The 133,209-nt window shown below is 41.2% G+C and overlaps 1 protein-coding gene across 1 annotated transcript; it reads left to right on the plus strand.

Moving 5' to 3' along the window:
• The first annotated feature begins 12,642 nt into the window (after window positions 1–12,642).
• Window positions 12,643–116,860, plus strand: RPS6KA2 (ribosomal protein S6 kinase A2). The gene is made up of 20 exons (XM_086743461.1): window positions 12,643–12,727; window positions 16,973–17,054; window positions 41,841–41,921; window positions 42,775–42,854; window positions 45,337–45,443; window positions 54,472–54,509; window positions 55,658–55,800; window positions 61,185–61,255; window positions 62,090–62,178; window positions 70,833–70,897; window positions 80,254–80,356; window positions 85,025–85,155; window positions 86,993–87,118; window positions 102,427–102,516; window positions 103,986–104,144; window positions 105,351–105,512; window positions 109,858–109,934; window positions 112,349–112,466; window positions 113,637–113,774; window positions 114,168–116,860. The coding sequence occupies exons 2-20, from the start codon at window positions 17,024–17,026 to the stop codon at window positions 114,291–114,293; spliced, it is 1,935 nt and encodes a 644-aa protein (XP_086599587.1). The 5' UTR covers window positions 12,643–12,727; window positions 16,973–17,023; the 3' UTR covers window positions 114,294–116,860.
• Window positions 116,861–133,209: the final 16,349 nt, after the last annotated feature.

The raw sequence follows: 133,209 nt of genomic DNA on the forward strand, positions 1-133,209 counted from the left end.
TGTAATCACTTGTGAGCAAATCTCTCCTTATGATCGGAGAGTAGATATGGGTTGGTCTTCTCTCTCCACCTTGTCCGTGTACAGTGTGCAGCAAAGGGGGACTGCAGAGTCCACTTACCCTTTGAGATTGGGTCGCCTTAGTGGGCTAGGAGACTGTCCCACATATCTGCCAAGGCTGGCAGGCCGAATAGATCAGGAACCTGGGTTTGCTGCTTACAACACAGAACCACTGAGCTTCATAGCAAATCTCTTTTTGTCATTATTTCACCCTGAAAATGTGCCGTATGTTGTCAGGAAAGTGTGTATGAGTCTAGGCCAATAATAATTTTCAGTAAAGCCATTTGGGTCATCCTTTATTTAAAAAAAAAAAAAAACCCTCTACATGCTAAGATCCCATGTGGATTTATTATAACAGTTTTCAGCCAGAAAAGGAAAATTTTGAAATAGCCATAGGTCAATGAAAAATACCTGCCAGGAACTTGGTAATCTCAGTTTGACCTTCTGCATGTTTGCATATGCATTAAAAAAAAAATACTTATAGAATGGAGGCTAGAGCAGTGAATTTGCTCTAAAACTTGTATCCTCAGTACTTTAAAACCCTAGAGGCTTCTGCACAGAAATGGATTAAACAAAAAGAGCTCCTTTCCGCTGCCTTCGTCATCATGTACCTTTGTTTTCAATAGGGCTTTTGTGAGTAAAGCAGCTGAAGATGAGAACCAAGAGCGCTTTATGTAAACATCCCTTTACATGGCTGTGACAGAGTGAAAAAGCTGCTGGGCAGCCGAAAGCCACGTCCCGCAGTCTGCAGGCGCGTAGTGATGAGCATTGCGGTTGGGCTGGTTTAAGTTGGCTTGGCAGTCTCTTAACTGATGTCAGGGGACCTAACGGGCCAAATACTGCAAGAATTGTGCTAAAGAGAAAAACGCATTATAAATTAGGAGACTGAAGAAATTGATGTTTTCTTGTATTTGTTGAAGCTTCCCTGAGTGTGAAAGTTTGGCATGATGTCTGACACAGCGTTGTGGTTTTGCTTCCAGTTTCATGTCCAAGGGGAGCCTTGATTTCTCTGAAATCTTGGTGGCAGATCATGGCAGCAGTAAGGCAGGGTAAAAGCTTCCCTGCAGAAGGATGTTGCAGTAGTTGGTGCAAGTATGCATCAGGCCAGAAAGATGAAACAATGAGAGCATCTCACATTGTCTGGTGGAGACTGTAGAAAATGCTTAGTGAAAAGGTGGGTCAAAGGCTGCCCTGGAAATATATAGTTGTTTTATAAATAATAATTGAAATTTTTAATATTTGTCTGGTGATATTTAGGAATTTGGCATTACAATGTTATATACAAATCTTTTTATTTTTACAGCTGTGACGCTGTCATGATAACCTCATCAAGACCCCAATCAGCTGAGAACTATCAAACTCACTACACATGCACTCTTGATATACAAAAACACATTATACATTGGAAATCTCTGCAAAAGGGCAAGCCTGGTGCAGCAGTTTGACCTCTTTGAAATGAGACAGAGTCTTCCAAACAGTGCTGCAAAGGTGTTCCTTTGCATCCAGATGGATTTCTGCATTATGTTTATTCTCATTCCTAAAATACACATCTTTTCAGTGCAGTGTATATACATAATATATGCTGCTGGTTAGTGCTGTATAACATTGTAATTGTAAACAATTTTAACCTTCACAGAAAAGAGAATGTGTAAAATCAGTTAGCAGCTCATTCCTTGGAGATCCATCATGTGAATCTTTGAGGGACATGAACTAAACTGGAGGCTTTTTAGTAGTACACAAAACCACAAAATGTAATGGGCCTTTTTCTGGGCCAGATGTCTAGTAGGCGAGTGAAAAGTCTGTTTAGACAGGTACTTGTGCATGGTAACAGTCCTTAGGCACTGAAATACGTACTTCTGCAAATAATGACCTGGGTCTCAGCCATGGACGTAATAAAAAGTACACAGCTGAAGAGATAAATATGCAGTTCTAGTATCCCTTGTTAAATATTTGTCTGTGAAACTGGAGCCCAGCATGAGATGAGGTATTGTCATGTACTTCGTGTAAGTTATTTTTTTATTTTATCTGTGCTTTTTTTTTTTTGTCTAAGTTAGAGAACTAAAGCCAGAGTCTACATAAATAAGCAGAGCCTAGATCCACAGCATTCATTCGTGTTTTGGCAGCCCACCTGAGTTACTGGGTAGGGGACCCCCAGGGCCCGGAGCTAGCTGTGCAGCAAAGCCTGGTCCCCATTGTACTCTCGCCCTTTCTTCTGGGAGTGGTTCTGAGCATACCAGGGCTGCTTACCCACTTCCCCATCGGATCGCTCCAGTATGTACGAGTATGTCTGCACTCTTTCTCTTCAACCCAGGTAGGCTGCTAGGCATTTAAATGGGATTAAGCAGCTGTATAAAAGGGACAAAAGTTGCGTTTCAAGTTGTTTCATATTACAGTTATGATAGTTTGCAAAGTCAATACAAATTTCTCCCAGTCTTCTCTCGATTTACTTCTCTGTTGGCATAGGCACAAACCACAGTTGCTCTTGTCCTGTAAGTCCACTGTCCTTTTTGATACCCCCTTTTCTCTCTGCCCTCCACATCTTATTCCTCTGTCCATGTTGTTGCTAAATCTTGTCATATTTTCTCTGTAGACTTTCCCTTTTGTCATCTTCTCTCTGCCAGATTCAGCTTCATCACCCTCTTTCCTTCAGTGCCTTCACTGACGCTCCAAGCAGTGAACAGTAGCATTAGAACTAATTTGTATTTGCCTTGATTCCATAATGAAGTCACATTGGTCTTTTTCCCTGTTAATACTCTGCCTGTAAAATGCCACTGGGATAATGAACCTCACTGCAACACGTTTTTTCCTAACATAACAGCAACAATGTTCTAGTTGGTGAAGTACAGGCTGGTTGAACCCTCAGCTGATGCTTAATTTAATTAATAGAAGGATGCAAAATCTGCTAGCAGGCTAGTATTCCTCTTGGAGAGAAAATGATAGTTACCAAGCCCTACAAATGATTTTTAAACAGTAGACTGGTAAACTGACTAATCCAACACTTCAGTAATGTGATTGTCTCTTATTACAGCCTTCTGTCCACTCAGCCCCACAGTTTGAGGTGAAATCTGGCATTTTTTCCTTAAATATGCATATTAAAGATTATTCAGTTCTTTAAAATCACCATGCAAATACACCAGGACTTTGTTACACTGTTTTCTACTTGCTGTGCTGTGGTGCCATTTACACTGCTATGGTGAGCAGTGTTTTATTTGGATCACTTGAGTAACGATGAGGAAATGGTTGCAAATACGTTTTGCTTAAGCAGTTTATCTTCCTAGTGCAGCTGGGGTTTTTAGTTCACATTCAAATGCACTAGTAAAACATCAGGCACTTTTTTTTTCTAGTTTATGAAGCAGCTGAGTACAGCAATAAGGGAACTGGAGCCCTTCAGTAAGTGTATTTCTTGAACAGTATCCTGAACAGACAGACTTTTTTGTCTGCCTTCCTTCTTATCTGAGCCTAATATCATAGCATCTGAGCATTTCATAGTCTTTCCAGTGCCCTTATACTCCAGTAACCCGTGTAAAAAGGAAGACGGCCTCGCTTGCATTTTACAGATGGAAAGCTGGGACACAGAGGCATATGGGGGCTGTCTGCACCCTATAACAGAAGCGCATGAGTGACAGGTTGCCATCGCATTGGGACTGTAGTAAGAACTTCCCCATGAGGGCTAGCATGCTGCAGCAACTGCCAGGCAGCTCTGGTGAGCAGGCTGCAGCGGTGGGAGGTCTTGGCACCGCTGGGAAGGGTCTCCAGCAGGAGCCACCCAAGCCCCTCACAGAGAGCTTGCGAGCAGTTTAGACCAGAGTGCACAGGGTATGTTATTGACCCACGAGCAGGACTTGAGCTATAGTGGAGGGTGAAAAATAAAATGCAGTGATGTATATTGTCCCCTGCTGTTGCAGGTAGTCTTCATAACTCTGTTTAGTGGCAACATAGCATCATCCTAAGGAAACAGGAATATTTATCCTTCTAAGAGTAACAAAAGTTTCTTCTAGGCACTGGATCAAGACTTACTTGCAGTTATTTCCTTGGTGAATGAGCAGCAGATATTATTCTTTTGCCGGTTCACCAACAGAAACAATCAGTAGTTGAACCTTACAGCTCTTCTGAGATGTAAAGGCCAAAGGCACACCTGTAAACCATGCAAAGTAGGATGCTGATGAAAACGTCCCTGCTCTTATATATTGTAGATCTAGAGCAATACAGTGGAGTTCTTCCTCCTTTAATGGTGTGACTAATTTTGAGACTGTTTCTGTTAAAGTTCGCAAATGTATTTGAGTATTTGTAGAGTGCTGCTGTTTGAATAAGGCTGGCCAACTGTTTGTATTTTCTCATAACCAAATAGTTTGCTTTTGTTATGCTTTTTTTAACCCTTTGCTTCAGTAGGGGGTTTTAGGAGCTCTTTCTACTCACCACTCCACATAAACCTTTGCAGTTTGCACCAGAATTAACACAAAAATTAGATTACTCTGGCTAATGATTTCAGTCTAGAGTTGGAAGTTAGATCAAGAATTGGCATCTCTGTTCACTTCATCTGTATCTGTACTTTGAAACGGGAAGATGGTTCTCTTCATGCATCTTCACAGTTGTGGTGGTGTATGTATTTGTCCTAGTCAGGAACTGAGTCTGTAAAGACGCTACAATTATCAGATAAAGAGCACCAGTCTTCAAGATCAAGATGCCTCAATCTGAGCTAAAGGAGAATCCGGTTATAGGCCACCTGAATTATGTATTACTGGATGCATTTCAGATGGTTTGTCTATCTGTTACTGCAGTATGAGACAATTTCATATTTTTTTCTGTGTTAATTCTCACAGTACTCCCATAAGATCACAAAAAGCAGCTATCCCTATTTTTCAGGTGGGAGAGGAAGTAGAAATAATGCCTAATTAACCAAAGCTGCAAAATCCTGATACCTAGATTACTCCTGACACCTTAGAGTATTTTTTTAAAATGCCTGAATGTTTCAAGTGTCGAAGTTCTTTTGAAAAACATTTAATTTCAATAGAAGTTCTGTTAAAATTTCCAGGGCATGTATCTGCAGATGTGTCTCTTGTAATGCCATTAAAAATCTGACCACCATACTATTCTATTTAAAATGTTTTTCAAAATTTTACAGTAAACATGAATTCATCTCATGCAACTGCAGAAGCCCCCAGCCAGCCCAGCAAGTGATCTTAGTCATTCTTCATAGTCAGCAGAGAGAAATGTGCACTTTAGGATGTGACTTCATCTGATCTCTTTTAATCATGAAGTGCCTGCTTCTCTCTATTGACTATAAAGTAAGGCTAGACAACTAATTCAAAATATTGTTTCCTGTACTATAGATTTATTTAACTGAGTCCAACCCTAAGTGATTCATCAAAGATACACAGGAAATCTGGTAGCACAAAAGATTGAACACAAATCTCCCGAATACTCAAACTTCCAGCTTCACCCAGGACTTCACCAATTTATCCAGCAGGTTGTATTCACTGTTTTTGCCCCTTGTGATTCCTCTCTTCACATTTAGTTTATTTTATTTCAGCTGAACCTCATCTGTAGAGACATGCATTAGGGAGAAGAAATACTAAAATGCAGGAAAAAAGTTAGAACTGGAGAAGGGTGCTAAAGAGAGCATAAAAGGTAAAAAAACGTCTGCTGGAATTAACAGGAACTGATAGTGTTGCACTCCACAGAAATTGCTCTCAGAATTTTGTTTTCCACTAGATTTTGACCTGCCTGGTGGGATTCCGTATGGAAGATAACACTTGCTATTCACGTTTGTGAAAGGTCTGGGAAAGAAATAGCAACTTCTCTAAAAGTTATTTTGTATTATTGTTGTGCTTTAGCCCCAGTCAACAGTCTCATACTACACAGCCGCCCGCTCTCCCTCCCGAGGGAATGGGGGAGAGAATCGGGAAGAAAAGAAAACTCGTTAGTTGAGATAAAGACAGTTTACTAGGATAGCAAAGGAAGAGATAATAACACATATAAATCTTGATAATAATATAATATATAGGTTTAACAAAATATACAAAACAAATGATGCACAACTTGCCACCCAAATGACCCACCAGTACAGCCCATCTTGAGCAGCTATCATGGAACGAGACTAAAAAGGGACCCTGGAGACATCCCGAGCAGTGAGAGGGAAAAAAAAAAAAGAGAGCAAGCCCACTGGCTAACTCCTGCTTATATACTGAGCATGACATTTATGGCATGGAATACTTCCTTTGGCCAATTTGGGTCAACTGTACTGGCTATACCTCTCCCAGCTTCTTGCATCCGCACATTAGCAAAACCTGGGAAGCTGAAAAAAATCCTTGGTTACTTTAGCAACAACTAATAATGCTAGTGTATGATCAACATTCTTTGTATAGCAAATCCCGTACTAAATCCAAAACACAGCAGCTACTGGGAAGAAAATTAGCTCCATTCTAGCAGAAACCAGGACAATTATTTAACCCTATATGACCTTTTGAGAGGGTAGATAACCTTATGCTTGAAGGCCAAATGCAGACCTGGCACAAGGTCCAGTGAATTCACTGTGAGTTCCACATACTTCTCTAAGGGCTCAACAAGTCCAGTCTACTGTTGCTAAAGCAAATGTTAATTTGATTGTAGAGGACAAAACAACCAGACCCATTTATGGTATTATTGTTCAGTTACATCTATCCAGACCACAACAGAAGCCAGAACTTGGATTACAAACCATTTAAAATGTAAGATTTGTTTTTCAAATTTTACTCCAGCTGCTGGAGACCGGCTTTGGAAGAGGCCAATGAAAATGCTCCTATACTTTTTTTTTATTTTTGAATGTGGATACTTTGTCCTCAAAGAACTGAACACAGGCCAGCAACTCATTTCCTGTACTAGGCAGCATTTGAATACCCTATTATGTCTTGTCAAAAATTACTCTCCTGTGGGTTGAACCAGATTAGAAACTGTGAAACAGAGGTGGAAACCTGGCCTCATCTTCTTCAGGACATATCCTGACCTAACTATTCCCATATCATAGTTTTAAACATGCTTTCCTTATGAACTGTATTATTTTGGAATGTTGTGCTGCCTGTGGTACTTGAAAATTAAATAGTTGTGATTTGGGTTTATATTAGGTGGTAACCTGCCAAGTGATAAGACTGGTAATGAAACAGAGTCTGTATCTTGAGCATATGCTATAGATGAATGATGATTCTCTCAAACAGCAATTCTCTTTAGAGTCTACATTGTTATTTCCTCTTGCTGCACTTTAATTTATTTCTTCCTTGACCTCAATTCCTAAAGTATGAAAGCCCAATGTATCTGAAGACTGGAGAACTTGCACATCAAAACTGCACTTATGTTTATTGGAAAATGAAGTTAACCCTTCCTTACAGCCATACCTGCATGGCAGCCTTGATCTTGTGCTAGTGGGGAGATGGCCAGGAAAGGAATAAAAGTAGGAATCCTGTCCTACTGATTTTGCAAAACAATAATCATCTTACATCAGCACCATAACTTTTTTCCATGTAATACAGTTGCACAAAATTGTCCATCACTAAAACTCTGGAATTACACCCTCTCTAGATGTTTTGGACTGTTTCAGGAAGTCTAGGTGAGGAAGTTTTACGTGTTGTTGAAATATATAGAGCATAATTAAGATGGTCTCTGGATTTGAGGATTACCTTTGCTCTTCTTCAGAAACCTGTTGGGGAGAAGCCAGACAAAGCTCCAAAAGAGGTTAAACCTCTCTGTTTCCTAGGAAGTATGTTTGCTAAGAGGCTGTGGAGCCAAAGAGAAAAGGCCTGCCAGGAAGGCCTGCCCTTTTGCGTGACTTTCTACCCTATTCCTAGGTCTGTACCCCTATGCTTCCCAGTCCTACTCAGATGTGTGACAGTGAGTTGGGAAGTATTGTTGCAGTTGGAAGAGTTTCCTGTGGTTGCTCTCTGGCAGCCACTGAGTGTTAGTGCATCTCTTTCTCCAAGATCTGCATGAGGAAATGTTGGAATTGAGCTGAGATCAGTGCTACAGGGAGCAGCTGCCTCCGGGAAGCACCAAAACAGATGTGTCTGTGCCATCCACAGCCACAGGGCAAGAACAGAGGCTCTCTCCTCCTATATCCCAAAAGAAAGGAGATAAAAATGATCCTTCCATTCAAATACTGGGTTACTTGCTTGTCCAAAACTTCTGCCAATTTGAGGGGCTTTGGAGGAATCTGCTAACTGAATAATGCAATGTAGAATCAGGTCCTGAATAGATCTTTCTTGTACTAGCACAGAGAAGCACTCTCCGTTCCTCTTTCATTGTGTATTCCAGTTCATTGCCCTCCCGCTCCTAGTCTGTGCTGCTCTACCATGTGCTTTCCTCAAGCTGCCAAGAACATCCATCTCAATTTTGTCACAAGATGATGCTTTTTGTGCAAACATAAATATTTAGAGACGTTTACAAAAGATCAAGCTCCATCAAGTCAAGCATTCCTGCTAATGCAGTGTCGGGACAAGTCAGCAGGGAGCAAGAGCCTGGGCTGTTGTGCACAGCTGTTGCAAGACGAAACTGTGGAACATTCATTTTTGACTCCACCAGTTTCACTGATCAAAACCATTTTGGAGGTTTGCTTGTATTTTTTGTTTCCAGAGTTAAGTCCTTTCCATCAAAGCAGCTTCTTCAGTGTGCACAGAAGTCCAGGGCTCATCCGTATTGTGGGTCTCTTGCTTCAGTTTTATTGTTGTCATACAAATTCCTAGTGCAGATTTGCTGCACTTACTGTAACAGTGAAAAAAGTCCCGGTTAGAGATGTCCCTAAGTTGCAATTCAGAGCAAAAATAGCTGGGAGATCTGCCCACAATGCTTGTGCTCTTATAGTTTGGTTTTCACTCCGATCATCAGTACCTGAGAAAAATTGTGCCATGTTCCATCTTAGTTTTATACAGAGAGACTTCAAAAGACGTAAATGATAGGGGAAAATCCCAAATAAGTAGGAATATTAAAAGGGAACCATAAAACTTGTTCTGTTGTCTTTTCTGATAAGGTAAAACAAACCAAAAAAAAAACAAAAACCAAAAAGCAAACAGAAGTCATTCCAGAATTCATGCAGCACAATAAGTAATAAGAATCTAGAAATTTGTGCCAGGGAAATGGCTGCATGTGTGCCAACACATTGGTGTACATTTACTTTAAGGGGCTGTGTCCATCTTCAGTCTCAGTTACTGACAGTTGGGCTTCTCGCTCCAGTGGGAAGTGGATTTGTCATACCAGCTAAAATACTATCCATCTCTTGGACAGCCCACAAGTAAGGCCACTGTAGTGACTGTCAGTGAAAAAAAAAGAGCTGTCTGGCATCCTTTTCTTCAATGCTGCTTTGCTGCCCCTTTCTTGTGAGGAAACCACAGGAAATACACAGGAAATCCTACCTTCCTGGAAAAATATCCTGCTTCCTCCTAAAGACCCATGGAGCAGGCAGCTCAGCATGACTGTGGGTATTTCTGAACTAGGCAAATCGAAAGAGAAGACTCTTTCATAGGAAGTGGCTTAAGCCTCATTGTTTGAGATGCTGAGAACCACAGTGGACAAAAACCAGCTAGCCTGATCAAGTGCCAGTGATATTTTGGGCAGCAGCATTGGACTAGATGACCTACAGAAGCCCCTTCTAATCAACGTTTTTATATTCCTATGAAGTCATATAATGTAACAGATTTTTTTCCATCTCTTAAATCTGTGCTTCACTGATAACCACTGCTAGGTCTTGTGTTTGATCCTATTCTTTTTAAATAATCTTTCCTAAGAGTTTAATTAAAGATGCAGGTTCTCTGGGAACACTAAAATTTTTAAAGTATTCTTCCAGCAAGCTGAATTATCATTACTTTAATAGTTCCAGTATATTCCTGTAACTGAACACATTTCATGAACCTAAAGAGCTTATATTAAATTTAATAATGTGATGAGAAATGTGCTTAAGGTTGTAGGCCTGTGACTTTGATGACTAATATGAATGGACAAATTGAAACTCACTCATCATTTAAACTTGCAAATGTAGCTGAAGTGACTCCATGGTTCGCGTTGAAATATAATCTGACTGAAATATAAAAAGGGGTTTACTGTTTGCTATAGATCCCATACACAGTTTTTGAGATCAAGGTGTCAGCTCAAAGGATAAGTATATCTGAGGAAGATATCTGGTGTACATAAAAGTGGGGATAGATACCTTGTTGCAGAGCTTTGTCTGTCGAATACATTTCAAAATTCAGATCCACATACTGCTTCACCTGGTTGCAGTGGATGGTCCTTGCTGTGCTGTGCTTCTGTGCAAAACAGAGATGGGCAAAATCGTGATATGGTGACTACGTGCCTTCAAGCTGGCCTGACTTGAGAAAACATCATGCTCTTTTTTCATCATATGATAGTTGTCAGGTCTCCACACACAGAGACTGGCCTGCAAAAGCCAGTCCTCCCAAAATCTACCTGTGCTCAACGGAGAGCAAACTGCCAAGCATGAGAGGTCTGGTGTAGAGGTCATTCAGGAGCCTGGCTCTACAGCTGAACAAGATGGGTGGTGAGCACTGCAGCCCAGATACTTTACCTAAGCTGTGGTGTAGCAGGGTGGGCTAAGCTCAAAATAATGTTCTTAGCAGTGTGCAAGTGTCTCAGCTGCAGGCAGTTAACCTGAAGATGCACGTCCCTCAGTATGAAAGCTCATCACTTCAGAACTTGGTGGAGCCTTTGGTAACGGCATGTAGGTAATTCCTGGCTTCCTTAGGAAACAGCTAATACAGGGTATCAAATTTGTATCAGTGAACTATTGTTTCTCTCATCTAGAAAAAAAAATTGAAAAAATTAATATTTTTAGTATTGGAAAGATGCACTATTTCCTACACCAATTAAAGCCAGAAAAATGAGAGGAGAGATCCTGTCAGTTACGTACCTAGAAAACTTTAAATGTGAAAACTGGTCATTGGTTTCAAGCATTTCCTTTCAGGCAAAACTTAAACTAGAGGAATTACGATCAGAAAAACGAGTTGCTGTCAGATGGTTATTTTCCATTATTCTGGTAGCATGCACAAAGTAGAGGAAGCTTTCCAATCCAAGAAGAGGATGTGGTCCCTGTTCCAAAGCACATAAGCATAAAGAGGTAGGGTAGGGAAGAGGAGGGATGAAGCTACAGTACAGAGAGCATTCCAGGTAATGCTAGCCATGCATCAGGTGAATTGCAGCTGGTGGAAAGTGATAACAATTTTTCTAGAGGAGAAGGGAATCAAATTTATTCTTGTTTAGTAAATGAATGTGTTTTGGCCAAATGCTTTTGTGAACGCATTTTCATTTTAGGATGTTATTTCTATTTTCTCCATGTTATTTTTTAAGAATGGGAAACAAATGTTATATTTCTAGTTTTTATCAAGATTTTTTGGGGGGAGAAAGGGACAATTGCAGGAAAATTGCATGTAAAAATAATATTTATGAGATTCTAATTATTTCTGCTGTGTGCAGAAATATTCAAACCTATTCCTAAATTAGTAATTCCCTTTGACCTGGGAGATGAAACAAAAATGTTTTGTATTCAAAATCCATATTTTAGTTGTAGAGAAGTTAGAACAAATAGTTTCAATAGGAAAAAAAAAGCTCAAATGTAGGTATACAAAACGTGACAGAAGTAAAAAAGCATGTAAATATTATCTGTCCTCACCACTGTGTCCTTGAAGAACAGGTCCTTTCTTCCAGGTTTCTTTTTGGCTCAATGACTTTCTGGGTTGCTGTAAACTCTATGTAGTCCCTCTGGGTCCCACATGACCCAGTTGCTCTCTTTTTAGAAGAACATGCCATAGTAACATAAACCAAACAACTAAAACAAATGCCATATGATATGTTGCAGCTTGTGAGATAAGAAGTCCTAGTTCAACTGGTGTCTTTGAGGAATGTGCATCTATTGACAGTGGAAACATTTTAACAAAAGAACCTGGAAAACCCAAAGCATTTAAAGCTAATTCCTGCAAGCAAGAAAGTGTGTGTCATTCTTCCTCCCACCACCACTCCATTTTCCCATCTAAATTATTAATATGTTTTCTATTTAGAAGATTACTGGTAGTAATTTTCCATTCTTTGAGGTAAATAGGGTAGACCTGCTTTTAGCAATGCCTTTTCTGTATTGCCTACTCATAAGAAGAATTATTGCTTCAGACTAAGGGAGCTTTTTAAGATGGATTTACACAATGCTTTGAGGGAGAATGAGAAAGTGCGTGGAAAGAAGGGTGCTGGAGCCTCTATAGTACAGATTTGAGTATATGCCACTCTGTTAGCAAGGTCTGTGACAGGCACACCAAGCTCTACAGTGTACTTCTGTGTTTCAGCTTGCAGATTCTGTCTTACTTGGCCATACCTTGAGGCTCAATAAACAGAAGCAGCAAGCCTGGATGTCCTGGCATTACCCTCCCTAGCCAGTAACAGACATGTGGAATACTTGGACAAGCATCTGTGTCTATTTTCAAAATTTCATAAATGATTGTAGCATAATAGAAGATGAGATTATCATAAACAATATGTTTCCTTAGGATAACAGCTCTGATTTGGGGATTTTGGTTTTTTGTTGTTTCCTTTGCAGGAAGAAGGTATCGTGAAGGAAATAGACATCAGTCATCATGTGAAGGAAGGTTTTGAAAAAGCAGATCCTTCTCAGTTTGAGCTGCTGAAAGTATTAGGACAAGGTTCATATGGAAAGGTAATTTTTAATGCCATCTAATCACCTAGAGCAACATTGAAAATGTCATGTCCTTTCTCTGAGTTCATTTACACTGGTAGCATTGTCTGTATAGAAATTATATTGTAAAGGTAGATAAGCAAACCCAAACCCCTTTTATTTTCATTTTAATAACACTTTTGTCCTTTAGCTGGATTCTTGTATGCAAAATAGTTCAGGAAATAGTGTTTATCGCTCTGGACCTAGACTAATAAGCACAAGTAAGCATTAATGAGCATCACTATTTGTGAAATTAGACCCCTACCCCCTCTTTCTCTCCTGCGCACCAGGGAGATGAGTGTGCCGCTGCTGCTTAGTTGGGGGATGTAAACAGGAACATTCAAAGGCTTAAAAAGTTAGCTGCCCAATTCCCACCAAGGGCAAATGTGATCTCAAGCACATTTCAAAGTCCCAGGCTGGTCTTTAGCTCACGCTCAGGCTCATACGCTTTGCTGAGAGGATCCTGGAGTCAAACACCAGTGCTGAAGAGAGGAATTGTTGTGGCAAGAGCATGGAGGAAAAAAAAAGCTACCTATATGACCACAAGATAATTTGTGGAGAAACAACATTTTTATCTTAAGTCCAAGGCTTTTTTTAATCCCAAAGACATTTTTTCTTAAATAGGATGTGTCAGTCAGAAATGAGAATAGGAAGGAAAGATGGAAAGAAAAGAGGAGTCATCAATTCATGTGTAAACTCTTTCCATGGTTTAAATAAATAAGACTTTGAAACTATGAAGACTGTGGAACAGTTAGCCTAATTTAAACTAGTCATGGAAGTCATTATTATTTTAAGTGTATTATTTTGTGGAGTTTTAAAAAAGTATTTCCAAGTCTTCAGTTCAATGCTGGATCGTTCTGGCTAACTTGAGGAGCTGACTTATACCTAAAAGTTGCTGAGGTACCCAGCACAAAGCTGAGTGCCCTGACGATGAATCAGAGTCTTTAGTTTTATTCCTGAAAGAAGCTATGTTGAGAGTATTTATCAACTTCCTAACTATTCTAGAATTATGTCGATAAACAGGTCTGTTAGAAGTGTCCTGAGAGATATCAGGAAAATTAGCATTCACTACCAAGTTTTGATCTAGATAATTTCTTGAGAGCACAGTAAGGATATTTGAGTTTTAAATATTAAAGAAATTGGAAAAATCAAACAACTCAAAGTTAGATTTACTGTATGACTCAATAGAAGAAGGAGAAGAACCAGAGAAGAAAATCTCTTTTGCACAAGTAATGGAGGCAGAATGACCAGTTTTCAGATTCAGGCAGTAAACAGTTTAGAAATGGTTCACTGACTATCTTAGATTGTACTGATGTATTTTCTTATTAACTGTCTGAGTTTATCTTCTAGCTGTAGACATTTTATAAGCAAAATGTCTCATCTCTGCTACCACTTCCCAAAAGGAGATCTGATTTCTGGGACATACTACACCCAATTCACTGAGGGATCAGAGTGTGAGTGCAGACATCATACCTCTTTGGAACTGTGTGTGATTACCAATCACTTGCCATGTTATATGCGAAACAGGCCAGTAAACTCCCCAGAGTAACAAAGACACAGGGGAGGGAAGTCTTCTATGTGTTTCTTATGCAGTCCCCAACCACCTAAATACATAAATTTTCATCACTTTGGTATTTGAGCTAATGGTTCAAATCCATAAGTCTCTGGGGATGCAAACCAGTTGGTTTTCAAATTGTTCACCTGAGACTTAAATAATTTCATGCAGGATTAGAGAAGATGCCTTTGGTGTTGGAGTGCTCTCCACACTCTTTAAAGTCGCAGCACTTGCTTAGCTTTCTAGGTTGGGATTTGGGTGATAGACCCATTGCTCCAGCTAAGGGAGTTTTGCTAGTTCAGGTATTAATAACCTGAGGGTATTTGCATGCATATCAACCTAAAAAATTTAAAAGTCATGCTCAGCCACATGCCTGTAATATTCTGGCAAACTGGTATGGTAGAGATAATAGAACCAGTCAAGTAAGCACTCCAGGACCACTTAGTGATTTCAAGAACAATGTAACTTTACCTTTAAGAATAATCAGGAGGACAACATCATTTTGCAATACACTGCATTTTCATTTGTTCTGTTTCCTTTTTGGTTTGGTGATTATTTTGATGTCCTCTGAAACAGCACATGGTGTTCTTGACTCATCTGTTTTGGAGGGAATGCAGACAAGTGCCCTATCCCATGCTGCAGGGAACAGCTGACTAGTGACTAGTAACATAAACTGATATTTTTGCTTATTACAGTAATACAGGTGCTACAAGCTTTGCAAGATTCCATGGCAGATAAGATATTTCTAGAACTGCAGCCTAGTATTTCTGCAGATGTTTTCATAACATGCTGTGCTGTTCTACGTGTGGTACAGCTTAAAATAATTATCTTAAGCGTTTGGGGTTTTGTTTTTTTGGATAAAGATTCCATAACCATTTTTACAGAATAATAACACAGCTGAAAATCTAGTGTCTGGGCAAGCTTGCTTTTGACATTCTCCCCCCTTTCAATGTGATGCAAAAATTACATCTTTTACTTGAGCTGGAGAGAAAAATATCCCAACATTTCTCTGTCTAGAGAACTTCTAAATGAATTGACTTCCTGTTAATGCTGGAGCAGCTGAGCTTAATTTATCATGAATGTTAATGAAAAACACTTCAGAAAGTCTTACGTGTTCCCGTTGCATCCAGATTTCATCATTTGTTCCTATGGTTGTGAGCACCAGAGGTACTTGTGTGTTCATTGAATTAGGAAACAGGAGATGGGCACAAGCTCCACTAGCCAGGGCAACTGGGCTGAGGAACTGTGCATATCTCACATGCACAGGAAACATGTTGAGGAGGGAAGTTTCACCAAAAAAAGTATCAGATCATACTGTAGAAGTGTTGTAGCTGTGATGCTACAACATGCTTGGTTCCATCCATGCTTGGATGTAAAAGCCCCGGTTAAGGATTCAGAGAGAATTTACCCTTTCTTTTTTTATTCCTCAGCTTCTCTGCCTGGTTGGTAGTTGTTTTTCTCACTCCGCACAAGCCTTTCCTTAAAGAGCATTAAAGAAAATCATAATCTGTTTACACTTTTTTTTTTTCAGGAGGAAGAGTCTTTTAACTTGCAAATAATGTGCTAGAAACAGACTTCCTCCTTTCTTTTTTTGGCTTTTTATATTTTGGGTGGAGACAGTTAACAAAGCTGTGTGGTTCCTGAATAGGCAATTAATAAAATAATTGCCACCAATTTTTGTAATCCAACTATACATTCATTTGTTACATTATTTCACCTAGCCTTTGTTAATTTATTTGTTTATAAGTATAACCTATGTATGTGGGCTTTCTGCATTTAGCTTTACTTCTGCTTCTGTCCAGTAACACAAGTGCTGAAATTTAAAAAAAAAAAAAAAAGAGACACTGTTGTCTGGTATTTCTGACCTCAGCAGACAGAGTCCTGGGAATCAGCTAAAAGATTTGTTTATTTTATTTTCAATTATTAAAACACTGAAAGTCTTATCTTATAAAGAGCAAGCTAGATTACGGATTCCTTTGCTCATTACCTGTCCAGTACTCAGATGCACTCAGAGGCAGAGAAGAAATAATGGCATGGAGTAAAATTAAAAAAAATATTTTAGCTACAATTTTGTTTGATTTCAATTACAAATGTACACTGTCAGAAGATGTAGCATAGGAGACTGTAATAGGGAAAATGGTCTGTGTTATAATAAACTATTTGTTAATCAAAATAGTCCTACTTTTTGTTAAGTAGGCGCAAACAGATTTTCAGCTGTATGGACTTTTTGCTTCAGCTACATCTTAAGCAAGTCACCATTCATGACTTACAGTATAAAATAGACCAAGCTGTTTTTTCTCCATAATTTTTTTGTAATAATTTTAAGATACTGCACATTCTTAAGCACAACTTAGACATAACTTTTTTTCATGTAAAGCTGGTCAGAATATTGAAGACGTGTGCACACAGATTCTGACTATTTGCCCATCTTTAATCGAATGTATAAGGGCAATTAATAATGTTGAACATACTTTCTTTGTGAGGCGGTAAAGGCTTAAAACTGAAGATTTCCAGAGCTAGCTCAACCATTTGCACGTGAAATACAGATTAATTACTTTCACCTAATTTTCATTTGCTTTCCTGAACTGTAGTATCTATTTCTCTATCAAATGCAGCAAGGCTTATAACTAGAAGTTCAGTACTCATCTACACAAGATATCTGCTTTTTACAGGTATTTCTAGTGAGGAAGATCAAAGGATCTGATGCGGGTCAGCTTTATGCCATGAAGGTACTTAAGAAGGCAACTCTGAAAGGTAAGGATTGGGACAGTGGATGCAGTTTCTACTTTTGTGCTACTTCATCATTTACTTTTCTTGCCATTTTTTTGCATTGTTGCTGTCTTATAGTATATAAGAATGCACAAACATGTCTGCTACCCTCCAAAATTTAGCCTTGCTGCAGTGAATGTTCTAAAAAAAACATACAAAAAAAAATGTTACCTGTACAGGGATTGGGAGCTTTCCAGCTGCATGTTTTCTTCACCTTCTTGGCGTTATCTGTAGGATTTCTGTTGGGCATATTATTTTTTATCATAGTGGCAGTATCTTTCTATTGTTGAAGTAAACTGAAGTAAGTATTTTTAAATAAGGGTATTGCTCAAGTAAAACATGGCTCCTTCTGGGCAGAAAGGCCTTCTGGCTGGTGCTTCTCACTGTACACCTGAAAATTCATGGGAGGAGTGTATTTTCAAGTGTGAGGAGTCATTCTGAGGTTGTTGAGATCATGCTGTTTCCTAGCTCATGACCGCTCAGGGCATGGTCTGTAGCAGGCTGGAGTCGAGTGACTGTAGTTTAAAGCTGGTCATCCTCTTCTGGGGCCATGGGCTGCTACAGCCTCACTCAGACCACAAAGAAATTTCTAGTAAAGCACAGAACTGAAAAGCAAACAGAGTTAAGTTTGGTTTCAGCTGAAGTCCTTACTATTTGTTTCTCCATAGACTTAGGAAGACCCAGTCATCATCTTGTTTTCTAGACCTAGCTCTCTACTCTGTTTTTCCCCTCAAAATCCTGACACTTTTATCAGATAAGGTGGAGAGCATTCATTTGGCCCAGAGCAGCTATTTCACTCTTTCTTGAGCAATGTGGATTTGCACCATGCAGTATAGTGCCTAAATTTCTAACCTAATGTGAAGAGAGATCATTTTGAGATAGTTCTGATGACTTAAAAATCCAAATTGCTTTAGCATGCCTCAATTTGGGGAGCAAAAAAGAAGAATGAAGCTGCCAGTAATTGCAAGGTAGAGTTACAGCAGGTGGTAGTAAGCAGACACAACACCTCTTCTGAGCACTGGTCAAAATGGAGAAGTGGCAAACCAGGTGTTTACACACTCCTTTCCCCTAAGAAGGCCTTTTCAAAGAAATGTTAGTCTGATGTGATGCTGGTGTGCTGATCTTTTTGTCTGGAATGTAGATGGGAAAATTTGTTCTGGTAGGACAGCATGGTGTAAATAACGACTTAAATAATACTGTACGTAATGCTTAAAAAGTGAAAGGTCAGGCCTGTGTACATGATATGTATAATAGAGTGGTTCTCTGACTTCTCAACCAAGAGCAGGACCATGAAGTGCCCAAACTGAGCTGAATTCAGCTCTCGGAGCCTTCCCCACTGGGGAAAGCCATCTCTTGCCGGACATGGTGTCTGAGGAAGGAGTGTATGACTGGTCTCGCGTCAACGCATACCAGAGGCTTGTTTCTGGTTTTTTTTTGACAACCCAGAACTTTTCAGTTAAGGTGAAAATTGGGTATTCTCTCTTTTTCTGTATAACTCTGAGGTGTGTTGAGCAGAAAGAGCTTTGGAGAGGGGGAGGGTTTCTTCTGCATCCCCAGACACGATTGTTATTACTTAATATTCAATAGCTAAATGTGTGATATTAGATTTCTGGGGAAAAAAAAAAAACAACCCTGTATTACGGCAGTATCTTAGGAAATCTCAAAATTTAGATGGTGATTTCAAACTACCCAAAGCATTCCATCAAATTTCTGTTTTGTCAAGAGCAGGCACCTCTATGCTTGCAGTTCCTTGGTTCGTTATAGTACAGAACCACTGCTTTGCTCCTCCCTTGCACATTACAGCAGGCTATTTACTGTTTTCTCAAGCGTGGGTTACAAGGTACAAAAGTTGAGGCTGTTTTGTGGTTCTGCTGGATTGCATTTCTCCCCCATTCAGGCTACTTACCCCTCTGACTGGTAGCTCCGAATTTCCCATTAATCTCAAGGTAACCAGCACATCGGTAGGAACTAATGTGTCTGTACTATTTTCTACAAATAAATTAAACTTGACAGCTACTTAACTTGAAGTACAAAAATGAAGGTGAAACCCTATTGGCACAGGGTAAGTGAGAAGAGCAACAATGAGGATTCCTGTCAGTGAGCTTCCATGTAACTTTTGGTACAGGGATAATATTTCTGACAGCTTAATTTCATCTTGTAAGTGAGAGTGCTGGATTGTTGCTGTCTACCTATACTCAAAAAGTCTGGAAGTCACTCCAACGTGAAGTATTTATTACTGTGTCAAGTAATGGGAGCAAAGCCGTAAGTACTTGTTAGGACCACATTCAATATTTACTGACAAAAGGCATCCTACAAGAAAAAATTCTGAATTATTTTGCTTCCTATCCTGTACTGCACAGTACAGCATGGAGCACGAAAGTCAAAGCTCTTGGTTCCAGTGCCATAGACATGGCCACACAGCCCTAAATATCATAGCAGTTATTTTCTTTAGCGAAACAAATTTGCAAAACACATAAAATGGAGAAATAAGAAAGAAAAGAAAAGAGGAGAGGGTAGCAAAACTGTTCTTTTCTTTTAAGGGTTAGTCTGAAGAATTAAAACCTGGATAAATAAGAATATGAGGAAGTTAAATGATGGGTTAAAAATAGCTTTGTATCTTGCTCTGAAGAGCAACCATAATGCGTCCTGCTGAAAGGTTTCCTATCCCAGGAGCCTGATTCTGGCTGTGGCTGGCTGGTAATGTGTAGGATGAAGCAGAAAGATGAAACAGTGCTTCCTCTGGTGAGTTTGCTGTCTCCTGTCTCTTTCCCTTGTTAGCATGACCCCAACTTCAGCAACAGGAAAGGGTGGTATAAGAATGGTACTGAAAGCAGTAGCAGCACTCTTCAAGCATTTACAGCTCAAAAAGTTGTTTGATACAAAAGAGGCTTTGTAGATCAATTGCATTTGTAGATTTAAGCTTGAAAAGGATCTGCTGAACAGCAGAACCACTCCTGCTGAGAAGGGAGAATTAGACTCCAAAGTATTCTGGTTTAGATTGTAGAACTTTGCAGCGATACATGCTGTACACACAAACATTTGTGAAAATGAAATAAATCTTTACTTCATGGAGGTTTATATTAAATGTAGAGTATATCTGAATAAGGACCTGCATGGATCCGTGAAAGCAAGAATGCCACTGCTCCTCTCATTTGTGAATGAGAGCATCACAGACAGGTTTCTTTCCTTCATGCCTCATTTCCTTTTGCAGGAGCTTGTGGGTATCTGATTTTTAAAGCAGAGAACTTCCTGAAGAAACTAGAGAAGCATTTCATTCTAATTATCAATTTTAGGAAAACTTTGTCTAAAACGTTTGAGAGTATGATGTCTGTTAGGTGCCAGATGGCAAATACATCAGATTCAAGGCTGCATGTATGTGTAACTCTAACTCCTCTGACTTTGAAACACTGTTTATTAAATGACAATACTCTAATACCTGCCATTGCAAATACAAACCCTTGTTGGGGAGGTCCAGGTACTTAGAGACATTTAGGCACGTAAACACTTCCAAGAGTGAGATTTTTGCCATTTAGAATGTCATTAGTAAATACTCTCAAATACCATCTTAAAATGTTGCTTTCTTGTCTTCACTACACTCTACCTTTTTTTTTTCCTTGAAAATAATATTTTTAGATTAAAAAATTGAAAGATAATATAGTTGATCTATATGTTTACAAACTTTTAGATGTATATCTGTGAGTCTTGACTGCCTGGCCTGAATGCACTGTGAGACTGAGGAAACAGAGAGAAAATAAGGACTGTTTATTCTGTGTGTTTGTCTGCCCTGTGTTCACCAGCAAAGCTGAGAGAGGGGGAAAGGGCAGGCTGATTATTGTGATTCACTCAGTATTTCTCTCAAGGTGTCTCAGGTTCCGTCGGCTTTACTGAATGTGCTTCAGGATTCCGCGAACAAGAGCTGTTAAGATCACTGGCAGTGTAAGCCTCATTACACACCCATAAAGTGCCTATAAATCCTCAACAGATTGCTGTGCTGGAATATAAGGAGCTTGATAGTCAAAGACCCATCCCTCCAGGAGATGTGCAACCTTACAGAAGGTAGCATGAAACCATAATTCACTGGTATAATGTTTATGAACCTTGTAAATATTACAGTGATGATCTAGCAAAAGTTATGTGATGGGTCGTGAGGGAGCAGTTTGCATCTGCCCATCTTGTTCGCAATGGGCTGTGTAAATCTCAGCACTGGAAGCTATTTGACCCTGAACTGAGGAAGTCTACCTGTTTCTGCTTACGGGGTTTGGAAATGATAATCTCTTTTGTCGAAAGCCCTGAAGTGCTTTGCAGTTCATTATCCCCTCAGTCTAAGCCAGTAGGCTTTATGGGTTTAAGGTTGTACTGAGTGTGTATGACGCTTATAGACACACTAAGTGGTGAGAACAGCTTTACTGAGTCACAGAGAGCTTGTGGTGTTCTCGGGAACATTAGATCGATAATCTTCATTATAATAAATTATAAAGTGAACAGCTAACTTAGATGTCACCAGCTGGACTGTGATTTCCATCTAAACCGTTGATAAAATTGTAGCAGTGGCTTCCTGGCTTGAACACCAACTGAAGCAGCTTCTTGTTCTCTCCGTATGCAACTTAGTTTCTGTGAGATGACTGTGGTACTTAGATCTAAGACACTGAACTCCTGTGGATTCCCTCTGGTCTGAAGGGAACGGAAATCCAATAACACACAACAATCTAAGGACAATTTAACATTATAAGACAGAACTTAGAAAGAGCCTTCACCTCAGTTAAACCTAGCTCTTTGGTGCCTAGGCTTTCAAGATGTCTTATCCTATCCCTTTTGGCCCCTGTGTTTGGTGAGATACCCTGTTATCTACCCAGGTTGACCCCTTAGTTTTTTGCTTGTTATCTTTTCTTAAAGTGTTCTTCAATCTTTTTAATATCCTCCTGGGCCTCTTATTACCCTCTTCTAAACAATTCCCTAGGGAAGTTCTGACCACACATTCGGTTTCCTCTGAGTCCAGACCCCCAGCAGAAGTCTCCTTGCTATTCAGAGGAAAGACTGCATGCTCTGCATCCTTGGGAACTGCTGCATTCATATCGCTTCTTTACTTTGAGAACTGTAACTGTCCAAATGTCAGGGCTCTGAGCTCAGAAAAACCATTGGTGGACATAGAAGTGCCCTTAAAGATCCAACTGCGACATAGACTTGTCCCTCTCCACAAATAGCTGTACACTAAATTTTCAATGGGGAGAGGAAAATCTGGGAAGGAAATAGCAACTTTTATGTTCACAAACACAGTAACATTTTATTCCTCTCTATATTTCACAAGTGGCTCTAGAATGTGAAGGTCAGCATAGTTGATATGTGCTCAGCCACATAGCAATGCTCTTGGGTCACCATCTGGACGTTGCCCGCTCGCATGCAAGCTTTATGGTCCACGAGTCAAGAAGATCTCCAGCTTTGTGCTGAGCTGCAGAATGTGCCAACCTTACCCATTACAATTTAGGAGCAAGCTGGTATTAGTAGCTGTCATCCAAGGAAGCACAACTTCCCTTCCTCCTGTGGGAAGTTTAAAAATGAAACTAGAACATTTTCAACTCTCAGTGCTTAGAGGTCAGCATCAGGCTGTGGCTTCACAGTGCCTTTGCAAGGCTTCTTGCATGAGACAACCTCTTTATTCCTCCCCGAACAAGTCAGCTCACGTGGGGCTTGCTTTCTGAAGGAGGAAAGGGTACAGTACAGTTCATTTAGGTTGTTTCTAATGGGCTGTAGAGAATAATGTGTTCATATATTATAAAGAAAGTGAACCGTAGTTAGGCAATTAGCACATTGTGTGTCAGCAAATATTATCAAATATCCCAGCCTGAATATATCGCAGACTAGACAGGTCAAAAATGACAAAGGGTATTGCTGGAAGTGTATTTTCATAGGGTTTGCTAAAGAGCATTGACGTCTATTCATTGAGATTGTAACTTCTGAGTTAGATACTTAATACTTTTTTGTGATTCTGTACAGAGTTTAGGTGAGAAGGGAAAACTTTTACCTATAAATATAAAGTGAGCATGCATCACTTAAAGATTTTATTCTCTATTTCTATTCAAGCCACATGAGACTTCTCATTGTATGAAGTCCTGATTAATTTATACACTTTTCACAATGCCAAACGCATTATGAAGATCCTGTTATGAGGGAAAAATTCCCACTCTTAAATGATCAAAAAATGAACTCTGGATATTAAAAATGCCCTCTGCTTTGTCCTGAGGGAGCATTTTGGGTACTTTGTTTTTACACAAAATTCTGTTGTTCCTCATGGAGTTCTTCCTAAATGTCAAAGAAAATTCAGCTTTCTCTTCATGAAAATGTTGGCTATTGAGTTCCATAAAGGGTCCCCTTTTTAAAAGTGTTGCTCAAATTGCTAGAAAGCAAGATCTTTCTATTGTCCTAAGGAAGAAAGAATTATTAAGTCTTTGACTAAATACTGGTAAAAATTATAATCAATCTCCCTATCTTTCTCCCCATCATTCAGCCAGACTAATTCACATAGGAGCACACACTTCTGCACTTGTCATACGCGCTGTAGGTAAATGCAGCGATATCGCCCAGTCCTTTCATGTTCACGCATTTGTTCCAGTACAACTCTCCTATTACAGAACATACAGTAATGTCAAAATATAGCTCACTGCATAGCTGTATGTTCATTTGGAATGCAGCTTCAGCAGCTTAGTACGTTGCTGCCTGAAATAGCTTTGTTTTATTCTCCCCAAAGAGAGCACAGGACAGGACTCACAGTCCAGCCCAAACTTTCTCCATGAGAAGTTCCGTGATGTAGCACAAACTGTGACAGGAGTTCTAACATCCAACAGCGTTGGTGCTTTGGCGCAGAGCGGGCTTTTGAAGCAATCCTTACTGTCATCCCCGTTTGCTCTGCCATGGTTTGCCGGGCACAGCAGTTTTGGAGGACACAGTCTAGGTTCCCTCCTGATGACACTAAACCAGAGGCACACCAAGTGCCCTCCAGCCTCTCATGGGCATTCAGGCCATGGGACCAAAGGGTGACATCAAGTGCGGGGCAACTTCAGGTCCCAGCACCCAGTGTTACTTTCTGTGGATTGCTGGCTGCACCACACTGCTTGCTAGTGCAGTCATAGATTTAAGCCAGAGCTTCAGACGTTGCTGTGAAGACATTGAGTGCACCTGTGTTTCTGTTTTTCACCAGGTACAACATAGAGTTCTCTTATTTTTTTTCCATCTTTTAGTAAGTTAATGTGCCCACACCCTTAGCTTCTAATCCTTGAGCAGTTACATGGGCACCATTAGCAGCAGCTGAAAGTGTTGCTTTATTCAGGTATTCACATGATGGTTCCCTAGAGAGCACAAAGGAGATTCAAATCTGAAGTCAGAGGGAGAGAGCACTGAAAAGCCCGCTGATTTCTTTGGCAAAAAGGATATGTTCTTCACCTGTGATCAAATTATACAAGTTTGTTCTAAATGTTATTTGCGTCACACTCTTCTGTCAACGAAATATGGAAAAAATGGCTTTTTTACAGTTTCTAAAAAAGCAGCAGCTCTTGCAGGTTGCACTTGAATATGTCCCCCAGCTATTCCAGCCGGTCAAGGAAGGGTGGCTGGGTTTTTTTAAGAATGACTAGTCCATCATACTAATTTTTTTTTTTGATAGTAAAAAGCAAATTTCCAAATTGCTTTGTAATTTTCAGTCAGTTTGCCATCTACTTCTGTAAAGTTTTGATTGATCCTGCTGTGCTTGACCCAGTGAATAAGTAGAAATGGAAACACTTGAAACTGTAGCTCCTGTAAGTGCCATCAGTAAAAGGCTTTCAAACCCAAACTCATTCTTCAAAGTCCCTGTGGTAGACATGATCAAGGGCTTTCACTACTGCTTGCTTTCCCTTGGATCATTCCTTTTTTTGTTGTATTAATTGCACTGTATAACTAATGACAGCTATTTGCAGTTATTCCCAAATTGGTTGTCACTTTACAAAAAAGATCAGATTTGATATTTTTTATTGTCAAGCAGCAGATTGCTGTTAGTTGCTTTTGGTGTAGTTTCAGGAATGGAGAGACTACACGGACAGTTGTCCTGAAGCCATGAGTGAAATGTTTATCCTGTTTGACAAATGTAGTGCAATTCCATTTTATCTGGAGAAAAATCACTTTTACCAGGAAAGGATTGGGAGGTGCAGTGGCTTTGGTCAGCCCTCACATCCCTCACCAGCAATAGCTGGGAAGCACAGAGAGAGAGGGAGAAAACCACAGCTCAGTTTAATTGGAACAGGTCTATGAAAAGCGATGTGAAGCTTCAGCTAAGTGAACGAGTCTGGAGCGAGACAGGCACTTCTGGCTGTGTGCAGTGCTCTGCATGGGCCAAGCACCTGGGAGTGAGGACTGGCTGGTCCCCAGGACAACCACAGAGGCTCAGTGGTTCTGCTCTAGAAGCCTGCCTAGTGTCCCTGCCTGGGTCTGCAACAGGTAAACCCACCGGTGTGGGACTCTTGGAGGGCACCCCGTGCCTTGCACTGCTGCTAACACATCGACTGGAAGGCACCTGAAGAAGTCCTGCAACCCACCTCTGATCTAGGGTGGCACAGCTATGCTCTTGTGTTGTTCCTGACAGATGTTTGTCTAACTCATTCTTAGACTGTCTCTATCTCTGCTATTACAAAATGCTTCCTAACATCTGTCCCATATCTGCCTTACCACAGCTGAGGCTGTTAGATCACATCCTCTCCACTGAAAACAGTTTCCTTTCTGCAGTTTTCTTCCACATCTTGAAGATTGTTATCATGTTTAGCTTCAATCTTCTGTAGGCTGAGAATCTTTCATCTTCGTTTCCTTCCTCAGGGTTCTTTTTTTCTAGATTCCTGCTTTAGAAGATGATTTAGTCATACACTAGGTAAGTCCGAGTGTATAAATGTGATCTGCTCTGGTTGCATGTTCCAGATCTCAGGTCCTCTGTGAATGCTTTGTTAGGACAGAAGTAGTAGCAGTATCCCTGCTCTACCAAGCAGATTGTTGAAAATTCAGGGTTTTTTTTTTTAATGCAACAGATAAAAATGTCCTGCTCCAAAGACAGCAGAGTGGCCATGAGATGTTGAATGTTTGTTCCTTTAGGGAGTCCCATTCAGAGAAAGTTCCTAGGAAAAGCCAGCCCTTGGGTAGAAGGATCTGTAATACAGCTCTTCTTCTCATTGCTGCTCGAGACAGCAGCATTTCCGGAGGATAGTTTCAGTTGCTCATGGCTGCCTGCAGCTGTCAACCTCCATTCCACTTCTCTCATGTGTTTAGCTTCAGAATTAAGCAGAAAGTCAGTGGTCAGGACATCCTCAGGCCAGTCAGGCTCTACCAGTGATAACAAACGAGGTCACTGTTTTATCTTGCCTACTGCACTTTTCCTTCTGCCTTCCTGGCTGGCACCCTGTAGGCCAAATGGGAATCTTCATGTGAAGGTCTGGTTTTCTTTTAGAATCATAGAATCATAGAATGGTTAGAGTTGGAAGGGACCTTCAAAGGTCATCTAGACCAATCCCCCTGCAAGGAGCAGAGACATCCCCGACTAGATAAAGTTGCTGTTTTGACGTGGTCTTGGGGCTTGACATTTTTTGCGCCTTGTTTATCTTGCACTTTCTTTAAGAGGCATTCTAAGCTTTCTGTTTGCTTACAATGCTTCTAGTTTTAAGAAAACCACAGCTGAAAAAGAGAAGCTATTGCTGACGACTCATCGAGTCAGCTGCACAGCGCGTGAATGAGCCACCGGGAGCCTTTTGATCCCGCCTGACGCCCAAGAGCTTGCTGTTGGTACCACAAGGCTGCATGAATTACAGGAAGATAAAAATTGCTCTATTGGCAAATCCAGCCTCAAATGCTTTTAGTCTTCATCTCCTTTGAATTTACGTCATGTAGTCTGTTCTTTTATGGCAGGCTGTGTCTGGTATAGGAGTTGGTACTTCAGTTGAGGAGTTACAAGACTTTGGCTCTGCTCGCATCTCTGCTGCCAGCCTGCTATGTGAATGTAAACCAGCTACTGTTACTGCTGTTCCTCTTCTCAATCTCCATACCTGTAATGTTAACCTAATTATGCCAGCCTCCTCTTCAGAGTGCTCGATGTCCTTATGAAAAGTAATATTCAGATATTAATGGAGTTGTTATTAACACTCCTCCCCACTTAAGTGCAATCTGCTGCATTATGGAATTTAATGGCTAAAAAATCCAAAACAAGAAGTAGTTAGGAAATGTCTCTTCTGTGTAATGCATTGACTATGTGGAATAATCAGAGCTATGAATCAACTGCACTTTTGCATAAATTTGTAGCTGTAGTGAAAAGCTAAACTGGAAATACAATAGCTAAATATCCTGGGATTTTTAACCTCCCTGATGGACTCTGCAAGTCTTTGGCTGTGGTACAAATCCATTATCTATATGAAAAGCATTTGTTTGTTCTGCTCGCTGAATAAGTTGCACCAGTTGGAGCATCCAACATAATTGCCATTTAACCATTTTCAGCTGCCTGCAACTGCAGTGCATTTATAGTTGGTTGGAAACCAAATTCATAAGCATCCTCTGGGAGTTGCATCCCAGAATACAACAGAAAAAAAAAAACGTTATTTTCTTTGAAACACAAGGACAGATTAACAGAGAGGTTAACACTGCCAATTTATGCCATTTTAAGTCAGAGTGACGGCAGAGGTTAGGGGGTCAGTTGTGCTGATGAAACTTTGCCTCCCAACATTGCACTTGGATCGCTTGTAAACCTCCACCAAACAGCTGGCCAGGTGTTCTGTTCACAACTGCTGCTGGAGGTGTGCTAGCACTCAGCTGGCTCTCCATAAAAGTTAGATGGGGCAGTGTGGGAGACTACCATCTGGGATTTGTTTCAACAGAAACTAAATTATTCTCTGTGTTTTTATACTCTTCATGTGAGTTACACATGTCATTTACGACTTCCTCATGGCTGCAGCATTTGCTCCAAGTTGGGTGTTTTGATGATGTTCAAAGAGAGACCAGCAATCAGCATCAACAATCTTTCCTTTCTGTTTTGTCTACAGCATTTTCTATCTGCATGCGACTGTAATTGACACACTTGAGAGGTTTCCATGGTGCAGTAATTTAACTGACGTTTTCTCAGCAGTGGTAGATTATTTTTGTAAATTTGGGCAACGCCTGAATTGCTCAGATAATTGTACTGTGTCCCTGGTCGTCTTTCAGACTTCGCTTGTGCTATGACATAGGTGGCAGTTAGTGGGCAATTGTCATCATCAGCGCTGCCTTTCATGCTCAGAGGGAGTTTCAGGTTTATGGGATTGTGCTGCTGTATAGGTTTTGTATATAGATTTTGTCAATGCTGATCCATTCAATTTTGTCTTCATTATGGATTCAGTAAGCTATACAATTTAAATATTCATTTCGTACATCTAGGTAGGATGTAAACAGATGCAAATACTAACTTAACCCTTGCCTATTACAATAAGAAAGAAATATTTTCAAATGTACCTTTAGAAAGACTTTTTTATTTCTGTTTTTACATGGTGTTCCCCACAATTGGGTCACCTTTACCCTCTATCTCTGTCTCCTAGAATACTTTCCCCATAAAGTGAAAAGGATGGGCCCCTCAGCTTGTGCCCCCTCTCTCTTCAAGAAAATAGCCAGTGGCTTTGCAGTAGATCCAGCAAGCCCCCAGGAGCAGACTTTTATGCAGAATATGGTTTCTTAAGCAGCACATTTTGACCTTGGTACCAAGGAAGCCAAGAGGCTTTTCCTAGATCATCCCACTAAATGCACAGCCTTCATTTAGCTGACTTTCCAACCTACTGAAATCCAGACATCCTCTTTTTCCAGAAGACCCTCAGCTGTCCCCAGGTGGGCTAGTGGTCCCCAGATTCCTGAGAGCAGCTTTCTAGGGCAGCAGAAAGCTGCCATCCCCTCAAGCCAAGTATCAGGGGTAGCGGCAGGCTTGGAGATGTGATCTGCTGTGTGGGGCCAAGGGAATGGCAACTGGAAGGGCAAAACCGCAAGTGGAGAAGTGGAGAACCAAGAGGAGAGAGGGTCATGGATGGTGGGCAGCACTTGCTCCAGGTATCATTTCAAGGGGAAGAATGAGCTTTGTGGTGGGAGTGACAGGGCCAGAGCTAGGCTTCTCTGCAACTTCAGGAAGCAGGTAATAGTTGTCTGCTGGCTCCTCCAGAGCATCCCCCCTCCTCCATCCCCATTCTGCTTGGGACCTGAGAGGGGGCTGTGAGGGAAGAGGGTTGCTCGGCTCCAGCGCTGGCAGAGAAGATGCTCGGTGGCTTCTCTTGGTAGAGAAGGGAAACAGCAGAAGCGAGGCTGCTCAGCCATGCCGCCGGGGCGGGGATGGAAGGGGTTTGAAGGGTGGCTATAGGTGAGACTGTTGGAGCAAAAAGAAGGTGCTCATGAGGCGTAGGACTTGACCTTGCCATGAGATTTGCCAGTGCCAGAGGACTCCTTACATTCATCTTCATTACAAATGTGCAGAAACCCCGCTGTGCTGTTATGAAACACTTGGGTTTTTGTTTGCTATAGAGAATTTATCACATGACATAAATTGAGAGCAACTTTTTCACAAGCAGAACAAAGCAAGCAAATTCCAAAGCAAAGCTTTGAGGAAGCCTGAAAGTTTGCACTCTGTGTGCGAGGGAGTATGGTTTGCAGAGCAGTCACTGGAAGGGCTGCCACAGGGCTGGTGGCCCCGGGGGAGCTGGGTTACACCTCTGCATTACCCCCAGTTGTCACCTACAGAGTAACAGCCATAGCGATCCAAGGCTCTTGGTAAGGCTATTTGATCTGAGATCTCAGGATTAAAAGTGCTGTGTGGAAGCTAAACTGTTCATGGTTGTTCTTCACGGGGTTTTCAGGTTCATTCTCAAGATGAATTTTTAGTTTCTGGGGTTTTTCCACTTTGCTGGAATTTTCTGACTTCTTATAGGCATTAATCCTGGTACAAATGCTGTTTCAGTCAGTCTTCCAAATACTTGTGCACAGTAGTGAAATTTTTTATTTTTTTTTAAAAGCATGCTCTATTGAGGTGGAGTCACTGCAGCAAAGTAGCACATAATGAAAGATACAGTCTTATTCCCCTGCAGCCAGGGCAGGCTGGTTTTTTACTAAATCATTATTTAACTTTTTCTGTTCAGTTTTGTTTTAAAATGTGTCAAGGGATGAGGCTCCAATCACAACCCTTCGCTGTGCTCCATAGGGGTTCATCCATTTACAGTTTGCCCAACACAGCCTGCATTTCCTCCTTTTTTTCTGTTTCATTTACCTCCTATTTATATTCTTTTATTTGCTTTCACTTTGATAAATAAGTCTTCTCTGTCCTTCATGTTTATATCCTTTAAATATTTATCTGCTGTCCTCCTATCTCCCTTCAGTAATTGCTTAGTACTGTTTATGTTTAGCTCTTGGCAGTTACCCAGTGACATAGGAAAAAAAGATTTCCTCTTCAGTTAGGTATTCTTTTAGAGGTCAAGCAGCTATGTATATTTTCAGAACTGTATACAGGGACTGGGATGTAGATGGTGAGATCCTATTAATGTCAATAGCAGTTTTACTACTGACTGTTTTAGGGCCATGATTTCACCCAGAGACTCTCTGAACTTAGTCATATCTTCCACAAGACTCCCTATACGGTAGTGGAGTCCAGGCTGAAAAATAATTTGCTATTGTTTGAGCATTGCGTTTCTCTCCTCGCAGGAGAAAATGCTAGATCAGCCATTTTTTCTTGGGTTTTTTTTTTTTTTGTGTGGCCAAGGCTTGCTGGTTGCAAAGCTTTATTTAGTGTGTCAGTAACGACACGAGACCAGGCTTTTCCTTATGCTCTAATTCAGGAAGTGACCTTGCCTTGACTGCACGCTCTGCTTGCTGATGGGACTGGAGGCTTCTTCAGTGACAGACAGCCGTCTCGCAGATGCTCATTTATTTTTATGAGGCAAACATATCAACCAAGCTATATTAAGCCTGTCTGTGTAGCATGTCAGAGCCTGGGCAGAGCAAAGGTTTGGTTTGCCTGAATGTTGACATTAAACACCACAATTTTCTTGAAATGTTTGAGTTCTAAATTCCCATCTATTTTGTGCGCAAGTAACTCAGAGGGCTGAGTTGCAGGCAACCTGATAAACCTCATCCTGCATGGTTTACAAATAGAAGCTGCTTCGTATCTCCTAAATCAACTGAGTGTCCTCAGTTTTGGATGATAAGCCACTATCCCAGCTTCTTCTGCAGTGATGCCTTAAATATACTAGTTACTCATCTCACAAACCAAAATATTTGGAATTCAGTAACTGAAACGCTTGTAGAGAATATTTTGTTAGAGCAAGTCAGATTGGATTGGCTCCGTGTTTACCACATCCAAGCAAACTAATGGAAGAAGTGTTTAGAGTAAGAAGTCAGCCTAGTGTGGTGGTGGCCAGGGCTGCTGCGTAGCTTGGGGTGAATGTCAACATTTGCCTCGTGCTCCGTGACTGATCTGTCCAAACCCTCCCTTCTGAGAAAGGCAGTTCTCACCATCCAGCCACTGCCTTGCATTGCCCGTATGAGAACTAAGCTGGCAAACCGCTCTCCAATTAGGTCAGTCAAAAAACATTACTTCATACATTTGTATGTTTACCCCACACTTGGAAGACACAGGAGTTCTGTTTTAAAAATTCCTGGTGGGCTCGGTGAACGTATTTTTCCTGAAGCACCCATGAATCCTCTTTATTATTCCATCTTCTGAATATGCATTACAATTGATAAAGAAAAGGTTCAGTGTACCACTTCTGGTAGAGTTTCTATCTGCAGAAACAGGGACTGTTGAGTGAAATCATAGAATCACAGAATGGTTTGGGTTGGAAGGGACCTTCAAAGGTCATCCAGTCCAACTCCCCTGCAAGGAGCAGGGACATCCCCGACTAGGTCAGGTTGCTCAGAGCCTCATCCAACCTGGCCTTGAATGTTTCCAGGGATGGGGCATCCACCACCTCTCTGGGCAACCTGTGCCAGTGTTCTACAACCCTCAGTGTAAAAAACTTTTTCCTAATATCCAATCTAAATCTACCTCCCTCTATTTTGAGACCATTAGCCCTAATCCTGTCACAACAGGCCCTACTGAAGGGTCTCTCGCCATCTTTCACTTGAAAAAACATTGGTAGTAAGCATTTCAGCAGAATGCTCTGGTTTGGTTGTATATATTTTAAAAAATTATTTTATAGTTGTATGTTATAATTAGTGTTTAAGAAATAATAAATCAAAAATAAACTAAACTCCTTAACAAAACCGTACTTTGGTAGACGCAAAACAATTTTTCACAATTCAATTTTGGCAAAACTTGCTGAATTTAGACTTTTTGTTCCAATTCAGAGCAAAAGCCACAGCAAAAACATCTTTGAAAATGTCCAAAATTACAAGTTTTAAGCAAACATTTACCAGGATTAGTTCAGTCTGTGAGCAAAACTGCCCTGGTGGCAAATGACAGCATCCCAGTACGTACATTCTCCTCAGAGGATAATACCACATTTCTGCTCCTTCCAGGAATTCTCACTTAATATTGTATAAAAGATTGTTGGTCTTGTCAATAAACATCCCAACTGGACCAGGCAAAAGGTTGTATACTGTGCTATTAGACAAAATAATAGAGGCTCATATAACAAAATAGAGGGGATTCGGGTGGGCTTTAAACCGCTCTCATGCAGAGGCACTTTGCCCTCGGTGTCCCGAGCATCACCCTCACCCCCTTCCACCTCTGCCAGACTCTGCAAGTGAATTCATAGCTGCTCAAAGATCCTAAAGTAGAAGAAACTTCTCTTTCAGTATAACAGGCTATTTAGGCCTAGAGAGACTAAATAAGGGAAAAAAAAATTCTGTAGAAGGCTGGCGTAAGAGGGAATAATGTCTTTGCGTTTTCAGCACTGAGACAGTGGTCGCTCCCAATACCTTTCGATAGTAAAAGCTGTATTTTTGCCTTTGATGATACGCTGCAGAATGTATTTGTGGTGAATACCAAAGCACAGACAGTTTTCACACTTCCACAGTAAAGTAATCTGCAAACTTTATTCAGCACTGCCTATAAAATCCACAAAGCAGGTGTGTTTTACTAGAGCAAAGACTAGCAACAATTGAGTAAACCACACTGGGCTTCAAGCTTAAAAGGCAAGCGGTGAGACTCATTACCCTGAGAAACCCAGCAGCTCCTGGACATCTGGATCATGTCCACCTCAAGCAGGACAAGAGAAAAACAATTTCTTCATTGCTTCTGTTGACTTAGCAACATCACAATAGCAAAGACAAGGCGAACGCTCCTTTGGTACTGGAATGACCCCCAGGTATGGAACGTGAGGCTCTGTGCTGCCTCTCCCATCCCAGCTGCATGCCAGGTAGCCAGCGCTGCAGCGGGGCAGAAGCTGCAAGGGAATTAGAGTCTGACAGGGGAGAAGAGAGAAGTTTGATGGAGAAAATTCATCCCTCTTTGGACTGTATTTAACAGTAGGGCTGAGGACTATATGCACTAGTATATCTTTTCTCTGTTGGACTCCTGTGGGTTGGAACTAAATTATAAATATCGATTTTGTGATAGGAGAAAGGGCCAACTGTCTCATAAGCATTTTAAGCAACTTTTCTTTATTGCAAAGCTATATATTGCAAAACAGCCACCAGTTTCTCCCTTCAGGTCATTATAATTTCCAGAGCTACTGATGAGTGGTGGGACCTCTGAATTCTAAGGCCAGCCCTCTTATTTGTTTGTCATTTTGAAATTATGGCCATTCCTAGAGCATAGGTAATTATTGCCTGTCAGTAAGAATTAATATTGAAATTGTTGCTATTGACTGCAATAGTAATAATAATGATTATACATCTGTTCAACTGAAGCAAATATAATAAAAATAGGAGTATGTTACAGTAGAATTCAAGAAACAAATATATCACTTCATAGATCATTTGACAGGATATCTCATTCACTAAGGTAAATACATTTCAATAAAACATGCTTTGCATCAGAAAAAAAAAAAAGATCCAAATACAGCTACTCAGAGGTGTTGAAGGCTTTCCGTTTTGCGAAAGTTGTGGACAGATGCATTTCCAGCTGTAGGTTTTGGCATTTTGGAGGAAGTTCCATGCAAGCAAATGGCAGCTTTCTCTGCTCTTCACTGAGCCATTTTTTCAGTTTGTTTTTAATGATGTTGGTTAGAACTGATTTATGTGGTTGTAAGGGTTGTAATTCTGACTTTGTTGCTGTTGTACATCACCATAGGATTTGGCTTATTGGATATCATTGCACATCTGCAGCTCACAGACCTCGCAGCGGGAATGGGTTCACCTGGGAGCTCTGCACGAGCACATCTGTGTATATTCAGTTGGTCCAGCTCTATTTAAAAACACACAAAAATTGAAATTTCGCCTCTGCATAATGACATAAGGTTTATGTGATCATCCAGCTGGTCTGTCAGTCAGTGCTTCTCTAATGATGGGGTTGAACCCACCGGCTAATTTCAGCCAAAAATCTAAAACACACTTAAGCTCCTGCAATGTCTGTGAGATATTTTGGCCAGGGAGAGAGATCCAAGTTGGTGTCCCAGTAGGAAAATGGTGGGAGGTCACAGCTGCCAGAGGCTCCACTGGGCAGGAGGGAGCCCACCGAGCAGCACCCGCAGCCCACCAGGCTGCTCCTCGCTGGGCAAGGGCATCAGGAAAACGCCGGGAGAGCTCAGGTCACTGCTCTGAGGATTTGTTTTCAGCAGAATTAGTATGTTCTAGAAACCCATGTTTACTCCTGACAACTCCTATATGATTTTTTTTCTGTAGCATTAGACTTCATCCATCTGTCCTTTAATTCTCCTTGTTGGAAAATTGAGCAGAAGTACTGCAGAGAGATAGTGTGAGAGTTAATTAACTTTTCCAAACATTTTGAGAGAATAATGACTAGGTGATAAATAATATAAATGGAAGCTCAATATTAAAAGTTTAGGATTGATTTAGAGACATCTGTTTTTCCAAATGTCAACATTGAAGCATCCAAGCTACTTTAAAAAAAAAAAGAAAAACAAACAAACAAAGGAAAGTCTTTGATTTCTTTAAAGCCGAATGTGTTATTTGATGTAAAAGCGGGGAAAAAGGAGGGGAGGGGGAGATATAATGACCTCCTCCAGACCCTAGACTCCTAAAAACCAGCCTGCATTCGTATTGATTTTTCAAAGCACCCTTCTACAAAGGAGTGTTTTCTGCTCTGTGAATCTGTTTTTTCCTTTGCCGCAGCAGGCTGAGGCTGAGTGGTAAAGCTCTGGTTTTAATGGCTCTTTCCCCATCTCTAAAAGGCTCCATATTTGGGGCACTGAGGAGCTTTCTTGCAGAAAAATACCCTTCATGAAATTGTATGCATTTCAAAAGAAATGTGCATAAAATCCCTACATGACATTATCGGTCTACTTCTACATTCAGGTGTCAACAGAACACTTTGCTGTTCGCCTTTGTGTTCTAATAATGCTCCGCTGACAAGGTACAACATGAAAGGCTGCTCTTGAGAAGATTTGGGTGTAATACTGTGTGGAGCAGAAACACAGTCATGCAAATAGTATTTCCAAGCAAAGCCACTGAAGGCAGATCATGAACTTTTTTTTTTGGAAAGCCTGTGTTTCTCCATTTCTCTGGTAATTAGTCACTACACAAGTACTTTTTCTTCCAGACGTACACAGTGTGGATTTGAAATTAGAATCTAGCTCTCTGCTTTTGTCTACAATGGGCAGCATTAAAAGCAGACGGAAATAACAGAAATAGTACTGTAAAGGATGTTGCGTATAGTTTTATGAATATATTTTATTTTCTCTTGTTCACTGGCATGTTCCAGTGCTATATGGAGAATCTGAAATTGAGTTGCATGTATGCATGTCCTGAATCTGAGTTATATTTTGCCCTTGTGTAACTCAAGGCACGGTGCTGAGGTTTAGGGAAGTGAGGAGTGCAGTGGATGAAATTTAAATCCATCCTTTTATTCACAGATTTATTTCTCTTCTACTAGTATTTTTTGATTGTGATTTAATTAAGTTAACAGAGTTTCAGACTCTCCCTGTTCTTGCTTTGTTAGTTAATTAGTGCTCGGCTCCTGGCTGAGCAGCGACATTTCTTACCGAAAGGTCATTTTGAAAGGTAGGTACAGGCAAATCGTTTGTAATCAATAATGCTTTTTGCCAAACATCTCTGAGCAGGTTGTGAAACCTTTAACATTATTTGAATTTTTTTCTGTGTGTATCTTCCTGCAGGAACAGCTTTCTGTAAGGGGCAGTCGCTGGTGTCAGACACGCAGTGGGGTTTCTCTCTCTGGTGTTGCAGGTCAGGGCCTAAGCAGCACTTTGAGTAAAATTGTCAAAAAAGGCAAAAAGCCATAAGGACAAGTCACTGAGGCACCACAGCCATCATCTGACAACTCATTCCTAGTTCCAAAAAAAAAAAAAAAACTTTCAAATGCCGATTTCAGCCTGGTGACACCAAGAAGATTGCCTCCAAAATCAGTAGAGAGAGACTGGCCCACTGAGAGAGGCAACCAGAGCACCAGGTCCTGCCCTGAGCCGCCTCCAGGGGACTCTGGGGAGGGACCAGCCTCCTCCTGTGCCTCAAGGCAGCTAGCAGGTATTCACACTGGGACTAGCTTTACAAAAGAATCTAGGCACCTAACACCAACTTACAAAACATGAGAGTTGTCACTTTAGGGCTAGTGAAAAGTAGTAGAACTGTCTTCAGCTTTAGATGCCCTGCAGAGCTCACAAAATGTATCTCCACCTGCTTTTTAAAACAGGATTTAGACTAGAAGTCATTTAATTATTTCTGGAAGTGTATTGAGGCATCCAAGTTCTTTGCTTATGTTTGGGAGGCTGCGGCAGTGAGTCAGAGACGTTCACAGGGCATGAACATGCAAACAACTGTGGTCATGAGCAAAACAGAATTCTGCTGGATGTGCTAACATATACAGAAAATATTTCACCCATGAGACTCTGGCTCCCCGTGCTGTTGACCGACAGAGGTGAGAGCAACACCAAAGTTTGGCATCTGTGGAGGAAGTCAGAGTATATCACATGCATCTCCATTCCCTCTGCAGGGGCAGCCAAAGCCCGGCTCCCTGCACCGTTGCTGATCCCCAGAACAGGCAGGATGGAGGCAGGCATGCTCCTTTTCTCCATGCTGTTCTTCCTCATAGACTCCTCAAATCTCAACTCCTCTCTTTTAGTACTGACAGACCATACTGTGGTTCCTCCGTGGGTGAGTCAAAGATGGACTTCACTGCATTGAGGATTTTGCTGTTTATCAAGTCTTATTGGCAGCCCAGTGTCCTTAGCTAAGGCAGTCCATTAAGATGTCGTAATATGCGCTCCCTTGCTGGATCTTTCTTTACAAAACATTTTAAAGAGGAAAGCCATAAGTGGAAAATGGTATCAGTCACGGGAGCGCTAACAGAAAGTGTCCACGCCCTGACAGCATCCAGCTGGCACCAAGGGAAGCGTGCTGTGGGACACATGCAGGGCACCAGGGGGTTTTCAGCCCAGGAAGGAGGGCAGAAGGAAAAGCTATTTTCTTTTTATTTGACGTTTGAAAATGGAATTAATACCAATTTTAATTTGTTAACCTGTACAAGGCTGTAGGTAAAACTCTTATGCTTTGTAACACCCAATCTCTATGCAAAAACCAAAACTGCGCTGCAGGTTAAATTGAAAATTACTTCTCTTGGAGTAGAAACATCAGCTTTAACTCCAGGTAAGTCTGAAGAGAGAGAAAAGACCAGCAAAGTATTACATAGCAATTTAGAAGATAGCTTCAGGATAATTTTCTTCTAGTAGAACTAAGAATTATTTTGGGCAGCAGTGAGAAGGGTACTATTAAATAAAAATGTCTGGAAGTTATTCCTGGGCCAGAGAGGTCCCAGAAGGAATACTCTGTCTCCACTGAAACCTGTGGCTGAACGGTGTTTAACTTCACACAGCTCTGACTTCAGCTCATCTATCCAGTTGCTAGATATATGACAAGTTACTTTCCCCTTATGGTGAATTAGCTATAAATTTTAATCAGTATTACAGTGAATAAATTAGTATCTCTTCTATAAACTCCCCCTTTACAGCTCCTGTAGACCATAGTTTCACTAATTAAAGTTCTTATTGTGTTGGCTCGACATCCTGCTGAAGTGGTACAGTGTCACTGCATCTACATCAAGGGATGTCCCTAGATCATCACTACCTGACAGTGTACATAGCTCAGGTTGCACTGACTCTTAGTTTTTAAGTGAGACAGAGACAAGAAGTTCATCAGCTGAAATTTAATTTATATTTCCATATTTAAATCTTGACCAAAGTTGATACCATCACAGCTTCAGGGAGGGAAGCAAGATTACAGTTTTATTTTCTTATTCAGAAAATATACAGCTTGTCTGTTATTGAGAAGGAACTTTTTTCTCTCCTTGGAAGATGTGCTGAATATACTTTTCCTCTTTCCCTTCTGCACTTTACAGTTATTAAAATTAAAACATCCCAAGAAGTAAAAATTTATACCTTAAATAAAACCCTCTCCTTAAACATTCAGAGTTAAATAAAGTAAGCAGTAACATCCTCCTCTTTGACAATCAGAGCTAGACAGGAGTGGATGAGCTCTATTTATTTGCATGTATCCTCAGCTGCCTCCACTTCTCTTTCATACTGCATTAATACCTGGAAACAGGAACTGTTTTTATTTCAGGGTAGCAGGTGCTTCCTCTGCTGTTACAGGCTTCACCAGTCTGGTCTCTTCTGTCTCATGACGCCAGGGATTATTTCAGCGATATCTAATTTGTCCAAGATCATGCAAACAATCTTCCTGACTTTATGCTCGTTGCTCCAGGTTATGTTTTCTGCTCAGCCCTGTGCTGAGCAGTGCTGAACTGAGCCACTCGGTCATCCTCCCTGAGCCTCCTGAGCTCCAGTGTTCTTGTTGTAGCTCTTTGATAAGACCATAAGAGAAAGGAATCCATAGAAACAGGTCTTTGTCAGAGATCCAGTCATTTTGGAAATGAATGGAGAAATTCATGGTGGTACATGTTCGCTAATTCCCAAACAAGACTAAGCAAAGGCACACAGGTTTGCTTGGTCACCTGCGTTAAAGTATCTTTAATGTTCAGGCCTCATCACCCCTGGCACTGCAGCAGCTCTTCAGACCCTGTCCATCTTTCCCCATGCTGCTGAAGGAGTATCTCCATAGCCAGGATCTAGCAGGCTGAATAAGCACCCAGAACTAATTCACATCATTCTTGAGCAAATTAATCTAATTATCTGACTGTCAGGATGTGAGAACTAGAAGGGAGACTTCCTCACTGGAGCAGACTGGGGCCACTGAACACTAGAAAAAATTCTCAGAAGTGCAGAAGAGAGATACTTTCCTACTCACCTTATCTAGAAGGTGACAGAGGAGTCAGATGGAGCCAGAGCCTCATGCTGTTGAAATGTTATGTTGAAGTGCCATCTCTTCTTAAAAGCTTTCATGATACGTATTGGACCCACATTGCCCCAGTCCCAAAAATACAAGAGGGAAGAAGAGCAAGGGAATTCCTATTTCCAGCTGTATCTGCAATAAGAGAAAATAAATCTTCCCTCCATCTGTGACAGAATTAATAAGAAACCACAAAGGAGAAGAGATTTAACTTTGCATATTTATTAAGTATCATGACAATGGATGTGCAGCATATGGTACAATAACTAAGTCTGACAGTGCTCCACAGTATGTAAGTTGGTGCAAGCAGGTAGGTATCTCTAGGGGGGCTACTTTGGAGCTTAAAATCAGGCAGGACCCAGGCATATGGAAGTAACCTTGTAAGAAAAATAAAATGGGAGAAAGCAAGTGGATTTGCCTTTCTAGAGAATACGATTAATATGTATTTTTGCGATAGGACTGATTAAAAATCTGGGCCTATATAGCTTCTGCCTTCAGAGCTTTTAAGTCAGGCAATATTTGAGCTGGAAGGTGGGGAGGGCAGGTCACCAACTCACATGCCAAGCTGTAATCCTGATTACAGGTTTCCGTTATCTTTTTCAGCAGCCCCTGCGAAGGTGGTGATTAGAGCAGCTTTGGAGGAGACTGGGTTCAGAGTGGTTACAGGGTGATGACTCCGGAGAATGAGGCTGTCTTCTGTGGTGACATAGCCTTTTCTTCAGTGTTGCTGTGCCTGCTGTGTACATGTGGGGAGGAGGGTGACACGGCACCCTGACAGGTCCACAGCCTGTTACCACCACCACAGCAAGCAAGGCACAGGGCGGGGGGCTTCAGCGAAGCACCCGGCCACACAGCTGTGCTTTTACCTGTCCAGAAGTTGAAATGATGGGGATGGGAGGGTGCGCTGCCTTTCTGCCAGCCTGTTTGTACGTCTCTGCAGTGCAAGCGCAGAGAGGCGCTTTGTTAGGCTATCTAACCAAGCCTGATGGGAAGCGTCCCATGTAAGAGAGCTCAGCAATGCCCACCTGTCCAATGAGGATTCCTGCCTGGCAGCATTGCTGATCTACAGCGTGAGAAATACTCTGCCTTCTTGTAGGTTAAGCATTTTATGAGTGTACAATGTGTGATTTTCACTCATGAGATAAGATCAAGATTTGGAGATTCCCTTTGTTTTGATTGTTGGCCAAAAGGCAGCTGAGGTTGAGCGAGCTAGTAAAGCATATGTTGCCATTGACCTAGGTAAAGCAGCAAAATAGCAAGAAATCCACTTGGATCCACTTGGATTTCAGATCAACTGGTTCTGTGCATCAATTTTTGACGTACAGCAACAGAATATGTGATTTCATTATGGTATGTTTATTGCTTGGGTGCTGAGAGTACTCAGCTTCTCAGCAGATCCACAACACATGCAGGCGATGACAGAATCTCACTGAGTTCTCAGGATTTACCACCTAAAATAGTCTCATAACATTCCTTGTAGATGCATTCAGCTGAAAAGCATATTGGCATTGTGTAACACAGAGAAAGAAGAAGATAATTTCAATGCTTTCATTGTGGATTTAGTAAAATTGTGATTGAAAAATGAACCTGTAAGATGAAAAGATGATAATGTTGGGACTGAATCCTCCTCAATGTCTGAATATTCTGCAAAATATGCTTGCTATGAAGTCTTCAGCATCAATTTTGATTAGTTTGAACCTCACCTCTGTAACTATTTTGTCTCTTACTCTCTACTCGTCTCAACCACACAAAAAAAAAGTGTTTTTCTTGCTGCTATCACAGAATAATTTATCTCTACACATAAAAATAGTTTTTTACTATATTTAATCAGTCTTTTTTTCTTTATTACTGATCACCTGGGTGGTTTATTGGAAGCTTAAAATATTTTATATAAATTACTTCCAGAGAGTGCTATTCAGTGATATCTCATAAATTCTGCTAGGATCAGCACAATCCAAAAAATTAATTTGCACAAAGCTAACCTGACAAGCTCTGGGACTGGTACGTTCTGTTTAATCTTAAATGAGATAGAGTTATTAATTTTATACAGTCTTAATTTTCACATTAACATTCTCTTCTGAAAACCATAATCGCCTTCTGTTGTTTGTAATATTGTAGGGCTTTTAGTTAGGGCAGTTCTCTCCAGAGGATCTCATCGCACCTTCCATTTTGCATAGACAAGACAGACAGAAGAAGGGGGTGCTAGAGAGTGGCATGATTTGCCAAAGGTTCCACCACAAGCCATCATCAGTGTGAGAAGTTGAATCTAAATTGCCTGAACCTCATTCCAGTACTGTATCCCATGACTGTGCTTCCTCTTAATATGTCGCTGTTCTTATTGTTCTTTCTTTATAGTTCGCGATCGGGTACGATCAAAAATGGAGAGAGATATTTTGGCAGAAGTGAATCATCCTTTCATAGTCAAGCTTCATTATGGTAACTATAATAAAATACAATTTATGTTTGTTCTTAAATTGGTTGGGGAACTGTAACTAGGTGTGTTATAATCTCATACAGATACCCCTTGCCTACTTATGACTCTGTCTCTACCAAAATCATAGAGGTTACTTGTGTGAAATTCTTCACTTATGCTAAAGGAGAATTTCAGTCTAAGTAGGTTTTAGCCATTCCTCCATCGAAATACATTTGTTATAAAGTCTAACCTGATAGATTGTGCTGGTGAGGTAGCTGGTGAGTATACATCTGTGCCAACCCCCTCACCTGCTGTCAGGTATCATTTAGAAAACCAGAAATCTAAACAAAATAGTGCTAAATAATCAGTGCTAAATGGTGCTAAAATGGTGCTAAATAATCAGCACCAGTTCAAATTTGTATATATGTGTATATGAATGTGATGTCTTGCTGGAGTTGCCTTCCGCCACCTCACCAGCTCCCTGAGGGGGCTCCTTGTTACTGTAAAAGGTCTTCTGAGGACCTTTTGGATAGCGTGGGCTCTTCTCTCCCACAAACCTGGGAGCTTCTCTCTATGTCTAGGCCGCAGTGACTCCTGGTACCTTGTGCAATGGAAAGCAATATTAATTCATAGGTGCTTAGCATGGAAAAGAATATATTAGTAATGCATTATTGTCTCTCGATTTATACCATTTTTTCCCATATTCTATGCTCGATTGCTTGGTTCTACACAGAAATTAATTTATTCTATTCACAAAGTGCTGAAGTGATAGAGAAGCTAATGGCATGAATGATACGCTGCTAGTCAACAAGATTAATTCTTTAGAGACTTTATCTTGATTCAAACTTCCAACATCTTCGTCCTTTTCTTATGCAGCATTTCAAACAGAGGGAAAGTTGTATCTAATACTAGATTTCCTGCGGGGAGGGGACCTTTTCACAAGACTCTCCAAAGAGGTAAGCTGATGGTTTGTAACTTTGGAAATGAAAGACTGTCCTAGATTTCCAGAACTCGGATGAAGTTGGTGAGAATGAAAAATGGCCTTGGGAATATATTCTGCTATATGTGTCTAATAGAGCTGTATCATCTTGCACCTTTAAGTGTATTCTTAGTAATTGCATTTGAATTATGCTATAGGTAAAGCAGCAGATAGCATGTAAGCATCGCAGTTGTAGAAAACTGCACCAGTAGTAAGCCATTCCCATAGCAAAATAGCCCTAGACTCATTGCTCACAAAATGTATCTTGGATGTGATAAGAAGCAGTTGGGGAAATCAACCCCCGATACATTTTTCCCTGGACACAGGCACAGAACTGCTGGAAAAACACTACTTCCAACAGTGGAAGGTGGTGGCCATAGATCAGAGGTCAACTCCTGCAGCAGGCAGCGGGTCATCAGCTAGTGAGCAGGGAAAGAGCCATCTCCTGCAGCAGCTTCTGGGAGCAGGTCGGAGGCCACGTGCCACTTTGGAGCTTGGAGGGTGGCTGTCACAGCCCTCACTGGCTCTTCTCCTGCCTACCTGGGGACAGCTGCTGCTTCTGTCACCTCCCTGGGCTCCCATCTGTTCCCCATCCTCCGCAGCTCCTACCCTGGGGAGATGCTGCTGCTGGAGAAAAAGGCAACCAGGCAATGCTCCAAAGCTGAGCTTAACTAATGCCCATAGGGAATGGTAGTGGCAGGTTTTGTACGTTCATTTAGCACTTGCCTGCATCTCCAAATGCCTTCTCAAGTCACCTGTCTGTGTTGTTGGAAGCAGTGCATCCTCCTGCATTTAGCCTCAGGACAGGAGGCTCCGGTGAGGCAGCCCTGCCACCCCCAGGAGCTGGTCTGCGCCCTGGCTCTCTCTGTCACCAACTTGACGTCCCCAGCCCTTGGTCTCTTTCCAGGCTGTGGGGACAGGGGTGCAGGAAACCACCTAACACATGATCTTTAAATATAAAATTGGGATGTTTCATATACCATCTTGAGGGGAAGCTCTGTTTGCTCCTCTTGGTTTGGGGAGTTACTGATTGACTAAAAAAGCTGTAAAAACAGTACTTTTATTCAAAAGCTCCCTAGCTTTTTTTTTCCCATCCAGTTCCTGGTTCAGTGACATGCTGCAGGCTGCTCTGTGTGGCCCAGCTTGGGAGGTTTCAAGGCTTGTTTGCTAATATGAGAAAGCATTAGCAACAGATTAATTACACTGCTGAGTAATTATACTCATATAAATACTTAGTATGTGGTAGCAGTTATTTTTAATATGAGGAAAAAGATTAAAGAAAATAAAAATACCCTTCTGCTGTTTGTTGTGGAGTCAGGCTTTGTTAGCAAGGCAACATGCTGACTGAGCAAGGGCTTGTCCCATTTCATGACAGAAGAGAGAAAAAGTGGTTCTTGCCTCAGAGGACATTCTGCACAATGAGGGAACTCAAAAGTGAAAGATAACATCTCCGATTTTGTACTTCTTTAAAACTTCACATTTTCCCCAAAGCTTTTCCAATGCAATCTGCTGGCTTCTCTGCTTTACACTGTCAAGAATGAGTCCTCTTAACTTGGCAGTCCTTTCACGTACTTCTGTTTTCAGTGTTTGCAGCTCATCTCATCTACCTATACTTGCAACTGTTTAGTGGCAAGGTATCACAAGGGAAGATGTGATGGGAAAACTTGTACTGCTTGCAATTTGTTGACTGTGGACTTGGTCCAACCATATTGATTTCAGTGGACTTTCAGTCAGATCCCATATACCACAGCACGCATGCATGCAAAGCTTGTCTCTTGCTCTGTCTTTCTGAGACATCTGACTTTAACTAGGTATATCTTTAAAGGTTAGATTCTCTCTGATTCTATTGATTTAATCTCTTGCCTACATTATTTATTTTAAATCTTAGAAATAGTTTAAATTTATTTTGATAATTAATTATTTTTTGTGTGTTTAGACTAACTACATTTTAGTCAGAATTTTTGCTTGTGTATCTTTTTTTTCTTTCTAGCCTTTGCAGCGATATTCTTAATTAAATTATATGACATCTGTTCTCCGAATCATCTCTTTTGTTCTTATCCCTCTGCAGCTTCTCAGAGCACTCAAGTACAGTGGCTGCCCCTTTCCAAGAGCAGAGACTTAGTTTTAAAAATAAGCTCAGCAACTTCTACTGTAGATATTTACATTTGCATATGACATATACATTTGTATTCAGCTGACTTATTTCACTTCTGTCATGTATAGTATTTACACTTGTGTATCCAATATCTGAGCAACCTGATCTAGTTGAAGACGTCCCTATAAGTAGAATCTGGTAAGAGTTGTTAATGTGAACTCAGACAAATTATGGAAAATTGAACCTGATATGTTCGTCCTTCAAGCATTCCCAAGTTAGACAATCTCCTCCCCATGTCTGTTTAACACAAGCCAGCCCACCACTGTCCAATAAATAGATATGTTCTTCTCTTCTTTCTCTCTAGGTGATGTTTACAGAAGAGGATGTCAAGTTCTACTTAGCTGAGCTGGCCTTGGCATTAGACCACCTCCATGGTCTTGGAATTATTTACAGGGATCTAAAACCAGAAAAGTAAGTTAATAAGAAAGAGCAAATGGAAAGATAAATATATGAGCTTTTAGGTTGCTTCTGCTTCTTGTCATGCTAGTAAGTCAAAATGTGCCAGAGGCTCTGCCTTCTTTCTTGTATGTGACACTCTACATGAGACCCTCACCATCAGCAGTAGGGTCTTCTTGTCATATCATTTTAGTATGAGGCCAAATATTTGACTGTGCTCCACTATGATGGGAGCTCTGTGTACCTGCCCTTCGGTTTACTTGGATGATCTCAGTGCAGGATTCAGGTCTCTGTGCCTTTGACAGTAGCACTGTTCTCCATTTGCATCATTTAGTCTGACCTTCGCCTTGATGTGGCATAAACCATGCAGAGCAACTCCAGCTCATATGGAATATGTCATGGCATCGTTCAGTTTTACTGTGGACATTGCTTAAGGCAAATTAGCATCTCTGAAAACGAGTGTGCATATTAGCTCACAAGAGACATGATAATCAGGATTTTAAAAACACTTCTATTAATGACCAAAATATTTTCTGAATAATTATTCTCATTTATATTTGCAGCTATTTTCTATTCTGAATGTTGTGTTATGGAGCATTTTCCTTTCTCTTTTCCTTTGAAGTACATCAGTAGACTAAATGACACCCTCAGTTCTATCACTGAGAGTGACATGATATTGTTTTTATTACATGCCACTTGGCTGGTGCTTTGCATCCATCTTCTGGGCCAGCTTCAATAAAACAAGCTGCAACATTTCAAAGTTTCCAGCCTTTTTAATGTAATGGTTGCCATCATTTAAAAAAGGTGACCACTGAGGTCAGTCTGTTTGATTACATTTCCAAAGTATGTACATTGATTACATTTCCAAAGTATAACAGCAGAGCAGCCTTTTCCTTCTGTGATATGAAATTCAAAAATATGCTGGCCTTTCTTTAAAATGGAGTGCTGTTGCTTTCACACTTAAAAGACCAAAAGTGATGGAAGGTGGACTTTGTAGGTGAGAAGTTGAAGGGGAGGCAACTATTTATCTACAATACAGTACTATGTGATTTAAACTTTAAATTCCATTTTATGTTTTGGTTACAAAAATAATACTAGTAGTACTCTATGAATTCATACAGATGTATGTAACAAGAGCTCTCAGCCCTTTGAGCTAAAGGCTGTTTCGCAGGTGACTGAAATTTTCAGTCTTGCCTGCTTGTGCAGCCAAAACTGAAAACCAGAGTCTTTGGCAAATATAGGAAGTCATACTCCAAATTAAACATCTGGAAGGAGAAAGGTACCAGTTTGTTACTGATATGAAATGGAGGTACACCGTGGTCACACCATTGCTGCCACTGCCACATGCTGTTGCGTTGTCTGCCAGCAGCTCTTCAGTTTCAACTTCCTTCTGAATCACTATGTTATTCATTTAGCATCAGCAAGCATATACATAAGAGAATAATTCCAATTATAGGTTTTCAGTTTTAAGCTTTGTTACTAGTGAATGTTAGTATGAATCATACACTACTTTTCTTTCTAGTGTTAGGTGAAGCTATTTTTCAAGCTAAGACATGATATACGAAGCTGCTATTAGAAGGTATCCAAACACGACCCTGTATATTCAAATATAAGTCACGGTGCTGTTACATTTATAGGCACATACCATAATTTTTTGCTTTAGGAGAAGTTAGAAACCAAGGAGAAAATTAAGTGCATGTCAAAACTATTCACTGTGTTTGAGATACTGAGAGCTTGATTTTTCAGAGTTCTCAGCATTCTGTGTCACCTTGTGTTTCAAAGCACGTGTCTCACTGACTTCTGTTGCAAGTGGGAGCGCTTAAAATTTCTGCAGACCAAACTACCGTGTCTCAAATCACGGATCAGTGAACTGAGAAATCAGAGCTCACCTGAGAAAGGAAGGTGTCACCGATTTGCCATTGTCACATAGAAACATGTCAAAAAGACAGAGATGGAACCCAGTTCTCTGTGCATTTGGATCTGTCCTGAGGCCAGCCAGCCAGCCCCTTCACTGTACTACTCTGCTACAATCCCCAGGCATTATCTTTCTGCCAACTGAGACAAGAGTTCTCTGGAAGAAAACAAAAAATATCATCATGTAACTAAAGACCTTTATGCAGTGAGATCTCTGGGTAAAGTTAAGGTTGCAGCCCTCATTCTGGTATTTCCTAACTTTTCAATGTATAGTTTATGGTCTTTGATGTATAGTTAAATAGATACCAGTGATACAGTTGAATCTGGATACAACTACTTTACATAAAGGTAACTATTGTTGTACAGGAAAGGGAACTCCCATTTTTAAAAAGGGGAACAAGGAGGACCCGGGCAACTACAGGCCGGTCAGCCTCACCTCTGTGCCTGGCAAGGTCATGGAGCAGATTCTCCTGGAAACCATGCTAAGGCGCATGGAGAGCAAGGAGGTGGTTGGTGACAGCCAACATGGCTTCACCAAGGGCAGATCATGCCTGACCAATTTGGTGGCCTTCTATGACGGGGTGACAGCATCGGTGGACAAGGGACGAGCAATGGATATCATCTACCTGGACTTGTGCAAAGCTTTTGACACAGTCCCGCACGACATCCTTCTCTCTAAACTTGAGAGGCATGGGTTTGATGGACGGACCACTCGGTGGATAAGGAGTTGGCTGGATGGCTCCACTCAGAGAGTGGTGGTCAACAGCTCAGTGTCCAAGTGGACACCGGTCACGAGTGGCGTCCCTCAGGGGTCCGTGCTGGGCCCGGCCCTGTTCAACATCTTTGTCGGTGACATGGACAGTGGGATAGAGTGCACCCTCAGCAAATTCACCGATGACACCAAGCTGTGTGGTGCCGTCGACACGCTGGAAGGGAGGGATACCATCCAGAGGGACCTTGACAGGCTGGAGAGGTGGGCCCGTGCCAACCTCATGAAGTTCAACCAGGCCAAGTGCAAGGTCCTGCACCTGGGTCATGGCAATCCCAGGCACAAATACAGGCTGAGCGAAGAATGGATCGAGAGCAGCCCTGAGGAGAAGGACTTGGGAGTGCTGGTGGACGAGAAGCTCAACATGAGCAGGCAATGCGCCCTTGCGGCGCAGAAGGCCAACAACATCCTGGGCTGCATCAAGAGGAGCGTGGCCAGCAGGTCGAGGGAGGTGATTCTCCCCCTCAACTCTGCCTTGGTGAGACTCCACCTGGAGTACTGTGTCCAGTTCTGGACATAAGAAGGACATGGACCAGTTGGAGAAGGTCCAGAGGAGGGCCACAAAGATGATAAAAGGGCTGGAGCACCTTTCCTATGAGGACAGGCTGAGAGAGTTGGGGCTGTTCAGCCTGGAGAAGAGGAGGCTCCAGGGAGACCTGATAGCGGTCTTCCAGTACCTCAAGGGAGCCTACAAGAAAGATGGGGAGAGGTTGTTCAGCAGGGCCTGTTGTGATAGGATGAGGGGTAATGGTTTTAAAATAGAGGGAGGTAGATTTAGATTGGATATTAGGAAAAAAATTTTTACAATGCGAGTTGTAGGACACTGGAACAGGTTGCCCAGAGAGGTGGTGGATGCCCCATCCCTGGAAACATTCAAGGCCAGGCTGGATGAGGCTCAGAGCAACCTGATCTAGTTGGGGATGTCCCTGCTCCTTGCAGGGAGGTTGGACTAGATGACCTTTGAAGGTCCCTTCCAACCCCAACCATTCTATGATTCTGTGATTCTGTGAATGACCCAGACTGGTATAACTGAAGTTCATACCTGGGGATAAATCAAAGTACTTGTTTGACTGAAAACCATATCCTTTAAAAATAGATTTGTAAGTGCAAAGTCTATGTGTATCCATGCCTAGGACAGCAGAATGTGACAGCCTATGATTTCACTGAAACTTTAAGTTTAGAGTAAAAAAAAAAAGTTATAGCAGAAAAAAAATACTCATTCTGAAGGGAAAAAGTGCTATATTTTAAAGTTACATCTGGTAAGGGATAGTTCTCTAAATAAGACAATAAAAGAAAATTAGGACCATCCCAGAGTGTTCTCATCCTCCCCTTGCCTCTGGACAGGGTCAAATATATCAAGGCCATTACAGATGTGTTGCTAACCTAGTCTTAAAACAGCTAGTCGGAAACTCCATGGACTCCACAGGAGGCCTCTTGGCAGTGCTCCACCAATTGTACATCTAGAAAGTTGCTCCTAGTAGCTCTTTTGAAATTTCTTTCCTGTAGTTGCAGGCCATTGCTCTTTGGCCTGTCCTCCTAGACCCCGCCAACCTGCTCGTTCTGCTCTCAGCAGCAGCCTTGGGGGACTGCGAAGCACATCCATGGCCTCAGACCCTCTTCTGTACCCTAAACAATCCAACTACCAAGCTCTTCTTCACCAGTCAGTCTTTCTAGGCATTCAGTCACTCTCATTCATCCCCTTAGATTTCTCTTGATCTGTATCTCCTTTGAAGTGCAACGTGCAGAATACCAGCCACATCTTCAGGAGAAGCATTACCAGTCTGATTGGAGCACAAGGTTTACTCTCTCAGATTTGCAGAACTGGAGATAAATTAATTAGCTTGTAATTTCCTAATTTTCTCACTCCTCCTTTGTTAAAAGATAGGCACTGCATTTGACTTTTCATTGTTCAGTGTTTTTGCTGTCCTCCAGAAGCTCCCAAAAGTAGCTGCTAATAGGTTTGAGATTGCTTCAGTCAGCTCTGTAAGTATCCTAAGATGAACTTCATCAGAATTGTTTATGTCAAAGAAGACTTGTTAGAAAAGAGTGCTGTTCAGACCACTTGAAAGAACGCTCAGTACATTAAAATTTAAGGTTCAACGTTTTTTTAAGATTCCCTGAGCAAAAATCCATATTAACAATTCAAAGCTATGAATTAATTTTAAGTGCTACCAGAATACATACTCTGGGAGCTGTTAGCTGTACTTCAGAAAGGCAAGCAATTGAGTTTTCTGGTTAAAGTCTTGTTTAGAACAAGCCGATGCTTCTTCCCTTAAATTGTTACATCTAAATTCTTCTCCTTGAGTTGTCTTGGTGGTTTCAGTGTCATCCCTTGTGGAACAAGCTGCTGTTCAATCACATGGAAACTGGTGGAGTTACTTACATGATGAGGCATGTTTCTGTTTAAGAACTGCAGGATCAAGCTATTAAATATGGTAAATATACTGAAATAGAAAAATGGGAACTTACTATAAAGTAGTATATAATGTATACATTATTTCTTATGCTGTGGTTTAAGGGTAAGTGACTTAGAAGTAACTCTGCCTTTTGAAAACACACGGACTTTTTTTTTGTTTATTTTTGCACTTTCTATCTCCAGGTACCCAGATGCACCTTGATACAGTTCTGTCATAGGGACTTTGACAAGAAGTGGTTTATGCTGTAATGCCCTCGGCTGTCTGTACAAGGGACAGCTCATACAACTGCTCATATACCAAATCCTGAATTGTTGAACTGTATTTAAAAAACCCCAAACCACTGTTCCTTAATGCAGCATGTTGTAAACCGTGGCAATTCGTTCATGAATGTAGCTTCTCTGAGAAACAGTAAAGGACAGAGGCTTTTGGTGGAAAATTACCATCATCTTCCATCAAAGTAAGCAGTCAATGAAGCTACAGCAGAGATGAGTTTGGTGTAAGACTGTTCAGCAGGGTGAGATAGTATGGAGTCATGCAAACACTGAAATGCCACAAAAGGTGGACAGTTATTGAGAATCTTCATCTCTTTAGGAGATATTTAAATACTTCACTCTGGTACTTTCATAACAAAGCCTGCAATGAAATGAAACACTATGAAGTTTCAGGTTTTCTTTCCAAACTAAAATTTTTGCTACAATTTCTAAAAAACCTAAAGTGTATGCTGAATTTTTGGCACAACTGAGCTGACTCAGAAAGAAACTTTAATAATAAAAAAAACCCTCCCAGAGTTCCAGCTTTAATAGATTTGGCAGAAGTTCACAATGATTTGGGTATATTGGAGTTAAAAGTGAAGCCTAAAAGACATGGCTCAAAACTAAAAGTAGAGAGAAAAAGAAGAGAATTGCTATGGCCTTGATACAAGAGTCACCGTAAAATAATGTCAGCAACTAATAACAAAGGCTTTTTATCCCTATGCTAAAATTGCAGCAAAAAAAAAACTGCTAAGGAGTTTGCAGTCCTAGCTTTACTATGAGCTTCTCCTGTAACTTGGAGTGTGCTGTTCCACTGCTACTTTTTTCCCAGTCCATACTGTGGAGATTTCCAGCCTTTATTTTCTCAATGCGTACTTTTAAACTGAGGTCAATGAAAGCAGTTTGAATGTTTATGGGATGATTCTGAGGCTACAATGTTATTGTTCTGAAATAAAGAATTTGTTGACAGTGATAGTATCCTGTAAACACACTCAAATATTAAACAGAGCAAACAAAATGGAAAAATCTTGTAGTGAAAGGTTATCACTCAATGGGATTATAGCTTAGTTTAACATTTAAAAGTAGTCTACTACTTTTTTTTTTTTTATAATTTCAAAACATTGGTTTAGAAAAAAGATTTTCATAGAATCATAGAATGGTTAGGGTTGGAAGAAACCTTCAAAGGTCATCTAGTCCAACCCCCCTGCAAGGAGCAGGGACATCTCCAAGCAGATCAGGTTGCTCAGAACCTCATCCAACCTGGCCTTGAATGTTTCCAGGGATGGGGCTTCCAGCACCTCTCTGGGCAACCTGTGCCAGTGTTCACCACCCTTGTTGTAAAAAAATTTTTACTTGTATTTTTCTCAGGCCTGAATCACGTTTACAACTTCTGGTTCTTTTTTTCCCTTCTGTAAAGTAATACTAACTTATTTCAAATTAGCTGATCCTGCAAATCATAGCTAGAGTAATTGTGATTGTCACAATAGATTTTCTACTACTGACAGTGTGGGATAAAAAGGGACTGTAAAGTGATAAAGATAAAAAGAGAAGACAGAAGGTATGATCAGAGAGTAAGTTTGCTTCCACAGTCAAAGGAAAACCGTTTGTCTGTTGTAATCCGGATGCTTACAGGCAGGTACATTGTTCTTTGCGTCTTAATGTCACTCAAAGCTAATTCAGCGCAACACTTATCTTTTTCTCACTGTTAGCGTATTATTTTCTTTTTATCTTGAATGTAATTTTCAGTTCATAACGGTAGTGTTACATGTGTTGGCAGATGGCAAATATGGAAACACCCAGCTGACCAAAGGCTGCTGGCAGCGCCCACGGGGAAAGCTGCAGGTAGCTGAGGGCATGGTGTAAGGGTGATGAGCAGGCACGAGACAGAGGAGGGAACTGTAGACCAAGCTTTTAAGGAATACAGGATGCACATCCATAGGAAACCAGGATCCGTTCATTTTTCTGCTCATACAAACTTTCAGTGTGAGAAAGCCTGTTGTATGCTTCAGGCTTATTTAACCCAAGACAGTGTTATGAGTCTGATAGCTGGGTTGGTTTGCCTCCATCCCTTTAATGAAAGTAAGGTATGAACCTTCTAAAGAGGGCAAAGGTGTGAAAACCGTATAGTACACGTATATAAAAGCAGCATGAATTTTCCATATGAAATCGATGAAATCACACCATCCCTGGAAACATTCAAGGCCAGTTTGGATGAGGCTCTGAGCAACCTGATCTAGTCAAAGATGTCCCTGCTCCTTGCAGGGAGGTTGGACTGGATGACCTTTGAGGGTCCCTTCCAACCCTAACCATTCTATGATTCTATGAAATATAAAATCAATGTTTCCGGGGAAAATCCCACACCCTTTGAATCGCATTTTTATTCACAGGGGTTTTCCTGGGTGTGGGCAAAATTTGGGGTGATTTCTGTGAGCTGTATTCCCCCTTTCTGTTTTTCCAGAGTCAAGTCTGTGGAGTTCGTATGTTCACACTTCCATGCTGGCAGGTGTTCTACTCTGTTCTCTTCTGAAGCACAAGCCTCTCATTCAGGGATTGTAGTCACAAAAATACATTTAAAAGTGCCTGCTATAGGCTAGTACTTAAAAATTATGCCTCTTGAAGAAATCTGGGGAGAAAGAATAGAGGTAAAAAAGCTTTTATAGAGAAGAAAAAGCTTTAATTATTGAACAGATAGTAGTGATTCGGCTGCTGGCCTTTATTTGATGAATTATACAATAACAGCCTGTTCTAAACACATAAACGAATGACAGAAGACTCTTTTCAATTATGTTTCAGTACAGCAACAACCTTTCACAAAAGTATATCCCAAATGTGTTAGTTTCCCTTCTGTCTTATTTTCTTCCTGAATAAATGGATTAAGTGACTCGCTGAGAGAAGGGAAATATAAAAATAGCCGACACCTCACTAGACCATTTTGGAAAGAGAAATATACTAAATCTAACTAGAACTGAAGAAACACCACCCTTATTACTGTGTCAGTATTTATAGGCATAAAAGTTACCAAAATCCTTATTTTTTGGTTTCAGTGTTCCTCCTTGTTTCCACAAAAACTAGCAATGCTTTTTGCAAATTACAGTCATTTTCCTCACAGAAATGTTGGAGTGCCTTTGTGAGAATAAAATATGTTAGCAGGTGGCAAACGTGAGAATGCTTGAACTTGGCTTCCAGGCTGAATTTTAATTTATGCTTCCAGACAGAATAAATTAGCAGGGGCTGAGATCCATGTAGTTGGGCTGGGACTAGTCATTGTACTCTACAATCACTTTCATTACTTCAGCATGTACCTATCTACCTTTGGAGATAATTGTAGGTCCACTGAGTCCAAGCCTTGATTATTTGTGTGCTTTCCTTTGTTATTATGAGAAGAGCAGAAAAGCTGTAGCTCCTTCTCCTGCTAGAAGCAGATACCCAGTAGTTGTTGCCTTTGAAGACACTGTTCCTTCTGAGCTCAGTAAGGAGGAGGCTCCGTGTGCAAGTGCCACAGGCCATGCATGCTTCAGACGTTAAATTAGAGAGACCTCTGAGGATCATTTTTCTTTCTGGAGGCATATAATCCACTGAGGGTTTGTTTACACAGGTATTTGAGTCTTGTGGATCTCCTTAAACATGTTTTATTCATATTTGTTAACTGCAGTCTGTGCCTGCTTAATGAATATTTGCTTTTTGCTTTACAGCATTCTTCTTGATGAAGAGGGCCACATTAAGATAACAGGTATGCGAGAACAAAAAACTTAATGTCTACGATTATTTTTTTTCAGCACTATGTTCCATGCATCTTGGTCTTTGCTTGAAAAGAATTTGCTTACAAAAACTCAGAAGCCAGAAAAGTTTGGTGTCCTGGTTCTGGCCAGGATAGAGTTAATATTTACCTGAGCTGGGTGGAGAACTGAAGCTGGTAGCCCCTATGGCTGGGATAGTTAACTAATTAGCTAACAGCTGGGGTTAATTTACCCAAATTAGCCAAAGGGCTATTCCATCCCATCTGACATCATGCTCAGTATATAAGTGAGGAGGGTGCTGAAGGGAGGCCCCCTGCTACTTGGAAGAGACTGGATGTGGAGATCTGTTGTGAGCTATTGTACTGTATTTGTGTTCCATCACTGTCTTGTTTTCTTCTGTCATTACTGTTAAATTTACTTTTTGTTCAGTCTTAACCCACGTGTTTGGTTTTTTTTTTTTCTGGTTTTCTTTTGTTTGTCAAATCTCCTCCTATTCTCTGGGAGAGTGGGGGGAGTGAGAGAGAGACTGCGTAGTCTGGTCCCCATTGGGGCTGAACTACGACATTTGGATACTGGGGTTCTCTTCTCTGGCAATTTGTCAAGCACAGCATATGGATAACATAGTGTTTTCTTGGTAAGACTGTACTCCTGACTGACATGAAGTGCGCAGGCTTGGCTGCCTGCTACTGGGGATGGAAGGATGCTTCCAGTATAACTGCTTACACCGGATTAAGTTCTCTGAATTATAGCAGTGTAGCGGGCACCTGGAAGGACATCCAGTTGCCACCCTGGCGATGCTGTCTGGCCATTCTTTTCACTCATGTCCATCTGGGGTTATTATTCCTAATGCTTTGGTTATCTGAACAAGAATCCTTATCAGTATTGTTTTCACCAAACATGAACTTTGTATTTCTGCTTATTTAAACTCTCTCTCCTGCTTTGGGCCGTACACCTACTTTCAAGACATATTAACAACTGCCAGCCAGACACTCCACATAGGCAGGGCTTCAGCACACGCATGCCTGTGCCCTTCTGCCACAGGCGTACTTCATCGGCTGGTTGGTGTGTTTTGTTGGAACAGTTTAAGTGACCAAAAATGTAAATAAGACCCTACAAGTCTTTTTTGTTTCATTTTATTTAGATTTTGGTCTGAGTAAAGAAGCCATCGACCATGACAAGAGAGCATATTCATTCTGTGGGACAATAGAGTATATGGCCCCAGAGGTGGTCAACCGACGAGGACACACGCAGAGTGCTGACTGGTGGTCTTTTGGCGTACTCATGGTAATGGAAAAGTTGTGTGTGTTTGCTGGAGGGGTGGCTGTAGGAGCGATCAGATCCCTCAAATAAAAAGTACCACATTCAGCAATTAAGGGCTGATAGAAAAATAGATGTGTAATGATTGCTTGAACATTTTCATTGCATCAGCGATAGGGAACTAGCTGCTCCTGGCAGCATATGAGGAGCATTTGGCCCCAGATTCTCTCTCTTCCTTTGCACAATCCTTTGCTGTCTCAGTTGGTCACCATGAGCTATGAATATTTCTCCTGCACAGAAATATTTCTTGTTCTTCTGTACTATTTTGTTGTGTCTTGATTATAACTAGTTTGAGATGTTTGCTTTGTCCTGAGTGCATGCTGAAGATAGTTTTTAAATTATATATGTGAAACAGTTTTAAAATTACTGCTTTTCACAGTGGCAAAATCACCAGAAACAGACACAAATGTATCAGTTGGCACAGAGGAATAGTTAGGAATTAATCTTTTTCCTACATGTCTTTGCATTGGATTAACTATATAAAAGTTGCAATTTTCCCACTGTTGCTTAAGTTTTAAGAGTCCTGCAAGCTGTTTTGGAGGTAGTTTAAATGGAGTCAATATAAGAAACTGTGCTAATTCATTTTTTATACATGGAAATCAATGAAAATTTAGTTAAAATGCAACATGACTTTACAAAAAATCAGTGATGCTAGATTAATTTGATGTTTTACTTGGTAAAATAGCCATCTTTTTCTAAACAAAGTAAATGAAGTGGATCTCATGTACCTCCATTATAATAAAGAATTTGATACAGTGTTGCAGGGGAAAGTCATTAATTGAAAATGCTTATTAGTCAAATAATGATCCAAAGACGACATAGTGCCATCTGAGTAAATATTGTAATTTATTACCTGAATTTAAAAGGAGTGGAACATCCTTATCTCCTATGGCCACCAATCCGTTTGAACCTTGAATGATCCTCGAAGGCAACCTTTAATGTGGCATGTTGTCATTATTAATATCAAAACAAACCTATGTGAAAAAAACTAAACTCTGGTCTTGACTTACTAATTATGTTATTAATTATTTTCTTAATTGTTATTCAGTAGGAGTTTTACTATCAACAACAGTAAAACTTCACTTACCACCAGCTAAGTCTTTGACACAGGCGACAGAACTAAAATGGTTATCTGCTCGGTTCGTTTGCTGCTCAGTTTGTTTGAACCCTTTTATGGTAACTTAGTATGTGTCCATGGGTATAGTTACACAAATCTTGAAATTCACCCATTCCAAGTGTTCCAGAGGACAGTACCTGCCTCTCATTTAGTATGTGATGACAACTGCTGGGACCTGATTAAAATTTTGTGCCAGTGAATTTATGTGATTTTTCATGACTGAACAGATTTAGTTTTCTGCCTTCTTGCATCTTACTCGTTGCATTGGAGATTTTGGATAGGACATATTCTACAAAAGCTTCACATCAAGAGATCTGTATGAACAAGCGATTGACTTAAATTGTTTAGAAGTTGTGTATGTGATAATGCCTTTTCAGCTACGCTACAAGAGCCTTGATGCCCCCACTGCCATCTTTGAAGCCCAGATAAACTGGTCTGCATCATATAACACACACAAGTCTCTTGGAAGGCCTCTCAAAGCAGTGGTTTTGTAGCTCGACGTACCAGCTGATTTACAAGGCCGCAGACCTCATGGATGTTGTTTGTGTTTCAGTTCAGGAAAAAAACACTGTACCCCTTTGAGAGTCATGTGAGCAGAGAGAGGACTATAATTAGAGAAAGAAGGGGTGTGATGACTCAGTAGGCAGTCTCAAATAAAAAGAAATGGGTTTATATTTGTCAGCAGTGTAGTGAATGTGTAAGTAGTGAAACCTTCACAAGAAAAGAAAATATTCCTTTGGTATCCAGACAAAGTAGTCAGCTCTGTAGTAATTTTGTAGTAATGGTACAGTGGCACTGGAAAAATTAATACGAGACCTTAAAGCAATATGATCTTCTTTTATAAAATCCGATCGTAACACTTGTTTTATTTCTAGTGCAAGACTATGAACAGTATTTTGAATATTTATACTAGCTGCTATGTGAAGGTGTTCAAACCCTCTGCAAACACTGATTCATTATGGTTCACACCTGGCTAATAATGAAAATACTTAATGCATTTTACAAATGGTAAAACCGAGTGGCTGACCAGCTCCCAGCTGCCTGGAACATGACTGGAAGTGTTGAGAGAGAGGAACGTGGCCATTCTGACAAGAGTGTCTCTTTCTACTCTCCAAAACTGAGAGGTATCAAGTTTCTTTGTACCCTGAGTTTTATCCTAGGCTCACAATACTTCAGCAGACTTGGGCTGAAGTAATTTGCACAATCTGCTCTCCTTCATCTGCTAGGAAGATTCATCTGGCAATTACCTCAGGCAGTGGATTTTTTCTCATTCATCATCTTTCTCAATGACCTACCAGAGTCACTTTTGAATCCGTTCCCTCAGGAAATGTGACCCTCTTCCCCAAGGTCTTTCTACATGTAAATCTTCTGGGCTCTCCAGTGCTGATGTTTTGCCTACTGAAACTGGAGATTACCCTGAAAATTAGAGAAAGGAAGCACTGCAGAGTATGTAGAGACCGAAGCAGGGGCTGGATTAGGTGACTCCAGAAGCCACTTCCCATCAAGCTTTAGTTCTTTATAGGTAGCTGAACTGAAACAGGGAATATTTGCTTTTCTTGATGAATATTGGTATAGAAGGGAACTCAAGGTTGGAAGGAGGCCTGGCCTTCTGAAGCACTGGCTAATAGAAGGTGGCCCTCCAGAATAACTAGGGAGGGAATGATTGGGAGGCAAGGAGCAAACAGATGGTTTATGCAGGTGGGGAAGTGGGGAGAATGAAAACTGAGTCTCCCAGCAAAACTATAGAGTCTGCTTTAATAGCCAAAAATACTACAGAGTTTCTTCACATCTAGGTTCAGCTCCTTGTCAACCTGCTGTGACCCATACAACTCTGTATTTATGTGCAAGAGTGGTAGCAGCAAGTACTCACTTCTGTTTGCGTGTTTAGGTTCAGGAAGATTTATTTTTTAAAAAAAAAAAAAGGCAGAAAAACAGGTTGTGTGGTAAAGCAGTAGCTTTAACTGATGAGATGAACTATTTCAATTGATATTTTTTTCTTCACTCTTGTTGTTTCATTTTTAACCTTAAGCAGATTTAATCAGGACTGTAATTGAGAAACCAGTGTTTTCTTCCAGCTGCTGCTTAGTCGAGTTCATTGAAATAAAAAGCTCTGGTACATTTAACTCATTTAGCTGCCTTTCACTTTAAATAGTGATGTTAAGTGCATTTCTTCTGAATCTGAATTAATCTCAACATTAGATCTGCGTAATTGGAGACATGTGGCAACAAGGTGCTAGCCATTAGAGCAGTGCACTAAATATTCCCTGTAGCCTCCAGGACGGTCATTTCCCCTGCTCCCTCCTGCAACTTAAATTTCTCTTTTCATTCCTTCCATCCTTTGCTCTTGGACACTACATCTGAATTTCTTAAAGTTTCTTGACCCCTTGCAGCCACGATGCATCTGCAGATCTTTCTGTGACATTGTGGTGGGTGGGAACTGCAGTCATCATCTTCCACATAGTCACTGGCCAAGCAGTTGCTTGTATCTGTATCATCTGCATCAGCAGTGTCAAGCCCATTTCTACAAAAATAAATGAGCTGTAGCAGTCATTGGTAGTGCTGTTAAATTAGATTTATTATAACAACAAAGTAACATGAGCAAGCGTAAGTGAACATTAGGTACTTACCCTGAATGTAAACTCTTTAGAAATCGTGAGAAGGGTTTGGTACAGTACGTGCCACTTCTGCTGCTGCCCTGAAAAGCAATGTTCTCTATCCCTCATCCTCAGTAGATCTGGACACTTCTGTCAGGACTAAGGCTCTAGTAAGTCGGAATTACTTTGAAAATTATGCTTGAGCTCCAATGTCATTTAGACAGTTTTAGAAATTCTCCCTTGTCATGTTTCTCCCTAGAAGATGAGCTGCTTTCCTCTGGCTCTACCAGGCAGCTCTTCTCGACTCTCATAGGCCAAGGAGGGAGTTAACACATTTGTGTTTTCCAAATCTTGCTTATATTTGTCAGTCATAAACACTTTTTAAAAGTGTTTTTTTCCTTGTTTCTACTATGTGTTTTATTGCCTTGAGGTTATTTGTAACTAATACAGCTTAATCTTTCAATTAATTATAGTCAATTAGTTACCTGGCACTTCTAAACGTCTCCTCTGCCCTTCTCCCAAAACTAGCATAACAATTTCACAGTCACAGTTTCCTTACATTTTCTTACATTTTTTCTTATGGTAAGGCTATATTTCATGCAGGAAAAGGGAAGAGTTAGGCTGTGGGGCAGCCTGACATGGATTTTGGTAATGAAAGGATCATTTTTTTGCACAAATATTCTTCCTGAGGGCAGTGAAGTTATTTGTGTGATAAGGTACAAAAACTACATAAGGGTTGCAGAGTCTGTCCTGCCTCAACAGATATTTAATTTTAGCTATGAATATTAATTAGTAGGTACTTATTATAGTAGAAAAGATGCAAAGCTTGAGTCACAGACCTAAGCAATTGACAGATCTCCTTACGCTCGGTGGACATTGTCCTCCTTTGTGCCCAGGCTGAGTGCTGTGGCCCAGGCTGCGTTCTTGGTGTCTTTGTGTTTGGTGATGCATAACCTTCATCATCCGTTAGTCAGAGGAACCAGCTGCCACTTATACCCCCATGAAACACGGTGGCAAGAGCTGCGTGAAAGGCCTGGTATCGAATCCTTATTAGGCAAGCTTCTTTGGCTGTGTCTGTGGGGATTTTTTGTTACAAACACAAAATTTCTGTCAAATTTACTTTGCGCATGTTTCTCCTGCGAAGCATAGCAGTGGCATCTCTGAGTGGTGCAAATACACAATCAGAAAGGTGGTTCAACTCAAGCAAAAAAAAGATGGGGAGTGGCATGTTGAACCCATTTTCCTTGCACCACAGTCCATGCCAAACACTTAAGAACAGCCATACCCATTCAGTCTAAGGGTCCTTCAAGACAATATATCATGTCCTGCATTGGACATAAAATGGATGCTGGAGGAAACAGCATATATGACATTTATTCTCAAACATACCAGAACTTGACCCCAAGTATCAGTGTAAACAATTCGTAACAAAACTCTTGAACAAAACAGTCATGTTGGTCCTTCACGTTGTGCATAATCCAGACTTGCTGTGTCATTTTTTTCGAAAGTACAGCTTGCTGGACCATTTCTTTTCCTCAAATTTTCACTTGTGTTGGCTATAGAAGGTGCATGTGGTGTCTATCAGCTATGCAGACCATCTCGGTGCTCATTTGATTTACCATTTTATTGTTTCTCCACAGTTTGAGATGCTGACGGGATCGTTACCCTTTCAGGGAAAAGACAGAAAAGAAACAATGGCGCTCATTCTCAAGTGAGTACCGAAAGCACTTTCATTCCTCTAACTGTGAGTTAACTGTACCCTCCAGGCAGCCTATAGGTCCTAAGTGTATGAAGGATAAAGAATATTAAAGTGCATAATGTGTTTCTTACCGCTATGCAAGGCGTGAATTTGGTAAGGCACGAACAGCTGACGCCTGCATGTGACTCTAAAATTGCCTTCACAATAAATAGTAGGAAGTGAATTACTGAGGGGGCCTTACAAAAGAAATATACCTTACTTTCTGTAATAAAGAATGTTATTATCCACACAAAAGTGGGAACAGTCTGCAGGACAGCTTATGTTTTGTTGTTGTCAAGTTTCAAATATTTTCCTTTGCAGATTTCCCATTCATTTAATGTTAAGTGCAGACATAAGTATTTGAAGCTTATCTTTGCGCAATATTACATTTTTTCTCTGTAGCAGTGAATCACCAAGGGAAAAGTTTTATTCTCTTCAATCAATATGTGGTTTAGTATAATTATTTTCATGAAGTTTTGTTTATTTGTTTAAACTCCTCTTGATTCCCAAATTTATTCCAGCAAGCCAAGAAAGTGAAAAAAAATTCTGTAGGAAAATTATCTATTTAGGTTGCAAAAGGTGTTATGAGATTCATTAGATCTACTCTACCTCTAGGGAAGCCAGTGGTAAAACCTTCTTTAACTTCTACAGAACAAGATCAGGTCCCCACTCTGTATTGCATTATGCTTAGGTAGCCTTTGGTCATCAAATTCATGTGTCTGGCTGTCCTGACTACTGCAATTCCACAGTGGGATGAAGAAAATCTTTGAAAAATCTATTTTCTTTTCAAGTGTTGTGTTCTTTCAGAGCCAAGCTGGGAATGCCGCAGTTCTTGAGCATAGAAGCCCAGAGCCTGCTGCGAGCCCTCTTCAAAAGGAACCCCTCCAACAGATTAGGTACCTGCACGCATTTGATCGGGGCATTTGTTATGTGCGCTCTGCCTTGGCAGGTGGTGATCATTTCTCTTGGTGCATCTTCCCTGATAGTTATCCTCTCCATTACGCAGCATTTTGCATTTCTTCCCAGAGCATAGTGAACCTTGAATGTTACTAGAAAAAACCTGCAAAGAGCATAGGCAAACCATTGGAATCTAAAACCTGGTGTTAGCTTGTATTTTATTTTTTCAATGAGAGAGAGTAAACCACCAGCATTTAAGAAGAGTTTAAGAAAACTGCTGCATTGATGATAGGGAAGTGAGAAACAGGTATCTTTTTAGTTCTGTAAATTTAGCTGCAAATCTGAAGTGGGGAGCAAAAGGGAGTAAAGTTCTCTCTCCCATTCTCAAATACATTTTGATGTTGCCTTGTTCTCTTTGCTGGGAACATTTTCACAGTAGGCTTTCTTCTTTATTACCTTAAATGTATTATCTCCTTTCTTACTAATGTGTTTTTGCTCTTTGTTAATAATCCTATGTAAATTGTGATAAACTAGAAGGATATACTGGATCATGTGTCTTATGCCATCTGTAGCTTTGTTTGGGAGTTTTACTAAGAAACTCATTGCATTTGGCAAGGTCATGGACAATGCCCAGTGCATGATTTTCATTGCAAAGTTGGTCTTTGGTTTTTACATGGAAAAATAAGAGAAGTCATGTCAAGTGAATCCATTTTTCTGTGAAAAATTTTGGAGGTTTCTTTTTTTTCCCCACAGCTCTCATATTCTGCATTTTGGGTGAACAAGGGAAGGATTTGCTTCTGAAGGAAAGGGACAAACCTTTACTTCATGCCTCTTTTGGGTTTTTTGTGAACTTAGGAGCAGGAATTTAATCCTTCAATTCTGTATAGTGTAGTACAAGAAGAGAGCTGATGGGTCTTATTTAAATATGTGGTTGATTGTCATTGCCATCCATGGGAGTTTTGGCAGCTAATAAATGACTTGTCTATTAGACCGTGGCATGGACTGGTTAAATATTGAGACTTGTGAAAAGTAATTTGCTGTTCTTTACCATTTACACTTGTAAGATTGGAGATGGAGAGTTAAAAGCAAAAAGCTAGATTAGGAAATGGCTTGTTGTGAGATGTGTAAAGAACAAGAAGTGCAAGACAGGTTTCTCCCTTTCCTTCTTGCAGTACCTACGTTCACTTCTCAAATGCTGGAGGTGGTGCTGCTGAGTGTCTGCTGCACAGGACTTTCGGTCCTCTGCTTAGCAGTCACAGCATTAGCTGCCAGACAGGCAGCAGAGCGCGAAATGCTCGACAGCCCACTTCTATCACCATCTACCTGAGCCATGGGTCCTGCAGTTTCTAATAGGCACATGTGAGTGTGCACACATGTGTGGAAGATGGACACTCCGCTCTATGCCCCTGAGCTTCTGCTTGACCTTTTCATGCTTTGGTAGCTCTGTCCCTTGCTTCATATGATGACTGGGGAGAGCAGGAGCCGAGAGCCTTTGCTTCACACGGGGACCAGGGGACAACATGACCTCTCGCAGAGCTGGGCAGGGATGGGAAGCCAGTCCCTCAGCACGCTGCTGTGGCCCCTCTCCTCCCAGGGGGACACCCACACAGCCTGTGGAGGAAATGCCTCTTGACTTAAACAGTAGCTCTTGTACTCTGATACACCATAGAGATGATAATAGAAAAACACATTTTCTCAGCAGGTTTCAACTGCTCTCAAGCAATTTGCTTGACATTAGAGAAAATTAGTGTCTTGGAATTTCTAGGTTTAATCTATGTTCAGAAAAAAAAAATAAGATGTTGCAGTAAATATAAACTTTTCCCCACGCCACTCCTCTATTTCTTTCTGCTGTTTCCTCTCTGTCTCAGTCTCTTGGTTTTGCTCTGCTCCGCTTGTTTTGTGGCTTCCCACAAGCTGCTATCCATCCAAAATGGGGCTCCAGTGAAGTCAGTGGCAGTTTCTGGATACTGATCCTTAATCAAAAAGCTACCCACTAAAATAAGCAAAGTTGCTTAGTTTTAGCCGTGACAGTTCTAGCCCCCATATTGTCTCCATTTTAAAAATGGAGAGTTGCTAAGGGTCAAGATTTTAAATCTGAGGTTTACAAAAATACTGGGAAAGCTGGGAGAAAGTGAGGGATTCTTTATAATACAAACATCCAAGGAAATAAAATCTAAAAGAGTAACGGAAAAATAGATCTTAACATTTCAGGGATAGCAGTGGAAATCTTCTGAAGACTCTCTATTGTAAGTGATTGAGCATCAGCATGAAGGACGATGAAAATGAAAGAAAAAATGCTTAAATAGTTGGCCTAAATACTGAACAAAAGTCAGTAGATAAAAGGACTGCTTCGACTTTGTGGATTTTAGCTTTTTCTGGGAAAGGAATGATAGTCTGAAGTTAAAAAAAAGGTAGGCTTACACATCCTGTTTTGAAAAATCTTTGGGAAATTAATGAAGCATGCTAAAATAAACGAACCATATTATGGATCAAACACTTGTTTTCAGCATTATTTCAGAAGTTTGCACATCTGGAAAGTGTTTGTATTTAGTTCCAAAGTGTTTTTAACGTTGGCAAGATGAAAGATCCTGAGCTTCAAAAATAATTTTATTCTAACTACCATCTTGCTTTTTGCCATTTGATATTGATATCTTAACAAATAGAAGTGAAGATTGATGATTGTTTTGTAAAATTTTGCATTGAAACTTTGGTAGCTTTGGATTATTAATGGAAAAAAAATATTAGCGTTGAAGGGAGATACTCAGACAAGGCAGAGTAGGAATTTATTAATCCAGATTACCTGATTCTGTTTTTAAGTCTGGTGCCCGTATTAATGCTTTAGAACAAATTTTTAAGGAATTCCTTTCTTTGGCGTCCCTTGTTATGGGTGCTGTCTGTTCTTTTCTGGGCCTATACACTTTGCTGTACAAAGAGATTGCATAGCTCTGCTTTGGTAGTATTGCTCTGATTAAGTACAACAAATTTCAGATTGTGGAGGAGCATAATTTTAAATTCTTAAAAGAAACTAACTGGAACACTCAGGCAAACAAGGAGTAAACATCTTAGAAAGCAAATTGTATGATTAAGGTGTTAGTTCATTACATTGCCAGAAACTTAGGCAAGGGACTAATTCTTACTTGCCTGAAGATCTGGATCCACTTGGGTCAGTAAGTGAATGTAAAGAGCATTTCAGGAACTCCCTACAATGCTGGGTAACATAAACATTCCAAAGTCCTTATAATTGAGACCCTTGGCCAAGAAAGTATAGAGTAAAAGCATGTGCCAGTAGATTCAAAGTATAAGCCAAAGAAATAGTTCTTTTTTCCTTAATCCCATGTTCTCAGAGAAGATATATTCTGCTTTGGCACATAGAAAACTTTGGTTTTCAATTTTATAAGATGATGAGTTTTAAAAAACAAGTTTCACCTTTGTCAGAGTGTCTGTACATCTTTCTTGCAAACCTTATGAATACATTTCAAAAAATCTAAACGACTGAAAAAATTCTGAAGCTGTGGAAACACTAATATTTTATTATCTGAAACTAAAAATCTGGAAATTCTTTCTGTTCATTTTTAATATCCAAATAATCAACTTTCAAATTTCCTAAGTCTCCCTTTTTCCTCTTAATGTATTTCAAGGCTCACATTGTCCATAATGATTCAATAATCAAAACCAATTAAAAATAAAACATTCTACTGTTACTGCTTGCAGACACTTTTATTACAGGTGTAAAGCAATCTTAGATAATCAAGTTCTCACTTATTAACATGAGGCTACTTTTATATAAATCCTTGCATTCTGTAATGTGTTCAAACTGGCAATTTGATCTGAAAGCATTATTTATTTTATCTTTCTCATGAGACTGGGATGGCATGTAGGAATATTTGTAGGCGGTAGGTTTGGTTGTGCTGATTATTCTTTACAGATAGGTTTGATGACTAAAGTGAAGTTAAAGAAACAACCAGAAACCTAGAGGAAGGTGTAACATTTGTGGTGATGTGATGTACCATCATGTGCTGCGGTCTGCTAAATACCCATCTCTATGCCAAGAAATGTCCATGCCCATAAAATCACAGAATCATGGAACAGTTTGGATTGGAAGGGACCTTTAAAGGTCATCTAGTCCAACCACCCTGCAAGGAGCAGGGACATCTCCAACTAGATAAGGTTGCTCAGAGCCCCGTCCAACCTGGCCTTGAATGTCTCCAGGGATGGGGCATCTACCACCTCTCTGGGAAAACAGAACTTTCCTGTTACTCCTGTGCTTCTCTTTTCTCCATGAAAGCACATCTGTTTCCAGTACTACTATGGATTTCCAGATGGTTGACAGATGGCTGAAATGTGCTGAGCAAATCCAGAGGACTCCACCATAAGAACTGGTGTCTAACTTCTCCCATGGATTTCTGCTGCAGGATCAGGGTTGCCTCTCCAGGCTCCCAGAGCTGTCCTCAGTTGAGAACCAGGCCACACACTGCTGCCTGCAGCCACAGCACACAGCTTGCGAGAGAACCATGGATTACACCCGTAGGTCTTATGGCAGGGAAGATCAGGAAACAAAAACTGCAGGAGGTGCTGAACCTTTTCCATGGTGTAAAATCAGCTGCTGGGAATCGGAAGTCATTCACTCTTTGCAAAATTATGCTATTACTGTCCTAAATCTCTTCGATACATTAAACTAACCAGAGATGGAGTCATGCCGTAGCACTCTTAACAACATATTCTCTCTGTGCCAGAGCTCTGAAGTGGCCCCAAGTGGGAAATGCAAATTTTTCAAACAAATGCCTGTGTCAATGGTATGCCACATTCCTTACTGCATGCTGCAGTCCTTCACTGATAGAAGTAGCTATGGGTGAGCTTTTCCCTTGGTTCCAGTTTCTGTGGTTTTTGTGGAAAAAAGAGCAACAGTAGCAAAAAGTTTGGCTTTCAGATGGATCATCTTGAAGAAGGCAGGTCATTCCCATCACACAATGATGTATTCATAAGCCTACAAAAAAGGGAAACAGTGAGGACAAGACAGAGTAGAGAAGATTGAATGCATCAGCAATTATCCTCAGTCTAGGGAATGCTATCAAAAGCTTACAACACCTCTGACATTTATCCCAGTCCTTCAAAATCAGTTTAGCACTTGCGTTTCACCCTTATGTACTTGTTCTGTTTTGTTTAGTGGTGGGGCGGGGGGAGCGGGGCTAAGGTGGTAGCTTCTGTAGGAAACTGCTAGAAGTTGCTCCTCTTTGTTCAGTGGACTCGGTCGGGCCTAGGGCAGACCTGCTGCTGGCCAAGGCCAAGCCGATTGGTAGCAGAATGTTCCGTGATAACGCCTCTGCGATAACATATTTAAGAAGGGGAAAACAAAAAAAAAAATGAAGAGAAGATGTGAAGGAGCTGAGAGGGGGCAGAGAGGGGGAGGCGTGAGCCTTGTGGGCCTTGCAGGCCTCACCCTGTGGCCTCCCACTGGGAGGCCGACTGGGCTCGACTTGGCCTGGCCCGGCTGCAAGAAGTGGAGAGGAGGTGAGATGTGAATGAGATGTAAGAAAGATCCCGAGAGGCGTCTGCCAGCCTGTTATGAAGAATTTTTCTTGTGAGAGGAACGGCTGCAGACGCCAAGGTCAGTGAAGAAGGAGGGGGAGGAGTAATGCGGCTCCTGGCCAAGATTCCCCTGCAGCCTGTGGTGACGACCATGGTGGAGCAGGTTGTCCCCCTGCAGCCCATGGAGGTCCATGGAGGAGCAGAGATTCACCTGCAGCCCCTGGAGGACCCCACGTCAGGGCAGGCGGATTCCTGAAGGAGGCTGTGGCCCATGGAGGGCCCGCTGGGGCAGCTGTTCTGGAGGCACTGCACCCCGTGGAAGAGATGACCCACACCAGAGCAGTTTCATGAAGGACTGTGGCTCATGGGAGGGACCCCATGCTGGAGCAGGGGAGGAATGCGAGGAGTTCTTTCCCTAATAGCAAAGCAGTGGCATGAAACAACACATGATGAACTGACTGCGACCCCCATTCCCTTTTCCCCTCTGTGCCGCTCAGGGGGAAAGGCAGTAGAGATAATGTTAAGCCCAGGAAGAGGGAGGGGTGGAGGGAGGTTATCTTGTTCCCTGTCTCATTCTCCTGATAGTTTTAGAAATAAATGAGTATTTTTCCCCACGTCGAGTCTGTTTTGCCCGTAACAGTAACTTTAAGGTTTTCTCCCCATCCTTATCTCAAACCTTGAACGATTTTTCTTATATCATCTCCCCCTATTCTCTCAGAGTGTGGGGGGAGTGGGAGAGAGACCGCGTAGTCTGGCCCCAACTGAGGCTGAACTACGACAGTAGTAAAGAGCAACAACTGCACCTTATGAAGTTTCCGGTCACCACCACTGAATGCAAGACATTTTTCTGAAGAGTTGCTTAATGTAATTCTCTTCAGGGTGACTGTGTTGGTTTCACATTTCTGTTGGCATTACTAAAATCAAAATGAATCTGCCAAGGGTATCTAGTGTAGAATTTAGACTGTGCATTGAAAAAACATGCTGAGGAAGACATAGAACAAGTCTTATTACTGTCTAAGTCTTAGTATTTTCTTGTTCAGTGCTCAGAGGCCATAAACAACTGCCTAGGGATGAGTGAAAATAGGGGAACCATATGTGATACTTCACCCAAATTCTCTCCCAGCAGCCTACACCTGCTTTAAGCTCAAGCAAGGAGTATCCTGAACCTCTTGTGGTTTGTCGATGAAATAATCTTCAACAGATTTCATTTCAACATACTTTTCTAGTCTCCTCCTGAACTCATATAAATATTTTGCATCCACATAATCTTTTCCAAGGAATTCCATGTCACACAACTATCTTTTGCCTGAGGAAACATCTCCAGGTTGTTCTGAACCTGCTTCATGCTAGCATCATTTAATGACCTATATTCCTGTAGTGGAAAAGATGTGGAAGATTTAATCTCTATCCCCTTATTCCAAATAAGCATGACTTTTTAGATCTCTGTCATATACCACCTCAGTCATCTGTTTCCAGGTTGAAAAGTCAATCATTCCATACCATTCCTTGTGGCCCTTTGATAAATATACCTTTTTATAGGTGAAAGTGTCAACTATGTTCCATACTCAAGTTGTATGTGTACAACTTATTCAGTGGCAATGTAATTATTTTCTCCCTTGTGTCCTCTTTTCTCTTTCTAAGATTTGATTTCATGTTGTGTTTCTATAGAACCGTCCATCACAACCCAAAAACTTCACTCCTGAGGGGACGATGATCACCTCCAAGTCCATAATTTTGTATGGCAGGCTAGAATTGTTTATTCTCATATGTGTCACTTACATTTGTTTATACTGTAAGATTGCCAAGATGAGGAAGTAATCAGAAGAACATTCCTCTTGCATTACTATCCAGCAGACCTGACAGACAATCCTGCATGTTATGTTCACAAAGTGTTTGCTTTTCATATCCATTCATCAGTAGATGTTAAGAAGGCTGTAGGAAGCCATTCCTGACCAGTGGATTTTGGCAAACATTGGTAATGTCTTGTACACAAGGAGAGCAGATGTCACATTTTATAAAATCTTGAGTTGACAAGACCTTTCTAAAGCTGCTTGTAATGTTGATCTTTGGAAGTACAAATACTGCATATAAAAAGCTGAGTCCTCTGAGGTGCTGAGTGCCTTTGCAAGGTGCTTATGAATCCTACATCCTTTTGGGAATCAAGGATGCTCAGCATCCTTGTAAAGAAGAGCTGGGTACCTTTCAGGAACTGATTCCAAAATATGCAGAGCAAAGCCTTTGCTTCCACATGTTACTTCTCTTACTGGAAAATGAAAAGTGCTATTAATAAAGTCAAATCAACCCCAAAAATGGCATGCTAAATCACCTCTGACTGTTGTTTAATTATTATTGAGCACCTGTTGGTTTTTGCAATAGCACTGAAGCAAAAAAAAATTAAACTAAATGAATAAAAAAGACAATCTTCAGTGAAGACATAAGGGAAAAGTAATGAAGGAGTTAGATTCATTACCAAATCTCAGAAGAGTTTCCTATAGAGTAATGTAACAGAAACTTAACTGTGAAGGAAACATCACTGAGAGTGATGATTCTGGTACTCACAGGAATCTGAAGATGGTATTTGAAAAGAGGGAACCTAAAATGTTGGCTTACCTCAAATCATTTGGAGACTTTTGGTATTTTGAGTCTGAACAGGCTTTCCTTGCCTGTGGAGAATGGGTAATTAGACAAAATTTGAAAGTCAATGCAGATAGAAGGGCTGCCACTGACGGCAGGGAGCAGCAGCAGCCTTGCCGTAGTATCAGGACATCTTGGGGCCCCTCTTGGCCTCACTGGTGCCTGCCTTCTGCTGTGGCTGAAACCCCACATCTCGTCTGAAGCCTGAAAAGAGCAGCTGTTCACCCTTGACACCAGCCTCGGTTAGAGAAAAGTAAAAAAAACCCTCAGCCATCAGATTTTCATTACTGAAGTGCTCTTGTCTGTGTTGATGGTAGTTTGTACTGTTATGGCAGTTGCATAGTTCAGGGTTTCTTGACTAGAAGAAATGTTTAGTTGGTGACTCTGACTTTGTCAGAAGAAAAGAAGGGACAGGGAGGAAGACTGGAGCAGAGATGTCATGCAGCACTCTTCTAAGCATGACTTCTTTTTGATTCTTTTATTCTCTTGCCAGGTGCTGGATTGGATGGAGTGGAAGAAATTAAACGTCACCCCTTCTTTGTTACTATAGACTGGAATGTAAGTGGAATAACATTTTTTTAAATTATTTTATTATTTTTCTTAGCTAAATTTTTTAAGACAAACTGCCATGCTTAGAAAAAAGATGCAGTGAACTCTAACTTAGAGAACCCAGGAGCTAGTGCCTTTTAAGTAGGTGCCTATGTCTCTTGCATATATATTTGGCAGTGTTAGGTTTATGGTTGGACTTGATGATCTTAAAGGTCTTTTCCAACCTAAATGATTCTATCATTCTATGAATACATTTGTTCACATACCTACAAATGAAAGAAATAGAAAGCTGCTTTCGACATTGCCGATTTTTTCTAACTTCTTGTCTCTGTTTTGTCTGATGGTCTGGCTTATCATGGTACTACTTGAGGCTATTTGCAATGCTTTGGAGAATAATTTCCACATTCAAGTCTAACAAACATGATGCATTTATTGTGGGAGCTGGACTGGAGTAAGAATGAGCAGCTTTAAATGAAAGTATTCCTGCAAAAGAAAAAAGAGCCAAAGGACTGGCCTTGAAAGAGGTACTCCAGAGGGAAGCAGTCTGATGTTCTAGGTCCCTCCATATTTCTGCTTTTATGTTCCATATTGAAATATTTGTCCCTTCTCACTGGGTCAGGCAAGCTGAACTAAATGCTAGTCTTATTCTTTCCAATATCAGGGACCTCCAGGAATCCTTTTCTCTCTTGGAATTATTCAGTGCAGCCCCAGATCTGCTCTTACACATCTGCCAACAGTAGTTCCAAGGAGCTCCAGGACCTCCAGGTGCACCATTTTCCAAACACAACATGGTGCTACTGGGCCTGTCTGGGTATCCGTAGAGCTGGTACAGCAGGCTGTACAGCAGATTGTACTACTTTATGCTGGGGCAATCATAAATCTTCCAACAGGATAGCTTTGTTAACCCCTTCTTGTCAGTCTTGGCCTAAGTGACCACATGACAGGATCTGGCCCTTCCACTATATTGCAATGGGGGCTGCAGAAAAGCACAACATAGATGGATTTTTAGAAGGGTGATTTTACATCACTGAGTATACAAGTCACAAACAGCAACTCCTGTTACAAGCGGTTGATGTTTTATTGAGGTGAGTCATTAATTTAGCATCAGCACTCAAAACTGGAACAGCAAACATTTGACCAAATGTAACATGGTTCCGATAAGCCATGTCAGACATGATTAACAGAATGGTAAACAAAGATTTATTTTATTGCTCTCAGCTACAACTCATGAAGTTGGCGGTAGAGATTAGCTGAGTATTCAATTTAGACTTGCAACAGGTTAAACCTTTTCACATTTTCAGCATCATATTTGTTCAAAAATAGACAAACCTGAAGGCAAACACTTTTTGTTCTTGATCTGGACATCTGCCAGGGCATCAGAGCTCCTGTTTGACACATGCTTTAGAATTTTCTGATTTAATTTTATCTGGCCTGTGTTATGGTGTTGTTATGTCTCTTTAATACTTGATCTGAATTCACTCATGAATGGTAGTGAAACAGATCGCACTGATGCAGTTCTCACTATAAATGCTGGTAAAACAGCATGAATGTATGTGGCAGGGCCATTCTCAGACCGCTGCCCAGGGCTTTACAGTAAAGCTGATGCCTCTCTGAAAGCACATTTTGTGCTGCTCAGGTGGCCTTTGAAAGGCCTACAGAATAATTTATTTTGGAAAAACTCTTGATTCTAGTTTGAATTGCATGTTGGAGAGTTGGCATGACTCATAAGCATGTTAAGAGATGACCAATAAAAGTGGAGTTTGAGATTTTCCTTTATGGCCGAGCAGACTTTTGGTCCCATTACACATGTTCTAGAGTCTAGATTCTTTCCTTTTCTGCTTCTTACTAATCATGTATGAAGACTTTACATTTATGAACACATAAGTGAAAAGAAAAAAAAAAAAAGAGAATCTTGAAGAGTTGGGTTTATTATTATTATTATTTTCTGTATTCCTCTGATATCTCCACAGTCCTCAGCTTTGCAATCAAAATACGGATCAGGTGCATACGTCTTAACGCAATAAGGAGCACTGGAGCAGTGAGAGGGTTTCTCCTTCTTCTGTTTGCTAGTGGAGCAGCTCAGTAACTCATCACAGAGAAATGAGGCTCTGCATCTTGGAAAGGTTTTCAGCAAAGTCAGTTCTGGACTGTGAGACTCCTCAAGACCACCTTCTCTCATGATGATTGGTGATTGTTTCAAGTTCAGTTCTTCAGGGAATAATTTCATGCCTCTCCTAAGGAAGTTATACTTCATTTGAAAAAGTTCTTATGGACAGGTTAGGGAAATATCTACCATGAAGAGGCTAGGTATGCTTCAACATGACTTGAAGCTAGAGAGGAAGGTGGATTTTATTTCCCTTTGATGTCTTATCTAGCCCTCTAATTTTGCTGTAAAATGTAACTGTAGAGAGCCATCTTAATACAATATAATTAGTGCTTATTGCACTCTCTTGGGGACAGATGGATCATTACTAGACAGATCAGCTATTATCTTGGTAATATATTGGTAATATATTTTCTCATTTAATCCTAATTTTACTATCACTGATGGAGATCTTGGGAGGCTTATCCAGCTACAGCAGCAATATTGTCTACATTTCAGAGTGGCGTGAGCCAGCCTGGCCCTGAGTGGAAGCCAGGACTTTGCCTTAGGATGATCATCCAACCAACTGTTAACATGTTCTCCATGAACAAAAACAGAGCAGAGTTAGAGAACAGAAATGGATTAGGCACAGATGTTTAGTGCTGATCTCTGTACTGTTGCAGGAAAGAGTCCCTGATGCCCTCATTTTGTTCTTCCATGTATACAGAATCGCTCGCCTTGATTTGCAGGCAGTCAGTAAACAACATTGTAGAGGCAGGACATGAATGTTGATTTATTTTATACCTTGGTAATATAAAGACCTCAGGGAGCAAGACGCAGGCTCTCTTCGAGACCTTCTGAACTACCTTGGCCACTGTGATAGACAGGACTGCTGCAAGTGACAGTGTATAGAAACTTTCAGCGACTGTAGGAAAACAATACTGCATCAAGAGACCCCTTCTCATGAAGGATCAGAATGGGTTAGCATCTTCTAGAAACCCAGTGTGAGATAGGTCTTTTTTTAAGCAAGATTTTTCCTACAAGAGTGACGTGATAAGCAAGAACAAACTGCCAAGTTGCTTCATCTCCACTTAAAACAGATTCAACGCAGAAATTAGAGTTAACTGGTTCCTTCCAACTTGTGTACCAAGTCTAGATATCGCAGTGATGAAGTCATCAGAATTGCCGACAACAATGTATAAATTGAATCTTCACGTCAGAGTACTGTCAGAGCTGTTCCCTTGGGGTTTGGATTGGGGCTTGGTTATTGTCTCTGTGACTGAAGTGTTTACTTGTTGGATCAGTCATTTCCCACTTGTTTCCCATCTTTCACTGTCTTCAGACAGACACAGCCAGACAGTGTCTCGTTTGGACGAAGGCAGCAAACACAGTGGAAACAACAGAGGCAGTGTAAAAAAAGCCCCCTGTTATGCTGCTGCAGATGCTCCTGGCAGGCAGAGCAGTGCTGATAGCGTATGACCACTGCAATAGGTGCAATCACGGAAAACACGAGCGTGGGCAGAGAATGACGGTCCTCCTCCCGTCCTTTCCCGCAGCTGCTTTACGTCATTCCCATGTTCCAAGGTGCCGTTCTTCAGTACAAATCTCCAGCGATGCTAAGTTTAACTTTTGGTGTGTAAGTATCACTAAATGAACTATGGACAGTCTGACACAGAGTTTTTAGGCCCAAACTTAAATTGTGGCAGAAGCTAATATCTGTATGAGTCTCGTCTTTACAGCTATTCTCATCCAGTAACAAAATTCTAAATTCCCACTTCCCAGGGTGAAAAATAGGTGGCGGTTTCTGCAAATATCAGTCTTACTGCTTTTGTTGAATCTAAGACTAATTGTTTCGAACAGATAAAGGAACTTCCTTGAAAGAGAAGGAAAATGTTCGCTGAGCTCATCCTGGAATGAAGGAAAAGGGAGAACCAAGATAAAGAAAGAATAACATGGCAGACATGGCCCTGAAAGAACAGGATGATACCATAAATCTGCCAAAACAAAGAAATACCAAGATAAGCTCAGGGAGAATAAAATTGCTAATGAAGCTGAAAAGAAAATTACTTGAACTATGAGTGAACTATCCGAACTAACATAGTAAAAATCACACCCTTTAGGTTAGGTAGACCCCTACTCACAAAAACCCCCTGCACACTGAGCATGCACTACCAGTTTAAATGAAAGTGAAGAATTGGTTAACCAGCCATTATAAAGACTGACATCAGTGAACTTAGAGATAAGAAGATTTTTGCATCTTTCTATCTATAAAATAAATCCTGTGTTATGGAAAAGGTGTGCTAGCTTTGTGAAATATCACTTGGCACCCATCTTTGCACAAACATGAAATAAAACAATACTCAGTGTGTGAACTGGTTTTATGCACACAAGGTAAAATAAACTCAGATTTGGGACAACACTCTGAGGCATTTAGTAGGCACTGTGACACCAATTCACTAGATCCTTTGTTAAATGAATGGACTGTCTTTCATGATCAAGGCTGAGATTCACAGGAAGGAGATTAGATTTCGAGCTTCTTCTGAGTTTTACCTGCTTTCTACCTTTGCACCCCATTTTCTCCCTAAGAAAGACAAGCAGATGCAAACTTAGTTGACCTTAGATAATTTCACTCGTTGGCTCTGAGAAAGCACAGCCTGGTTCCTGATTTTTTTTTATTACTGTTTCTTCTTTCCAAGTCATGCATAAAGAATTTCTGACTTTTCATTGAAAATGAAAAATGAAATCTGTTTTTGCAGACTGCAGCCGGAGGAGTGGGCTGTAAATAGTAGTTTTTGCTTAGATGGCAGGTTAAATTGGAACTAGAGCACATGACATGCTAGAAAATTAACTGTCAAATACAGCTGAGGGAAGGAGTGGGAAGAAAGTGAACTGAAGTTCTATTTACTTCAATATTAATCAGAGATCAAACTAAACTGAAAATGTGAATTATTTAATTGCAAATTTTACCAACAGCAAAAAGTGATCCCAAGGTCCAAATTCTACTAGCTTTTCTGTAATTTGCAGGCAATAACATTGAGCCATTAATCTAGGAGAGGAGAAGTGTTTCAGAAGATAGTTCATCCTTTTGTCTGCTTCTTGGATTTTCTATGACAGGTATATGTATCAAAGGAGTTTATTCTCACACTACAAGTGCGTCACTGTGGAGGGTAGCATCTTTCTATTTCTAGAAGGTGTCTGAAGAACAATTCAATTCTTCATCAAAGAAACTCAGTTGAGGAAATGACTAAATAGTTTTTAATTAAATTAAAGCTTTTTCTTTTTCTTGATATTTGTCAGGCATACATACAGGGAATTTACATGTCTGGGGTTTTTTAGGAGTGATTTTTTTTTTTTAAAGATAATTAAAAATTAACTGCCAATAAATATCAAGAGACAGACGCATGTCACAGCATTTTGTTACAAGTCTCTAGCTGAGTCACAGTCCTCTGTGCTGAGGAGGTCTTCAGATGAAGCTTATATCAGGGATCTGGCAACATACATTAAGAAAAGGTAATTGGGACCTGGGGGAAAATTAGTTATTAAAAAAAAAAAAAAGAAAAAGATTTTTGTCCAAATCAGAAAGGGAGTTGATAGAAGCTCGTAGTTTCTCTAACTACTACAGAATTGTGTTGTAGTTAATTAATAGGTACTTATTAAGCTGAAGGTACTGATTATCAAAGTCTCAGAAGGATGAGAGGGATTGATAAGTAGACAGAAGCATGGATATGTATCCAGGTGGGAATATCTAAATCAGTACTTTCACACCTTGCAGTTCATCCCCCTCATTCTATGGATTACGCGCTCCCTCTGCACAGCCTCTGGATCCGATAGCCATGTGTGGTGTGCAGTGATTCCTGATACCTGTCAGTCACGTTTCTCTGTGATAAGTCAAGGCTGTGGCCAGATATAAAAAAAATGGGGGTGGAATGTGGGGGGTTATTCTTAACTGGGAAAGAGAGAGAAATGGCATTCTCAACAACACATTAAAGGCTAAGGAATACACTCCTTTATGGATGTGGAAGCAATATGGAAGAAAAAAAAAATCTTCAACTTCTTATACCCATGCAAAATAACACACAAATAGTGATCCTAAGCACCCAACCTGAAATTTAATGCTCCAGTTAGCACTAACATATCCAAAGGCTCTTTTTAATGTCTGATAAGATGCCCTAAAATAATAATTTGGATATGAAAACTGAGATTTAAACTGGCACAACTGGAACCTTGTTCCCATCAAAACAGGTGGTGGAACTCCCAGTGACTTCTGCATACAGGGCCAGGATTACCATGACTTGGGGTGTAGATAACTATTTAAACTTTACTGGAAGTTACGTGACAGCCTGATAGAAATGGTCAAAGACTATTTGAAACTGAACTTGTTATGTCATTTGCCACTCTGGTTGGTTTCTGTTGAAAGAGATCAAGGTTGATCCATCAGCCCCAAATAATTTTGGGACCTCAGTAAGAGATAATGGGTTAATACATTTCGCCTCAAATTAGAAATATTCTTGGAAAAATCCAGAAGGATCTCAAATCCTCCAAGAGATTTGTTCTCTGTGTGTACAGAAAACAAGGGCTGTGATTCTTATTGTTTTCTTAGATCAACTTGTGTCACGTTGTGTTTTGTAGTCTACAGGATGCGGGTTTTTAAAGGAAGAAGCATTCTGCCCGCAGCAAACCTTCAAGTTTAACTGTGTTGGGCTGCCCTGTGGTTTAGTTCGCTTCAGTGAATTAGCTTTGGTTGTAGTGGCTCACTCAGAACACTGGAGCCAGTGTGGGATGGGAAAGCCCACAGATGACACTGCTCTGCTTGTTCTTGTTCCTCAAAGATTTCATTCAGTTACCCAATTCAAGAGCTTGGGGGGAAAAGATGTTTTAGGCACTTTACCTTTTGCTGTTCCTAGTCGTCTAGTCATAAACACCAGAAATAGTTTTTATCACAAGTGGAAAAGGGAATGGAAAAGGGAGTCATCCAGGTTGCGCTCAGAGGAGGTGCCTTTCACTCACACAAGCAACTTCTTTGTTTCCATCCGCTCCCAGCAAGCGAATTTGCGATTACACATCTTTAGGTGGTGTGTGACTCATGATGAATCTTAAATCCCTCCCTAGTAGTGGAGGATGTGGGTTAGGGATTCAAAATACAAATGTAGCTCTAACAGCACTTAAGAAACTACAGATGGGGGGAGGAATTAAGAGGCCAGAGAGAATATGGTTACGATAATCAAAAGAGTGCATTTCCCGAATGATGTATGACTCTCAAACATTTTCCAGTTTTTGGACCTCACAGGATGAGGGGTGCATTTCATTCAAGGAGGAAGCACGTGTGTGTGACCATATTGCTTACTGCAATTGTGAATCAAGACAAATAAAGGGAAGCTGGAAGCAAATAGCTTTCTCAAGATGAAATCCTAGCAACAGAAAAACCTCTAGTAGGTGCTGAGCTCTCTTTTAAAGTTCTGTGCAGACAGAAAAAGATGTATGTTAATTACTAGGTTGATACTTTTCAGTTGATGAGTGACACTTCCTGCTTGAGACTGCAATTGGCTTTTAATTATTTGGAAGACTGGCTTTCCATTGTGGCTCACAGCAATTATTCATCTCTTTTTCTCTCCGAAGATACGGAGCAGTTTTACGCAAGCAGAAACTTTTTATGGTGAAATGGCCATTAATTATGGCAGAGTCATTTCCAGCCTCACCATTCCACTTTTCCAAGGAATCATAATTCAACCACAAAGATATGCTTTATGCTAATGCTAATATTATGCTACAGAATGTCCTGCCTCAAGAACCTTTATTTATCTAAGCAAAATCAAGTTCAAATTATGTTGATATGTATATATCTTAGGTTTGACCACATGCTTTATGTTACAGAAGTTAATTCACCACAAAACCCGCAGTTAAAAGGAATCTTCTACATGCAAGGAGTTGGACAAGCATCTATTAATCTCCATTAAATATTTTAAAATATTAGCTCATTATGGAATTGTTTTAAGAGCTAACCTGAAAATGCATATTACAAGTGGTCACAAAATTGAACTCCCCAGCTCTTATTATAACTTAGATTAAATGTTATATTTATGCTCAGACATGTTAATTATTGGGCACTGTCTGTGGCAACTAATTCAGCCCTTTGAAACCTGAGAACAGAAGCATTGCTAGAAAGGGGATGCAGTCTAGGGACTGAAACGTGGGGCAGGGAGTCAACCTGGAGCTCTGTTCCCCATGCTGCCATCAGCACAACGTTCAGTTTTGGCCCTTTCAAGCAGAAATGACGCGAAGATGAATGAAATCAATGTGACTCTTTCCATTAACCTCTGTGGGGTTTGGATCAGATCCAGATGTGGTGCCCCTTAGTTTCTTCATCTCCCAGAGTGTGTGTGTGTATGAATGCTTGCAAAGGAGCACAGTGAAGCAATTTCTTAAAGATCACTAAGCATGAGTAAAGAGGCCATGAATTCCCTGGTAACAGAGGCAGAGTATTAGCATGCATTTATGGTGACCATTACTTGTGCGATCCCTTACGTGCCCCCTCACTCACCAGCGCGAACTCACACACCTAGCAGTGCTTACCTGTTGTATACCTTCTTCTCTTCCTGATGTTTTCCCTTGGTTTTGCTCCTCTGCTCAAGCCACGTTTAGGCCTTCAACGTGATTCCCCATCAATCTGTAATGCTTTCTTCCTAACATCTTTGGATGGGAATTTCCACTGATCCTCAGCTGGGACCCCCTTCCCTTGTACCAGATATGTCAAAAGAAAAAGTCTCTTGTTTAGCTTGTGAGCACCAGGCAGCCAGGCCTGTTGCTCAGCTCAGTCTGGTAGAGTGTCGAACATCTTGCTAGTTCTTGACAAATAAGAAGTGCCAAACCAGCCACCGCTTTCTAGCGGTCCTTTGTGCTCGTTGCCGTTACTGTATTGCTGAACTCACCCCTGCGCAGTTTCCTGGTGTCACCATTGCACATTCCAATCCTGCCCTTCAGACCAGTGAATATCCAGATGCCTCAGCTGGAATATTGTGCCAGTCTACAGGGTAAGTTTTTACCAGAAACATCTGTGTTTATAGTCTGGATTCCAGTAACTAAAAAGTGCAGGGACCATCCAGGGCACAGGTTTTAGGCCAACTAGTCAAGCAGGAGCCAGAGCTATGGACATATCATCCTTTCCTGTCATTCCTGGAAGGATGGCACAGAGCTGAGAGAGGACAGCCTAAACAAAGCAGGGAGCCTATCTGCAGATGTTGAAGGTGTACAGCTTGTTGACTGTGATCTGTTCTTCTCCTTGTAGAAACTATACAGGAAAGAAATCAAGCCGCCTTTCAAGCCTGCCGTGGGACGGCCAGAAGATACCTTTCATTTTGATCCAGAATTCACATCTCGGACCCCCACAGGTTAGTAAGGTGGCACGAGGGTAGTGCATCTTTTCAGGGAGTAAATTCATTCTTCTTTCCCCTCCCCATTCCAACAGGGTCTAAAAGTCTGCTCACCTGGGGGATTACTGTGTTTTGCAATGTCCAGCAGGAAGCAAAGACTGTTTTGCATTTCCCAGAAAAGCAGCTCATGAGCATTTCACCAACTTCACATTAATTTGTCTTCAAGAAGGACAGATTTCACATTTTTAATAGGAAAAATAACTATTGATTTGCTATTTTGTTACTCTTATCATTAGCTGAATTTAACTGTTTTAAAATACTTCGACTTCAAAGAACTTTGCATCTCTGGAAGTTAGTATATAATTATATATTTCATAGATGTTTTCTTTAATTATGAAATCCCATAGACTATGGACTGTTGGAAATTAATGCATGGTTAACAGTAATGAAGAATCAAGTTCTCAGACCAGTGGAGTTATGCCAACAGGCAGTTTGGCCTGCAATAGTTAGAAAACCCTTGCAGTGAGAATGTTGTTCCTGTAATTTCTGTTTCCTAACAGGAATATCACATTTTGTGCACTGTATATATGAAGGTGATGGTTGCACAAAACACCTTCTTTCCACTCTTCTAGTTGAAAGAAGGAATATCAGTAACCTCGGAGTGGTAATCCTAGTTGTAATGTTGCCTCTTGCTAGACATGGGTAAGCTACATTATTTTTCTGCCTGTGATATTCCTCTGTAAAGAAGTACCTATTTATAAGTTCTAAAATATAAAAATTTAATTAGCTGTTGTTTGTAAGAGACTTTGAAGATGGTGAGCGCTATAAATATCACATAGTATTGTAATAATCAAGTATAAAGTCTCGAGCTTCCTTAAAACTAGCCCAACCTAGCTCAAACCTCCTTTCATGAGGTATGAAGTAGTGGCATCTATTCAAAATCTTTTCTCTGTCTTGGTTCCTAGGTTTTTTTTGCAAGGATGTGCCAACTTTCACAAGCTATCAAAATATTACACTCTGGTTATTTGGGTCCAACTGGAACATCCACCTGTCTCCAGTATATGTTAGTCATGTTCTGATATTCCTATCCCACTGCATGGAAACAAGTGATCTTTGGATACCAGACATTTCACACCTTTGATTTTAGCTTTAATTCAGATTTCAGAGGAACTCATTTCTCTGAAATATTGGAGACTTCAAGTTAATCTGATCTTGAGAGAAGCGCAGGCTGGTGCTGCCCTGGAAAGTCTCTGAGAAGCATTGAGAGTTTGGATTGCTTTGGAAGTTCACACTTCATTTGTTGTACTGGCATGAAAACTCTCATACCTCATGCGTGTTCTGATGCCCAAGGTTGTATTTTGCACTCTACATGTTACTACTGCTGCCTAATTCAATTTGATATCTCATGCAAGACACTGAATTAGAAGGTTTGTCTTGGGAGGTGACTGGGATGGAGAGATAGCCTGCCTCAATTCTGCTTTGTGCTATTACAGAAAGCAGCCTGAGAATCAAACTATGTTCTTTCAGAATTGATATGATTGGAAGTGTGAAACCCTTTACACTTCCAGAGTAACAGAAAAGTTCTTGCAGACTGGCAGCATATTTTGCAGCCCCTGACTGTTGACTGGTTGGGTCAACTAGAAGGGAAGAGCATCACAAGAGTGTTTGGTACTGGCTCATATTGCCAGTTGAATCAAACAAGAACCTTTTCTATTTTGTGGTTTTTTTCTGTCATGACATAGGTTCCGTATAAGCTTACTCTGTTACTGAGAATGTACTCAGACATAAACCACTGTAATAATTCCTATTTCATGATGATAATGCCGTCATGGTGTTTAAAAGAAGATGTCAGAAAGATATTGCCAAGGAGGGGGCACAGATGGATACAGCCATTTTGCACTCTGTCTTTATGAATGAGTCCTCCTGTCTGGAAAGAGGTTTATGTCAAAATTTTGGATCCAGTAACTTGCCAGTCCAGCAATTTGTTGTATGTCAGAAAGTTTCTCCAGCTTGGAGGTTGAAACGGCTTTCTGCAAATTCCACCTCAGCTCTGACCATGCCAAAGATGTGGTTTCTGACATTGACTGTTCATCTCAATGGATGTAGTTTCACATCACTTTTTTCTCAGGGATTCATCTGAGTTGGAGTTGCTTTTTCTGGCCACTTGTTTCCTAAGACCACCACTGTGGACTCACATCTCGTTTGTGCTGACTCAGCTCCTCACAGGGAGCAGGAGACTGAAGCAATCCGGGTTATAAATGGTGATTTGAGCACAGATCAAACTAAGATCATTCTAGTGATCCAACTTAGACTTCAGTCCACAAATGTTTGTACTGCTGTAAGTGATGGGGCAGCATGCCGTAGCCAGCAGGGATGTCTGAGGCTGGCTTTACTGCTAAGAAAAAATATTTAAAATTGCACCTGAACTATTTAAATTTCCTCCTCTGCAAATAAGATAATAATGTTTGCTAACCCCAGTGGAGAATACTGAAGTAAATTACTTAAGATTTATGAAGCCTTTGAAAATCCTGTAAAGTTAGACGCTCTAGTGGGACAAAGCGTGGTGACTTTCACAGGGAGAAAGATTATAGATTATAGATTAGAGGAAGATTATACAAGATTGGTGTTTGGAAGTGGGTCTAATTCAGACATGTGAAATGATTCTGGATTTATCAAGACTAGGAAAATTATTTGGATTTCATAGCTATCAGTTAATTAAGATGATTTAAACATAATTTTGCACTTAACACAGATGTTTTAACATTTCATTCATCTGATGGGCATATCAGTTGGTGGTGATGAATATTTAATATTGAACACCAAATAATCAGTATTTCTTCTACAGTGTTTGACAAAGAGATTAGCAGTGAGTTATGAAGGAACAGTTATTTTTAAATAGAGATGACCTAGTGCTTACGTTTTAGAGCTGGATCACAGCTTTTCTGAAGTTCAGGAGTGTTCAGATTTGAATTATTGTCATTTCTTTTTTGAAACAAACATTATTTCCTCTTAATTAATCCCTCTTGGAAAATCACTGTTGTATATACGGCATTGTAAGAAGTACCCAGTGATGCAAGAGGTCTGGTGTGATTCATCTATGTATTTTCAGGGAGAGTGCCCATCAATACACGGAGATAAACAAATACCCCACGTCATTTTACCAGAAGACAAGCTTCTCCACGTACTTTGCAGTGAGGTCTGACTTGCTGTGCTTATTTCTGACTCCTGTTAAAGCTGAGGTGGCTTTGTAATGAGACATGGAATTAGCTGCAGTCTCAGGGCTTTTTTTTATTTCTGAGCAAGTAATCTATTTTTACCATATTCTGGCTTCAGATCCTTTATTCAGTTGATTTATACAAGCAATGTCCCCACAAGGAAATACATTCTCACGTATTTTCAGGACCTCAATCAGTACTCAGTCTTCCACGCCATTGCCCTTCACTCTAATGGGTGGTGCTGATGGTGCAGGTAGGTGAGTCAGACATAAGGTCCAGTGGGAATGTGTTTTCTTTACTCTAGTGAAACTGGATATTTACACACTCATACAAGGAGACAGCTTTCTAAAGGAAGTTCAGCTTTGTAACTTTGCCATGGTAAACCACATGTTGCACTGCAAAAAAAATGTGAAGGGAGGAGGGGACAAAAAAAAAAAAGAACAAGTAAAAGGTGATCACATTTGAGTGCTATAGTAATGAGTTCTGTAATACCCAGAAAGCTACCCAGTTACCCAGGAGTGGTTTGCAATGCAACACTTACTTGCTTATGAAAATCCCTGGGACAAAACACAACTGGGGAGAAAGATGTCTTCAAAGCTTTTCAGAATTTTAAGTGCAGTGCAGCTCTTCTTGATTTGGCAGGCTGTTTCTCCCTCTGAGTAGTGACATAGGTACCACAAACTGCTCTCTAGTTATTTAATTCCAAAGACAGAACAATTCAGGGCTCTCTTCTCCCCAGCTGTTCCTCCCCTGGATTTGCCGTGTCAGGGGAAGAAGTGGGGAGAAAATCTCTGAAGGTTAGTTAAAACACTCCTACCCATTTTGTTCACCTGAGGACAACTAAACCAGCATCTTCCCTGGAACAGATCCCAGCTCTGCTACAGAAAGATCCTTATGAGGCTGCAAACCACCTCTACTGGAGCACCGTGCTTTTACACCTGCTTCAGGCCCTGTCTTCTCTACATTCTCCTGACCCACACAACATACCGTATTACCCAGAAAGTACTTTAGCCTTTGCAACTTCTGTAGTCAAGGTGTACTGTGAATGACAGATATAGCATCCTCCAGTTTTTTTTCCACTCCCTGGAGAACCTCCATTAAGCCACAGGGGTGCCTTGCCTTGACCCATCCGTCTTTCTCCTAGCCTCGCCGTCCTCTCCCTCTCTCTCTGTGCAGACCCTGGCACAGGCAGTGCTTTGCCTAAGAATGAAGATGCACTGTGAAAAAAAGTCTGGATTCAAGAGGAGAGATCCTTGCAAACAATACCCCTGCACTGTTCAGATCCAGAGGAAAGGGATGGAGAAGGCACCAAACCCTTGATATGGAGGGGGGATTATATTCATGTGTGTCTACCACTTTAGCAGGATCTGCTGTTGACTGGCAGGGGTACCTTTGTCTGTTGCAGGTGCTGTGCTATTACTTTCTGATCTTTTGTGCAGCTCATTAGGCCATTTTCTTCCTTCTCCTACAGATTCCCCAGGTGTTCCTCCAAGTGCCAATGCTCATCATCTTTTCAGAGGGTTCAGCTTTGTTGCCTCTAACTTGGTGCAGGAGCCTGCACAGCAAGATGTGCACAAAATCACCGTCCATCCAATTGTGCAGGTACTGCTGCTGAAGTTACACTTCACATTTGATGGGCAGATACATATGTGCCTGGTGTATTTAAACTGCCTTAGCATTCTCACTGGTATTTCACAGCTACTCAGTGCAGGTAGGAGGTGTTTACATGCAGCATGTAGGAGGTGGAAAATGTGAATTTTTTTCTAAAGGCTTTTATCTTTAAGTTCACATTTTCCACAGTCTTTACAAAGGAAATAGGAGTTACATCTTATCATGACTGAAATGAAAAGTACTTTTGAATACTTGAAATAATATTCCAGTTGTGCATACTGGGCAGGTAACGAAGCGTTGGTTTTTCAGTGAATGCATGTAATTCTCAACAGTTTTATCTTGGATTCTATGATACAGTCTGTGTTGGCCCAGGGGCTCAATAAACTACTGCTTAGGCCCCCACAGACACCGAGCCCAAGCTTCTGGGTGGAAGAAGCTGCCGTGTTCCTGTTGCTATTGCACAAGAGCCTGGCTGTGTTCACATTACCCAGAGCGGCTTGATGGGGAAAGGACACTTGCCAGACACTTGTTTCTTTGCTGCCATTGCCCTACAAAATACTCTCCAGTTCTTGTAATTTAAACCAGAAATAAATTGCCACAAATGGCTCGATACATCAGAGGAATGGTGAATTGGGAGAAAGAACTGGGCTGCTCAAAGATGCACCAAAGTTTCCCACGAGGGAAATGTTCCTCTCCTACCCACAATCAGAGGTATACATGCCTCAAGGAGACAGCCCCTCCCTGTGATTTTCATAGGTTTTCATAATTTCCATCCCTATTTTAATAATTTACAGTGGAATACATCATATTCTTAAAGATTCTCTTATGCAACAGCAAGTGAAATGTTACCCAAGCAATTACATAGTGGTAATTGATCTAGTTGAGGATGTCCCTGCTCCTTGCAGGGGAGTTGGACTAGATGGCCTTTAAAGGACCCTTCCAAGCCTAATGATTCTATGATTTTCCTGTGGTTTGCTTTGTAAAAACATATTGAAAATTAACATGTGCATGTCTTACAATTTAGAAGGTTCTGTGTGGTTTTTGCTAGTGAGGTTACATTTTTAGACAGAGGATCCTAGAGGATTTTTAGAGTCATTTCTTGAGTCCTGGGATGGAATTCGCAGCAAAGCCTCAGATTTCGGTTTCACCATCTAACCAATCCACCTGCCTAGACATTTTCCAAAGGGCATATAAGCTAATGATGATTGTACGTTCTATACCCTTCAACAAATAAAATTTGAAATTTTAAAGTAGTTTCCTATTATTTCACTAGTAATACATTTTCTTAAATTAGGTTGGCTTAAAATAGTAGCTTTTCTTTCACACAGAAATTATAATTAAACATATCCTGGAGAAGACCTCCAGTGGTCTGGAGGCTCACCCTATATATGGGGTATGTGTTTTGAAGACTGTGAAGCTAATGGTAGTTCCTAAGTTATCTAGCCTCTCAGTGATTAAAAATAAGTTTATATTGTCAAGATATGTGGGTTTGTCAGGGGATTTAGGCCCACAGTTTCCTGTGAATTTCCAATAGGAAGTGATTGTCTGCATTCCATAAATAGTTTAGAAAATCACTGGGGTTTTTTTGTCATTACTTCTACATGGACAACTCCATCTTACAGACTGGAAAAAGGTAAAAAGGTAGGGGTCACACTTATTTAAGTAAAGAGTTTCAGAATTTTTTTAACTGGGCTTAGAGAAACTGCGAAGGACAAGAGAGCTCTGTGAAGGAGATGAGATTAAGTACTTCCTTTATTAAGAAAAGGCTAGTCCTTGCTTTTACATACCCATGTCTTCATTACCTTGTTTCTTTTGTCTTTCCCTATAGCAGTTACATGGGAACAACATTCATTTCACAGATGGATATGAGATCAAGGAGGACATAGGAATTGGCTCCTATTCAGTGTGCAAGAGATGTGTTCATAAAGCCACAGAAACAGAGTTTGCAGTGAAGGTAAGAAAGCCTTCTGGTGGATGCCAGAAATGTGGTAGGGACTGTAGTTTGCTTATTTCTTGTGTTCTTGTTGGGTTTTTTTCTTTTTTTTTTCCTTTTGGAAGATGACAGGTTTCATGATAAGCCTTATATTATTTCTCACACCTTAACCTCATGAAGTAAAATTCCTGGATGGAAAAAACCTTATAGTCTTGCATGGAAATCTTGCTAATCATTTCAGCCATGCTCCTTGCAAACTCAACAAGATTTTTAACAGATCCTACACTGAAACATCAAAGATAAACAAAACAATGCATAAAAGGATTGCAAAGTTGAAATAGCATTTTATTCTTCTTTCTCAAGTTATTTAGTTCTGGTATTTTAATTGTAATTAGGCAGATTTGTCAGTGAAAATCATGATCACCTTCAAAAACTCAGATTTCATGTTGTCTCCTTGACATTCAACACAACATGCTACACAAAGGAGCAAAAGGCAATGTTCAGCAGATATTTGAAATATTGATTCAGTGGCTTTTAGTTGGATATTAAAGACAAGTCAGTGAACTTCAAACTTGGTCAAGCAACACTACATAAAACAGAGTCACTGCAGCTGCAGAGGCCAGGAAGCTGCTAGGATGTAGGTATGAGGGAACCTTTTCTGATAGGGAAGAACTTCAGTAGAATTGCTTTGGAAGTTCATGCTCAGAGGACTAAGTCATGATCTCTATTAAATGCTATTGAATAAACAGTATGCAGCTATTACAGAGGGAAGAACAGATCAAGGCATGTGGCAAGTGGTTGTGAGGTTACGATTCAGAGGAAGAGTTCCAAACATTCAGTTTTCCCTAGGAAAAAGGCGTAGCAATTAGAACACTCATATGATAGAAGAATATTTCATGTTTTTGTTATTGTACCAAAAAGAGACAAGATTGGATTAAATGAGGAATTAGTATAATGAATTTGAACAGACACGGACAGTTAAGTCAGATCCTTTCCTTCTCTATGATTTCATGGGAATAGATTGCTTAAATGAGAGCAAGACAAAAAGCAGCTCCTTGAAATCAGTACATAGAGAAATATATAGACCAAACTTGCAGTAAACAATGTATTCTAGCCAGTTGCCACTCTACTTTTCTTAAAATTTTAGAAAAGATATGTAAATTTAACTTATAAATGACATTGTGTCTTTGCTATTAAATGAGATTATGAGAGCTTAAAGAAGTGGTCCAGACTGCAGTCCATGAGATAAATAAGCTGCAGGTAGTCAACAGAATAATATTAAACCTTTTATTCAGTCTTATTTTCCATTACAAGACTGATGATAATGCAGTACCCATCAAAGTCCATAAAGTTTTGGTGTCTCCCTGTGGTGGCCACAAAAATCTGGAAACTACTAATAACTGACAATCTGTTGATGTTGCTGTTCAAATAACAGCTGATTTTTCTAGGCTACACCATAATTAGGAGCATGGACCTACCAGCAGGTCCATGGGCTTGCACATGAACATGCTAGAATTTTCATTTCTAATGAATGGAAAAATGAAATTTTTCCAGCGTCCAGGTCATTTGTCAACAGATGGCATTATGTTATAGTAGATATGCGTTCTGTGTAATTAAATTACATCTGTGATGGACAAAATGTATGTTAAATTAAAGTAATAACTTTAATATTTTATTTATATCAAGTATCACTGACAGCTTTATCAGTGTAATACAGCCAGCATGACACCAAAATAGAAAGAATTTGGTCCTCAAAGATGGCTGAGTGCCTGAGTCCAAGAGGGTCCAGCACCTACTCAGCAGCTGGGGGTCTGGAGTACCTCAGAGGATCCAGAGTAAACTCAACATGTGGAGCCACCCAAAACCCCAAAAGAGTTCAACACTTTGATTGCTAGATTTATGCCTTTTCCCATTTTTATTAATCTTTCCTCTTTTTATTTCTTTCTTCCTCCACTTCTTACAACTCCTGTCATCCCAATATGTCTTGATTTCGACTACCAGTTTAGGCAACACGAGCAGCATCTCCATTTATGACACAGTGTGAGTCAAATGTGTAGCAGAGATTTGGGGTTGGAGACAATTGGTGGGTTTCTGTTTGTACTGTCTTTCCAGCACATTGAGTGCTGCCTCTTTGATTGTTATTCCTACCAATATATTCATTTAACTTTCCCTTCAATTTTATTTTTATTTCATATTAAGATTATATCATTTTGTTATCAAAATAGCTTGCTTCCATAAATATTGCACAATGCCATTTCAAGTAATTAGACAGCACAGGAGTTGTAACTGATATTATCATAATTATATATCAGTCCATTTTGACATGCATCCTTTAACTCTCTATAAAAATCACTGTAATTAGACTCTTTTGATTTCTTTCAGTAAGTATAATTTTCTCAGTGCTCCCTAATACATAACATTCACAGGAAAAAAATATCTGCAGTGATCGTTTGTATGATAGGCAGCAGCCCCATTTGCCTGGCACCACCTCATTAAAAGCTCCTTCTTTAAGATGAACTGCTGACGCGTCACAGAGCATCATCCCGTCTCCCCAGGGGAAGCTGGTGATAGTGAAGCAGTTAAAGAAATGACGTGGTGGCATCACCGTGGGAAGACACGCATCGTGTCACTGGGTAAATAATCCCTCCATGGAGACTGCCACTCACCAGGCCTTATTTACTACTGCTGTGCAGGGCCATACTGAGACAGCAGAGTACTGAGCCAGAGTAACGTGAGTCAGAGCTATAGATGGAAGATCCAGTCAGAAAAACAAAATCTTTCCTAGCCCAGAAGCAGAATATATTTATTAAAATGCAAAACATGTCATCCCTTTTCCTTTTGCTGGCCATCTGCAACTAATTTGGGACATCTTATAATTAGATGTCTAGCAGTGCAAAGAAGTTTTTTGGTGGTGGTGTAAAAGCACTTGAACAGATCTGGAATTTTACCCGTTTCAGAGTTCAGTGAGACTAGGCACATCCCTCACTGTGGTGCTTTTGGAAGTCCCTGTAGACACCTCTCTGCACCTCTAGGTATCTAACTGCCTTTGTAAATCCAGACACTGAAACTGCAGAAGAAGAGAATTTTCTTGCAACCTATTCTCTCTTCTTCCATGTCATCTCTAAAAATGAAATGCTAATAATAAACTCTAAATCTATTTTAGACGTGCCCTCAGGCTCTTAAATGCAATATTTAAGACGTCAGACTTACATCTTCACTTCTGAGAGCATTTCAATACCGCGCAACAGAAAACCTTGTAGACAGCCAGATTTCCTGCAAACTGAGTCTACCCTGAAACGAGTAACCACGTTCCTGGGTCAGTGCAAATAGATGTTGGTTTAGCAAGTCTTTATATCGTATTCTGCTGCATGTATATACTCTGAGGTACTTGTAAAATTTTACTCTTAGATGTTCTTTCCATCTCGTTCCCAAGTGCAAAAAAGTATGAAGTTATGAAATACAAGTAAGTATATTGTTCATTCTTCTGAATGCTTTATAAGACTCTGGTAGAAAGAACAGAGATGGGGAAAAAAAGTGTTTCTCCTCTGACGGACCTCTAGAGTGTTTCAGATGCTTCTGCTAGAATACTGATCATCCTGACTACAGCAGGCATAGTGATTTTTCATAGCAAGTGGAATTGACATTGTCGTTTACAGTCACAAGCTTCATGTAGGTATGAATGTAACAGGTCAGATGCAAAGGAAAATCAGATCAAACTATTTCAGTTACATCTGTATCTAGAGAAAGTAAGTCAATTAAGAAAAGAATGATGCTAGAGCAGATAGGAGACATTTCTGCGGATGGACCAAGTCTGCAATGGAAGCCTAAACAGATTAAGAGCTCTTGTTTGGAAAACAAAAGAAATGCTACAGTTCAGAGTTCTTGGTGAATCATATTTTTCAAAACCTGACAGAATTTTGATGCAATTAGCATATTCCAAGAAGTTTTTTTTTTATTTACTTAAAACCACTGCACTGGTTTTAAGCTTAAATCACTACTTGTAGTGAAACTTTCAAGCTGGATTTTCAGATATGCTTCTTACTGATGCCAGATTAAGTAGATTTGCAAAGGACCTGATTGCATCCCCCTTTTTCTAAAGGTTTCTGTATTTATATTGACTCCTTACCCGCAGGAGAGATTACTGGTGAATAATAGCCAACTAGAAACTGATGATGCTGCTGTGATCTATTCTACCCTCAATACGGTAACTGCCCCAAATGTTGCAGAGGCGGGTGGCATAGATGCCAGCTTCAGCAGCTCAGTGCCAACCGTTTTCTTCTCCAGGTCAAAAGGATATCTAACTGGTTAGGTCTCATGGATTTTTAGTCCTTCCATGCCTTTAGAGCCAGGGCGAACAACTGAGTAAAAGGACAGGGTATATATTTCTCCCTCCCTTGAGGAAGAAAAACATACAGGAGAGATGGTCTCAAATGACAAGTCCGATTTTGCAGATGCCAGTATCACAGTGGAATTTGGATCTCCAAACACATCTGAATTTCATTATTTTTTTCCTATCTCTGTAATGTACTAACCATTTGGCTCCAAATGTTCCACAGCTGTGAGCAAAGAAAAAATTCGCAGTCTATGTCTGCCTCTGAGATACAGGTCTGTTTATACTAGAGTCCTAGTAAATCCTGCAGTTCATATATAATTCTGGTAATTATGAAGCACTGAAAGTACATCTATCTCAGCATGTTTTGGTATGTGCAGACCAGGGAGAAGGTGCATTTTAATTAGTTATAAAAATGCAATACCAGTGGAGAAGTAATGTTGACATGCTATTAATAAACAGAAGTCAGTAACTCTTGAGAGCTGTTTTTAGCAGGCCTGTGAAATCAGACTTGTTAGATACCTCTATTTGCTAATAACTGCGAGTGACCTAATCACCAAAAGCTGTATGAATTCCAGAGTTCTTTCATAATTTCTTTAAACTTCATTTTCCTTTTCCATTGATGTTCATGGTCTTGGTTTTGTTGTTTTTAGGTGGTCGCTGTAAGTAGATACAATATCATGCTAATCTGAAGGCAGGAGGTTACACAGTGGTATTTAGCTGGGTCTACAACATTTTGTCCATAGCCTGTATTATGGTTATGTCAGGAGTTTAGTGCTGAATGCAGAAAGTGTGAATAACAAAAAAGGTAATCTTCTAAGACTGACTGCAGCACGGTGCACTCTTTTGCAATTCTTTAAAGGAAATCCCAAGCACATGTATCTTTATTTATTGAAACAGGAAACAGGGAAGAAAAAGAACAAAAAAAAATCTGTCCAAAGGTCATCAAATCTTGACAGTTAAGGTGTCTGTAGATCTGGAGAGGTTTGCTTAGATTTGTTTCTCCTTAATGACAGAAAGTCACTAAAGTGACTCTCCTCTAAAGTGAAACAGACAGTGAAATTTTCAGGGGAGAGTTTGCGTCTATTTTTGTCTGTCTGGGAGGTACCTAGTGTCTGGTTGAACGTGGATAAATATATCAGTATTTTAATAGGCAAGTCAATGGAAAGTCTGCTGGATAACCTCAGATTTCTTATCCCTGAGCTTGCCAGCTTGTCAACACCAGCAGGTACCCATCCACTGCTCGTCCGACCTTTCCTCCCTCTGCCCGCACCAGAGCGTGGTACAGGGGTCAGGCCCCAGGGTGGTACGTGCAGAGATCTCCAGGTCAGAGCCACTGGTAAATACATCCCCTTTTAAGAAATTTTGGGGTAAATACATCCCCTTTAAAAGCTTTGAAATTTTGCAGAAGTTACCTGCTGCTGGAGCAGAGCGTTAACAGGACTCTGCAAGGGAGAGGATGGGCTGATTGGGTATGGACCAGATGCTGAGGTCCTGTCTCGGTTTTCATTCGATCCCTGGTCATGCAAACTCCTCTTGAGTTTGCTGAGTGGCTGTCACACTAAGGTTTGTATGGATTAGAGTATGGCTCTATCACACCTCACACTCAGAGGGAAAAATGGCATCGAGAAGAATATAATGTGATGTAAAAAGACCTTGTTAAAAAAGCTGTTACCCAATTGAAGGGAAGTGGGAGTAATAACTGTGCTTCCATAAGCCTCTAACGGTCTTTAGTCTTCCCTGAGATGGCTTATCAAATTATCTATGAAGAGCATATTTCTTGCCTCTGCAAGATCATACTGATGATTCTGAAAGATGCTTTCCGATATTTTATTGAAAAAATATCTCTGACTGCAGTCTCCCCAAAAATTTTCATTCCTACTTGGTTTCATTCCCTGAATAATACGTAATGCCTATAGTACCTGGGTAGGACTACTAAACCCTGTGGGACCATGTGCTATTTTGGTATCCATGGTTTCAGGCAGAATATAAACAAATTAGAGAAAATCTATAGCAGAAAATATGCAAGAATTACAAGGCAAGCTCTATCAAGAGAGCTACAAATATCTATGATGTAAGATAGACAAGAGTCCAGTGGAATGCAATCAAAATCTATAAATATCTTTGAGGTGATATAAATGATGGATGACAACCATTTGGCTGCTAAAGACAGCAAGACAAGACAGAACGTCTTGAAGCTAAAAAAGGGAGTTTCAGAAAAAAAAGTCTGATGGTGAGAGCAGTTGGTAAAACTACTCTCGGAGATGACCGAGACGTCCTCCCCCTCACAAGAAAAGAAGGTGGATCTGTCATATTAGTGGAACTGTAGCCTTACAAAATGCATGCTCAGTGGTATGAGACCCCTTATTACCTTGATAAACTACAGAGAACACTTACCACATTCTCCCATGAAATTTGGTTTATAAAGATGGTATACAGGAAATCCTGCTGTCCAGACACTTCAGTAAAAGATGTTTTTCATTGTCTGAAGGTTACTCAAGCTGATAGCGTGGCACCAGATTCAGTAGGCTATAGGGTGCCATGTAGGAGATAAAGGCTTCAGAGCACGTTTAGGCACAAATCTCTGTGCTTCTTTGCATTTGCATAGGGAGTACTGTTTTCCAGAGGGTTCTACAAAGAAATCAGCATGAATAGCCTAGACAACAACTGGGATCCATGGTGGATATGGTAAGAGTGATTGCAAACAGCATGGATGGATGCCCTCTAGATATGATGGAAAGAGAAAATTATTTACAGTAAAATGGATGAAGTAGCAAAGGAGTGGCGGAGAAAGTTGTCTATGAAGATCTTGTGTCTGATCTGTGAGAGTATTTTTGAAGGCTTTCTTGGTTTTCCCACATTGAACAATTTTACCGAAGGGCTTGACTGCCATGCTGGACCATGGTTGCTGTGTGCAATTTCATTCACTGCAGCAGGAGGCAACGTAGAATATTTTATATGCTGTCCTCATTTTTTAAGATTTGTGTTTAGTCAAATACCTGCCAAACTTCAATGACTCTCACTTTTCTATTGTTTTGATTTGAGCATGTTGATTTCTGCCAGATACTGTCCCCATAAAAATAAGTCCGTTCTCCAAGGAGGCCCTACTCGAATAGACAGGACCCCTCAGCTTTTCTGAAGCTTCAGAAAGGATGGGCCAGTACTGAGTGCTGGGCTCTGCTTGAAGGACTTGGGAGAAGAGGGCAGGGGAGAGAGCCAGGAGTGGGTTCAGCTCTTCTCAAGCTGCAAGCTTGGTTGTAGTAGTGAGAGCCATTGCTGGCTGGTGACTTTTTGGGTAAATGGGATCAAGGCATTGCTTAAGTCTTAACAAAATAAACAGAGGAGGCAGATAGAAATACAGAAATGTGTGCAGACCACCTCTTAAACTCAGCTTCAGAGCAAATGTTAATGTACAGTGATTGTACGTTCCCTCTGGTGTATGGATTCCTGCAGCCTCCTTCCCATTTGATCACGAAGCTCACGGTGCCTCTCTTCTTGGCATGGCTGAGCCTCTGAAGAATGTGGGATGATGGTACTTCTCACTGCTAGCTAGATCTTTTCTGAGACCTAAGATCAGGCAGCCATTTTCCTACAGCTTAGTAATATCATGTTTCTTTTCTCTAGCCTGTTTGCCAAATACCTAAGTATTTTGGACAGGATTTGGTCCTTTGTGGCTCTGTTTCTCTTTTGGGGCCATTTAAACCGTGTTTCTTGTATTTGTCTTCCATGTTGATGTAATAATTTTCCCCTTTTATAAGATCAGAATATGATATACTGGTTTCAATCCCTGAAACTCTTTGTAAAAGAAGGTGGGAGTAGCACTGCAGTCATTTTACGGACTGAAAACTCATCAGTGTGATCCAAGGACGTGTGCTAGGGCTGAGCAGAGCAGAATAAAACACAGTGCAGAGCCTTTCCCACTGAGCTATTCTGCCTCCAGAACTGCAGACTTCTCTCCAAAATGAGCTTTTCTGTTTCACAGGTGCTACTGGAACAAATTTGCTAGATGTTTCTGCATTGCTTCGAAGATACGTGCCACTGTATAAATGCTAATTAATAAGTGCTACCCTTCCAGTTGACAGCTTAGGAGTGCTACGTCGGCAAACAGTGGCAGCGAGTGGGCAGGCTCTGTGTGCAGAAAGTTTAATGTCGCACCCACACAGCTTGATCTGATGGCCAGTGTTTATTTCAGAAAAAGTATTCCTAATTAGGCCTGTTTCTCTCAATATTCATGTCACAATTTTTCTGAAAGATTTAAGCATGTGTGGGGGGAATGAATATCTGGAGTTAATCAAAACTAATAGCACAGCAAATAGTCCCTCAGAAACTATTAGGCTTGGAATAGTTCTCCTTGGAGACATCTTAAATGTAAAATTATACCATGTCCTTTTAAATAATGTTAGCCTTTCTGCAGTGATTTTCATCCAGCTAGAGTGACATCAAAAAAGGAACCAAATTAAAACAGATGCTTGGCATGAATAGGGCTTATTTTTAGAAGGAAATATTACTGAAATGGAAACCTGTACATTTTCCAGCGGCACAGAACTGCAGAACTCTCTCTCTGTGACACTTTCATTGGAATTAATATTGTAGATGAAACTGTCAAGTTAAAATCTCTGCGTGCTGCTGCACCTCCTTTCTTCAGAAGAGATGCAAATCCCACCTATAGTCAGTTCCACCAGTGGTGCTCTGGATTTTCAAATATATCATAGATATGGCATAGACATAATGTGCAAAGGGAAACATAATTAATTCTCCCTTTGCTGGTCTCTCTCCTCCCAGAAAAGGAAAGAATTTCTACCGGGAGTATCGCATCACACTGTATTATAGGAATCTCTTCTTAAATGTGATTAACTTGTGCTTACACTCCAAACAGGCTTTAGAAAAAAAAAACTCAAAAGTATGTAATAGAAAATAAAGCAGCTTTAAAAAGTGTGTAAAGTTCTATTCCTCCTCCATGCTTTTACTGCAAAGCCGTCATAAGTTCCCTGGTGCTGGTCAGAAGGAGCTTTCTGTAGTCCCGCTGCCTAAACACACTGGGAGCCTCAGCCGTGGCTGGTCAAGGTCTTGCAGCGCCCAGGTGTCTGCCCCGACCTTCTGCTGGGCTTCTGCTGTAGCCAGAGCAGCAGATTAAGACTGTACCAGTTGCGCAGCTGCCCCAGTTCACACTCCTGCATCTCAGTTTCAGCTGCCAGGAGAGGTCACATGGGGGAACAGAAGATGAGGCAGACACCGGTCCCATTTGGGATGGGGGCAAAAAGAGCTACGCCTTATGTCCCTGCAGCGTGACCCACTAAAGCTCCTCAGTCAAAGCCCCGCAGCCTACGCTTTATCCATGCCCGTTATGATGGGTGTGGCCTTAATGCTTGGCTTCCCAACATTTGTGGTTCTTGTTGTGGAATAAATCCACTAAAATAAAATGGAGAATTTTTGCTGCAGCCCATGGCAGTGGCACACACCACAGTGTTAAGGGTTAAACCACGGGACCGGTATTAGATACATTGAGCTGTCCCAGGAAGGGAGATGGCTACCGTTGCCCATTTCAATTGACGTGATTAGACACAGCTTTTGCATCTTGTTTCACTTAAGGGGAAAAATCAAGTCAGACCCAAGCGAATGTTTTAATGCATTTTTGTTTGTTTATTAAAGATGCATGAAGTTCATTCTCCACAGCACAGGAAGACCCAACAACAGAGAGCCATTTCCTTGCTGCTGGCTCCAGCTTAGCCTGGCCAGAGCCCCATCCCCTCTCCTCAGGCCCATATCACTGCTCTTCCCATCAGCGCATCTCGTGTTTCTTTTCTGTCTTCTTTCTCACTCTGTTGCTTTTCTCTCACCTTTTCTTTTAGGCTGTTCATTTTCCAGACAGCAAAGGCAGTTGAGTTGTCACCTCCTACCTCTTGCCTTTTTCCAATCTCACAACTGTAGTGATGGAGAACTGCATGTGAGAAACACAGCCTTCCTCCTTGCGCAAGGTCACCCAGGTTAACTTTGGCTGTTTGAAATGGCAATTTGTATTAACAGGGCTAATTCTGCCCAAAGCAGGTTAGGGAGTGCTCACACGTACCGTTTCTTTGGCAGGGCTGTGACAGCTGTAAGTCCCAGCTGGTGGGTGGTGTCAAACAGCTGAGGACTGTAACATCCACTAATAGCATAACTAGATCCAGAAGAAAAAAAACCAACATATCTACACAGTTGGAGGCATGCAAATACCTTCACAAAATGGCAACAAGGAAATGTAAATATGTACTGTCTATAGTTCCTGCACCAATTTCAGCAAGGCTTTACCCACACAGATATGTAGTGATACTCTCTTTTATACTCATCAGTCTACTCTGGCAAGGGTGAAGACATTGCAAGCCCATTAGTAAGGGGGGAATCAGGTGATTTTTCTTTCCACACAAAAGACTTGTAGATGGACTTGTAAAACTGGCCAGAGGCATTCATTAGGATTTTGAAAATATCCTCTCCTGATCCTTTCTTCCTTGATAGAGTTCAGTATTGTCCTTTGATGGAGCTTGACTCATTTTAAAATATCATGAGGTTGTTACCCTGAATTCCACTGAAGAAAATGCACCTTTTCTTTCAGCTAATCAGTGAAATACACAAAGGATGTGAAAGTCAAAGAACAAAAAAATCTCCTGTTAGAAAAAAAAGGATGCTATTGCATGTGCTGAGCCCATGGAATTGTTTTATCCATTGTTTAACACAGATGAGTTTCTAAGCAGTCCCTGGGTCTCCAATACATAGAGAAAAGTCTATCTGTTGTATAGCTCAATTTCTTATTTTTCTGAAGGACAATAGAAAACCCCTGTGCTTCATAGCTTTTCTCTGCCAAAGTACAATAGAGCTCTTGTTACATTTTCAGTTCAGTTACTTATACGTTACGATGGCTTTCTGAGTTGGTGTTCTTCACCACACATCTACACAGGGAAATAGAAAAGCAGCATCATTACATGTTACTCAAAACCTCAGGACTAGTAGCAGAGAAAATCTTCCCTTAATTCTGTAACAGAGAGTGTTTATACATACATTTTACTGGAGTTCAAATCAGAATGAATTTCCTAAAGAAAAGGCACCATTCCTTGCACAGGAAGAGCTGCAGGAGGTTCATGGGTTGTCACAGAGAAGAACAGAGAAGAGTCTGTCTCCATGCGAAACACAATGTCTCTGAGGAAACAGAGTGACCAGGATGGCAAATGCTCTTTGTTACCACAAGAAATATTTAGAAGATACATAGTTTTGCTCAGCTGTTAATCAAGGTTTAAGAGCATCATTGCCTATCTAAAATTCAGACAGACATGACTTGCTTGCCAGCATCCAACACTAGAGCTTGAAAGCTACTAGATAGAAAAACAAAAAAATTAACTGGTTAGTAATAATATTAATTCTGAACAAGAGCAGACACTGTGTCACATGCTGTGGCCACGTGTGGTCTCATATAGGAAGTCTGATGAGAGTACAGCGGTTCCTGTATCCAAATCTGTAATATTAAATGTTTTTTTTTTTCTTTCTAGCATTGCAGCTGCCAGTATATAGGTAGGAAACAATCTAGGGCCTTTGTTCCTCATTGGAGCAGGGTAGCCAACAACGGGCTGTTGTCTGCTCTACACAATCCACAGTGGTTGAATTCAATGAACAAAGCCAAAACCTCTCCATACACAGAGGTGGACTGACGATAGAACTGGTCTTTAAAAATTAGAGATACTTAAACTCCAAAACAGGAGCAGTAGGAAGAAACGGTAACACAGAAATGGAAAGCCAAGTCCCTGGTATGGGTGTCTGCTCTGGTAATGGTTCACCACCAATCAAAGCCCACTGGAAAGAACATCCATGTCCCCGGGCAGGGAGAGTCCAGTGGTCACTGGAGCTCAGCGCAGCGGGAGCACAGCCCCAAGGAGCCAGCTGATGCTCGCCAGGACCCCCCTGGAAAGGACTAGCAAGAGGAGTGCCTTGGTTTGTGTCCAGGAGGCAGAGTACAACCATGGTTAGACTTCATAATGCCTCTCTTACCTTCTCTGGCAATCGCTAAGTCTGACTTAGTGAAGACTTTTCAAATTACAGGCTAGGCTGCTTCACATATCTTGGCATTGAAACACTCCAGGAAGGGGGATGTGTGTGTAGATAAGGATGTGTGTAGGATTGTGGATGAGGTTTTCATGGTGATTTTGGACTCTGCGCCCAGCAGCCTGGGTGTTGCTGTCTGGAGAAACATAGAATGGTTTGGGTTGGAAGGGACCTTTAAAGGCCATTTAGTCCAATCCCTCTGCAAGGAGCAGGGACATCTCCAACCTGATCAGGTTGCTCAGAGCCCCATCTGACCTGGCCTTGAAGAAAGCAGTTGCTGCACAAGTACGGCAGAAGCCGTGTGCTTTTGCTGGGAGGCCCAGCAGCCCAGCAGCCATCTGGCGAGCGTGGGGAGAGTGTGCAGAGGGGGCTGTGCCAGGGCTGCCTCCATCCTGCCTCTCTCCTGCTGCATCTGCAGAAGGTGTGCATGCTGCAGCCAGTCTGAACTGCAGGGAGATTTCTGCTGAAGTTGCCGCAGTCCCCTCCTTTACTGCTTTATCAGTCACGGGCCAATTGTAAGTCACAGGCACACTGAAGAGAGGCACTGTCAGGGTCACAATCTCTTGCTGTGGAGGAAAAAAAATTGTTCTGGTCTGTCCAACCGGACTGCCCAGGGACTGTGAGGAATTTTGCAGGTCCCCACACAGCTCTGGCAACGATTTGGTGTGTGGTTTGGGGCAGCTTGTCCATTTAATCTGTGTATGGCAGCTTGTGCACGCGTTCAAGCAGAAAGCATGCATATTCAGTGGGACTGTCTTGCGATTTTTATTTATATAGCATATTGTGAATTAGAAGCATTACATATCATCTGCTGCTGTTGCTACTAAATCAGCAGCAGACTGCTTCAGGTTATGCTGTTCTGAGTTTTGTGTCAATAGCTGAGACTATTTTTGGTTTGGATTTTTTTTAGACCGTATGTATACATTTACAGCCCTGCATTATTAATAGTTGCTTAAAATTTTCCACAGCTCTGGATATTTCCTTTCACAGGAAAATACAACAGAAAAGGAACCTGGAATATATTGCTCACTACAGTACTGTAGTGATAGTAGTACTTCACACAGTGGTAGTAATACTTGCTGTAGTAAATTCTGCTGGTTTGTACAAGGCAGGCAGATCCTAACAGGTGCACGTTGTAACGTGTGTAACTCCATTAAGTTGACAAGAGCTGTATTAGTTAGCCGAGGAAGTGGCCTTGAGGATCTTTTAATATGTTAGAGTTATTGCTTGAGTGGGACACATTCAGTCACTGTGGTTGTATTTATGTGGAGTCATTCAGTCAGGGTTTCATTGGCTTTTTAAGAATGTCTCTACTAAACTGAGAGAACAACATTATTCTAAGGAGAGAGTGGTAGCAGTGTTTTTTCCACTACTCTGTTTTTGAGTTTTTCCCTTCATACATTCAGCTGTGGATAACAGCCATCCACCTGCATCAACTCCCTGTTGCACTTCCACTTGTCACACTGCTGTTAATTTAGAATCCAATCACTGACATGGCTTTGAATGCACACCTCAACCACGGACAACCACTGACCATCATTGTCACTGCAAATGCATGCCAGACATAATGACTACAAAACCTCTAATACATATTCAAGTATGTGCTACTATGGCTGATATGTTAAATTCTAGACATGTACTTAAATGTGTATCACCATAATTAAGCCATAAAAATACATGCAAAAACAGCCAGGCATTTATCCTCATTGATAAAAGATATTTTTAAAAAGTCGTTTCCCTGCAAACATCACTGTTTTAAATCTGTGCTCTGTGCCTAGTTCTTAGAGACAACTAGCCATATTTAAGGCTGGAAGCCTTGAAATTCAAGCCAATAATGGAATTATCAATTTCTGATGCCATCCATTCTTCTTCTGTAAATGTGTTATTCAAAAGTACTGCTGCTGTTTTCTAGCAATATGAATTTTTTGCCAAAATACGTTACTCCTAATGAGTTTCTGATAGAATGAGTCTTTCACCATTCCCTGTGCAATTGCATTTGAGATTCCAAAATGCAGAGATCTCCCTTGGATTATTTTATAGGGTTTTTTTTTTTGTTTCATATTTATAATTTAAATCTGCAAAGTGAGAATGATTAATCAGTGCTCCCAACTGGGCAAATGATTGAATCTCTTTCATCAACATCCCAAATATAGGTAATAAGAGCACTGATGAGAAGTCAGTGCCATCCTAACAGCAGGCTTTCCATGCAGCGATGCTCTCTAAGCAGCAGGTGTAATGTTTTTCTGAGACCTGCTACTAGTAGACTAAAAAGTTTTCATGTCTCGTGATATCCTCTGATATTGCAAAAAATGCTGAATATAGAAAAGTGACGTCTAGAGCAGATTTCTTTCTAGCTTAGGTATGGGCAGAGTTTGGTTACATGGCCAAAGCCAACCTCTGGCCACTCTTTTGTTCATTACAACATTGCACAAAAAGCTAAGCGATTACCAAAAGCCTCAACTCAGATCTCCCCTGACAGTAAATGTCGATACATTTCAATTTCTGACAAACCCACCTGACAAGTAATATCTATTCATTTATCAGCAGATACACAAGTATATGCCAATATTATGAACGTATCTAATTTTTATGTCAAAGAGGTAATTTTAAAACTATTGTTATCTTAAAACTCTTTAGGTTGTTTGATTTCTAAGTGATGCTTCTTGTAACTGCCACTATTTGCAGGCAAACAAAACAATAGGCATCAAAAAGAGGGCCTACGCCTTCAGAATCTCAACAAATTGTTGCTCCATCTGGCTTTGGCAGACAGTCAGCCTGGCTCTCATTTGCACAGGGTTTGAGCTGTCCTCTCCTAGAATAATGATTAATAGAAGAATTTTAAATATTAATTTGTTTAAACCTTAGAAATTGCTTGTTTTGTGCTTAGTGCTGCTAGCCCATGTCTTACTACAGTGTGCTTCATTTATTCCAGATAATTGATAAGAGCAAGAGAGACCCCTCTGAAGAAATCGAGATCCTCTTGCGATATGGACAGCATCCAAACATCATTACTCTTAAGGATGTGAGTAGTCTTTGAGCACTTCAGTATCAAATTATTTTCAACTTATGAACAGGCTCACCTACTGACTATATCAGAAAATTCTCCAGTTGCTCAAAGCTAAAACCAGACCTGTTGAAATCAAGGGAAAAAAAACCCATGACTTTAACAAATTCCCAGATAGCAGTTGGAAAGACAGGTCAGGTTATACATTCTCCAATGTCTAACCAACTGTAGATAAAACCGAAGGGCCACAGCACTGGAGAACAACAAAATGTGTCTGGATTTGCAGCACTTTTTGGAAGCGAGATCTCCTCAGTTCGGTGCTTCTGGGCAAGCTGCTGAACACGCGCAGTGGTCCTGCTGGGCAGAGGCTCCAGTTTCATGAGCAGCAGCCGTTCCTATGCAGCCTGTGATATCTCTTCTGTTGGGAAGAGGAGAGCTCACAAAGTCGCTAGGATTTCCCTTGATAGTGCTTTAATGCCTGGGAGTATTTACCTTCTGCTCAAGCAGCCTGAAAAGACATGAAGACATCTTTCTTCAGCATTTCATATGAAGAATAGTCTTCGCTATGCTTACATGACCTTTAGTCTGAGATGTTTTACTTACGCTGCCTGCGGTCTCACCTAGGATTGTCAACACAGTGTCAGATTCAGAGTTTACAGAACAAAATCCTGCTTGTATCAGTGGCCAGCGCGTTATGGTTCAGACCTTAGAGAAGTATATAAAAAATTTCTAATCAAATATTCTCAGGAAAGTCCTTCCTAAGAATTAGAGAGTATCTTAAAATCTGTGCAAAAAAAAATGTTTTATATTCCTTTCCAAAAACATTTAGCACTGATGACTCCAACATAATCTATTATTGCAGTCCAGATAAAGGATTATGACATGAAAATGGCCGTCTTCTAATTTGGACAAAAAATGCCTTTTACCTCTTGCAATTGACGTTGAAGGTAAATACATCTTGCAGCTGATGTCAACAATATATTCACCAGAATTGCAAATATAAACTACAGGATGTCATTGGAAGCAGGTCTTGGCCAACAGTATAATACAGTTCATTTAGCTGATCATGAGTCAAAGGGAAATATTGATATTTGAAATGGCAAATGTTACCCTGTAGAAGGGGAAAGAGAGAACACTACTGAGAAGAAGGCTTGGGTGAGAGCCAGCAGACATTTTGGGCTCTGTGAAGCGGTGCTGCTTTTAGCAGCTTGGTCTGCTCTGCTGACATGATAGCAGATGAGGAAAGCTACATTTCTGTGTGGACAAATCAGCAAGTTGCTACAGGCACGAGAAAAAAAAAGTGATGATTAAGTCATTTGATAAAGTTGCCTTTTCTGTTGTTAAGCATAATAAGCACATTTCCCACACATTAGTTGACATTTTCTTCTTGCAACATCTGACACGAACAAGCCAACACTGTGATTAAAGGACCAACCTTCACCAAGTTAATGGATCCAAAACACGTATTTATTCTATTACTCTTCCAGGTCTATGATGATGGGAAATATGTGTACCTGGTGATGGAGCTGATGCGGGGAGGCGAGCTCCTGGACCGCATCCTTCGGCAGAAGTGTTTCTCAGAGCGAGAGGCCAGCGCTGTGCTGTGCACCATCACCAGGACTGTGGACTACCTGCACTCTCAGGGTGTAAGCACTGCTTTTCTGGCTATCTGCATCAACCTTCTTAAAACCTGAATTTTAGAAAAAGCAAATACCTGTGATTTTGCTTCTCTGAAATGTAAATATAGTTTTTTCCCCCCCAAAAAAAGAACTCTTTCTCCATAATTACAATTACATTTGATTTGTGAAATAGGGTCATAAGCTTTTCAGACATTTCCCAACCAAACTGCAGTATGTTGAAGTGGTATTTTCATCCCCAAATTACACTGATTTTTCAAGTTCATGTACCTTGTTGAGATATTAGTTGATAACTTTTTTATCGCAGTCATTATTGCAGTACCTGATCTTTTAACAGAACATCAATAGGGCAGCTGAATCAGCAGATAGGTAGAAAATCAAATGTTCAGCTTTCCAAATGAAGTGGCAATTTGAGCAGTTGATAGGAAAGGTTTCTGACAGGCTGTTAAAGAGCTGGCTTTTAAAATCTAAGCTTTCTGTATATGGCAGTTTGAAGACCTCTCCTTTTCTGCTTTTCGGGGACAAGAAGTTTGGATGACTCATCAAATATTTGCTGCTTTTTCTGTTTCATAGTTAAAACAAGTGCATTTTGTGCTTGGGCTTTTATGTTTTCATGATAGTTTTTCAGTCCTGGCGTAACCAATAAAGGCTGTTTTCCCACCATAAAAATGCAGCACCTCTGGTAAATCTTGAAGTTGCTGCTTGAAGTTGCGTGCCTACAGAAAGGATTTTTGTGAATATGTTTTGAAATGAGGAAAAAAAAAAATCCCTCCCTTCAGGTGTGAGCCACTGACATAGACATTTTGCAAGAAGACCCTTACACACTTTCCTCTTATGATGGGATTTCTTCTTTGCTTCTTCACCTTTGAGCTGAATATTTAGGGCCACCAGGTTCCAGGAGGCACTGACACTGACATGGTTGTAGAGCAACCCCCTCTGACCGCCATCAAGAAAGGGCTTCCCCCTTAGAGCAGCAGCCTCCATCCCAATATACCACCAGAGGCTGTCAAACATGTTCTTTCTGATTTCAACAGACTTTAGTCTTTTTTTTTTTAATTTGTTTGCCCAAGGCTTTTAAGCAGCTTTTCTCCAAAATGTAAATATTTTAGGCTTGAGCTCTTAACCCACCTCAAGTAGCAGACCAGAAATGGCAGCCAAGCCCAGATGCTCCCTGATCTCCTCTCCTCACTTGTTACTCACTGCTTTCTTGTTCAGGTGGTGCACCGAGATCTCAAGCCAAGTAATATCCTCTACATGGATGAGTCAGGAAACCCAGACTCCATCAGGATCTGTGACTTCGGGTTTGCCAAGCAACTGAGAGCAGAGAATGGGCTACTCATGACTCCCTGCTACACGGCCAACTTCGTCGCCCCTGAGGTAGGATCGCACTTCAAAGCCGTGAGGAATGAGCGTGTCCTAGGATGAAGTCCTTCCTCCCACTCTCCCTTTTCCTCACTGCCTTTACGAGAGGAGCAAGGCAGAAAGCAGGCTACAGGCACTTGCACAGCCTCTGTTACCATAGGTTTCCTATTCCTGGTCTTATCAGGCCAGTTATTTGTCTCCTAACAGAAGCCAGTGTCTGTCTTGGACTGATGCACACAATGCTTTGGCTCATTACTAGGATAAAAACCTTCTTTTTCTCTAGCTGCTTCTGCTCGGACTGCCTCCCTCTGATGCACTGCATCAGAATGGAGTAAGGCTTAAGAGGGAAATCTTGATGTCAGCAGTAAGACTCAAAAGAAAAAATTATGCATGAAATCCTTACCACGCTGAAGTCAGTGGGAACCTTATCATTGACTTCACTGAGCTGAAGAAACATCTTGCCTTTTTGGCTCTCCTATTACCAACCTTCCCTGTTATGGGGGTTGTAGGAAAGCACTGCTTTCCCATTTTTACAGACAGGGAAATGGAGGAAGACCAAACAGCTTGCCCTAAGCGTGGGGAGGGGTGGCTCTGCATCACTGGCGAGTGCTGTTCCTTTTATGCAGCCCCATGGAAGTGGTTTTGGGGGCCACAGCTGTTTGAAGGGTTTGGGCTGTTTGCTGTATTTGACCCTTGAGAGGTTCATAGCTGCTTCCTTCTGATGAAGGAGCAAGACATTACTTTCCTGGGTAATTGTTCTTTTCTTGGAGTGATGCTTATCAGCTATTTTAGTATTCACAATACAGAACTTCAAATGTCTGTCTGCCTCTGCTTGTTACGGTCCTTATAGGAAAAATACAAAATTATTGCCTTTCAATACTTCATCTGTTCTCTACTGTCAAATACCACTTTCTCTCAGCTGGTATCATTCAGCAATCTTCTATTCCCCATAACTCTCATCCATCCAGTTTTCATCAGCATGGAGTGTACCTGGGAAGAGAAAAATGGGATGATCTTTCTGTTCAAGGTCCTTTCATTATACAAAAAGATAGAGGGATCACAGCCTTCCAGCATAAGAAGGAGAATTTTTTCAATTGAGACCATTGCCAGGAACAGTATAAATTCAAAGCAGATTTTTTCAGCAAAACTATTCTATTGCCAAGACGGATTGGTTTGTTATTTTATTGCTGTTTGGTTGGGTTTTCATTTTAGAAGCTGGAATGAGCTGTTTAAGATGTATCAAAATAAGTAAAAAAAAAGTCCTGTGGCACCACAGTAGTTCAATTTCCAAACCAAAAAATAATCATGTTTGCAAGATTTAAAGCACTCAGATTTTCTCCAGGATACAATGCGCCTAAAAGAGGTGTAGCTGTTTTTCATGATGGGCTGCTTTCTATAGTGTCTGTAATCACAAACATTGCCAGCCCAACACAGTTTCAGATCAGACTCTTCTGATTTGGGCTGAGAGCAGAAATCGCGCTCCCAGACGTTTGTGATGAGTAAGACAGGTCCTGCTAATGCAGGAAAGGCTGGAGAGTAATTGAAACATTACCAGAACTGGCAGAGAGCTTACATAAAGCCTTAAGTGCTTTTACATTTTACCTGTGATATAATGCTGCCCTCCAGCCTAGACTTGACTTTCACGTCCCCCGGTCTGAGCCCCGCTGCGACGGCTGCCACACACCCGTGAAACCAAACAAGGCAGCAGAAAGTCAGCTGAGCTGGTGACAGGAGAGGACAGTGGCAGAGGAAGGATGACATGTTCACCCACTTGAATCTCCCTGGATTTTGGAAACATGTAATTTGAGGGTTAGATGAGGGCTATGAGAAAGAGGGAAAGAGGTGCTCTGCCACCTAGTGCAGGCCATGCTGCGTGCAGGGAGTGAGGAGCCAGGGTCAGCAGGGAACATGCAGCCTTTCGGACCCTTTGGATAAAGTAAAAGATTTTATTCTGCAGTTTTCCTTCAAAATCTGTGAAGAACTACCGGTTTGGTATTTGGAATAATAAGATTTTTATTAGCTTTCATACCCATATGCATACCTGCTTGTGTCACAACTGAGAAAAGCCTATATTTGTAACATCATTATTCCAATAAATCAAAGCCTATAGAAATAAAAGGGGTTTGGATAAATATCTGAGCCATTATCAGAACTGAATGAACCCAGGGGAAGTTTGTTCCTTATCACCACAGTGCCCTGCTGTGTGGGGAGCTAAGAACCAGCTCATGCCTGTATTTCAGATCCCACCAAATTCTCGAGGTGACCCAAACACCTTCATGGGTGGTAAATTCTTCAGCATCCATTAGAGTAGGACACCACTGCATTTTCTGCAAAGCTCTTTCCCCCACTGATTTATTTCTAAGACAGTTGCCTGTTCTTGTTTGACAATACCTTCATCCTAGATCAAACAGGAGTCTTTTTAGCCAACAGTTGCTCCTGCCAGCTCAGTGTTCTCACTTTAACCACAGTTGCATGGACCTGCTGGAGATGTTTTCAAGCAGCAGCGACACTAACTGGTAACTCTCAGCAGATCCTGTTGTTGTCCGTGGGGTGAAGTTGCTGTCAATAAACAGTAATTCCCAGCGAAGCTTTCCCTGGATGCTGGCGCAGAGTGAATGTCCCTGTTACCAAGCAGCGTTCTTGCAAACTGAATGACAGCACACAGTGACACCTGCCCATCGTTTTGGGGTTGTGTAACCATTTGCTTCATACCCTGCTGCACTAAATATCATCACTGCCTCATTTTTCCATCATTTGCCTCAGACTTGATCATCCTTGGTTATTGGAGCAAGACAGCCAAAAGACAGCAATGAAAATGTATTTTCATACTATTTCATACTATTCAAGAAACAACACAAAAAATAGGGAAAATGTAGCTGTTCAAGCATGGCCACACCAAAAGATAAATGTTAGATATTCAGTCTCACGGGCGAAGCAAGAAGCAACTGAATTTGTCAAATAGTAAATAAGTTTTTACCATAAAAGCTAACATTAATAGAGGGGGAATGAATGCAGGAACTAAAGAAATAGAAACAATTGAAATGGCCAGAGAGCATGTGTGTTGTGCAGGAGAGAGAGAGGCAGAAGCAGGATTTTAGCAGCTTTGCGAACAGGAGGAAATGCAGCTTTTTCTCCCCTTTTTTTTTTCAGGTAGCAAATGTTTGCTCAGCAGTGTACCTGGCAGGTGGTTGCTTTACCACTCATCATTTTTAAAATCTATTGCGGCAACATTTTCTGAAACTTTTTTTCCTAGCAGTGCTTGGTCTTTTCTGTGATAGGCTTCAGGTAGCTGAAATCACTTCTGAGCAATAAGGCTGCTGGTCAGAGAAAGACTTGCTGAATTTGTACATTCCTTTTTCATGTGCTTTGTAAAAAAAAAATTAATGTATCTACTGATCCATCAGAAGGGGACAAAACTTTGCTTGTGTGTTAGAACTGAATAAACAGAAGGGTAGTTTGCTGTTATGAGCAAGTGAGAGACCTGGAGGTGTGATCCTTGAGCTTTTCTGAGCCAAACAGAAACAAAGTTCTTCCCTTGATCTCAGCAATGCTGCCTCAGTTGGTGACTTCTTTTTCACTTGAACCTGCTCTGACTCAAATAGGCATTTCTTCTGGTATGCATTATCATAAATGAAATCCAGATCTTGCCCTTACTGCTGTAACTCACCACCCTGTACCAACGTTGAACCTATGGGTCAGAGCTCTGCTGAGTACTACAGGTCTTGTTTTCCCCATAGGGAAAAGGGATCGAGTTTTAGCCTATTATCTATCAAGTCCAGCCAATATGTGGCCCCTTTTCTTAATACATTAGATGAGAATAAGCTTTTCACCTTTATTTGCAGTTATCATGCCCCTGTACCAGTCTGACGTTAGAAATGCGTTAGTGTGCATCCATTTGTTGTTATCAAATTCAAACTGAGCTCAGACATGCTTGTCATTGTCACTCAGCCCTACGCTCTTGCACTCACAGTGTTCTTGGTAACCTCTATGTTAGGAGGACACGTTTCAAAGTATTAACTCACTTTTTTCAAGAAAGCTTCTAAAACACTGAAATAAATGGAGGGGCTTGTTCTGTTTTGCTGTTTTGCTGACGGTCAGAGAGGGTTCTGGAGCCTCCAACAGACTGCAGTGATCTCTGTCACTGTGGAGGTGACAGCTGTGCTGGGAGCCCACTCCAGCCTGGGTTTCACCTTGCTCAACTCCGCTACTGAACATTTTGCACCTGAGGCAGCCAGACACGAGGGCAAGCCCTGGAAATGTCAGCAGATACAACCACTAATTGGTGCTTTTTGAAGCCCAGAAGCTAAAAATTGAAGAATGCAGGTTAACCTATTTTTGTCTCTTTCTTTCCCTCACATAGGTCCTTAAACGCCAAGGTTACGATGCAGCCTGTGACATCTGGAGCTTGGGGATCCTTCTGTACACGATGTTGGCGGGGTGAGTGATGAGCTTTTCCTAGAGCAGGAGTCTCCAGTGGGCTCAGCACTTCAGCAAGCCAGAAGGAAGTCACAGATAGAGACAGCAAACTGTCTGGCCTCCTTTGAGAAATGTGCTCAGTTTTATGGATGTAGGATGTTTTTCCAGAACGCATAATTAACTTTGACACTTTACAAGTTGTTTAGGTTTTTAATGGCCTGTGCCCATAAGTATGCACTGAGACTGAGGCTCCTAAAATGCTCACTCACCACTTAAGCAGTGTGAAAGTCCTTTTTTTAGAGTGTAGAAGTATGAAGAGCCAGATCATGTTCACCTTATCCGTAAGAGGATGTTCATTCATTTCTATTAATATATATATTCTCTTCAGCTTCATTCTTCTACTGTTGTTGTTATCGAGGGATCTGACCACCTTTAAAGGCTAAAAAAAAAACCCAAATATAGTTTTCAGATTATATTGAAAAATACACTGCAGAAAGGACGGAAAGTAAATGAAGAGACCAACAAGAACAGCAACAGGCAGCAGGAACTTTTGGGGGGTACTTGGCAAAAAAAAACCCTACCAGTGTGTTGGCTGAATTAAATATTGACAGAAGGCGGCCCAGAGAAAGAGATAGATTGAAATAAGCAGCGAAGGACAGGAATAAGATGCACTGGGGTGAATGGGAAACACAGTGCAAAAACCCAACCTGGAGTTACGAAATCCCTGAATTTCTTTTCTCTTGCTGGCTGCAAGGTATGATACGTGCATATTTATCACACCTAAGTGCAGCCTGAAACTTTTCAGTGACCTCTCACAGCTCTTTAATCTGCTTCATGATCATTCAGCTGTGGCAAGAAGCTTGAATTCATTCCTAGATTTATACAGGAAACAAAGACTTGGACCCTACCTTTCTGTTACTCGTGTCTTTTGCCTTGTGAGTGATAGAAAAAGTGCCAGAATTTTCTATCGTCTCACCTATTTTGTTCCTGAGTACAAATATGTTCACCATTAGCTGAAATACATTGTGACTTTCTGGGGCAGTCTCACAGTCTCCGTAAAAAACTGTTTCTGTATGCCGTAGATTCGCAGTGATATGCAACCAGATTTAGTAAAAGAAAATCAACACGTTACCCACAGTCACATTGTTTAGCTGATTATATTTAAAATGCTTCTTTTTAAAATGTGAAAAAATAGATATTTGAATCTGAAATATAATTTGCATGAGATGGTGGATAGTAAATCTGCTGACAGGTGTTACTAACTTGTATCTCACATTTTTTTTGCACTTACAAGAGAAAATAAGAGTAATGCAAACAGATGAGCTGACTTTTTAGGTGCCACCACTGCATTTAGGGATAGTCTTGTTCTTCCTCACCAGAGGAGAGTTAGTAGGAACCAAGTATTATTTGCACCAGGACTTTATTCTTCTCCTATCATCACTATAAGCAGAGAAAGCTCAGACAGCCAGGACTAGAGCACAAGCCTGGGATTCTGTTAATGCAGGTAGTGGCAGGCCTTGGAGTTTTAGCCACTCCTTAACTCTTGCTGCATCCCTCCTGATAGTTATAGACTGCAATAATATTACATATCTCTTTAGGCTGAATTTCGGTGAAGTCTGAAATGTTTTTGAAAATTAGAAAATACAGCATAAGGAACTGAATTTCCTACTGGAAACCAGGTGGGATAGGAAGCTGAGGCCAAACCAACTGTTTAATGATCTGAAAACCACTCTGGCAAGTTTTCAGAAGAGAAAAGACAGATGGAAGGAAAAGTATAAAAATCCCAGATAGCCCCTTCTTCTAAACCTACACAGCTGTTCAAGGCTGCAGAGTAAAATTTAGCCTAGTAGATTTTAGTCAGCTGCAAAAATCCCATCACTTGTCACTTGATGAAGACCAAAAGCGTGCCCTCTGCATGTGACACTAAACCTGGGTGCACATGACTAGTAATTTCTCACTGCCTAGATCAGGAAGATTTTAAATAACCTATTGCAGATCATTTGTTCTGCCCAACAGACTTGCACCTTATGTTTAACAAAGCACTGCAAAATAGATTATAAAGGGTTCTTTTTATTTTTCTTTTTTCTGTTTCAGATCCTAATTTTTCTCCTTTATTATTTTTACCCTTTCTTGCCATTATCAAGGTACTTCTATTGGCAATAAAGCAATTAAAGAGGTAAAAATCTGTCTATTGTTTAAAAAGAATATTTCCTTCCTAAAAAAAAAATGAGAACAGAACAATTTTTTTTAAAAAAACAATTAAGGAATCAGTCTTTTCCTCTGCAGAACAACTTAATACAAGGAAAATGAAGCAGTGATGTCCATGGTCCATTCTGGAACAAAGTTCCTGTTGTAATCAGTGGCAGTTAACACTAGATCCTAGAAATCATATACTTGCAAATTACACTGTATTTTTTTATCTTTTTTAAAAACAGGTTCACTCCTTTCGCAAACGGACCAGATGACACCCCAGAGGAGATTCTGGCCAGGATTGGCAGTGGCAAATATGCACTTACAGGAGGAAACTGGGATTCAGTATCTGATACTGCAAAGGTCAGTGAACACTGTCTCAGATTTTTTTCTTATTATCTAAAACGGGCTTGCAGTCTGCAATTGTAACAAACCTGAGAGAGAGATAGTTCAAAGCATTATTTCTCAGTACCTCATGAAATAAAAGCTTGCTTCTTTATTTTTCTATCACTGCACATGAAATAGTGTGTCAGGAATTTTGGTAATTTATTTCATTGAACTACAGCATAATATAGTACCATCAATTGTGAATGCTCTTGAGATTTAAATAGCACAGAACTCCTTTTTTCTGGTGCAACTGAACTTTTAAAAGAAGTGTACAGTAGTCAGTGCCACAAATCCATAGTCTATATGTAAATCACCTTTTTGCTCCTCAAAGTTAACCAGGAGCAGGCACTTTACAAACTGGCATTTTTAACTCCTGTACAGTTCACAGTTTAGGCTGCCCATCCATCACAAAGCATGGAAACCCCAGGAGATAAAACTCATCTGGTGCTGAGACTTTTGGGCATGAAGCTGTGCAGTGGTCTGTGAGACAGGTAGATGGGCAGGGAGGCTGGCAAGCTTCCAGTTGTCTGGCATTAATCAGGAACTTCGACAGGATTTAGAGATTCTTGCAAGAGATTTCAGTTTTAGCTACTGGTAGTAACCACTGGAAGAACATTGATATATCCCACCACAAAACTGCAAGCAATCCTAGTAACATATTCATCTTGCTGCCAACACCTATGAACCTCACAATTAATTTTTTATCAGATATCCAGTTTTGAAATTAAAATGTTCAGACACAGTAGAACTGATATCATTGAATTTTAGCCACTTGAATGTTAGGTTTCAAGTCTTAGCTTCTCTTATAAGCATGCTTTGGAGTCAGTGAGGAGATGCCTCCAGATGGCATCCTCTCTAGGAGGAGTTTATCACCCCTATGAGGTCACCAGTAATAAACACTCACTCAATAAGCTGAATACCCTCCACATTACCTTTTCACTGGATTATCAACTGAGAGTTGAACATTACACTTGAACATTTTGAAGATCAGACATTAGATTTTAAAAATATCAAGCATATCTAAAGTACATCTCTCTCTCCATTGAACATGCTAGTGAGGACACAGCCACCGGGAAGGTCTTGGTAAAACTTGCACTGCTATTAATTGCTTTTTCTCTTTTACTGTTTTCTTCCTCTTAAACTCAGGACATTGTGTCAAAGATGCTTCATGTAGACCCTCATCAGCGCCTCACAGCAGTCCAAGTCCTAAGACATCCATGGATAGTGAACAGGGAGTATCTGTCTCAAAACCAACTCAGCAGACAGGATGTTCACCTGGTGAAGGTACATCCTACCCCTCTGCCTCTTTCTTCCTTGCGGAATGAGCTGTCATTTGTGTAAATATTCTGGAAACTGATAAAGGAATTGGGAAGATTATTTGCCACAAGGCCAAATCTAATATGGCACCATACTTACATTAATTATTTTTGACCTGTTGCCTGCTTGATATTTTTAACTTCAAGCTGCATTGTAATGACCTGGTGGGACTGTGCATGTACTGCTACGCACCACTTTGAACCAGACACCCCATCTGTCTGCCAGCCTAAATGTTGTTACTCTTTCATGGAAATTGTCCATGCACATCCATTTTGTCAGGAGACTGAACAGGGAGAGGGAGGTGAAAAGCATCAAAGAGCTGAATTTCAGCCCAGCATGTTCTCTTTCTCTATTTTACAGGGTGCAATGGCAGCCACTTACTTTGCTTTAAACCGAGCACCTCAGGCACCAAGGCTGGAGCCCGTATTGTCCTCCAATCTGGCTCAGCGGAGGGGCATGAAAAGACTTACCTCTACCAGGTTGTAGCAGTACCCCCACAGTTCATTATTTGAGACATTCATCTTGGCTAGCAGAACTCTTTTGGACAACCTGCACACGAAACCGCCAGAACTAGCAGAAGCTCAGCGTAAGGCAAAGTTCTCCTTTGCTCCATCATTTCTTTTACATTCCAGCCAGGGTCCCAAGTTTAACGACTTCACAAAGATGTGCCAATTTTGCCAGTAGCTCTGTTTCCTTACTGAGATAAAGCCAAATAAAGTAGGTGTGCTCCATGCTTCCCACCCTAGGAAATACTATTTTTGAGTCCTTAGGATGTTCCACGGGAAGACTGTTTTCATTTTGTTTCTCAAGAAAAGCACTTTTTGCTATGAAGAACGCAGCTGGGTTTGAAAGCTTTCAGCTGTTCCAGGACGCGTCATGATGAAATAGCTCGGCTGGTCACCAGTAGACATCTACTGATCTCTACTCACCCCAGGAAGTGAAAGCTGCAGAGACACATGAATAATACCTTATTTGAAATAAGTGCTATACAACATGAAGGAGAGAGAGGTGTCAGTGGTGGAAATACCTTCTGATTTCAAGAAATCTTTTGCACTTTGCCCCTGCCCTCTCTGGAACGAAGTCAGCACCACTCGAGAAGCACGTGCCACCAGCCCTGGCTCTCTCGGAGGTCTCAGAGAACAGAAAACCTCTGAGAAACTCAGTCCTCTGAAGAAATTATTGGGTTTTACAAGATTCTGGGAAAGCATTCATCTAAAACAGTGTGAGTGGATCAGAGGAGAAAACGGTGTCTGGTCTCAGCCAGCAAGCAGGAGGTCTGGGAGGACTAGGTGAGGGGACTGAGTCACCTAGCAGAGGCAGGGAAAGATGCAAGTGACTTGGAGGACAGTAGGCAAAAAGACCCATGGCAGCATGGCGGGGAGTACTGCCAAAGGGAACCAGCATGCATGTGCTTAGGGAACAAACTGGGATTCCCTGTAAAAGCAAGGAACAGTCCCTCTTCTGCGGCTGGTGGGTGGCTGGGCTGCCGAGGGGCCAGGTGGGGTGGGTCGGTGCAGCCATCCTGCCACGCCATCACCGAGTCTGCTCTCAGAGACCGGCTCTGGCGGGCCAGAGTGCCACCCTGGAGCCAGCAAGGCCATTTCCAGTCATTGCTCCCTGCCCTTCCCTAGCTGCTTACCCAAATCCGCCTCTGTCACCCAGCTATTCACATCCCTGCCCGGCTGTTCTGCTCTAGCAGAGCTAAACTCCCCATGCCACGTGCGTGAGCGGAGAGTACCCACTTCTGAAGAGTCCAGCTAACTCTGTTACAAGCTTTAATAATATTAAATTATGAGGAGAGACGGGAGGATGCTCTGCTTTTATATTTATATAAATATGTACATGTGTATTTATATACATATAAAACAAAAGTTCTGTACCTTAATACCTGGATTTTCCAGGTTCAGGGAAAGAAAACTTCGTTAAAATGGTCTCAGCAAAAGGGACCTTTTTTTCTCATTCCCTGATTTCAGAGAAAGTGAGGAAGGTCTGTGGTGCCGGATGTGAACTATTTTTTTTATTCTTTTTCTTACCCATCTTGGCTTATGGTGGTCACAAGCTGACCAGGATTCTTCTTTGTACTGCTTTTGTTAATTTTTGTTTTCCAAGTAAATTTTGTCACCTCAGATGCTTTGTGGGAAAAGCTAATGTGCTATGTTGGCTTTTTTTTTCTGTTGTGACAGGAAAAAAAGAAAATTGTGAACATGGAGCTTTATATGCTAGAGATGGTAACTTTTCCTTGCTGGGTAATGCGTGCGTCTCGGTGTGGAACTGGAATTACCAGATCGTTGCCTCAGAGTGTCCAAGGGAACGAGGAGTTGCATTTGCTTGTAGCAATATGCTTCCTAAAACTATCTCTGTTCCAGTGTTGACTGAACTTTGTTTGTTTGCATTAGTCTATTTTTAAATTTAAATTTATTCTTAATAATTTAAGCCGATATTTAATGTTCAGGTTTATGTGCTGTGCACAAAGGAATGCTGCAAAGCAGCTCTCCTTGAAGCCCTTCTCTTTTCTAGAATAAACAATGCTGTGAAACTTCACACAGTGGCTGAATTGGCTTGGACTGGTGTGTGCAAACACAGGCAGGTGTGTGTCTATGGCTACATACAAGCAGCCCTCATTCTCTCCTCCGGCAAAGCCGTGCTCAGTATCAGCTTTTTGCTGCTTTTACACTTTTCCTCTCGGTAGAAGTTAAGTCTCATACACTTCTGCACACTGCGAGGTGAGTCCACAGGCAGGGGACATCCTGGCTGATGGAGAAAGGCTCTGGCCAGGCCTCGTTTCCCTGGAAGTGACTTCTGTCGTGGAAGAAGGCAAGGTGGGCACAAGGATGCTAAGGGTAACCTGGAGGCTGGGTTTTCTGGGGTCCCAGCTGATTTGTGCTGTTTTAACAAATGTACATTTAATGGTCAGTGTAACTGTGTTGTATATGGGCAGAAAGAGTGTTGTAAATATTATGTACAGTTTTTCTCTCCTCCAGAGATTTCCTAGTCATCTTTCATTGTTTCCGTTTGCTTTCTCTTCACAGCCACTGGAAACAGTCTAATTCCCTCTTGATATACTTGGTCTTCATTCTTTGAGCATTTTTTTCATCGGAATATTATTGTAGGCTAAGCTTACAGGATGCTGCTCTGCCCGAAGTTTAATCTTCCTGATTTAGCTCCTTCTAACCCACCAGCTATCACCCTGTTAACCATACAAGGTTTGGGCCATGTACAAAATGATATGCGTTGATGCTCATTGATTACTTTATATACCTATAATTATATCTAATGAGATTTGCTTATTAAGACCTTGTTGCCAGTGCATCCAGATGTATGCATACGTGTGTGTATGTGACAATACATACACAAAAAACCTGCTGTCCCAGCTTGTCCAAATGAGGATACAAGCGTGGTCAGTGCTTGAAGTGATACTCAGAAGAGTTGTCTGTGGTTTTCTTGAAAATCTGTCACTGAAGACAGTTGTGGTTACTCAGAGTATGCACAGGCGGCTGTGCCCATCCGTGGAAGAAGCTGTCCTGTCCAGCCTCCCCTCTTTCACAGCCGTGCGTCCCCGCGCACCCCCAAGGCACGTCAGCCCCCGCTCCCCAGTCTTGCCATAGGAGGTGCTCTTCTGAGGGTTTTCTGACCTGTTTCAGTCAAGATGAATGTAATCAAACCATTTCTACTGTCCATCTTGCTGATCCAGCTCACTTGGATCAAAATACAAGCGTCTCCTTCAGCAAATCCAAGGGACGGTCGCTCCTGGCAGTGGGGAAGGAACATGCCGTTGGCACTCAGTATTTCAGACTGAGCACCTGCCACATCCCTTGGCCCAGCTGGATCCAGGCAAAGATGCATGGCCATGGCCTAATTACTGCTACAGCTGCTTTTATACCAGCATCTCCTTTTCAGACTCCTTGCTACAGCACAGTTCAGCGATAAGCATTTATTCTTTCTAGGAAAAAAACTTAACTGAAAAAGGCTTAGCCTCTCTTTCTCTCTCTCTCTTTCTCTCTAGATATTTTTTACTAAATGTTTAACTCCTGAAAGTCTAAAAATCACTTCAAATTAGATCATACCATCTTGCAGGTTATTAGTCCACAAAGTGACCTAGTGCCTTAGGCTATTACCAATAGTATAGTTATATTTCTGAACCATCAAGGTGTGCAAAGCAATGACCGTCCAAGGCATACCAACGCGTCTCTGTCACAGACATAGTCAGCTCATCTGAAGAGCCACTTCAAAAGCTGTTGTTCAGCTCAGAAGAGAGGAGTTTGCCCAGCAAGGAGAAGGCATCTCCCCACACTTCACAGAGCTGGGCCCTTCCTCTGCAGCTCCAGGACTTTGAAGAAGCCAAAACGGTTCTGATGCAATGGGAAGAGTTGCCCCAGTTCCTACACAGCACCACAGCTTGTGTATATGGCAAAGGTGTGGGAGATGCTGCTCAGAGGAAGAGCTGACCTCTGTGCCCCATTAATTTTTACATGTTTAAAGTCTGTTTAAACATCTGTTGGCTTACAGGGTAGATCAGAATGTATTCGGAATCTGTATGCAAATCTTTAAGGGACAGGCTGGCTTTGCCTGTGTAGCGCAGCACTCTCTCTAAAAACTTGTCCCTAGCTCTGGTACATCCAAATACACCCGGACCTTGGTCGAGTACGGCAATTGCTGTTTGTCTCTGATATTAATTATGCCAGGGCTTGGATCACTCTCTAAGCCACAAGTGCTGCAAGGGTTTCTTATGCCACCAGGTCACAGAGCTTATGCCAGCATATGCGAGTGCTGATGCTAAAAAAGGCAGGCAGGCACTTTCTCTTGACCTCAGCTGCTCGTCTGTCCTTTCGCACCTCCCTTATCCAGATCACCACGGGGCAAAGCAAATGTTTGTGCATCAGAACAAGTGACTGGGGACAGCAGGAAAGCAACAGCGTCTTTTTTTTTTGCCAGCAGTGCTGTCAATACATTGGTATGGCTACAACTTTGGTGTTACCTCTGTCCCTCTGCTTCCAAGCTACGCGGAGCTGAGCCCAGGGTGTGGCTCAGAGCCTGGGTGACAAACGATGAGATGTCTGTTCAGCAGCAGGTTTCTGATGCCAAGCTGTGCTCACAGAGGGGGAGAACAAGTCCAGGCTTCTGAAAATTTGCCACAAGTTCATATAAACTCCCAGTAACCAGGAGGTGTAGGGCTGCAGATGACATGCCACGGGGGAAATAATGTTGACTGTGTGTATTTTTGCCACCCCTGACTTTATAGAGAGGACAGGAAAGATCCTGGGGTTTGTTTTTAAAGAATCCATTTTTACAGAGGAAATTCCTGATTTCATAGAGTGCCACAGTTTTCTAGATCCCTAGTAGGAGTAAGACACATAAACATGGCAGGTAAAGCAGATTAGTACAGCAGAAAAGGAGATAGCTTTCACCAGAAAATTACTTTAATCCAGATGTTTTGAAGCTGTATCTCAAGATATGTGTAGCAAAAATGCCAAAGCAATACTTAGAAGCAGAGTTATCTTATTGAACATCTGCAGACGGCGCCTTTCAACAAGAGCCAAGCGAGGGTCACATGTCTGAATCCTAAAAGACAGGCAACCAGCACAACCGGGCCAACCACCTCAGATATTTCTTAGATTAAAATTAAAAGGCCTGAAATAATAAGATAACACAGTTCATAACAAAGGAGAACGTGCAAGCCCATTTTCTTTTCCTCTTTTGAAGTATACATCATAATCCTGTAGAAGTGTGGATTCTTATCTCCAAGTTGTAGCTCTCACTGTATACAGAACTAAAATTCTCAGTATTGAAGTGAAGGGTGGGTAGAAGCTTGTGCAGAACAAGAATGTTACAGAGCAAATAAAGTCACAGTAGTTCTTTTTAGCTAAAATCTATTCATAAGTTTTGTGAGCCTAGACCTTGTATTTCCACATGCAAGTGACAGCACACGCACGTCAGCCAGCTAACCAGGCATCTGATCCTGCATGTCCATACAGGCTTGGACATGGAAATGTTTTGCAGCTCAATGTTTAGAGTCTTAAAATTAAGAATTTGGCCCTTTGCATCAGTGTATGTTGTGCTGTTCAGTGTTGAACTGTACAACCACTACTTCTTGCTTTGGTATATGTAGTTACAATTTGTGCTCCATTATGTCTCCTAAATGGATGTGATGACAGTCATAGTTTTCAGAGATGCTGTAGCGTGAAAAGCAAATGAGGAAAGTGTGTGTCCTCTTTGATAAAGGAGAATTTTGAAAGGAGACTGGAAATAAGCATTTTGAAGTGCAGAAAATGAAAACCAGTTGCTAAAAGATTGTTTCTGATTTGCTACTCAGAGTCAAATCTTGCCTCCCTCACTCTTATTGTATCAGTTCCTGACTCCATACGCACCTTCCGTGAAACGAGGGGGACAGCTCAGAGCAGGGTCCTACTTTCTGTCACAGTGGTGGAGTCTGGCCATGAGGTGATGATGTGTGCAAGGGGTGTACTTGGGTAGTATTAAATGAATTTGACAAAATATGAACCATGATCTAGCACTTTGTTTACAGGCTCCATATTCATGTTTACAAACAGTGGTTTCTGAGGCTCACGCTTTTTATGTTTCCTGTATGAAAAGGGCAGTCGGTGTACAGATATTTATTATGTTTACCAGCGTTTCTGAATAGATTTTTTTTATAGTACATGGTTTTATGAAGTGTAATATTTTTATAGCAGAATGATGATCTTTGGACTTTCTATAATGTTACATACAACTATTTGCAAATAAGCTCTTTGCTCCCTTTTTTCTGGGCACCGTATCCAGTGTTGCTGCCACTACTGCTGCTGGCCCCAGCTGCTGCTGCCCCACAGTGACGTGGGCTGACAGTATTATGAAACTGTGCAAACTGACTTCAAAGAGCTGTGATTGTGCTGAAGGGCTAGCTGTGTGCTGGGTCCCTCTCAGCAGGAGGGACGGGGAGCTCTACTCTACCAGGGCAAGAGTTTACTGTGGATGGCCCCCGAGCAGAAGCCCCCCAGTGCTCACCGTTGTCTGTACTCTGCCGTTTTGGCTTGGCATGCCCATCCTTTCCTTTCTTTATAAAGAAATAAAAAAGAAAAAAAAAAAAAAAAGGATCCTGCTCAGTTTTGCATAATTCCTTTCCGGTCCCCAAGCACTGGCCATCTTTGAATGCCACGTGTTGGTCATGGTAAAAGCAGGCAGTTACCTTTTCAAATTATACCTGGAGCTCTTACCTCTGTGCAGCCTGAATACTCAAACCTCTGCTTTCGGAAGCAACAAGTAAGCCCTTTAACCCCTCATCCGTCAGGCAGTTCACCCACCAGACAAATTTAGGATTTCACTCCCAAGACAAATGAGTGCTTTCACACAAGTTGCCTGGCATGGATTTCCCTTGCCCCTTAGAGATCTTCCCAGGTGTGGTTCTTCTGGAAACCGCTGGTTGCTGGCAGGCAGCCTGCTTGTTGAACTCACTAGTGACTACAAAAGCAAAATGAATATCTCCTACTTTTGAGGGGTTGGTTCTGCTTCCCTGGTGTTACCCGATCTTAGCCTGCGCACCATTACACTGGCGTTCATGTCTGTGTATTTCCACCAGCCCCAGCAGCATTGCGGGGATAACTAATACAGCTCAGGATCCCCGCAGGAACAGCATACATTACCAGATGTGGAGAAACTGCATGTGGTTCAGGTCCTAGCACACATAACCAAGACAACTTAGACTTCAGATATGTTACTCATAGGATTTCTGCTCTGACCATGGGTAGTCTTATGCCAGCTACTCCTGTCCTCCTCCCACTTCTGTCCTTCCTTTCTTTTCTCTGTCCGTAAAAGAAATGACCCTTCCTGCTCCTGTAGTCCTCGTGGTCCTTCGTCACTAGGACACATATATGTCCCTCCCCATCCCCTTCCTCTGCACCCCAGTGCCTACCATGAATTATTACTCCTTTCCATTACCAAGATTCTGTCCCACAGGTCCATCTTGTGGCTTTTATATCCTCCCCTGGCAGGCAGGCCAATGACTCCTGTACACCTGTCTATATAGGCCCCGTGGCTGAAAAAGGAGGCTTTCCTGGAGAACCATAATCATATGCAAGAACATCCAAATGGGAAGAAAAACTGAGAAAAGAAAAAGTGAGAGAGGAAAATTAGAAAAAAAAAACGCTTTCTCTTCTCTTCCCTTCCCTCTTCTAATTCCTCCTTTAACATCACTGTAATCAGGAATGAGCCAAGTTCAGCCACTGTTGGGCATACACAACTTTGCAGAGGACCTGGTTAGGAAGCCCTGTGGCACACCAAGCCTTGGGCAGGCAAATGCGAGTCTTTTCCTCCATCCCCAGAAAATGAACAAATGAGATGTCTGGAGGCTTTACCTCTTCTGTCGTGGAGCACTCACTGGCACTGACACTACTCCCAAAAGGGGAGGGGCTTTCCAGAATATGCTCAAGTGCCTGATACAAGACATGGCCCTTTCAGGAAATCTGCATCAGCAACCATCTTAAATCTCTGCACTTAGTAGTAAGTAAACATGTTGGGTTGGTTTTTTTTCCTGGATGGAGAAGAACGCATTTGTTTGGGTTTAAAAAAAAAAAAAATAGCAAAACAACTCCCCTCTCCATTCTAATCCTGCAATTTAGTCAACGTTCATTTCCTTCTTATGCCTTCCTCCTGCTTGACCCAGTCCCAGAATCCCAGCTCACCTTTGGCTCTTTCACCTCCTTTTTGTGTATCACTTGTTGTGTACCATGAGAATTGTCCTGAGGCTCAGAAAGTCTTGTTATATGTCTGAATAGCATTTTGTTCGAGGGCAGCAAAACTCCTGGCTGAGCACCTCAGGCACTACAGCAAGGCAAGTAATAGGCAGTAACAACAATGGATAATGTCTGAAGATCACAAGTAGAGATTCTGCAGTAAAAGCTATGAAGAAGAGCTGAAGACAAGGATTTTCAGGTATGCTCAGCTATCCAGGTTAACCAGAGATAACTTTATGGTGCACTGGCTGCTAAAGATGCCATACTCGCACTGTCCGGATGCAGGATGGAAGAAGGGGATGTTCATCCCTTCATCCACATGGACTGGAGAGCTATTCATGGTGCTTTCACTGTTTTCTACACAAGCAAAGCTGGCCTGAGCTCAATTCCACTCTTTGTTCAGGAAATTAGTTTATAAAAAGGCTGGTGAGTCACCGTCTGTGGTGAAGCTGCACGTTGTTTTGGCTTTACACACTCCTGCCTAATGGATTCTTCCTGACCTTTGGGTTCTGCAGTCACTAGTAAAAATAACCACAGTCACAAAGCCTCACACTTTCCCTACTGTAGAAAGCAGGCTTGAATTTTAATTACAGTCTCCTTGCTAAGACATGCAAATGAAGAGTCAGTGATTTCCAGACTTTCCAATTGCCCTGTTGTTACCTGGGCTCTTCTCTCTGTTGTAAACTCTGTTACAATTTGTTATTTGCTTTACTCATCCATTCAGCATAGTTGATCCTCCAACAGGATAGTCAGCATGAAGCATGAAGGTGTGTTTTTCCTTAGTATTTGATTTGGACAAGTGGGTGGATTTCAGACACGCATCTCTCACTAACTGCTATTATCTGCAGTGACCTCAGCTGAGTCGGACACAGTGGGAAGGTCATCCCCTAATATCAGTAACTATGTCCACTCAAAGTCAGAATCAGTGTTCTGATAGAATAACATTATTGGATTAAAGCATATGATACTTTTCCTAGAGGATAAATTTATTTAATCTATTGGTACTAAAACAATTTAGCTTTTAGGAATGGTAGCTGTTACAACGGAGCCTTAAACACAGAGAACAGAGATAACCCGCATTTCATAGAATCATAGAATGGTTAGAGTTGGAAGGGACCTTCAAAGGTCATTGAGTCCAACCCCCCTGCAAGGAGCAGGGACATCCCCGACTAGACGAGAGTGACCTATCACCTTTTAAACACCCTTGACTGTGCTGATCTTCTGCTATTTGGACCTCTAGTCTCAATTCAACCAACAGTCTGCTGGTATCTGTTACACTCTGAGTGCAGCCACACATCAACTGCAGGGCTGCAGGTCTTTGTATTGGGTCTGTGGACCAATACATGCGGGTAAAAACTCTGTCCAGGAATGACGAGTGTGCTTCTTGATGTGTGCTTAGATGAGCAGGACTGAAGTGGAATACACAGCTGAGATGTATGCATGCTTTTGGCCCAGCCAAAAAAAAAAAAAAAAGTGCATGTTTAACTGAGCAAAGGTGAGGATTATTTATTCTGAAATTCAGGTGCAAATTTGTTATTACTCTCCCAAGTCCAGCAGCCTTCTGTGAAGCTCATGTCAGATATCCAACACGCACACTCACACACAACTTGCACAATCCCCAGTTCCAGGAAGTCTCCAAGTGGCCCCATGTTCTTCTAACCATTGGAAAGTCTGTGAGGAAAAACACAGCACTGGCATTTGAACCAGAGTGAGTTATACATTAGTGTGTCCACGAACACATGCAGAAATTGTTGGTCTTACACTAACATGACCGTTAAACTTGGTATGATCTTATATCGTTTATAGCAATTCAAGATAAGAACACCTCCACTGTGATGCAGTCAACAACTAACAACTCAGTCTGAAACGGGCTGGGTGGCTCCCTCAGGCACAGCAGTACTCTTCCAGATTACACTTCATTTCAAGTAGGACGCCTAACTGGGGAAGATCCATTGCCATTGGCCATATCCTATGCTTAAACACCAGTGCTTCAGTCCTCTCAAAACTTTCAGTCAATATCATCAACAAGAACTTGACACTCTTAAAAATCGATCTATAAGAATTACGAGAAAAACCTCACCAATCTAACTGGAAGCTTCATCCCTGGCTTCTAAAGGAAACTGGCAGAAGATATTAGGCAGTATACGTTAAAGGTAAGAAAATGTCATGCAAAATCCATCATTCAGGCCTCAAGTGCCATTTTTAAAATGCACCAACTAATATCACTCGATATATTTAAAGGGTTCAGAGTTCAGATGCAGGGAAAACCACAAAATGCCTGCCATGGAGAGGATGACAGACTCTGATCTGTTCAGCTCAGCCTGGAGATGGCTGAGAGGCAATTTGATTATTGCCTACAAGAATCTTGACAGGGAGAAAAACCCCACATTCTGGAAGCACGGACAGCCAGACCGGAGCACAAAACCAGGCAAATGTCTGTGTGCAAAATCCACAGGTCTGCAGAACGGAAATAAGGTAGCCGCAGTTTTAAAAGTGAGGCTGGTTACTTGTTAGAACTAAAATATCAAAAGAGAAAAGAGGTTTGCTGTTCCTCTCAGTCACTTTCATTAGACAGACCTTAGCAGACAAAAGGTCAGTATGGAAGCAAGTGGATGGCTTCAACAGCCTGCAGTAATCTGGAAATCAATTTAAATGCTATGATGGTCTCTTTTGACCTCAAATATGACGGGCACTCATATCACCCTACTACAAGCAGTCAGCACTGACTGAACAGGTCAGGTTTCCATAGGACTGAGGGATGAACTCCAAAGATTAATTCGAAGACTGTTAGGCCACAAACAACTGGAATAATCAACTTTCTCTGTTTAAACCTCTATCTTCTGTGGTACACGTGGAGAATCTTTGCTGTCTTTGACAATATAGAATAACCCTCTGAAATTTTATGATGTTTACAACTATCTACCTATAATGTTAATTTAGAACACCTTGTTTCACACCACTGGTACAATATGGTTAAAACCTGTAGCAAGACTGGGTAAATGGTGTTCCCCCAAAAAAGTAAAAAACTCACTGCCTTAAAGCCAAAATAAGTTACAACAGTATTAGTAGTGCACTAATGCTGTGAATCACAGGAGGGCCTTAAACAAACAGATGCCAAACGTGAATGAAATCTTCCAGTACAAAGAGCTAAAAAAGGCTTTAATCTTGAATAACCTCTACAACCAGAATTAAGCTGTTTAAAAGAGTGAAAGTTGGACCACAAAACCTTGAATTCTTAAATTTCCAAGGCCTGGAGCTGAGTGATGACTCATGAACTGACTGACTTCATGCAGCTTCTGCATATCCGTAAGATGTGCCCTAAAGCAAACAGATAGAAAGGCTGCAAGTTTCTAATCACATTATCTTGGGTATTAAAAAGAAAAAAAAAAAAAAAAAAAGGAAAAGGAATGAAGAAGGTAAGTAAATTATCAATAACAAATGCAAATACTAATAATGCATAGCAAGAGTGAAAGAAGGTGCTTCACCAGGGAAAACACTACCCCACTCCTCCCCCCAGCTTCAAGACTTTAAAAGTTAGCAATTCCCATAAGAACTACTTTTGGTAAATCCTAAACACTAAAGACCACATCTAGTGAGAGTTGTTCCACCTCTGTTTCAAACATTGCTGGAGCAGCCTCCCTGGGGTATGACCTGGCAGAGATTTGTGCTGAGTATGGAAGTGCTGAACAGCCACCCTTATCAAGGTGCCCTGCTGCAGAGTGACAGTCCCTCTTTTTAGCCCAAAGAGCCTTAAATAAGCCTACACAGTTGGAAGCTTGCGTCACGCTCCAGGGAGGTGGGTTGTGTGGGTCTGACCAACATTAGCCTGAGGAAAGAGCTGATGGGGTTCCCTGCTCTGACCTGCAGCACCCTTGGCAAGTGCTGGAACCACAGGGTTTTCACGTGACGCAGAGATGATGCTCGTGCTGCCTCCTCCCGAGCTTTCCACAGAAAAGAAGGAGCTGCTGTCAGCAGGTTGTAAAAATCTACTTCTGCACAGCCTTGAGCAGAAAGAAGCACCAAAGTCACAAGGTGGTGTCACGCTGAGGGCATTCCTCTACTCTAAATTTCCTCTTGGTTAGGTTTTGTTGCGCTTCCTGCTCAGTGTCAAAGATTTGGCTTCCCCTCTGGCAGGGTAACCCTCCCCTCCTCGCTCACGCAGTGAGGCTGGGCATGCAGGGCACACGCTGCGGTCCGCTCCAGGTGCCAAGGATCAGTAGCTACGTATTGCACGGCTTTTTGATGTCAGCTCTCATATTTCATTTATAAGGCTCTCAGTGTAAAAAACAAGATATTTCTTTACAGTTCGTGTGAACTGAAGCTGTAGCGTCACCACCTAATATTAATGTTTATTAGAAAGATCAATACCCATACAAAAGCTGGCCTCAGACATCTGTGGGACACAGTAACTCAAATCTTTCTGATAAGAAAAGGACCCTCACTACAGAGTTTGGAGGGTTTTTTAAGTATATACACTTGAATCAGGCCTTTTCTTTTTTCTTCTGTTAGGCCTTGTATAACTCTAAATGACTGCCTGTTGAGTCCTGAATGGCCTTGTAGAAGTCCACCAGGACCTATTGTTTATTTCACTTTGATCCCAGTAGCTTTGGAAAGGACTTTGGCATGTTTGCCTTTACTCACCTCCTATGCCCACAGCTTGTTTATCCACTGTAGTCTACTGAAATTTCCCCCTCTTTCTTCTAGTTAAAGAAATAGGCCAAAGGTGATTTCAGGGTCCCTATCTGGATGCACATCACCAATTTGATCAAAGACAACCTTTGGCTTCCTCTAGTAAGTCAGGGGGATCCTAGATAGCGTCGTGCTCTCACAGTTCTCCAGTGAGCGGGAGAAATCTTAGTCCATCAAGTGAAAAATTGACCCCAACTTAAGCAGATTTTAACACAACTAAGGGTACTGTAATTAGACCAAAGTGAGCCCTGGTGTAATCGTGCCTTTCTGCCTCAACCGTGCTAATCTGCTTTTTTTCCTAAATCAAGCCTATCAATATTTATGTTCAAGGTTTTCCAGTGGCAGTAGTGGGAGTACTTGCTCTTTAACAGGGGAAGGGCTGGAAGAGGAGAGAAGCACGGAATTGCACTTTTCTACCAGGGACAATCGTCTGCTCCTGGCCATCCTCCAGCCTTGCTTGGGTTATTTAGGCGGGGGAGAGTCAAGGTACCCTGAAACAGCATATCTAAATACAGTACGTGAATTTATTAGTAGTAAAACATACCAGGAGCCTATATTTGTATTTATTCAGCTCAATAAAGACCCATGAGTCCTGAGGAAAGGATTGCATTGCTAACATGACTGTCATTAATTAACAGTGTGTCTCAACTTTGACCCCTTCACTTTCCACCATCAGTCAGAACCCTGATTTTAGGCTCCTCCTTAAAACCTTTGGGACATTTTTATTGGATAAAACGCTTTAAGAAGGACACAGAAAGCCTGGGAGAAAACCCGTGACTAGTTCTCCTCATGAACTAGCAGACAGTTTGCAAGGCAGTAATGGAAGAAGTAGACCTCCTCACAACTTTGAGATGTTCATGCCATATCCTTGATACTCCTTCCTCAGAAAAAGGAAATACTTTTTTTTTAAAACAGAACAGTAAACTATTTCTACATTTTTTTATCCTGCTGGATTCATTGCCAAGGCAGGTTTTCCATAATGAGGAAACCAACCCTGCTCTGAAGCCCAGTTCAATGCCTGCTAGGAGGTGCAGCCTGCCAAGTGAGCACTACCAGCCCTCCTGCTCTGCTCCTCTGGAGATGATAATTACAGTGATGAAGTGATTATACATCATTTAACTGTAAAAGATTTCCCAAAGTGAGTGAAGGAGGATAATTTTGCAAGGCAGTGTTACAAGAAGAGGCTCCCTTACCCCAGCTGACCCGATTTAGCAATATAAGGTACAGAGTGCACCTGACTGAACAAGCAGCCCTCATCCCTTTCTTCCCAAACACAAGATAATCATCAACAATTGCTTCAAGGATACCAGCAATGCAGTGGTGCAATACTAGAAACAGCAGTTTGGTGCTTCTTCTCACATGGATGTGGGGACACGATTTTGTTTTTTAAATGACCATTTATTATCCTAATTTCTTTACTTAAGAAAAGAGCATTTTATAAGTTAAAAAGCAAATACTGACATAAAGGTCCATTTTTAAAGAGTAATCACTATACCCTCCTAGCCTAGCACCTGTATTACATTACCAACTGGGAGTATAAGTAACCTGTGAATAAACCCATAAACTGGATTTTTTTTCTCCACGTAAAAACTGATTTATTCTAAACAGCCTAGCAATATAGTTTTACACATAAAAATAGAATCTAAAATTAACTCATTTCAAGCATTATTAAACAAGTAAACTGTAGAGATGAGCTTCAGCCCAGAAAAAGATCTTAAAACACTTAAATCAATCCAGTCTTCATGACAGTAATAACACAGACGGATATAGCAATCACCACTACACATGGTTCAGCAGAAAGTTGGCTTAAGTAATGTCAGCTGCAATTTTGCTGTCTGTTTTGCCATGTGTGACTAACTGAAGACTCAGAGCAGCCTCATCACAGAAAAGCCAGATCCTCTGGCTGCCCCAAGGCTCCACTGGCACCACACACCCGAAGTGCTAATCCTGCAGGGTACACCCTTCATCTACAGCCATTTGGCTTTTAGGAAAAAAAAAAACCTCCCAGGAGAAAACTTGCCCTTAAGAATAGCTGTATTGTAAGCTTAAGTAGGGAAAGATACTGGGTTGGGCTCTTTTTTGTTTGTTTGTTTTGGGTTGGTTTTGGTTTTTTCCCACCCCTTGAACAGGGTTTGAAGCTGGCAGTCAGCCCAGCAGTGGGGTGCGGTTCCCACCTTTGAGCAGTGGCCTCCAGCTCATCCAGGCTGCTTCCCAGGCACAGAGTAAAAGCACCTGTGCAGCCTCACCGCAAACCCAGCCACTGCCAGAGAGGTTTACTCTGTTTCCCCTTGTCTGTAGAACTTTGGACATTACATGCTTTTCACAGCACAGTTTACTATGCACATACACTACAGACTGCGATATGGACAGAGCTTGCGTGATTCCTACAAATATAGTTCAGAAGAACAGGAATCACTATGCTAATAAGGGTTTTGAGTGTTCAGTGTCAATGGCTCTAGTCAATCATCCCATCTACCTACCAGATTATTTGTGTCCACTTTAATGAACAGGTATTTCATTACAAGGTCTAAGATGACTGTCATAGTGAAACAATCTTCTTTCCTTCAAATTTTTCTGCAACTTTGGAGCTACCACAGCAGAGAAATAGTAACTATTTAAGTCATTAAATCACAGTTCCTTGAACAGCTTGCTTAATTGTTGTTCCCTTGTCTGTCATACAACACTCCAAATAATGTTTTCCTGCAATTCCTTCCACAGCTGGGAAAAGGTGCCATCATTTTTCCCTGCAGATGTTTGTTAACAGTTATATCAGATACATCCCTCAGGACTGACTTCACGTCTTACGCCAGAAGCGTAACTACTCTCACTAATAGATTGTTCTGCAATGTCCATAACACATTTTGCTTCACTGGTTTTATTTATCCTTGTGGGCAAATCGCCAGTGCTAGGTGTGCTAGCACTGAAGATTTGTGGAACCAAAGCTGAAGGAGCCAGGGATGCTCTCCTCCATCCCACCAGCTGCAGGCAGCCATTCAGGAGAGCGCAGATGTGTGCTGGCAGCAAGGGATGATGAGCTGCAGAAATGGTATCTACACAAAGCCCCTGTTACTAGAGAGTGTCCCATGACAGTAACATGTCCAGTAACTGCTGGACAACCTGAGAGTCTACCAGCTTAAAATGACGAAAGGAATTCAAGCGCACCAGCTGGCTAATCTGGTGAGGAAGGCTTTAAAGTAAAGACAGCCAGTAACAAGTGTCAATAAGGGGGTTAAAAAAGTAGTGACCTAGCCAAAGGCTGAGGGAAAACAAGGAGAATAACTGGGCAGCCCAATAAACTTCAGAGGCATCTTCTCGCAGAGGTCAGGAGTACAAGGCTAACAAGAAATAAATGAAAGCAATGTGAATTCCGGGAAGAAATTCCAAGAAATGCCAGGTAGGGCTTCATCTAAGGGATGAAAGATTGCAGGGGATCCACCCATTTGAAAACCAAAACAGCTACAATTTCCTGTTCTGACTGGAGGAAACATAGGAGACATCTTCAGACATACGTGGCTTGGCTTATTCAAGAGCACCTGGTGACCTAAAAATCAAAAGGGAATATACAGTAAAAAGACAAAAGAACATATGAATAGATGAAAATAAAGAAACAGTGTCAGCCTGCAGATAACAGAATCAGAAATGTTAAGGCATGAAATCAGTTTCAACACTATCACAGCACATAAAAGACAACTACCACCTTAGGCTCCCCTTCACTAAACAAAACCAGAACAGGACGTTTGGTAAAAGCATTAGAAATTAAAATAAGACAAAGGAAACTGCAGTCATTAAACAACACAGAAAGAGCCCATAACAGGTAAAGGCAGAAGTATGTTAATAATAACTCAAAGTAGGTCTAAATTCAGTGTGAAAAATGGATAGAAGAATAGTTCAGACCAGGAAAAGAACAGGTGAGATATATTTTAGAAAAAAAAAAAAGTGTGGCAGGACCTAATGAAGCTTGCTCTGAGATCCACCAGGCCCTAGCAGAAGCAATTTGAGATCAGCAGTGATTATCTTCCAGCTCACAGACAGGATGAGGCACCTAGCACTGGAGAAGAGTATGTGTCTAAAGAGACGAGGTTAACAACCACCCAGCAAATTATAAGTCAAATGGCCTAATTCTGATATCCAAAAAAGATTACTCAAATAATTTATTATACAGTCACTGTTCACTCAGGGAACAACATGCTTAAAAGCACGCCGAACACAGACTTGTCAAGAGCGACTCATGCTCATGTCAAATCCAAACTAGTTTCTCTATTGAACAGGCTAAGGAGGTAAAAGGGAAGCTGCAAATGTGCTAAATTAAGGAGTTCTTTTGTATGGCTCTTAACATGATATACCTTATAAGAAACCTAAAAAAATGGTATGCAAATAAACCCACTATAAATACATACAGAACCGTAGCAAAAGCAAACTTCAAATCATTGCTAGTTGCTTTTGCTGTGTAACTGGTAGGGCCCGTCTTGCGGGACTGGTTTCTTCTGGGTACATTTCTAGTTAATGATTTTTCCATTAACTACTTTGAAAACAAAGTGGGATACTCTCAAAAATCATAGAAGTGCACTGCACTGCTGGTAAAGCTTTGACTGAGACATGATGACCCTTGTTGGGACTATGCCTTAAAAAAAGCTGTAAACAAAAATGGAGTAAGCAAAAGGTTACAAGATTTAAAAGGCACAGTCTGTGATAAAAGGCTTAAATAACTTGTTTACTCTAGGAAGAAAGGCTAAAGAACAATACCTTCCAATACAGACAGATTTTTTTTTTCTCTCCATGCATGGAGTTAAGAAAAAAAAATGGATGAATTTTCAGTAAAGGAGAATAAGGCTACATTTTCAGGTAAAACTGTAGCTACAATATTAATGATTGAGCCTGGCCTTATAAAATATGTGGAATCCCAGTATGTGAGAATTTGTTTGAACATACAGAATTTATTTCCGTAGACCTTCTTTCTGTCAACACAAGTAGAATCAACTAGAATAAACAATTATTTGAGAAGTTGCTCAGATTCATGTTGCTGCTTTTAAATGAGGAGCCTAAATAGTCCACAGAAATATGTTGGGCTACATTTTGGCTTTTCATAATGCAGTCTACCAAGGGGATTAAAACTCCTCCTCCCACACAGCAAAGCCAGGGGTGGTTGTGGGCTGTCAAATCATATGCTGAGAATATAGAAAAACGAGGATCTGCATGCACACTGCCTTTCCTCAAACCTGCTGCTCTCTAAGCAAGCAACCAAGAGAAGAGTGCAGAGCTCTTACTTTTTTTTTTTCTTTTTTTTTGTTTCCTGAGATCCTGCTGGGAAGAAGGGGGAAGCAGAAAGCAACAAAGCAGCCGCAGTCTCCAGGGCTCCTTGCATAGTGTAGGAATGCCCCAGGCTGCACTCCCAGGCCAATTCCACACTGTAAAAACTGAGGCTGCAAACCTTTGGAAAGCAGAGGAGATAAATATCCATTTTCACTATCTCTAGTGCACTGAGCGAAGATAAAAGAAGTCATTCACATACAGGTATTTGTTTGTCTGGCCCAGATTTTATGGAGATGGTATTAGCAGGGTCAGAGTTTATCTTCCATTCTAAGTAAGTGACCTCTGCTCAGGTACGAAATAGAAAGTGCTTGCGAGAGAGGTGATCTTAGAGCACTCCTGTGGGGAAAGGCCCCACAGGATTATCTTTAAAAAAAGACATCACCGATGTGATCACAGGTCCCCTTTTTCGTATCCTGCTTTACGCACCACTGCAATACATCACTGTTGTGTCTTTGGCCACCTAGGCCAGCCTGGCCACGGGGAAAACAGCGTTTGCTGGAGAGGAAGCAGAGGCTCGGCCGTTCACGTCCGAGGGCTGCGGGTAAAGGCAAACAGCCAGGCAGACGGGGCCAGCCGGCCTGGCCGGAGCAGGTGAGGCGCCGGGCCGCCGTTGCCCGCTCGGATCCAACAGTCGGGGCCGGCCCTGAGCGGGCGCCAGCCCGACCCAGCATGGGGGGCAA

The sequence above is a fragment of the Chlamydotis macqueenii genome, chromosome 3 (genome assembly GCF_036417535.1).
Source record: "Chlamydotis macqueenii isolate bChlMac1 chromosome 3, bChlMac1.mat, whole genome shotgun sequence".
Lineage (NCBI taxonomy): Eukaryota > Metazoa > Chordata > Aves > Otidiformes > Otididae > Chlamydotis > Chlamydotis macqueenii.

Excerpts from the sequence above, each read along its gene's own strand:
- RPS6KA2 (XM_086743461.1), top strand. The coding sequence starts at position 17,024 with ATGAAGGTACTTAAGAAGGCAACTCTGAAAG. Across the intron at positions 80,357-85,024 it reads CACATCTCGGACCCCCACAG|ATTCCCCAGGTGTTCCTCCA; the intron begins GTTAGTAAGGTG and ends CTTCTCCTACAG. Across the intron at positions 112,467-113,636 it reads CAGTATCTGATACTGCAAAG|GACATTGTGTCAAAGATGCT; the intron begins GTCAGTGAACAC and ends TCTTAAACTCAG.